At 43.9% G+C, this 144179-nt stretch overlaps 1 protein-coding gene across 4 annotated transcripts; it reads right to left on the reverse strand.

Moving 5' to 3' along the window:
- Positions 1-32552: 32552 nt before the first annotated feature.
- LOC140687380 (trafficking protein particle complex subunit 9-like) lies at positions 32553-103655 on the reverse strand. 4 transcript variants are annotated; one of them, XM_072943811.1, is made up of 5 exons: positions 103544-103655; positions 102861-103137; positions 100184-100464; positions 99587-99665; positions 34313-34597 (listed from the first exon to the last, which is right to left on the reverse strand). In XM_072943811.1, the coding sequence occupies exons 2-5, from the start codon at positions 102931-102933 to the stop codon at positions 34584-34586; spliced, it is 447 nt and encodes a 148-aa protein (XP_072799912.1). In that variant the 5' UTR covers positions 102934-103137; positions 103544-103655; the 3' UTR covers positions 34313-34583. The 4 variants fall into 4 exon arrangements, with proteins under 4 accessions (XP_072799913.1, XP_072799914.1, XP_072799912.1 ...); XM_072943810.1 differs by lacking the exon at positions 34313-34597 and adding an exon at positions 95443-95701; XM_072943812.1 differs by lacking the exons at positions 99587-99665; positions 100184-100464; positions 102861-103137; positions 103544-103655 and adding exons at positions 32553-32636; positions 38676-38947 and having other exon boundaries at positions 34026-34597.
- Positions 103656-144179: the final 40524 nt, after the last annotated feature.

Below are 144179 nucleotides of genomic sequence, written 5' to 3' on the forward strand. Positions count from 1 at the left end.
TTCTGATAACACCCTCCCACCCACAATACTCATATGCTCAAGAGTTTGGATCCACGTGATTTTGTTTCCCTTATGCTAAGTGGCTCAAAACACTGTGGGATTCTTTCTCCTTTGAGTGTATTAGCACTCAGTTTCTCGGCTTTAATCTGTTTTTGTCTCTCTCTTCAGTGTCCCTAGCAGTTGCCACTTCTTACTCCCTTCAGCAGCCTCCCTCCCAACATCTATTCTAGGGATTCAGCTGTGATGAGGGGCCCGGGGGCAGTCACAGAAGATGCAACTAAGGCAAAGAGAGGCTACATAATTTGCCCAAGAAATCACCTTGAGCCACCAACAGAGTGTGTCACGTCCCTGTGTTTAACTCTTATTCTAAGCAAGTTAACTTTTTGTAGATTATGTTTATAAACAGATGAGAAATCAAAATACATACAAGGACACACATCAACTCTAAGATGTTCATTAACTCCACTGATTTGTTTCAATTTATTTTATTTCTATTAAAAAATTGAGAACCCCTGCAGCCCATATAGCAAAATGTTACTGGGTTTTAAATCCAGAATATAGAGGGGTTATGTCATTACTCATTCTTATATGTATGTTCAGAAGACAAAATGATTTGAAAGTCTCTCTCCCCGCCCCCTACTCACTACTGGCTCTCACCAGAGCTCCCAGATCACACATTTAATACCTTTTCACTTTACCCACAGCTGAACTCATCAGTTTTCCCCCAGAACTCCCTCTGCAGCTTTCCATCCTCAGAACACAGCAGGACCATTATTTAACTCATTAATCCACCCAGAAACCTGGGCCTTACTCCATCCTACCTTCACAGACAGCATTGATCCTTTCATTTTAACCATCAAAACATGCCTTCAATCTGTTCGCTTTTACCCACTGACTGTCCTACCACTCAAGTGGAAGCCACCAACACTACGCACCTGGACTCATGAGTCTCCCAAGTGGCCCCACAGCCACTCTTCCCTAAAAATGGGATTGTGTCACTCCCGCGCTTTTTGGACTCTTCAGACCCAATTTTCTTAGAAGAAATTTCAATTTCTTCACCTGGTGAAGGTCTTTGCCATGAAACTGTCAGCTCAGGGAGGGCACGACCCGCCCTCTCCCCTTGGCCCCGCCCTCTGGCAGAGCTTCAGCTTGGGAGGACCTGCTGAGCTAAATCAGCCTGTATTATAAACCTGGTCTTGAGTTCTTAGCAAACAACTTCACTTATCCATACAAATCCAACGTAGATTAGAAAGATTTTACATGTTGAGCTAGACAATTGATTTGGGGATTTTGCACTGGCAACCTGCAAGTATATGTTCTAATGATTGTGTCTTGTTAAAACCACACACAGATTAAAGGAGTATTTGTGGAATGTCTTCGGAGTAAAAGGGAATGTACTTTTACAGATTTTATGTTTTATTACATGAACAACCAGGACAGGGTCACAAATGGAACCGCCTCACAAGTGACAGAAGACAGGTGAGACGCATATAGCAACAGGTCACAAAGATGGTAAGAGCAAAGTTGTTTATCCAACCCCCGAAAAAATTCCTCCAAGAACAGAAAACTCACAATTTTGAAAATAAAATTCTATCATCTAAAGAAAGAAAATAAATAATCCTCTTCATCAGGGTTTCTAGATCTGACTGCAGAGTTATTAGCAGGCCATACTGAATCCTAGCACAGAAAAATCAGATGGACTAGTGGTGAGTAAGTTCCAGGAAAACGGCAGTAATTCCTCCACTTGAAAGAGGACACACACTCACTTGTTGAAGGTGACTGTAAACCGCATTCTGCAGAAATTCAGAAGATTCAGACACTGCTTCTACATGGTGATGACACGGAAGGACGGCTTGGATGCATGCTTCTAACTGAGTCACCGGCATTCTTACACAGCAGGGTGAAACTGAGGCCCTCAGCCAAGAGCACAGATGTTCCTGTCATGTATCCCAGATCGTGCCTCGGGGACTCAGTGTCCTGTAGCAGTGCAGCCCCAGGCGAGGACCCGCAGCGTGGCCCACGCAAGCAGGAGGGGCACTGTGCTTGAGAAATCCCATCCCCGATGGGGGCAAAATGGGCTGGTGTGGTTGTGTGAACCTATAAATGCTCATAGAAATAAACCTGCATACATTCACGTGATAAAATTAACTGTAGCAGGCTATTTAACAAAATTTCAATTATCAGTGTTAAGTTTACCATTCCTTTCCTCTTGTCCCCTGCACTCTGAGACAGGCTTAGGCTCTCTCACACATGCAGCTCTGATGCAACAGTTGTGAATTTATTTTATTTTGCTACAAGTGTTTTCGCTCCCAGTGTCGCTGTGACTGTCGTCTCTTAACACAGTCAGATGTCTTCCTGGATCTCTCCCTGTGTTCCTTGCTCCTGCTTCTCAGATCCTGAGATAAAGAACAGGTGAAGGCATATGACTGGGAATGTCAATGTGGACTTGATCAAAGTCCTCAGTGACCCCCTAGGTGAGTGCTGCCCACCGCTTACCTTCAATTCTCTTAGGTTCTGCTCAGGGTGACATCCAGACAGGAGAGATTCCTGGGCCCAATTAAGAGCTGTGTGGCTTGGGTGCGGGGAAAGGTGCAGGAGCTGATTCCGTAGATGGTCACTTCCATTTCTCTGCTACTCTCTCTCCCGAGGCCCCGCTGCCAAGCCCCCAGGCTCCCTGATCTTCTGTCTTTCTCTTCTACTCTAATTCAAGCCCTTTTCCTCTTCCTTTATTCCCTGATTATCTCCAGCTGGAGTGATTTTCCCATCACAGATTCTGAAAAATTTTCCTGCAGCTGAAAAACAGGTCTCCAGAGGTCAATGCCCATATGGTGGTTCCTGAAGAGAGCCCCTGGTTAGGGGGAACCTCACCAACACTCACGGGGCATCAGACATGTTGCAGGGTCGACCACCCCCAACAAGAGTTTGCTGTGACCCCAAAGCACGCACAGCATCCCTGCTCACTAAAGTGTAGTTTTAGTCCTTTATTAAGAAGCAAAAATAAAAAAATTGCTCATGTTTCTTACTAAAATTATTTATGAGGTAGAAAAAGTAATTCTAATAGAAAAGAACAAATTTCACTCCATGTTAGATGTGTTCGTCTGACTTTAAACCTGTACCTTGTTTTCTAGGCTCAGACTTGCTGTTTCTGCACCTTTTGTAAAAGAATGTTGCCTTTAGCCTGAAATACCCAGGAGGGCCTATTCTCCGGGCTCTGATCTTTAAGGATATTAGCTCTTCTACACTTATGTACAGATGGCAAGTTGCAAAATACAGAATAACCTTTCTTTTTTTTGGAGGTTATACGGGGGCACCATAATTTGACCCACATGGACAGCTGCAGGAACAAAGGATTCCAAGGAGAAACAATTCGTACAGCAAGAAGTTTGCAACAACCAGCCACATCCCTGCCGCTTTTTAGTACAAAAGGAGACTGAATTCTGCCTTGGGGAAGAGAGTTCTACTGGATATCAATATGCCATTTTCTGGGTCTGCCGTCTTTTCAAATAAAGTCACTATTCCTTACTGCAACATCTCATCTCCCGATTTATTGGCCTGTCATGCAGCAAGCAGAACGAGTTTGGACTTGGTAACAAAGTGACTGCATTAGAGGTAGTATGTCTCCACTGTTTCCTCATTTCCAGAATGTCACAACCTATCAGTTTTATATGCTGTTTAACAACACGAACAAAAAACCTATTATATGGAACTGATTCCAAGAAATAAAATTATTTCTACTCCTTCAAAGATTTTTTCTTTTTATTTTGTTTTGTTATGCTTATTGAAAAGAAAATAAAAGTCAAATCATTTTATTCCACGTATTTTTTAAAGCTACATATTGTAAGTACTACAAAGATATTTAAATTGCAATAAAAATTGTTCATATATTAGTATAAAGATATATACACAATCAATGCAGATTAGGAAAGGAGTAGATATTTACTAAAAATCCACTGCACATCCAGTGTTTTACAAGCATATCCTGGAATATAAACTCTATTACCCCGGAGTCCCCCACCCCCATTCTCACTGCGGAGTCCCTTAGTAATCAACTACCAAGGCACCAGCATAGAACCATGCAATCACTATTTTAGGTATAAATGAGAGTATTATCTCATTCAATTCTAAAACAGAAACCTTAAAATAAATACTGAACTTATTTACAGATAAACAAATTTGGACACAAAAAAGTACAGTTTCTCCCCCAAGACACAAAGATAATAATTGGTAAAGGCAAGATTTGAACTAATCTGCCTGATTCTAAAAGCTAAGGTGGAAATCCCCTTTGACTTTGGAGGTACAGCAGCACAACCTACCACCCTATCTTTGTTCAGATCTAGCTTTAGACAGCCTGAGACAGCACCCCATTCCTATGGAACACGAGGGCAAACAATAACAATAAGGATTTTATATTCAGTATTTTCTTAAGTCTCAATTATATAAAGTGTCAGCAGATCAGCAGAAAACTCTTGGAAATATGAGTGGGTCCAGAGCTTTTTGCTGATAAGAAACTCATTCTATCAGGACAGAGTGACCTACCCATGAGAGGACTCATGTACATAAACTAAAGGCAGCTGAGCAATGAAAACTAGCAAGAACATGGAACTCAAGCAAGAAGGATGCCTGCCATCCCCTGCCCAGTTGCCTCTTCACCCACGTGGACAAGATGGCAGAAGATCCAGGTTCTTGTCCAAGTGACAACATAATGGATTCTCACCCATGAAATGTTATGACTCTATGCTGTCTTAAGTCCTTTCCAACTAAAATATGATGACACCAATATCTCAGCAGAATGTCTATGTCTCCACCTTCTCTCTTCTATTAGGAGACTATATCTATGGCTACAAAGCCGAAATTCAATTAAAAACACCATGCACGAAGCCTGGTGAAAGTCTGTGTAAGAGACATTGTTCTCACGCTCAGTGAGTGAAAACTCAGACAAAGTGGTCATTCTCCCTCTGCAAGTGGGAGGTAGCCTGATTGTGTGTGTGTGTGTGGTGTGTGTGTACACGTGTGTGTGTGTAAATCAAATACAACGTATTCTGGGATGTGCACAGATTTTTTTTATGTTACTATTATTTCGTGAGAATGAGCCTACCTTTAAATTAATTTGAATCTATTATTCTGAGAGAGTCTCAGGCTCTTTTGGTGGAGGATGGGAAAGGGGAAAGGAAAGGAGGAAAGAAGTAAATGAAGCAAAGCTGTAAGAGTACTGCTAGGGAAAGGCAAGACATTATTTTTGTTCCTACTTGCATCACACACAAATTAGGGACTGGCTTTCCCCCATGTCTTGTCAAGCACTGAGTTGCAGAAGAACAGGCGACAGCCCTTTTCTCACTGAGCTTGTGACTGTACGTGACATCTTATAGACACAAATTATTTAACCTGATCAAACACTCTAGCAGCAGGATGTAATTCTCCTACTTTGAGAGACAAGGAAACAGGAAGTGAAAGAGGGTATATAGCTTGACCAAAGTCAGAGGACAAGTAAACTAAAGAGGATGAATTCAAACTCAGATCTGAATGCAGAGTCTGAACTTCCCACTACTAGGGCTGGAAAATCCTTAACACACAGGGTCCCCAGCTCCTCTGCATTGTTCCTGGCACCAAGCATTTCCCATGGCGATGGTCTCCAGTTCTCAGACACAGCGCTCTGTGCAGCCAATAACCTCCATTCGACCTTGATCAGCTACCTGCCACGCCCACCAGGCTTCACCATACAGGCAGGAAAGCTGGCTTTCAAGTGCATACAAAGCCACCCCTGGTCTAACCTGGACCCTTCAGCAGCTTTTCCAGCATAAAGGCAGCCATGAAAGTGCTCACAGTTTGTACATGAGCCACACTACCTCTCTCCATCAGTCTCCCCACGTATACTACTTAGCTATGACCATTTTGAGAATCTTGGAAACAAATTTTTAAAAACAGAAAAGAAAGGATTCTGTAATGAGTACTTAATACTTACAATTTTAAATGAGAAGTTACAAAGTGAGTATTTACAAACCGAATCTGCCTTCCTAGGTGTCAGTTTTAACAGTTAAAAAATATAATAGCAAAAATTTCTCACTTAAAAAATTAACAAAAACATCAACAATAATCTGGAATAAACTCAAAAACAATGCCCATGTTGTATATGGAGGAAGTACAGGACTGTACTGAGGGGTAAAGTAAGAAGTGTGAAAGTAGAGACATCAACCTTTTGTATGGAGGAAAACAGTTTTGTAAAGATGTACGTTCTCCTAAAGATAATTCAAAATTACTAAAAAATCCCATGACAACACTTATCCTTTTTTTTAACTTGAAAAAATTATATTAGAATTCGTCAGGAAAAATGAAGTCATAATACTAGCAAAGAAAAATAGGGATCGAAAAGCAAATCAAAAAATTTGCACTGTCAGATATTAAATAAATTTTTACAATATGTAAGATATAGTGCTAGTGTAGGAAAGTAAGATTGACAGAAATAAATCATGACCTCAAAAAGAGACTCTAGTGTACATAAGTATTTTTTACAGCTGGGATTTCAAATTAAAGAGCAAAGTAGGAATTCAATAATTGTCTTGGGACAATCACAGAATCCCCTTGAAAAAACAAATTCTATTCCGGTCATAATGACCGCAAGAAAAATTACAGAAAGTGATGTAAATATTAGAAAGTACTAATAACAGCAAATACAACTCTTTGCTCATATCAATTCAGCTTCTCCTCACTATGACAAGTACCATTATCATCTCCATCTTAGAGATTAAGAAAACCTACAGAAGAAATTTATACCATTATAAGAAAGCATTTCTAAGAATAATATCAAGAATAAAACCCAAAAAGAAGACATTTACTATCTTAAGGTTATTTTGGGCCACAACAAAAATGAACCTACTGAACAAAATGAATGGCAAGAAATGACAAGGGAAAGCTCTGTGATACATGTTGATGAAGACAAGGGGCTAATGTTCATAATATACATAGAGCTGTCACAAAGCAACAAGAAGCTCCCTCACTTAAATATTTGCAAAGGACAAAAGGGATCATTCACTTTTTAAAAGTCAGATGGCTAATGAGTGAAAAATGCTCAATACCACACTGGTCATAAAGTGCAAACTAAAACAATGAAAATCATTTTACTCATCATATTGGCAAATATTTTTAAAAGATATTCTAGCTAGTGTCCATCTTTGAGACAGCAAACTGTGAGCGATCTTTTGGAGGACGACATGTCAATGGATATGTAAACCCTGGAAAACGGGTGTACACACAGGCTGAACTTCACTTTTAGGAATCGTTTCATTTACAAAAAGAATCAGTTCAAATAGATGTACTCATCAGAGCATTTACACAGCACTGTTTACATTGGTGGGAAGAAAAGCTGAAGTGGAATCATACCCAGGGATAGAGAATTGGTTACATAAGTTATTCTACATCTTTTCATTCCCCACAGGAGAAGGAATTTCTAGATTCACTTGAAAGGAGCCTGTGATTTATGTAGTTGTCACATCCAAGGATTAAATTTCCAGAAACCTTAACTAAAGGAATACTCATACAAGATCACAGGAATGTTTGTACAAGAAGGATGCCAGTCAGACACCCTTTCTGACAGTGGAAAATGGAGAAAACTTAAGTGTCCACCATCAAGACAATGATGCGGTAAATCACGGTGAGCTGTGGCCACTAAAGTTCCGGTGTTTCGGCGTGGTCCAAGGCCTTGTCCACAGTTCTCTCCCACGAAAGGTGTCCTTACACAAGAGACCAAACCTGCATATCAGGAGACCACTCTACTCTATCTGAAAGGACCGGGTGAGTCTGGAGGGAGAGGACGTCTGTGATATATACCTTAGTGAATAAACCGAGCTGCAGAAAACATATAGTATGGCCTTATTTTTCAATAAAGCATATATACACACACATATACATAGATTTCTCATATACGTTTATGTATGTGTATATATATATGACATAGGCATAAAGGTCATGAAATATATACTCCACATTGTCAGCAGTTTTTACTCTCAGGAAAAAAGGGGAAGGAAGTAGGGGACTTTCGGTACCACCACAGTTCTCTTTACAGTATTCCAGTTAAGTTTACTTGGAATTTAAAAGTTTACTTAAGTCCAAAGTAAAATGGACGAGGACTCCACAAGACAGAATGCTATAATGGTCATTAAAAATCATGCCAGCGGAGATAGAATAGTGTAAAAAAAAATTGTCATAAGCTGAATGGAAAATGGAGGTCTCCACACAGTAAACAGGCACACAGTGCTCGCTGGTTTTTATGACAGAGGTAATACACACTGATGAAAAGAACAGAAAATAGATTTTAAAGTGTTAATTATTATCTCTGAATACTGGGAACAGGATAGATACTTTTGACCCTTTTTTCAGACTTTTATATTAAATACACATTATTTTTCATCTGAAAAATGCATTTTTAGATGTCTATTAACACACATTGGAAAAAATACATGAGTACTTACAGAAAGAAATAACTAGGAGACACCGAAGCACCGTCACACAGTGCAGAATGAGTGATCCTGAATAACACCGCGCAGTTACATAAGGACCCAAAAAGTGAAAGCACCCGCTGTAACAGGGCGCGTCCCCCTTCCATTTGTCAGTTGTGTCTTCAGGGCTGAGGCAGTTCTGAGCACGGCCAGTGTCAGTGCTGGTGTCTGGATGGATGCCACTGGAGGTGAGGGCACCTGCAAGCCGAGAGGAAGAACAGAAATCATCCTCTGCTTTTTCTGTCTTGTTTCTTTTCACTTTTAAAGAGAGGCGGAAATAAGATAAACTGAATCTTCCCTTCTGAAATTTCAGTATTGAAACAGTTTTTATATTGTTCACAACTTATATTCTGCCTATAACTGTCTTTTCAACAAAGCATTATATTTATTAAATGTTAATTAACTCAGTTAATTAACTACCTGTTGAAACCTATTAAAGAACATGAAATGCACTACGTGAAAGCACCACACCTGCAGTGACTAGCACAGCTGTCTTGACGGCAGTGCAGTCAGCCCCCACCATCCCGTGGCCTTGAGCTCCTGATGCTGGGAAGAGAGCACGCTGCTTCCTCAGGCGGAGAGAAATGGTAAAAGTATTTTCTGAAATCTACAGCACTGACAAAACATAACTGCTTAATCCCAGGCTCCTTTGAGGCTGTCATTTTCCGTTTCTGGCCAACACCCGTCAATGAGCAGAACCACCCCATTCCCGAGTCATGGGACTCACGTGGGCAGCAGTTTTGGAGAAATTTCCAGGTATAGAATGTAAACCAACTATACATAAAACTCTGAAAAAGAAAAGATGCAATAATCTGATTTTGGAAGACACTCAATATATTCTCCTAAGCCTTAGTAGTTGGAAAGGCTGGGCTTCTCCTAAGCCACTTATTTATTTCACAGCCAGTAAGCATCTCCCACAAACCCTGTTTCCCTGTGTCTGCTGGGAGCCTCAGGCATATTGATGCTGTCTATCTTATAAGGCACAAGTCAGAGGCGTGTGTCTCACGCCTGCAACTCTCACACAGGCTCAACTCCGAGCCTCAATTTGTGAACTTGGCCCCATTTTCTCACCTGTTTATTTGGTATCTGTTCTTCTGTAAGCTGCCTGAAATGCTTCTTGGAACAAGTCAGAAGAATGAGTGGGTAGAGAAATGGACAGATGGACAGGTGAGAGATGGGCAGACAAACAGGGAGACTCCAAGAGAAGGGGAGCAAACAAAATTTCCTCTGCAATACCCTCTTCTAGTCAGGGAAGAAAACCACCACAAAGAAGTGTGAAGAGGCAGGTGGCTTAGGACTGTTTCCTGGATTCCATGAAATGTCACACCAAGAGATGAGAGGGTAGAAGTATAAATAATAAAAGATAAAAAGGATGCATGTTTGAAAAATATATCTTCATTATGTACTTTCTAAAGAATAGATTCAAATCAGCAAGGCCCAATAACCCAATCCTTGGGTATATACAGAAGTGCGAATCCCATCTCCAATCCACAAGGCATCCCTTCGGAGCACTGAGAGTCTACACGGTGTGGTCATAAAGGCATCACCGCAAAAGCTGTGCTATCCTGCACTTACGAGGAACGAGCAGGTGTGCTCGGGCTTCCCACCCACGTCATTTACACCCCACAGCACCTCTACGGGGTAGGGATGCCTAGCGAACCCCGTCTCTGCGGGATGGAAAACCAGTCCTGGAGAGGCTAAGCCGATCTACCATTTCTCCATCTCACAGGACTTGTCACTCCAGAGCAGGAATCGAACTCGGACCCACGTTTGTAACCACAGTACTACCGTAATTTATGTGCTTTTTGTGTGTATAATACATTTGTTTCTGGCATGAAAGGATATTTAATAAATGATCGGTTGTCTTGTCTATCTCATTAGCTCACAATCTTTATATTTTTGAATTGTACCCTTCCCCTGGAGAAATGAACGGAAAGAGCGGTGGTCAGAATGAGGTGGGGCTCCATTCTTTATCTGTTACCTCATCTCATCCAAGTCCCCAACCAGGGAGAAGGAGCAAAGGTTTTCTTCATCTTTTAATGAGAGGGCTCCAGTGATGGTGACTTACTCAATTCCAAGACCGAGTCTGGGGGAAGGGCACATGCAGCAACGAGAGCGGTATCACCTGTAGGAAGGCGAAAAGAGCTCAGGGGATGGCTCAATGGGTCAGCCTGATTTAATTTCAATCGATAATACAATAACACACTCTAAAAATACTAGCATGCAATGGATTTGCTCTTTCTTGACATCTATCAAGTTTCCACAGCCCACATGTAACATTATCATGAACTAGTGAAAGGATGAGTCCACAGACAAGAAAAATCAATGCCACAGGCACGCTGAAACCCAGGCTGGAAGAAAGGAAGGGAAAGGGCATAGTTAAGAAGAGGGGAAAGTCTGGGAAAAAGACATCATCACAAGGACTCTCAAGCATCATCCAGCAATCATATAATCATTCTTTCAAGAGAGAGTTACTTAGGTCCTATTTTGTGCGAGATTTTACATAGGGCAAAGAGAGACCGCAGCGTCCATGGTGGCAGCAAGTTGCGGGGCTATAATACAATTCTAATCCTGGTACCTTGCACACTTGTCCTCAGTATAAAGGCAAAAAATAAATAAAATAATACTATGTAAACCATACACATTGCTGAAATAAATTAAAGAAGACCTAAATACCTGGAAAGACACACCACGCAGATTCCTGGATCAGATGACAGCATTCTTGGGATGGCAGTGCTCTCCAGAGCGATGCATACATACAACGTGGTCTCGATCACAATCCCAGCGGGCTCCTCTGCAGAAACTGACTAGCTGCTGCTACAATTCATATGGGAATTCGAGGATCTCAGTAACCAAAACGTACTTGAAAGAGAAGTACAACGTGAGAGGACTTGTAATTCTCAATTTCAAACCTTACATCTGTATCTCCAAGTGAGATTAGAGGCCATTTTTAAGTTATTATTTTGTTTATCCTTATTTTCTAAATTCTGTACAACAAATATACCTGTTAGAATAAGAAAAATAAAAACTAAGTTATCTTTTAAAACATGAACACCGATTCATTCATTGGGAAAAAATTATTTTAACTCTAAAGAAGTAAACAAATATCTAGTGAAAAAGGACTACTTAAAATCAAGTGTGCATTTACAATTTTCATAAATTGAAAACTGAAAAGCACAAACACATCAAGTTTCTAGGGAGACTGGTGAAACATATTAACAATTATTTTAAAAATTCTAATTGAAAAATGAAAACTCAAGAAAGGGAAATTCGTGATTTACAGCCAACTGCAAACACATGGAGAGCAAAGGCCTAGAAATCACAGTTCCTTTAACTCTGCTACTAACGGAATAGGAGAGGAAATTCCTCACTGAGGGGACAGTGGAATCCCATGCATAAGACAGGATACACAGTACAAACTGCAGTAGTATCGGGAGTGAATAACTTAGAAGAATTCTGAAGTTATAACATTGCTGAAAAACTATAAAAAACACTGACAGGCAGATTAAAACACACAGTCATATATATTATATAGAAACATATGTAGCCTGCTCCCATGTTGCATAGAAATACAAACATATTTGTTCATTTATGGGCACTTATGACTTTATCCCTGGTAGAATATTTCAACTAAATCAAATAATCAATATAACACTCCTCTTGTCAAATCTACTTGATAAGTTACTCTGCTATGTAACCATAAAGTGTCTAAGATAGATCTAAAATTAGTGAAAAAGAGCTTTGTATGGTTTCTTGAATTCTTCTCAAATTTCCAAGCTTAATTTTAAAATAGATCTGAGCAGTATTTCTATATTATCTTTTCCCTTGTGAAATGAACAACACAGTCTGTTGTCAAAATTCTGTGCTTAAAATTATTCACGAGCACAGTATCCTCACAGAACTGCTGGACAGCAGAGCACTATCCAGACACTGTGACCAAATAAATGAAACACAAGGAAGACAGTGACCCTATTCTGGAGGGCTTATAGTCTGTGTCAACACTGGGGTTTTTACTTGATTGGTTTGATTGGTTGGCAAAATAAAATCAATCAAGTACTTTCTTCTTTGAGCATTCTGTAAGTCATGACTGTTTTTAGTGTCATGAGCAGGAAAGACTTAAGCATGACTTGATTAGGTCAACTAGCAACAATCATCACTGGAGAGTGAGTAATAAAGAAGTTAACTGATAGCAATGCTTCTGCCTACATGAGCCCTATAATAAATCTACACTGACATCCGAAAGGAAAATAAGGAGATGAGGTCCCCAATGAGAAAACAAACTAACAAGAAATCTAAAAAGGAAAGATGTTTTCATTAATGATTCCAGGCAGTAGTGGAGCATGGTGGTGAATATCACAGATTCTGGGGAAAAGCATGAGGGTCTGAACTCCCACAGCACTGGGTAGCTGTGACACTGATATTTCAGTGAAATTTTCTGCACCTCAGTCTCCTATCCATAGACTGGGGAAAACAACCGCACCCATCTCCTAGACTGTTTCTACAAATTTAGATATTTTATACATAAAAGCTTAAATAAAATACTTCAGATTTAAAATAATACCCCAAAACACATGGAACAAAGAAAACAGAGATAAATTGGAGTTCATCAAAATTTAAAACTTTGCTTCAAAGGGCACCATTCAGAAAGTGAAAAAACAACACACTAGAGAAAATTTTTTCAAATAATTTATCTCATAAGGAATTTGTATCTCCAAATGAAGAAAAAAAACCCCTACAACTCAACAATAAAAAGGCAACTCAATTAAAAAGTTAATAAATGTTCTGAAAAGGTATTTCTCAAGAAAAACATAGAAATCTCCAATAAGCACAATGAAATGATGTTCAATAGCATTAGCTGTAAGGGAAATCAAGTCAAAACCACTAGGAGAAGCCGCTTCACACTCACAACAATAGGTTATAATAAAAAAAATTGTAACAAGCACTAATGAGGACACAGAGGAAGCGGAGCGCACAGCCCTTGCTGGTGAGGACGTAACACAGCGTGGCCACTTTGGAAAACAGCCTGGCAGAGCCTCAGAGAGTTGAACATTTGGTTTCTGACTGACACAGCCATTCTGCTTTCTGGGCACACACGAAAGAGAACTGAAAACAGATATCCACATAAAAAATCCCACATGAGTGTTCACGGCGACATTACTCATCACAGCCAAAAAGCAGAAACAACCCAAATGCCTATCACCTGGTGAATGGGTAAACAGAGGGGCCCAGCCATACAGTGGAATGTTATTCAGCAATAGCAAAGCATAGAATAGTGACTCAGGCCACAACATGGACAAACATTGAAAACGTTACTCAGTGTGAAAGTAGTCGGTCACAATAGACGGTTCCACTTACATGAAGTGATTCGATGTACATTAAATGTCCAGCACAGGCAAATCCACAGAGAGAAAAGTGGCTCCTTGGGGCTGGGGGAGGATGGGGAAGATGGGAATGTCTGCTTATGCATACGGGGCATCCTGTTGGGGGGATGAAAATGTTCTAAGATTGAATGGGATGCACAATTCTGGGCATAGAGTAAAAACCGCTGTACATTTTAATGGGTGAATTGTATTAAAACTGTTAAGAACAAAAGCATCTCGGGGCAGTACCTTCCAGAGTAAATGCAAATTGCTAACTTTTATTAGAGGAAAAAGAAACTGCCCTCAGCATGAAAGCAGGAGATCAGCAAATGTGAGTTAACCGAAATTGGACAAGAGCATTTCACTTGAAACAGTTGCTGAGTGTACACGAAATATTCAGAAATAGGAGAATCACCTTGACATCACGAAGAAGCATTCTGCTTCAAATGCAGATCAAGGATTCGGCAAGCCCTGCTGCCTGAAATGAGCAGAGAAGAATCCTGATTCATAAAACTAGCACCAGAGCCAACAAGGAAATGGTGGTGAGGAAAGCAGGCGGCGAATATCTGGTAGAGTTTGCTGCAAATAATTTCTCCACCGAAAATTTAAAAATAAAATGAAAGTGATGAAATGCTGTGTTGACATCACGTGAATGGGCTTCCTTCGGTGCTCGACTGTTCTGTAACCCAGATTGAGAGACTCAGGAGAATCAGCATGGCTCCTGGAGGTCCCCAAAGGACTGCCCACCAGCACGCTGACCACCATCACATCTGCCAGGGTTGAATTGCAGGGAAGAGACCAAGTTCTGAAAGGTACCGGAAATGTTGACAAGGGAAGAAAAGGATGAGTTCAGTCCTGGGACAGAGGCCCGCTGAGCAGAGGCCAGAAGGCTGCAGGTGAACTGCTGTAGCCCTGGGGCAGGAAGGGATCACAGGGGAGCATATCTCAATTCTCTTCTGTCTCTCCCTCCGGTAGGAGAGATAAAGCCTGCATCCTTCTCACCTGGAACTGTGGGTTCTGGCTGGCAGAAGTCTTACCGACACGGAATGATTATTCAAGACTCTGTGGAAAAAGTCAAGAAATCGAGAGGGAGTAGGGAGCCATCTCCATGAGCCTCTCGAATGTTCCCATATTTATTGTGTATAATCAAAGGAAAACTTCGTTAACAGTTGTGAGATAGTAAGGAGGAAATTCGGGAAAGACAGGATGAGGCAGAGATTGTAGAATACACAATGAGTACAAAGGATTAGTGTATGTTTAGGGAAGTCATGGGGTGAGGGGTACAAGATACACTTTTAGATATGTTCATTACAAAGCACACCACCAGACCAGCCAGGTCTTTGTTTTGGGGATAATAGACTAACAACACACAAGCCCAGCGTTTATAGCTGAGGGTCTCGGTCCTTGCTTTGCAACCAGCAGAGTGCTACCTAAAACCTCAACTACACAAGCAAAGCATTGTCTCTGCTTTTTAAGGAAAGGAGACTGGAGTGAAGATGCACAGGAACTTGCTTGCAAAGCAGTATCAAAGCATATTTTTTCTTCTTAAAGTTCAGAGGCGACTGTGCTGTGTTATAATTTGTTAACCCAATCATGTGCTCCCACATGGAACCATTATGGAGGACACCCTAGGATGACTAATCCTGGATGTGGGTCTTTTCCTGCCATCTTCAGCCACTCTAGCAGGGTCTAGGCACATCCGAGAATAACGATCCTATGGAACCACCCACTCTCTTAACTCCTGATGCTTGAAACTTAATTTTAGCTCTACACAACTTTCCATAGAAAAGTTTCAGAAATAAAAGATATAATATTCCTTTTATATCTCATCATATTACTGATTTTTCTGATTGCTCTCTGCTGCTTCTACTTGGTAAAGCACCTCATTCTGCAGCTGAATTCAGTGCATTTCTAGCCAGTTTGGGCTTGCTAAATTCTATTGGTCAAATATCGATATACTTAATTGATTTCTTTGTTTATCAATTTCAGCCAGGAGGAGAGGGAGCGTCACTCTTTTCCTCAGCCCACCCTCAACACTTTTCTCATCAACTCAGGCCTCCTGAAAACAAAACAAAGTATTTTTTTCCCTTCTACTCTTTCCACAAACACAACAGGAAACATCAGTCTGGAGAAAGTATTCAACACAAATGTTAAAACAAAAATCTATAAACCTGAAGCAACTCCATCTCCGAATCATGATACACAATGACATGAGAGTAATTGTGTCAGGCACAAAGCATGAGGGAGACTGACTACCTGATTTCTATTCTTCAAAGGAAGGAAGGTTTTCGTATTTTTTATTATCATTCTTGGTCATTGTTTCTGATTATGCCAAAAATAGTATATGAAATAATTATGCACTGCAATAACAGATTTTTAATGTATCAATTTTAGAAGGCATTCAGAGGGGATAGGAAAACCCACCTCTGTAAAAAATGTAAAATTTCTTCCCCTGTTAAGAACACGTATACAAAATGCAACAGAGAATTCAAATTCTTGTGGAGAGGATCAAAACCACAGAATCAAAGCAAAGTCATTACAATGAGTCAATTTAAATTTCACTGGACAAACATGCTCAATGCATACAAAGAATTTTAAAGGCACACTGCAAACCATTCACTTAATGACCTGCAGGCTAGAGGAAGAATTTCCCTCTTTAACAGACAACAGAAATCAGTAGGGTGTCCCACCAAACCAGGAGCAGAGAACAATCAGGTTTTTAACAGTTTTGATAAATCAGCATGTTCTAAAGATCAAAATCCAGAAATTTAAACATTCATTCAAACCACAATGAAACAAGCACTTAAAGAAAAAAAAACACAAAGAATCTAAGCACAGAGGTCATTTAGATAGATCAATGAGAATTTCTTGTACCGCTGGAAGAAAGAACAGGCTATAACCTTTTACTTGAAAAATAAAACTTCTTTTAAAGATAAATGCTAAAACATTTTTCATCTTTCATGTTGCCTTAAAAAATCTGAGGTACTTGTATCTGATCAGAAAAGCAATTCTGAGTAATATTATGTTACAATTCAGTGCCAGTTTGCTCTAGAAGAAAAGAGAAAAGTTACTATTTCTCATTCTGCACAGTTTAAAGAACCTCCCTGTCTCTATCTCCTCCCATTTCCTAAGCTCAACCTCCCTAACCCTTCTGAAACAAGTATGAGAAAGTCTTATTCCCAACATGCCAAATGACAAAAGAATATCAATTTATTTATGTAAATATATGCCTACACCTTGAAATGGAGGAGAAAGTTATCAGAAGTCTATATGGAACTTCTTTCTATCTTCCTGATATCACACACACAAACGTTCACACAGACACAGACACATACCCCCTGGATTACTGAGCACTTCACAAGCTTAGTACTTACAACTTGTAGAAGATAACATTATAGTTAATTTAAAATACAAAACTTTCAGCTTTTGAAAGTCTTCATCATCTGCTAAACCATCCAAATATCAAAGAGACCCAATTAGCCTTCTCTGTAGAATGTAATTTCCCTTGATGGCAAAACAGACCCTAAGAAGTACTGGATCAAAGATTCGTGTTTATCACTACCTATGATCGTTTTTAAGCACATTAACAGATTCAGAAATGTATGTCTCATCAACATTTATTCCTATTGAAATAGCATACGTGTTCAATTGTCTATACAGTGACTAGGTCCCATGATGGTGTTTAAGAGCTATTTTGTGTATAGCAATATTTATATTCAAGTGCAGAAAAGGAGGGTGTGTTTTACTCAGTTGTAGAGCACCTGATTAGCATGCACAATGTCCTGGCTTCAGTCCCCAGTACCTCCAAAAGTATAAATAAACTAAGTGCATATTTAAAAATAAGAATAGTGCAGCCACTATGGAAAACAGTGTGGAGATTCCTCAAAAGACTAGGAATAGACTTACCATATGACCCAGGAATCCCACTCCTGGGCTTGTACCCAGAAGGAAAACTACTTCAGGATGACACCTGCACCCCAATGTTCATAGCAGCACTATTTACAATAGCCAAAACATGGAAACTACCTAAATGTCCATCAACAGGTGACTGGATAAAGAAGATGTGGTATATTTATACAATGGAATACTTCTCAGCCATAAAAACCGACAACATAATGCCATTTGCAGCAACATGGATGATCCTAGAGAATGTCATTCCAAGTGAAGTAAGCCAGAAAGAGAAATAAAAATACCATATGAGATCGCTCATATGCGGAATCTAAAAAACAAAAACAAACAAAAACAAAGCATAAATACAGGACAGAAATAGACTCATGGACCGAGAATACAGACTTGTGGTTACCGGGGGGGGGGTAGAGGGTGGGAAGGGATAGACTGGGATTTCAAAATTGTAGAATAAATAAACAAGATTACACTGTATAGCACTGGGAAATATACACAAAATGTTATGATAAATCACAGAGAAAAAAATGTGACAATGAGTGTGTATATGTCCATGAATGACTGAAAAATTGTGCTGAACACTGGAATTTGACACAACACTGTAAAAAGATTATAAATCAATAAAAAATGTAAAAAAAAAAGAATAAACACAGGGAAATATACACAAAATGTTATGATAAATCACAGAGAAAAAAATGTGACAATGAGTGTGTATATGTCCATGAATGACTGAAAAATTGTGCTGAACACTGGAATTTGACACAACACTGTAAAATGATTATAAATCAATAAAAAATGTTAAAAAATAAAAATAAAAATAAATAAACAAAGTTGCAAAACAAAAAAAATAAGAATAAAGTTATAAAAAAACGCAGACTAAAAACCACTGCAACCTAGGTGCTACAATTATACTAAAAAAAGAAGTGTTTCTATCAAATATTCACTATATGCCAATCACAGAGACAACCACAAGTCACCCCTGAAGCTTCACGTGTGATTCTCCACAACCCTACTAAGTAGACACGGATGAGAAACCCGGCTCTGCGGATGAGGAGACGGAGCTCAGAGGAGCCGGGGACGCTGACCATCCTGCTCCGTGTGACACCGCATCAGCCCAGGGCAAGCGCTGACAGTGCTGCACTGAGGGGACACCCAGCTGCATGGACCCTTGGGGTACTGGGGAGTCCCAGAAAACACTAAAAATTTTTCAGTGAAAAACCAGCTCAAATATATTACACTGTGCCGCATCCCTTAAACAGGGAACGTGAACGAGACCTTTTTGATGCGTCCATGTTCTTTCTGCCATCATCAGTTACTTGCCCTCACTGCGTGACCAGTGATGATCTGGACCCCATATGAAGTGCACTCAGATGGCAGAGCTTTTAATGCTGTTTTATGAAGTTTGTAAGACTCTGTCTATGCCTCACACTGGTGGTCATCCATCACTTCTCACCAGTGTGGACGTACCACCTGAAATCATTCCTTTCTGCTTTTTAAAATCCCTTCATCTACTCCAGACTTTTCAATAGCAAAGAAGTAGCTAAACCACAGACAGTGGACAGCTTTTCACCAAATGGACTCAAACAGCCCATCTGACTACCTGGAAGCCCTTTTCTTCTATTAAACCCACTTCCAGGTACTTCATCATTTTCTGATTGGTGGACTCGGCCTCTGACTGGCCTACTCAGAGAGCTCCCAACCTCACATCCAGGGGTGGGAGAGGACCTTGCTGTTGGGGGAAATCAGTGAGGAAGGTGGACATCCTTCAGCCACGTCTGCATGGGTAGAAGTGCCACAGCGTGCTCAGAAATTATACCGTCATCATCCCTGGGCTCCCATGGACTGGTTTCACATTAACCAAGCTCATGAGACACTGATGCAAGAAAACCAGAAACTTAAATTTTTAATGTAACAGAAGACGTGAATCTATGAGCCAGACTGAAATATCAGAGTTCAACCATGAGTACATTTTCTCCTCCACGGCCCAATAACGGGCAGGCAGTCACATGGCAAGCATGGACAGAAACGGAGCAGGAAGGGTTTCTAGATTAACTCAATGAACTAAATTTCTATTATACGAACAGATCTACTGCCCAGAAGACAATTAACGCCAATCACGGGGCACTCTCCGTGGACAGCGGCAAGACATGACTATAAGCACCCATGTAACTCTCCTTTCCCTGTCCTTTATAGGCTAACTGATGCACAGAGGTACAAAGATTCAGGGATGCTGATAACGCTAAACACAAAAAGCCCATCTCTGGGAGCCTCAAAACCAGACAGCCAGGGTTTAAATACCAGCTCTGCCACTTAATAGTTCTGTGATTTTGCCAACTTAATTACCCTCTGTGTGCCTCAATTTCCACACTGTAAAACTGGGATAACAATCAAACCTTCCTTACTCGCTTGTTGAGAAGATTGAAGGATTCATTTCTGTAAAACTCTCAGAAAAGAATGTAGCACATTTTGGGTGTTCAACAAATGTCAACTTAATATCAAAGTGATTTACAAGTCTCCCCTCTAATCATCTTATGTGTTTCCTGGCTAGCCTAAGTCCCAAAGAACATCCTTATTTCTCCTTTTATAAACAATTGGGGAGTACCCTTATGTTCCATCCAACCACCTGTTTAAACTGAGGGAGGTGATGCCTCCTAACCACTCTTTTGGGCCATGGAGAGTGCTTCTCCCTTCACACCCTTGGCCCCTGGCCCACAGCTAGCACTCATCACACTAACAGAGTGAGGTGTGAGTCCGGGGAGACAAGCGGGGCATGTGAAACCCTTCCTTTCACTCCAGTGTTGGTCACCATTGGGAAGCACCTGGGATGCTCAGCTCCATGGCAGGAAAGCCCTGTGCATGAAGGGGCAGGTCCTCTCAAGGAAAGGCTCGCTGTGGCCCAGAGCTACATGGGACAGGGTGAGTCTGTATTTCTGGGACACAGTATCATGACACACATTTTCCCACAGCCTTGAAGTTCATGAAGAACGTGGCTTCATCGGTAACAAGGAAGACATTTATCGCCTGTCTACTCTTTTGTGTCATCTCTCAGTTGGCTGCTGGAGACAACATGTGTATAAGTATTGGATCTCCTTAAGCCCCAAAATATATGAAGTAACAAATAATTCTGTGGCTTAACATTGGTTCAGGGCGACTGTGTAACTGTCCTGACTCTGCTGATGCTAAATTATGGGTATAGGAACTATGGAACCTCCTCAAATATCTTTCATCATAAAAACAGCTCTTCTTATTTTCCTGTTTCTTAGTAATTGCCAAAGACTCCCAAATGATGGCTTCACACAAAACAGCAGCTAAAGTTTAAGAACCCTCTTGACATACTCACTGTGGTAAACACTGCACATAATTTCTAATTCTCACAATTCTACAATTCATATATGAATGTCCCCATCTCACAGACGACGGAAAAACTCAAAACGAACTGTCTCAGGCTCACGTGGCTCAGTGGCAGCACGTGCAACCAAACCCAAGTCAAAAAATACACCCCTTCGTATATGTACCAAATCTCCTACCACCAATTAACACACAGCGGCGGGGTCAAAACTCAGGGAACTCAATACACTTTTCACCTTTAAGGTCGTCCAGATGCCACTTCTAGCTGTTTTATAAAATCCCGGCTCACTGGTTTCTAACACTAGAAGAAAAGCCCGATTTTCCCATTGCTTGCACAGCAAGTCTGAAATGTTCACAGTGAGATGACAGAATAAATCTAAGATATAAGCAGAATAACTTTTCCAGGTAGACACACATAAAAGACATTGGGCTCTTCTGAAGCATTAAGTAAAGTAATCAAAATAAAATAAAGTTATTTAAGCCTTCTTTTACAAACAGGAAAGTTAAGACTGTAAGAAGTTGCAACAGTGCCACCTATGGCTAAAATGACCTTCCAGGTTGCCGGGAAAGATGCAACACAAAAATTGCCTGTAGGATCAGAAAGGAGAATCAGATAACTAAAAGCTTATGTAGCACATACTGCACTTTGATTCGGGGGAAGGGAGGGATATTCAGTATTTAATTTGATACTGCTAATACTCCTGAATATAAACAGAATACATAGGCTTAAGGAAACTCATCTTATAAGAGGAAAGAATCCAGTTCAGCCACTTCATTTTACAGGAGGGGAAACTGAGACATGGAATGTGTCCTCCTGGCAATCGGCAGCAAAGACATCCTAGGCCTCATGTCTTGCACTGTAGCAAAAACCAACAGATCTGTACTACGCCTATGTTCATAAAAGTCACGTTTGTATTTTTCCAACAGTAGGTTATCTAATATCTTGCAAAATATTTCTCAAAGATCCAGGATATCATACAAGTTTGTCAACATTCAAAAATATTTATTTACATAATAAAACAGCATGAGCTTTATTCTCTCTATTAAAAAAGTAACGTGTCAAATCAATGTTTTGATATTTTAAACCTGTTAAGAATGTAGAAAAAAATCAAAATTTTCTTTAATCACAAAAGAGAAGAGCTTATTTCCTGAAAATGATCAATATGGATTTTACTAAACTTAATTGATCTAGTCAGAATCCCACGAATTTAAATATCTGAGTGGATGGTTACACGGCAACATAAATTCTGATTTGTAACAATACATATTCTGTGTAAATAATCTTCAAGGTCATCTGATTAAGGCAATTTAACTAGTCCCTGTCTCACTAGAATGATACAGATTTCATTAAAACTTCATACTACACCAAAAAAAAATGAATCCTTGTTACTTTAAACCATATTCAAATATATCATACATGTACTTATTAAATATGCATCAGAAATAAGCGACACTCTTTAGTATTCAGAGTTGATCAATCTAAAATTTCTGTCACTGTGACAGCACTTTTATTAAGCACCTCTTGTGTTCTTTGTATACAAGGCATCTAACTCTCACAGTCAGACAAATTAAACAATATTACTAAAATTTCACAAATGAGGAAATGTACTTAAGCCATGAAAACAACTTACATATTCATCAACAGGAAAGAAAAGAGTAAAGACTTTACTTACAATATTCACTGACAATCTTTTCTTCCATATTAAGACTACATAAAACCAATTCAGTCTTTGTAAGTATTTCTGTCAATAAGGGCCACTAGAGAAAAACAAGTAACATCAATAGCAGTGGTTGGACTTTCAGAGCCCACTTCTCTTTTGCACTATAATTATTTTTAATGTTATGTTTTTAGTGCTTACAGAGCACTAAAATATAAAATTAACTTTTTAAGTAATTACCTGAGAATTAAAAATTTGTGAAAATAAACAATTGTAATTTCTGCCACTCTGTCTCACCTTCTCAATGGTGTCTCTCCTTTGAAGGCATCATCAAGCTGAGATCACTAAACTCGGCCATTTATGGAGTCACAGGTGTTTGGGAAACCACTTAACGGGAGGCTGATTAGAGGAGCAATTAAGAAAGCATCCTGTGCAGCCTGGGTTCCAGCACCGAGCTAGCCACAGCCTGCTGCGTGTAATTTGGGACAAGCTGCTCCATCTCTCAATCCCTCAGCTGCAAAAAAGGAGACACTGATACCTACAATCATACACCTGCTATGAACTAAAACATGAGGAAAGCATTTTAGCCTTACGTAGGTGTCCACTCACAGCGAGTTTGGTCATTATGATGATGAGGATGCCTGTTAATAAATTAAGCTAGACCACAAAGGAGAAATCACCTTAAAGGAGAAACATTTTAAGTCAATGAGCATTTCTTTTTGGATGGATTGCAGAATATTCTATTGATTTTTTTAATAAACCAAATTTTGTCCATTAATTATAGATTTACAGGTTCATGGACAAGTCTCCAGAAAAAGAATTAGAGGCCTCTAAACTCTGTAAATTAAGAAAGTAAATTAAAAAAAAATCAGGGAGGAGGTTATACCTCATGTGGGAGAGTATGTGCTTAGCATGCATGAGGCACTCAGTTCAGTCCCCAGTAACTCCATTTAAAAACTTTGTTTTTTAAGAAATGGGGAATTAAAGCAAAAAGATGGAGGAATACAGACTTTTTTAGAGACTCATCTCAGATTTAAGATGGGGAAGATACCATCTATTTCTCAGAGGAAATTTTGAGGACTATGTAAACTGGTCTGAGATGTCTAGTTCTTTAACATTATTCATGAATTCATATTACCAAGTCATAAACTACCTGATAATCAACAGTGGTGATACTGATCATAACAGCTGCCATCAGGGATCGAGCTCCTGCTAGGACTGCTCTGTTCTGACATCTCTGCCCCTGAGGCCTCACCAGACTGACAGCACTAAACTAGGTCATTCATGAGCACCTCGTGTAAGTCCTCCATTTGTGCTTCTGACTCTCCCCTCACCAGCTCCTCTGAGGGAAGCACTGTTATCATCTTACCCACTCACAAATAAGGCGACTGAGGCACAGAGGCTAATCCCATTCCAGGTCACATTGGCATTAAAGGACGTCTGTATTTCTGCTGTTTTGCTTTTGACAAAGGAATGTGAGATATCAATTCAAGGCAGACTGTTAAATAATCAAGTCTGTCAGGTCTTCACCTCAAAGAGCAGATACTATAAATTCCTGATGTAGGATGAGGCTGCCGCCACAAACTGACTCAGCTTGAAATTAATATCCAAGATGAAGCAGCGGATACACGTAAATATTCACGATTGTCAAGTCTGCTCACGGGTCTGGGCCCTTCACTGCCTGAACGGGGGTGCAATCCCCACCCGTGTCTGGGAGAGATGCACGGTGCTTCCCGGGCTCACCCAGGCTTCACGGGCTATTTCCTCCCACAGACTGGCCTCAACGATTAAAAGCTCTCAAGGTTTTTACACCATGCAAAACAAAAAGACATTTCTGCAGATGGAGCACTTTCTTAGGCTTAAATCTTTTTTTGCCTACACTCACCCAGGGGGAAAAAAGAAACATGACTCTGCAAAGTCTCTGACCCTCACCACTCACAGGAGTAGAACAGCCACAGCAGAAGATGGCTCTTCACATTGCAGGATGAGAACAAAATAAAGATGCCCCAACAACAGGCACTCCCAGACACAGCGCTCAGCCGTCTTCTGCAAACTCACGGTTGTGTAGCACTCATCACCTTCTATTTCCAGAACACTTCATCACCCCAAAAGAATCCGCCTATCACTAGCAGTCACTCCCTAATCCCCCTCCAACCAGCCCCTTCCAACCATCACCTGCTCTCTGCCTCTGCATGTGCCTTTTCTGGGCATTTCAGATCACCGAAATCAACAATATTTGACCGTTTCTGTCTGCTTCCTTTCAATTAACAAGCTGTTATCAAGGCTTGTATATTTTGAAGTGGTATCAGCATCTCTTTCTTTTTTTTTTTTTGAAAACGTTAAAGATTATTAGAAGGTGGTAAGCACTATCAAAAAGAGTAGAGTGGAGCATAAGTGATTGGGTTTCAAAGGGAAAAGTGTGGGTTGAACAGTCAGGGTGGACTTCCAAAATCAGGTGGCCTTTTTCATTTTCCTCTTTTTTTTTTCTTTTTTATTCACTCTTACATGTGAATAATCTTCCACTACATGGAGATACTACATTCTGTTCATTCATTCAGCAGCTATTTATGGACGAGTTCCAGAAAAATGAGTGTAAGAGTTGACTAGCATGGATGGCATTTAAGCAAAGGGCAAAATGTGCTTTCAAAAAAAAGCCAACAAACAGAGGCACAAGGAAATTCAGTGCGTTTCTGAGCAAAGTGCTTGCTTGCTTCGGCAGAACTACCGTGCAGGACTGTGGCGGATATTGGCAGGAGTCACGGTGTGGGAGAAACCTGAGAAGACTCCCCACTGCAAGTAGCTCAGACAATTCTCCTCCCTCATCCTGTATTGTTAGAGCAATGTTTCTAGGTTACTCATATTTCAAGTAATAGCACTTTAACTGCACATCTGATCACCTCCATCAGACCACCTTTCCTCCAAGCAACAGAAAATCATTCAATGACCTGAGCAGCTCCAGGACATAATGGTGATGGATTAGGGAGTCCTGCAGCATTCCAGCCTGCAGGCACAAACCCCACATGTGCCCTGGTGATGTCCAGAAAATAAAATGCATGGAAATATCTCACTGTTTGTACACGACATCTGCCCTCAATTTGCCCCAAAATCATGCTCGCAAAGCACTAATCAACCCTCTCAATACAAAAATAAAAAAGCTAAGAAGGCAAATTTAGGCTCTTTCATTGAAAACCAGCAACCATCACTGCCAGTATCTGAGCTGGAATGCTCCTGACTTTGAAAACCACTGCGCAGTTACTTTTCAAGCGTGAAACTCATATATGTATTCCACGTAGATGATATTGCAGTAGGATTTTTCTTTTCAAAATTTCCAGTTGCAACATTAGCACAAGAAAGTTTATGTATAGGCTTTAAAAAAAATCAATTATCCTCCACTTTCTTAATTTTGAACTAATTATTATTTTATAAATGTGGCTATGCTGCGTATTATAAACCGTTTGGTTTCTGAAAACAAGACCTTTATGACCTCACTATTTCAGAGAAAACTTTAACGATTCTTTGAGAGGTGGGGCCTGGGGCGCCCACTATCAGCTCTTTAAATACTGACAAGGATGTGCTATTAAGTAATGCAAAGGCTCTAACTTCACATTAGCTCAGAATGCAAAGAAACTACACCAAAGACTTCCTTAAAAATTTTATATATTTCTATTCTTTTGAATATTAAAGTTCTTAAATGATAGATTTTTTTGAAAAAGACAACAGCTGTATTAAATTTCCTCTCACCAAGAAAGCAATCTTTATGAAGTAAAAAACCCCTATGGAAATCGAAATGACAGGACGTTTCTAGCTAAGTGAACATCCAGATATGAACACAAACCTAAATCCAATCAGATCTCACTCGAACGAGCTCTACAAAGTCCTGGGCAACCCTGGAAATTAGCTCTTTTGTTCCAAATGTTGGCTGAGCTAAGATCATCACACTAGGCAGGGAAGGAGAAAAGAGGAAAATCCACCTGGCGGCCTCCATCAGTTTTCTTCCAGCCACAAAATGCCTCTAGGGTGGCCCGCTAACAAGCCCCCCATAAGGAAAGCCGGCATCCACACTGCCCCTGCCATCCCCAAGTAGCCCCGATGCCCATATCCCAGCCTGTGAATTGTCTTCTAATGATCCCCCAGTTGGTGGCACCCACCCCCTCTTCCCCGCTATACAAACACAGAGAGCCACGGCAGCCTTCCCAAATCAGAAATTTGATTACATCAACCCCCACTTCAAACCCTTTAGAGGCTCCCTGTTAGAGTTCTAGCCCCACCCCAGACCCTGCTCGCCCATCCTCACCTAAGTACACAGGTCCCCAGTGACCACAGGGGCCCCTGACCTGCTCCTACTTCCCACTTGCCCCAGTCTCATTTTGACTGTTTCCAAAGGAAGCCTTCCCTCCCTCCAACCTCCACAATTTGTTCCTCTCTTCCTAGAACATTCTAGGCTAAGTAAACTTCTGACAATGCTAAGCTCTCAAGAAGCAAATACATTTTGCTTACTAATGTGGCTACACCCTCTCTCCCCTAGACTCACAGAAGTGCACGTGTAATGAATAAATGAATGACCGGTTGGGTCTCAAAGGGACAGACATACCTGCTCTCGCCCGTCCCGATCCTTCTGTCTGTAGAATATCAGAAGCAAAACCAGAAGTACCTTTCCTGAGGGTCACTTTCTGTTGACACCCTTCACTGCCTACTGTGTCAGTTCTAGTAAAACTCAACTTCTTCCAAAGCCCTACATCCCGGACTCTCTCCAGTGTCCTCCCCAGCAGGGGCTCCCTCCACCCTGGACCGCACAGGGCACTCTCCACGGGTCCCCACTCCAAAAGCCTCCAGGCCTCTGCCCGGGCTGCACCTGCGACCTGAGACACATTCTTGACTCCTTCTCTTGGCTGACTCTTACTCTGTCCTCACAACTGAATGTAGAGCCCATTTCTTCCAGGAATTCCTCTCCGATAATGTCCTTTAGGTCTTGTCTGGGCTCTATCTATAGCAGCAGTACATGGTGACCAACTGGGTGTTTGCCCGCTCCTTTGAGACCACGAACACTTGGGAACCACGTGGGAAGGAGTGAGAGATTACAAGACGGTTGAGGGAAGCAAAAAGCAGAAATCACAGTCCAAGTCCCAAATTCAAGGATACTTTCTCAGAAAAAAAGTATAAACTATTTCACACGTGTGCAATTTGGCTACTATTTTTGTGGCTTGTGGACAGCAAGAACTTGGTGTTCTAGTCCAAAACCCAGGTTACATGCAAAGAAATGTATATATTCATATCCAAAGGAAACAAGAGCTGCTCAACAACAGTTTGCAGTTAGAACTGAAAGGAACTTTGATAAAGGCAATCTCTCTCTCTCTCTCTTCTTTCTTTTCTGGCATCATATAAATTTAGAAGTATTTGCGTGACTAACAGATGGCCCGTGATTCTGCACTGGAGTGTTTGGGGCTGAGGAAGCCCAGATTAGATTCACTCTGGAAATGCAATCACACCAACACACTGATAGGTGCTGTGGTGGTGAAGCTGATGTTCCAAAGCAGGCAACCTTATTCTGTAAGAGAACTCTAAATAGAAAGCAAGAAATGCAATGTCCTATACTGAATTTCATTTGCTATATGGGCCATTAACTGATAGTATATCTTGACTAATGAAACCCAAAAATAAATTGTCAACGTCGGTTTTCTTCATCTGACCGTTTTATGCTAACATCGGATATTAAAACCTCACTCCATACGGAAAGCTCAGGCTTACGCTGCAGCACAGTTACACCCCGTGGAAGAAAGCCGACCAAGGGAGAATTGGAGAGATTCCCTTTAGAAGCTGCGAAGTGTGGTTTTACACCTGTATATCATTTGCAACCACATCATCGACAATGGAGTTAGACGTTACCTCTGTGGGGCGAAAAGCACTGCATGCTTCAGAACCATCAAAGAACGCTGAGCTTTGTGAAACAGTCCTGAGGCACTTAAATCATACTTTTTCTGAAAGGCTCCAAATCTGACCCACTTCACCATTCCAGGTATAACAGGGAAGTACTGGAAACAGTAGAGAGAACATGCCCTTGAAATCTGACAAGGCTCTGCTTGAATCCTGCTACAGCATTTATCAACCGCTAAACAAACCAATTCCTTAACCCCTCTGAGAAGGCTTCCCAATCTTCAAAAGGGGGCTGCCATCGCCCACCTGGGAGTCATGGATGTGAATGCAATACGCAAGTAGGGCGGCCGACTGCTACCTGACACGGGGCCTGGCTAGTTTCCCTCCGCTGCCCTTCTGCCCCTTTAAACTTGCACTGATCCCCCTGGTAAGGATCAAGCCCCCGGAACAGACTGCCCGTATCTTCTGTGTATCCCTGGATACATGACTTACACTTAGGAGGCCAGAAAAACAACTGCCTCCTACCAAGTCACTAACAATATTCTTAAAAGTCTGGGTATTTTTACCTCTATTTTTCAGGGAGAATATTCCAGAACTTTCCAAGCACCATTCTCCAGATTGGCTCCCCTCCCAGTGCCCATCCTTCTTACCTCAGATCCTCTGTCTGACTGCCTTCTGTTCATGGGAAAGCAAGTCCGGTAGGGTGGGGACTCCCTAGGCCTCCCTCCCTCCCTCACAGGTGACTGTGAATACCTTCTCCCCACTCCAACTCCAGCTTCTGAGGATTCTAACCTTCCGTATCCTGCAGCCTCTGTACCTTCCCAAGACACACACGTGGCCAAGACCCTCCCTTTGGATTTCTTTCTGGCTGGCCCTGCTGACACCCAGGCCCCTTAAGGATAAATGGGATTGCTCTGAAAATGACAAACGCCGCTGGCTGACACACCAAAGCTGCATGGTCTGGGCTTTCCTCCAACCGAGGCACAGCCCTCCCCTCCCTCAGCCTCAGTCTGCAGCTCTCGAGATGATCTAATTCACATGCAAGGCTGTGAACACCAGCTAAGAATGACGACTCCCAACTTGTATCTCTAGTCCAGCTCCTTCACCTGAGCCCCAGTCTCATAGAGCCGAGTGCCTCTTTGAAGTCCTAACTTGGATGAAAAATGGCATCTTAAAAATGCCTCATGTCCACCATTTACTCTGGAATTCGATTCCTGGCAGGGACCTCCCAGACTCCCCATTTTAGTAACAGCCCCAGCACCCACCTAGTTGTCTCAGGTCACATTCAATTTCCACTGTTCCCTCCCCCCGGCCCTGCCCTGGAATCAGTCCTGTTATTTTCGCCAATAAGCCGATCTCAAGTGTGGTTTTGCAGGGACCATGGCCGGAACCCCACAAGCTCACAGCATGGTTCACTAACAGTCCGCCGTAGGGTGCTCCCTGGAGGGGGAGGCATCTCCTGCCGCTGGTCACCTCAGAAGGCACTGGATTCTCACACAGGAGGCCCAGGAGAAGGGACTCAAGATTTTCCCGTGGTCTGAGCTTTGAAGGGCCCGAGGTCTGGGGGAGCTCCTAATTAGCAGACACACTTGCCAGTGAGCAGATGAGGATGGGGGAACCCAGGGAAGGCTGTTCTCACTCCAACTCCTGGGCTCTCGGGAGCCACGGGAAAGACCTGTGTCCAGGGTACAGCCCGGCCATCACAGATCCCAGCCTGCATTTTCCAACCCGGACAGCCTAGACTCCATCTACTTGTGACACTTACTTCTGTTCTGTTCCCCACCCAGAATGTGATGGACTCATTCAGATATTCTTGCCTGTCTCAAGCGAGACAAATTCAGTGAAAAATGAAGTGTCCACATTTGGACCAGAGCATGAAAGGAGAAACAAGGCCTCATGGTCAGCATGATGGTGGTGGCCAAACCCTTCCACCGGGTGAGATGAACCATGGTGAGGGTGAGAATCCAGGGTCCTAGGTCGGCCAAATCATCTTCCTTCACGGTTGTCTGGGGTGTTGGAGACTGACTACCACAAACTAATGACACGGCCGTCAGTGGTGAACGTCAGCTGCAACAGAAACGGATTCAACTCTTTACTGCCAACATGGGTTAAAGTAAATCCCTGGGTAGGGAGGTCTGCACGGCTGCTGAGGCAAACCACAGACCCTGCTCTGAATGCCCACTGGCTGAAGCAGAGAGGAAGCTATGGCCCTTTTAGCTGTCCCTGTGTCCAACAGATCCAGGTGAGCCAGCTACTTAGGAGAAGGCCATGTTGTCCTGATACTCAGAAAAACCAGCCTCGTAAAGGGAACAAAATAGTGGCATGGATTTTAGACCCAATTCGGCCCCTTTATGAAGGCAAAGTAAAGTAAATGGCACGGGGAAGTTGAATGCAAAAAAAAAAAATTAAAGAACCAAATGGTGACTGCTTCCTCCAACAGCGTCCCCTGCAGATGCTCACCCCCGAGCCGGCCACTTCCTCATCAGTGACCACCGGCCAGGAAGCGCCGTCACGCACGTCACACAGCGACAGCCAGGAACCGCGTGCCGAGCACATTTGTATAAAAGCAGGAATCGTGCAAGTTGCCGCAGATTTTGACTTTCCAAGTTTAAATACTCCATGAAAAGAATCCCTCAGCAGCCGCCTAAATCAATTCGCATCTCACTTCTTCAAAACAATCAAACAAATTTAATAAGGGCGCATTTGTCACCAAATAAAAGGAGGACCAAACAGGTCCCTCAAAGCAAGGATTTTAACAGGTATCTAACACCAGTGGGTAATGTGCTAACAAAGCAAATATTCCAAAACATTAGAAAATACAAAATGACTAGGATAATACATGGATCAAGACAGCTGTTAAGATTTTGCTTTTTAAAGCGATGGAGACAGTATGGAGGGCAATCTGGCTATTTCCAATGCAGGGTGTGCACAGCCCACATTTTCAGATGCAACAACATGCTCACTGGGCAGTACAATTGAAAAAGGAATAAAGAAAAAGGAAAAGAGGAACAAGAGAAAATTAGAAACACACAAGAACAAAAATGATTTTGACAGCATGTACAAGAATTTACGTGAGTGTGTGAGGCCAGGGACGAGGGGATGGTGAGACCCACCCTCACCTCCTGCTCCAGGGAAAGCAGGGGCCTGAGGGGAGCGGCGCTGCCGGGGGACCCCAACGTGGTCAGCGCCCCTAACCAAAATTCAACCTACAAGCTTCTAGGCAGCTTTTGAGCTACAAATTGTGGTCGCATTTCAGTCTGGACCGTTTTACTCACTTCCACCAAGAGTAGCAGGAGAGAATTAGGCTCTGCTCCTGTACCAAAGAATTGTTTAAAAAATTAATGACTGTGGAATACTAAAAGCAACAATGGGGTAAAAGTGACTGGAGGAGAATGTGCTTGACCCGAGCTCACTGGCCGCGTTATCTCACTGACGTTCAGAAGCTGGCTGAGCCCTTATGGTACCAGAACAGACAGACCCAAAAGGAGGGAGGTTTAATGCGCTGCTGTATTTCGATACTGGGAGCCATGCCTGGTACACGAGGTTCTGGGTAAACAATGGTGACAGTGTCAACCACTGTGGGCTAATTACACATCCGGCTACTCCGCCAAGTCCCAAGGGCAGACTTCAAAAGTCAAAAACAATCTGGCATTCTCTCTGGTGGGGCTGCAGACTCAGAGACAAGCATTTGTTGAGCAAAAATGTCACCAGTGCCTCCTATGACAAAAGAGGAGGCACTGGCATGGGGGCTGGGCAGGGCTCCAGGCTTCCACTGCTCACTCACCGGTCTGTCCAGGGGGAGAAGTGGTCCCTGCTTATGTTGCACCGATGCACCTACCTTGACTAATGCCTGGGGCCTCAGCAGGGGTTGACAGGAGAGGTGAACGGAGCCAGACTTGGTGTAGCACGGTGCTGGCAGCTATGCCCTCAGCATTGCCCAGGCTCCTAAACATGCCAGCTCATCTTAAGAAGCAGATGGGGAGTGCGGGCATGTAGATCACAGGGCCCTGAGAGGACAAGCACAGATCATGGCCACGACATGCCTCTCCCCTTCCTTAAGTCATAGAGGTATATCTGGGAGGAACAGAAAATTCATCCAGAGCCCGCTACATTGTCTCTCGCAGGTGGGACTCGTGTCCCCTGTGCTTCTCACACACAGGTCTGGTCTAGACATTCTTTTTATCAATTCTCTAGCATCTTCTCCTCCAACTTACCAACAACCAGAGAGTAGGATCTGATCTTAGCTAAGTTCAAGAATCACAGAGCACTTCCTTCACAGCGGGCCCAGAAACATGTGCCAGGTTCTCCGACCGTCACCTGTGGGACCACCATGAGCCCTCTCCAGACTCAAGGACAGAGGCCGTAGGCCGGGGGAACACAGCTTCCCTCACTCTCCCCAGCAAAGGTTTCCACGTCTCGGAAAAGGTATCTCACTCTCTTCTGCCTGAGGGACAGCACGACAGATACACCGGGAAACAGAGCTGAAGTTGGGGGGGTAGGCAACCCAAAAGAGCTCGTCTGTATTTCCGAGGCAATGTGGGGCCGTTGACTTAATCACAGGGACAAACTGAGAATGAACATTTCCCTGCTCTGTCCCATACACCGTGATACGCCTTTCCCTGCATAAGGAGTTCATTCGGAAGTCCCCGGCGGTGTTTCTGATGTCATAACTTGGCATGGAGGCTGTCGGGCAAGAAGAGAGGGCCTGAGCAGAATAGGTGCTGGGCCTGGGAGGCAGGAGACACCGGCTCCAGCCCCAGCTCAACCAGCTCCTCGTTCCGCCTCTCAGGGTTCAGCATCTCATCTATAAGCAAAGGGATGAGACTGTCCCAGGATATGCTGCCCAACAGAAATGAAATGAGAGCCATGTAAAGAAAGTTTCCCATTTGCCACGTTTAAAATGGTAAACAAAGAAACAAACAAACAAAAAACAAATACTAGAAACTGATTTTAAGAACAGATCTTACTTAATCTACTGTATGTAAAATACTATCATTTTGACATGTAATCAATATAGGAAGTAAAGAGATAGTTTATATACTTTTACTAGACAAGCCTCAGTGTCTGATGTGCATTTGACCTACAGCACATCTCAGCTCAGTCCAGCCTCCTCCCCAGTGCTCCTAGCATCAGTGGCTTTGGCTACTTTATTGGACAGCATCCCTAGGGGTCCCACCATGGTCATGGCTGTAAAGCGGGAGTAAGTGTCCACACTAACCCTAAAAGGATCTCTCTGAAACAAAGGCGGATTCACTTTGAAATGTCTGTAAACCGGCGGGCTGCATCTCCATCCCCCCTTGGCTACAAGACAGACTTCTTCCTTGCTGATCCCTTTCTGGATGTAGGGAAGCAATCCGGCACACAGCCAGGGTGGGCTGGCCTCCAGGTAAACTTACCTGCTGTCTGTGTCCAGTCCCATGAAGTCCTCCTTCTCAAACAGGATGCAGAGGAGGGGGATCTTGTCCCCAGAATTCTTGGGGCCACCATCCAGCCACTTGGACTTGAGCAAGATGAAGAGTGACTCAGTGAAGTCCTTGATCTTCTTCTCCACCACCCTGCAGTCCTCTAAATTTGAAGGCAACATCGGTGCGTGGCTGCTCGACTTCCTCCACATGCAGTACAAAGACAAAGAGCTGAGAGTCATTATCGAGGTGCCATACAGCTCCTCTGCACGTGGAGCTTCTCCAAGGCCTTGGCAGAGAGACAGTCGGTAATGGTGACAAGGCCCACGACCTTGCGGTGTTTCTGGAAGACGCTCCACCCATTCTCGGGCACATAGCGGTGCCTGTAGTGAATACAGAGTGTCCACTGGGAGCCACATGGGCTGATATGGCTCACCGAGGTGAGTAGCTGATAGATGCAAAAGAAATTCTCCTCTGAGATGATCTCCATGGTTTGGACTACAACGGGAAGAGTCTGGTGGTCCTCAGCACACTGCACGTAGTCAGGGATGCTCATGTTGCAGGCCCTGCCGAGACAGGAGAGGAGATCGAGGTACATACTCTGCTGTGTGCTATGGGCCCTTCTGGGTTGCGGTGACCTGGTGTGTACCAGACAGAAGGCAAGGGAAGCCAAAGCAAATCCGGGGGTACAGTTTGTCCTCAGAGTCTGCACATGGCTACTGTAGCTCGGATCACATTACCCAGTTTTTGGTCTAGGCTTCCTGCCCCTGCAGAGAAGGGTCATTCCTTATTTTATGTTTCCAAGCACCTAGCAAGGCTCTGATATAAAGTCACTACTCAAAAATGCTGAATAAAGAAATGAACAAAGGATATGCTTTCCCCAATCCCCTTCAGCAGAATATAAAGAAAAGGACCACAGTAGGATCAAAAGATCTGTAATTCTATTCAATTTATTTGAACCCCTTAGCTTCATAGTAATGGATAAGAAAACTTGCCTTGGGGTAGAGGGTACTGTTCATTGGTGGAGCACATGCTTAGCATGTACGAGGTCCTGGGTTCAAACCCCAGTACCTCATTTTAAAAAATCAAACAAATAAATACACCTAATTTCCCTCCTGAAAAAGTATTTTTAATTCAAAAGTCAAAAAACACCTTGCAATTGACACAACATTGTAAACTTGACTATACATCAATTATAAAAAATCCTTGCTTTTCAAGAATATATCTGGATTACGGATGTTTGCAAATGTAAAATGCCTAGGGTACCACATGCATAAAAAGTGGTGACTGTACAAATGTACTATCCCCCCTTTATGAGCTATTCTTCCTTTGGGGGAGTTATAACCTCTCAGACCTAATTTTCTCAGTTTAAAAAATATAAACATTACCTGATTCTCAGTACTGCTGAAGAATCAGATAACCCTAAGAAAGCATCTGACCCACAGAATTCACTCAATAAATGTTTCTTGAATGAATGAATAAACAAGCAAAGTGAATGCTGCTCCCTGCCAAAGACCATCATAATGATACTTCCTGATAATCCGAAGCCCACGTTCACCAGACTCTGCACTAACAATGTGTGTGACCTGGGCAGGCCTGTGTGCTTCTCTAAGCCCCAATTTAATCGTGAATAGAAATGAGGGCAATAACACAAACCTCAAATTGTTAGTGAGTCAGTAATGAATTGTACCCCAATATTGCAAGATGGAACCATTAAGGAAAACTGAGCAAAGGGTCCATAGGCCCTCTCCATATAATCTCTTACTACCACATGGGAATCTACATTACATCTCAAAATAAAAAGTCTAATTTTTTAAAGAGGTTTTCGAGGTTAGGTGAGCTCACTGTCTCAAATAAGGAACACACAGTAGAAATAGGACAATGCCCAGATCATGAAATGCACTCAGTTAACATTCCCACTGAACCCACTGGTACCTCCAACTTCAGTGCAAGATAATGGGTCCTCGTGGCAACAGGCCACAGCACCTGAAGCTAACAAAGCTAATGGTGTCCACTTCCAAGAGCCCATGTGACCACCCTTGTTCTAATTTTCTATTTGTAATTTTTTTTCTTTTCATTAAATAGAAACACCCAATTCCATAGAATTCTTACCAGATATCATGATGGCAGCCCTTCAAAACCTGACCACAGAGATCATGATGGCAGCCCTTCTTGGTGAAACAATAAAATGAATAGCCATTTTCACAATACCTCTGAGTAAATCTACTAGGGAACTTCATCCTGGACAGAGGAAGAGGACTGGGGAGGAGGGGGCATTCAGGGGCACAGATAACCATGGGCCACCTGTCCCACGATGGACTTTAGACTCACCCTCACCCTTCAGGAACTACTAAATACACACAGACAGAGTGCTATGGACAAGATTTTTTTTTTTAAACAAATCCCTGAATCCCTAGCAGGTCTTGTTTCTACCCATACACAAATGGCTTATGTGCATAATGTTTCACAAAAGCCTTAAAATATTATCACCCCAACTTGACACATCAAGAAACTGAGGTAGAGAAGTTTATCACATTCTACAAGATTAGAGAGAGGCCACGTCAGACACCGTATTTAAATCCAAGCCCCTGCTCCAGTGCTCACACTAGAAAGTGTGACATACTGCCCCTTTCCTGCCCTCTCCCTGCAATCAATCTCTGAATAGTCTTTTCTGTGTCACCTGGAATCACAATCACATTCATTTTCCACAAAGAGCTATGTCACTCCTTGGAGGACTTTTCAAAATCTAAAGGGTTGGGCTGAGAGGAGAGATTTGCATTTTCTGTTTCTCAAAGGAAACATGGCTTTAAAAGAAACTGGAAAGTAGTTATCTAGTCTAAGCCCTCATTGTGCAGAGAAAGAACTGCAGGCTCAGAAGAGATGAGGAAAGGGCCTTATTAACAAATATTGCCTCAGCGCAGCACCAAGCCAGACCTGGCACTTCTAGGGGAGGATCTGGAAGGCCCAGGAGAATGAGTGTTAGAAAACAGAAAGAGAAGAAGCATACAAGGCACCGTCTCTTCACCACCATAACATGAATTTCCACCAAATTACCCAGAATGGGTGCAGCCAATATTAAGTTTGTCAAAAGAGGTTATAGAAATCTCAACCATAGTGGAAATTCCAACATTTACTGTGCTTTTTTCCCAGTTCAAGCATCAATTCAGTGGGCACTCTGTACCAGGGACTACACGAGGCCTGGGGTTCTCCCAAATACAGATCTCTATTACCACGTGTGCAAACCACATTAAGGCCACCAGAAGAAAAGCGCCCACAGATAAGATGGAATTACTGAAACTGAAAGCAGCCAAAGAGCATATATTACTAGGAAAAAAGGTGCTCCTAGTAATGGACTCATGGACATAGAAAGCAAACTGTGTTTAGCAGGCAGGAAAGGGGGGATTAACAGATACAAATTAGTAAATATAAAATAAATGACAAGGACCTGCTATATAACACAGGGAACTATATTCAATTTCTTGTAGTGATTTATACTAAAAACAATCTAAAACATATATATATATACATATGCATATGTTTATAACTGAATCTCTGCTGTACACTTGAAACTAACATTGTAAATTGACTACACCTAAATAAAAAATAATTTTAAAAAATAAGTAAAAATAAATGCAACGCCATTAAGAAAAAATAAAAGAACTCTCTAATCCCCTTAACTGTAGGTGGTCGAGAAACTTAGCTGCAAACACCAAGTCCACTGGATCACTCCAGCACTGGCTGTCACTCTTTCTGACCATCAGAGAGTCACTTGCTTCACTGAGGTTACTTTTCTCTTCTGTGAAAGGCTACAGTTGCAACTAACAATGTATAGAATCTCATCATTCACAAGCCCAAAAAGTAGTGAGGACTTCCCATGGGCCAGGCTCCGGTCAGATGAAAAGATAGGGTCCCAGATATATTCATGGGTAGAAGAAGTTTATGCCATAAAGGTATAAATTCTTCCTGTTTTGATAGACAGATTCATTTCAATTCTTGTTAGAATTCCTACCAGATTTTTCTTGGAATATAACAAGTTAATTTATAGTCAGGAATAGCCAAGAAATTTCTTTAGAACCACCACTTGGGAGGGGTGGATAGGTCATTCATTTCCACTGCTCTTTCTGAAGTGATGAAAACGTTCTGGAATAATAATGGATGCACCACTGTGAATATGCTAAAAGCTGCTGAATTGTACCATTTAAATGGATGGAATTCATGGTGTGTGAACTATATCATAATAAAACTGTCCTATGAAAATTATTTCTTGACCATTATTTTTCAGTTTATACACTAGTCTGTCCCACAATTTAAGAAAAACAAAAAACCTAAACAAGCCAAACTATGCCAGGAGCACTTTAGGACTGCAATATCCCTGGGTCTCCAAGACCTCTGGTGGTGCTGTTCCTGTAAACACACACTAGCTGGGCTGGGCTAGTTAGGGACTGTAACTATCTTTTTAAAATCGATGGTCACTCCTTTCACCCTGGGAGAGGGAAGGAAGGAGGATGTCACAGCCTCATGCCTTCAGCTCGTTTTTAACAGAACCAAGCCCTGCTTTCACCACTGCAATCCCTCTCACTATAAAAACACGTGACATCAACAAGCACCGCCATCATAACACCTGAAAGTGTTAAAAGTACTTACTTGCGGCAGAAACATGGAGGGGGTAGACAGAACCTCGCTTAGCAGTGACGCTCCCTTTTCCCGACTCCACCAGGAGAAGCTGGGCGTTAGAGCCAGAGGCTTTCAGCCCAGGTAGCAGCGCCCACGCCACAGAGCTGGTCCTCAGGGAGCGGGAAAGGGAGAGCAGGGCAGCCCCGGGGTCGCGGGGCAGGGAAAGCGGGGAGGGGGACGCGGGCTGCAGCCTCGCTCGGAGGACAGCCCCAGCCCCACTCCCAGGCGCCCGCCCCCGTCCGGGTCCGCAGACCCCGCCCACCCGGGACACAGCCCGCCCAGGGGCGGGGACGGGCCGGCGGAAGAGGAGAGGAAGCCCGGGAGGAGAGGACTAGCGGGAGGGAGAGGGGAAGGGGACGCCAGCCGCGGACTGAGGGGATCCCGGCTGGGTGAGAGGTGGCAGGTGCACACCAGGCCCTGGACACTGTGGCCGGGGCGCCGGGGCAGGTGGCGCTGGCAGAGGGGTCTGGCCTGAGCAATTCATCTGAACACGGGCTGACTAACGCCCTTGGGGTCTGTGACAGGCGGACCGCCCTACCGCAGCCGCCTGACCCCTTTCCCGGGAGCCCCCCACCTTGCACTTCCACAGTCAGAGGCCCCGGCCCCAGGCAGGAACCAAAGGCCTACCGGGCGACGTAGTTGAGAAGCCTTTGGGCCCGATCCCCGGCTCGGATATGGAGCTCCCAACCAGCGGACCACTTGGCACTGACTGCGCATGCGCAAGAGGGCCAGCGATCCTCTCTGGGTTCTGTGAGAGAAGGTGGGACAGCGAGGGAGGGAGAAGATGGGAGCGGGTGGAGAGGACGGGAAAATTGGAGGGATACAGATGGACAGGATGAGCAGAGAGAAGGAAGGGATCTGGAGAAGGTAGGGACTTAGCGGAGTTGGAGAAAAAAAGCTTTACCTCTGGGGCACCCCTAGGCGGCAGACCTGCCTCTGTACCCTTCTGTAACCCTTCAAGCCCCGCAGCTCAATTTTACCACCGTGATCCAACCCTCCATCCGATTCTTCTGCAGAAACCCTAGGGAGATCACACCCGTTGCCCCCACGCGGAGCTGGGTTTTCTGTTGCTCTGAGAACCAAGCACCCGCAGGTGTTGTCGCTCAGAACTACCTTGGGAAGAGCACATATTCCCCTTTTACACGCTGGGAAACAGACAGGCAGGATCTCTGCCTTAGCTCCACTGTCCCAGGTGTTGGGCTGGCGGGGAGCGGGATGGTACAAGATCAGAGCCCCAGACAGAGCAGACTGCCTGAGTGTTGGTGCATAGTCCCCATCCCTCCTGGGTAAACCATACCCAACCCTAGTGGAAACATCAAGGGCTCACAGTAGTTCCCTGGGTGTGGGACAGCTGTCCTCATGTGAAGGAAAAGTCCAGCTGGGCTAACAAGCTAAGTCACAAATCTAAGTGTGATAAGTGTCGGTTTACTGATCTAAATTCTGCTGGGCTATCTCATATATCTGAAGTTTAGTGTCAGTTTATTGGGCTAACAACCTAACTCGTAATTCCAAGCTCAACAAGTGTCAGTAATGTGATCTATTACAAATTGATAAGCTCCAGTGTACTTATTCCTTGCTTTTTGTTCTTTGAGCCTTATTGGCTAATCCCCCCTTACTTGTAATTAAGCCTTTAAAACCTCATGTGCACGTCTTGGAGGTACTCAAAACTTCAGAGCCGAAGCCCCTCTGATCCCACCGGCATAATAATTCTGAGTACTCCAACACTCCGATTGGTGCTTTTTTCTTGGCTGGCCTGTTTCCATAACACTCATCTCCAGTGCCCAGCTTTCTAGGCAGATAGGAGTGTTACCAAGTCGAAATTAATTCTCCTCAGTGCAGGACAGGCCAGTGCAGGACAGGCCAATAAGTTGGGAGACCAGATGTTGGGGCATGGAATAGCAAGTTTCTGTAGACCTAGATGGCAAACTAATGTCCTGGAAAACCATCTCCCCAAGTCACAATTCAGGCTCCTTTCCTATGTGCTTGGTTAGTGCAAACTTCTTAGTGTAGGAATTCCTTCTTGTTAGAATCCTTTGTTCTTGCAGCTATCTGCGTGGGTCAGATCCCTGTAAACCTCCAACAAAAGAAACGTTATTTTCTATTCTGCAATTTGCTATCTTTTAATGAATGAAAAAGTGTTAAATATCCTTAAAGGTCAGAGCCTTTAGAATAGGGTCTCCTGTTTATTTCAGGCTCTAGGCAACATTGTTTTACAAGCAAGATGAAGCCTAGGTGACAGAGCATAGGGTTAAATTCAAAGGAACAGATCTAATATGGAGTCAGATTTGTTCTGTTATATTACCCGGCCAGAAGCCACTTGAGGATTTAAATCCCTTTAAGTTAAAAATAACTAAAATTTTAAAGGAATTTACATACATAGGTGGGAATGTGCAAAGCATATCTGGAAAAGCACCCAAAGGATAGTAAACAGAGGCATCTCCAGAGAGGGCTGAAAGGACAGAGGATGAGGGAAAACTTCTTTCACTTGTGTATTTTTGTGCTCTGTTTGAGTTTTTTTTAAACCATTTCCTTGTATTACTTTTTCAGATAAAAGAAATGTGTAATGGAGCAAAGGAGTAATTAGCTTAGCAAATACAGCAGCCATGGAATCACTACTCATCACTTTTGATTTAAGCCAGAAACCATTTTTTGTCTCTCTCCGATGTGCTCTGTCCCTGTTTTAAGACTTCTATTAATATTATTATTATTATTATTATTATTATTATTATTACTATTACTATTACTACAAGTACTACTACTATTACTATTACTATTATTACTATTATTTTATGAAATAATAACACGGTTTACCTCACCCCTGCCCATGGTTGGTGGAAAACCAACCGAGTTTATCTTGAGTTGTTTTCCAAGGAGTAGAGATGAGTTTATAAACAGAACACATCTTCAGGGTAAAACAGGCAGAGTGCTTTTCCAGCAGGCCAGAGAGCTATGAAGTGTTTTCAACAGAGGCGCCCAGAAGCTGAAAGAGAAAGCCTCCAGGACACTACAAAAAGCTGCCCAAACTGCCGTCTCCATGGTACTACTGAAATAGGAAAGAGCAAATCTGACTCCATATTTGATCTGTTTCTTTGAATTTAACAAAGCCAAGTTAATATGCTCCGGTCTTTTCATGGGTTATGATGTCACAGAGGAAACGGACAGGTCAACAAGGAACCACTCTGCCGTGATCACGGAGCCGGGGAAAGGGATGGGCTGCAAGATGTATGAAGCAGCCTCAACTGTGCCCGTGCTTCTAGGCAGGTATCCAAAATCGCCTCGACAAGGTGTCAAACATTTGTGCCCATGACCTCATCAACAGACATGTATTAAAGACAAATGGAAACATATAAAAGGCCAATACCCTTGCTGGGTACACCGTCCAAAGAACAAAGTCTCAATTTGACAACTGGCCATCTCGGTTCCATGGGATTCATTCTTGGAGAACCTTAAAAACCACTCTTCTGTCCTCAAGACAGAATATTTGTCCTATCTTTGGCTCAGGGATGGAGCACGTTCAAGTGAACTTTAATGTCTGCACAGATTTGACTGTTTTTTTCCAGGTTCACTTGTCCATTCAAAAGAGGCCTGAGCTAAGTCCATCCTCCGTAAGATCTAGTCCCTCCAGTGACAGCTCATTGAGCCTGCAATTAAAAGCCAAGTGAACAAGACTGTCCTCAGCTAAAAAGTTCACCCATCTTTCACTGTTTTCTTAATCTCCTCTCCTGGCTAATTGCAACAGACTAACACCTCCCTCCACCAAGATACCCAACTATGTCATTTTTCTCCCCAAAGAGAAAATAAGGTCCATAAAAGAGGAGACAACTCCATAGTCACCTCTGAATTCTTAGCATATAGTAATGTCAATAAATACAACTCAGATTATTGCTAGTTTCCTTTAAAACCTTTCTGGTTATTTGAATGAGACCTTGGAAGAGAGGTGTTTGCTGTCCAGTATCTTGATCCACAAGACTCTGGAGGCCTTTTTTGGAATAGCTATTCACTGATTCATTCAAAACACAACTTATCAATCAAGGAGTAGCTGTGCTTTTCTGCCAGGAGTTTGTGGTCACTCTCATGCCAGAACAGCTTTAAACTATATCCTTACTTTGGATTTGTTATTTTTCCCCTCTTCCAACACAATTGACTTTTCTTACTCTCTTGTCTTGAGGAATTTTTTTTTCCTATTTCACCCTTTAGTAAAGCAAGATTCTCAGGATGGGCTTGGCCCATTATATGTTCACCCATCCAACTCCTAGTGTGAGAGGTCTGGGGCTCACCTCCTTCCCTCCTGTCAAGGCAACTGAAAATCAGTTCAGGAGCCAACCAGCACACCACGGATTCTAACGCTCACGTATCTCTCAGAAACCCTGTTTTCTCATTTGTCTTGGCTTCTGAGAATTTTCCCTCACTTTCTTGACAATTAGTTGTGCAGCTTGAAAGATGAGGAAGGAAGGTTTTATTTCTCAATCAGCATTTTAAGGAACTTGTGTAATGAAGGTTTTCAGGAGTTTCTAGAACCCTCCATTGCCGAGACAGAAAACACACCAGACATTTTCTAAATTTAGTACTCATGTGCATTTTTTCTTTGCTTTTTTTTTCTTAACTGCTAACAGACATTTTTTAATTAAAAAAAAATAAGGCCCCAAAAAGAATAGAACACTGAAGGGGCAAACAAAATTAAAGGGCAAAGACAGAAAAATGATAACTACTCTACAAAGATAATATAATACATACACTATGTATCAGATCAGCAATTCTCAGTAACAGCTAATTGAAACATGACCATGAGGTAAAATTTCTCTCCTGTCAGGACATGGCCAACAGAAAATACAATTAAACCAACAAACTAATATCCTAAGTCTGGCAAGGTACAGAAGTCTACAAGCTTAATGTGTCTTATTCTAGAAAAGAGGGAGTCTCACCAGCTCTTTTCTGTGGAGCCTGAGCCCACGGGAGGACGGTGAAGTGAGCTCTGTAAGTACCCAATTAGCAAAGTGAGTGATGAATAAATAGACGTGAGCTTTGATGACAGAGATAATACTACTATTCGTTTGTCCTTTAAAGTATGACTTCACGTTCAGTGATCAATACTTCGGCGTCCTTAGGAGTTGAGATTTTGGGAAAATGCACAACCTGGGCCCAGATCTCCTCTTTAAGCTCGTGACACTGCAGTTAATTGTCTCAAAGGCAGCTCCAACTCCACATGCAAAGAGCTGACTTCACGGTGTTCCTCCCATAGCCGTCCTTACCAGGGCCCCTGGTCGGGGGGTAAGGTCTCCCTGCGTCTCCCAACTCAGGTCCATTACTCACAGATGTGAATGGACCCCTCCTTCAGGGACCAGATATCCTCAGACACCGAGTCCCACTACCCTCAACTGACCTACCAGATACTCACTGGCACTCACTCAGCACTGACTCTCTGCTGGAGACCACGTTGCACACTGCACAGTGTATCTCACTGGATCTCCACAATAGTCCTGGGAATTGGGTACATCACTGCTTCAATTGATTAGATAAATTATTTCACTTCCTTGCGTGCGTCATTCAAACTGACACGGCTACTAAGCCACAAGCCTGGGCCTGAAAACCACTTGAAAATTGGACACTGCTACACCTCGCAGCCACCCTACTCTGACTCATCACATCATCTCCTGCCAAGCCTTCTAAATGTTTCCAAACATTCTAGAAGACAAATATGAACTATGAGAGCACCCCACTCTCCTACTTAAAATCTGTCAATGATGGTCCACTCCCCTTAGGAGAAAGCCCAACCAGGCCTGAGCACAGCCTAACACCCCAGCAACCGCGTTCCCTGCAGGGCCGCGCCGCCTCACCCACCACGCAGCTCTACACGTGCCGTGTCTAGGACAGGGATGCTGACTCCGCACAACCCAGGGCTTGTCTCACTCGAACAATGATCATCTTCTTCAGTGTTCATCTTCATTGCTGACTCTCACAAAAATGTTTTCTCATGATGAATCAATATCTTTTTCCTTACAACTGCCCATCATTAATAATGAGCTCCCCCCAAAAGAGAGAAGACCTAATTCTCAGTCTCCTTATCTGTAAAGTGAGAATAACAAGGAAATATGTGAGGTTTCAAGAGAAATAATATTCATGTGAGGCTGAGGGACAATTCCATCATACAGTAAGCATTCAATATGTGCTTACTTAATATTAGTAAGAATATATTGCATTCTAGCAACCTTCAATCAATGTTTTATGACTTTGTCCAACAGACTACTGACAAACTGTTGGACGAACCACTTTGAGCAGATCAGCACAAGCCTACTGGGAGAGGTAAGCGCTGACTCCAGTTACAGCTGCAGCCACCCAGCACTACGGGGCGGGGGCAGTTTGCTCAAACTCTTACATGTTGCTTGAGCATTTAGTTCTCATTATAGAATAAAGACAGTTGTTCTTTAGTCGAAGCTCCTGAAACATAAATCTTCAAAGATTGATGCAAATTAGGTTTCAAGTACAACACTCTCACTAGAATTTATTTGAAAATTATAGTCTTAGCTACTCCGCACATCAAAAGGGCATAATCTTAATGTATCTGACTAAATACACTGAAAGGGTTGTTTAAAAGTAATTAAGAAGAACCCATTCTGAATAAGCTCTCAGTATCATCTGCACAAAGACCCACCCAAGGGTCTCATTTCTTACTTCCACATAGGTGTTTTCAAGTAGCTTACCTTGGGTCTTGGTTTCTTATAACACGGGGCGGGGAATAGTTGTGGATAGATTTATGTAGCAAATATATACCAAGGGTATTTGTTGTGAAGGAATTCTACAAATAAGAAGATTGATACATAGTCCCACCCATAAGAAATTCAGCCTTTCCATTTACAACAGCATTAAGAATAAAGTGAGAGATACATTTAACAAAAATTTACAAGATTTGTACATTGAACTTTTTGAAGTATCACCAGAATAAATTTTAAAAGATCTACATATATGGAAGACATCCCGTTTTCGTGGAATGATTGACAATATTATTAAAAATGTTAAGAATCCTCAAAGTGAACTATATATTCAGTGGAATCCCTATCAAAATTCCAGCTGACTTCTATGCAAAATTGAAAAACTGATCCCCAAATTCACATGGACGTGCAAGGGGCCCAGGACAGCAAAAACAACCTTGAAAAAGAAGAGTAAAGTTGGAGGACTCACTTTAAAGTGTACTAAAATGCTATAGTACTAAGTCAGTATGATACTGGCATAAGTTTGGATAAATAAATCTAAAAGACACAATAAAAACCCAAGGGGAAAAACTTACATTTACAGACAGTTTTCCACTAGGGGGCCAAAAACACTCCATTGAAAGAATAGTCTATTCAACTAATGGTTCAGGGACAGCTGGGTATCTACAGGCAAAAGAATCAATCTGGAATCTGAACACCCATATTTTATATAACAAATAAAATTAATTCAAAATAGATCACAGACAGAAATGTAAAAATTAAACCTATAAACTTTCTAAAAGAAGACACAGTATAAATCTTTGTGGGCCTAGGATAGGCTTTGGTTTCCTAGATACAAAACCAAGAGCACAAGTGATAGAAGAAAAAGGCAGATAAACTGGACTTCATCGAAATTAAAATCTTTTTCTTACAAAGGACATCATCAAGAAAGTGAAATGACAGGGGAAAAGGGTATCTCAAGTCAGAGAGTGCGTGCTTTGCAAAAAAATAAAATAAATCATTACATCTAACTACCTCCCCTGTAAAGAAATTGTTTTAATGTTTAAAAAAAATATAGTTAAAGGACAATGTGCAGAATAGAAGAAAAATTTTGCAAAGCATGTATCTAATAAGAGAGTAGTATCCAGGATATATAACGAATGCTTACAACTGAACAATACAAGAAAATACACCCAATTTTTAAATTTACCACGAATTTAAATAGATATACAAATGGCCAATAATCATATGAAAAGATGCTCAGCATCACTAGGGAAGTCAAAAACAAAATGAGATCTCAATTTACACCCACTAGGATGGTTATAACCAAAACATGGACAATAACAAATGTCGTTCAGGGGGCAGAGAAACCTCATATGTGGCCAGGGGAAAGGAACAATGTTGCAGCTTCTTTGGAGAAGTCTGGTATTTCCTCAGAAGCTTAGAGTTATATGGCTCAGCAATTCCACTCCTACATATAGAGTCATCTCTCAATATCCTTGGGGGGTTGGTTTCAGGAACCCCACACCCTGGATACCATAATCCAAGGATGTTCAAGTCCCTTTACAATCAACCATCTTGATTCATGTAGTGGAAACTACAGATATGGCGGGGCAAATGTACAGCCAAAAGAATGAAAACATATTCTCATAAAAAATTTCACATCAATATTCATAGCAGTATCATTCAGAGTAGCCAAAAGTTACTAACAATATCCATCCATCAATGAACGGATAAACAAAATTACCAAGAATAGGCCCACAAACTTTTGGTCATTGAAACTTTGACAAAGGAGGTGAGAACATACAATTGAGTAAAGACAGCATCTTCAGCAAATGGTGTAGGGAAAACTTAACAGCTGCATGTAAATCATTGAAGTTAGACTACTCCTTCACAGAATATACAAAAATGAATACAAAATGTGTTAAAGACTTAAACATGTAGACAAGACACTATAAACCTCTTAGAAGCAACCATAGGCAAAACATCTGACATACATCTCAGCAATGTTTTCCTAGAGCAGTCTACTCAAGCAATAGAAAAACAACCAAAAAGATACAAGAGGGATCTAATTAAACTTACAAGCTTTTGCACATCTATGGAAACAGTAAGCAAAACAAAAAGACAACCAACCTATGGAATGGGAGAAAATATTTGCAATAAATGAAACTGCTAGGGGCTTAATTCCCAGAATATGTAAACAGCTTTTACACTTAATAAGAAAGAAAAACAAACAATTCAATTCAAAAATTGGCAGAAGTCCTAAAGAAACATTTCTCCAATGAAGACGTACAAATGGCCAGTAGCCACATGAAAAAATATTCAATATCATTATCAGAGAAATGCAAATCAAAACTGCAAACAAGTATCACCTCTCACCAGTCAGAATAGCCATCATTCAGAAGTTCACTGACAATAAATACTGGAGAGTCTGCGGAGAATTGGGAACACACCTACACTGTGGTGGGGATACAGTTTGGTGGAGCCATTGTGGAAAAGTGTATAGATGTTCCTCTAAAGACAAAAAACTGACCTCACATATGAACCATCAATTCCACTCCTGGGCATATATCCAGAAGGAACCCTAATTGAAAAAGACACCTACACCCCAATGTACACAGCAGCACTATTTACAATATCAAGACATGAAAGCAACCGAAATGTCCACTGAGAGATGACTGGATAAAGAGGTTGTAGCATATTTGTCCAATAGACTACTATTCAGCCATAAAATAATAATAAAATAATGGCATTGGCAGCAACATCAATGGACCTGGAGAATGTCATTCTAAGTGAATTAAGCCAGAAAGAGAAAGGAAAATACCATATGAGATTGCTCAAATGTGGAATCTAAAAAAAAAAAAGAAAGAAACAAAAAAATAAACTTATCTACAGAACAGAAACAGACACAGAGACATAGAAACCAAACTATGGTTACCAGTGGGGAGAGGGTGTGGGAAGGAATAAATTGGGAGTTCAAGATTTGCAGATACTGAGTATGTAAAGAATAAACAGCAAGTTTATACTGTATAGCACAGGAGAATATATTTAATATCTTGTAGTAACTTATGTTTAAAAAGAGGATGAAAATGAATACAGGTAGGTTCCTATTTAGCTGAAGTGTTGTGCTGTACACAAGAAAGTAACATAAAATTATAAACTAACAAGACTTCAATGAAAATATTTTTAAATAGACCAAAAACGAAAAAAAAAAAGGAAAAGGATATTATCAAACAAAAAGAATAAAGTACTGATTCAGGCTACAATTATGGATGAACCTTGAAACTTTATGCTAAAATAAGCCAGACACAAAAAGCCAAATAGTGCCCTTTAAAGTGAACTGTATCTAAGCGTTTATTTTACTACTCCTGTAAATTTTCCAGAGGTTTGAAATCTATCAATATCAAAATAAAATGTATTATGCATTAAACACTTAAAACGCTTCCTCACAGGAGGTCTTTAATTATTAAATGCAGAAACGCATATAAAGCTCTTGGAAAAACAATTTGCACGTCCACACACAGTGACTGCTGTCACTGCCACTCAGAGGGTGGTGCCAGCGCTGATGAGAGCTGCCTCCACTCGCTCCCCTGCAGAAAGGAGTGAAGGCCTGAGCTCTGACAGGCAGGGTGAGCGTGAACCTGAGTCATACTCAGCCACGTTCCAGACTCTGTGTTACCCAACTTTCTTACACAAACTGCAACATGTAATGTAAACACGCTAGAGGGATGTATCTTACAACACAGGGAATACAGACAATGTTTTACAGTAACTATAAATGGAGCATCTATTGTACACCTGAAACTAATATCATATTTTAAATCAGCTATATTTTTATGAAAAATTAAAAAATATTTTTAAAATGCTATCACTTTAATATTCAATTCGGTTTTTAAGTTACTACTAAACAACTCAGAATGTATAAAAGCATTTAATTGTGCTGTTTGTTTACATATTTATTTACATTCAGCCTCTTGCTAAAAGAGAATTTAAACAATTCTGTTAAACACAGCTTAACAACCATAACAACAAAAAGGCAAAACTGAGAGTGAAGAGAAAATGAAGATTCAATACTTAAATGAAACCAGGGGGAAGTAAACTCATAAAAATGGATTCCATGAAGACAGGGCAAGTGTTAAGACTGACTAGAAATTCAGCTGTAGGATTCCTGGCAGCGAAACCAAAAAGAAAAGATGATGGGGCGGGTGGTAGTGTGTGTGCTTAGCGTGCACGGGGTCCTGGGTTGAAGCCCCAGGGCTTCCACTAACAGATAAATACATCTAATTAACTGCCCCCCTAAAAGATCACCAAAGAAAAGAAAAAGAGAAATTTCTTTCCCAAAGAACCCTGATATTAAATTTGGATTAAATATTTAAAAAAAGAAAAAAAGATAAATTCAAAAGATAAGTGACACTGAAGGAAAACCACAGCTGGGCTAACAAGCTAAGTCACAAATCAAAGTGTGATAAGTGTCGGTTTACTGATCTAAGTTTTGCTGGGCTACCTGGTAAATCTGAAGTTTAGTGTCAGTTTACTGGGCTAATAAGCTAACCCGAAAATCCAAGGTCAACATTTGTCAGTAACGGGATCTGTTCCAAATTGATAAGCTTCAGTGTACTGATTCCTTGCTTTTTGTTGTTTGAGCCTTATTGGCTAATAGCCCCATACTTGTAATTAACCCTATAAAACCTCATGTGCACGTCTTGGAGGTGCTCAGAGCTTTGGAAAAGAAACCCCTCTGAGCCCACCAGCTTAATAAATCTCAGTACTCCAACCCTCTGTGTGATTCTTATTTCTTGGCTGGCCTTTTGTTTCCATAACAACACAAGCGATAATGCCCGTGAGATAAATCTGGGGAGGCTGCTGGTAAGTCCCCATGTCTCACATGGGAAAATCTGAAACACCCTTCTCACCACTCAGAGTCATCATAAGCCCACCCCACACCTCCTGCCATTAAATGCAGGAGCACGGTTAGGGCCCGGCCTTTGCTGTCTTTGTGTCATCACAGTGATACAGGATGGAAGGGGGAAGAGCACAGCCATTCAAGGAAGGCCGCAGCAATTGACATCAAAATGGTGAAGGATTCAACCCCCAATAGGCCTTGAGGCTCAGGATGAAGAGATTTAACTTCTAGCAGATCTTGAGATTCAGTAAACATCCATTGTAATAGTAACGTGGTGAATAACATGCCCCAGGCAACATGGCAGTCCCAATGCTAGCCACAAAAGGTCAAAGGGTGGGAAATGGCCAACTCCCTGGGAATCCTAGCCCCTTGCCCTAAGGCTGGTCCTTCTACTTATTAGCATATGAAACCACCAAGCCCAAGAAAACAAGCGACACAGCGCCACCTCGCGGTCACCACTCTCTGACCCTCTTTGGAGAAGACCGACCTTCTGTCTGTGGGGTGTGTACCTACTTCTAATCTGTGCATCAAACCCCCACACCTCGTGACGTTTCTCTTGCATTTCAATGTATCTGTCTGAATATATATACCTTTACTCAACACTGGCTTGCTCTTGAATTCTTTACTGCATGAAGTCAAAGAACAAAATCTGGTGGGGCACATCCCAGGGGCTCAACAAAAGCCTGGGACACAGCCCTTCTCATGCCCAACGTTTTTTATTCTTGTATCAACAGGACTGGGCTGTGAAGTGAGGTCTGAGGCCCCAGCTAAGGGACAGAACCAGCTTCCAGGGTTCCAATTTGCGGGCAGCCTCTCCCCCAGCTTGGGCCTTGGGGTCTGCCGGGTTCTCTGTGTTTCTCTGTTGTGCTGACTCCCCAGCCAGACAGCGTACTCCTAGGCCTGTCCCCACAAAACCCTTCTCTCCAAAATACAAGCACGTCATGTCACAATCCTCTTGTTCAGCCAGGAAATGTTCAGCCCACTTTTTTCCTCCCCAATAAATTACCCAACTGTCCTCCCTCCCATCACATCACTTCTTTCTTTGTGAGAACTCTGCACTCGCCACACCCCATCCTGAACACAGGTGTCTTGCTGGCTGTGACCGAGATGTTTCTTTCTCACACAGCTAGCGTCCTTTCACTTTCCCCTTGTTACCTTAAAAAAGCCTTTCCTGAGTCACCCACCCCTCTGATTATGAACTCACAATGTGCTGAAATTGCAGTCACTATGTGCATACATCCCAGTTTTGGCTAGGTTTCCATCACAAGATCTTCATTAAGGAGCTGCATCAAGAAGTTTAAACAGGCTATTCTTACATCAGAGTGGAGGAGCCTGCAAAAAATTTAAACGGCTTTGAAGAGAGTGTTAACCAGGGACAGAGATGTCGCGGGTCCTAGTCAAAAGTGTCATGAGGAAAAATGTTCTCCCAAGGCTCAGAGTGGCTTCTGAACACAGAATCCACAGGGAGGAGGTGACAGACAGTGATTAGGTTGGGTGATACAGGTTACGCTCCCCCAGCTGGGGAAGAATAGGTTTTTTTCTTGTTTTCCAAACAATTTCTTACTACCTTTTTCTCTTATTGCCACATACCATTTCCTACGAATTAAGCATATCAATGTCAGTCATTTGGGCCACTTGGGAGAAGCTACACAATGCCATTCACAGGGATGGGGCATGCATGACAGCCACACCAGTCTAGGTTGAAAGACCAGTGGGGGTATTTCCAAGGTAATCACGGGCATGCAGCAAACTCCCCAGCTTCAATGACCTCATCTCAAAGCTGGGGTCAATAAAACTACCAAGCAAATTGCGTGAAGATTATGGCCGATGTTTACTAGGTAAGTGCCCGTGAAAGCTGCCGCTTAATGGGGAATGAGTACGATCAATGAGGCCCTGTCTACCTGCCCACACGCACCCTGCCTTCCTGCCTTGCTGCAACAGCAGAGCTTGTTTAGCTGAGATGAACGCCCCCAGAGCAGCCCGAAGGGAAAGCTCCCAGCTCTGCACGGCGAGACGTGTTCCTTTCTTTCTCAGAGCTGATCAGAGTTTGCTGTCGTATGTTTTTATGTTTATCCCTTTTGTAACTGCCTCTCCTCCCGAGTTTTTGCTCAAGCAGCACAGGGCCAGGTGTGTCTTGGGTCCTGCCGGATATTCTGGGCAGGGAAACAGCCAACTCCATATCTGGCTCTGGTGCTGAACGGAAAGAGCTGAAGGCCCAGGGGCCCATGCTGAACCGAGGCCCCTGCACCCAAAATTATGGTCTGACTTTGGGCAAATTACACAGTCTTCTTTACCCTGAGATTCCTCATCTGTCCATGAAAATAACTGCCCATGTCACACAGAGTTACAAGTATTAAAGGAAATCACCAAATTCACAACCTAGCCAAGGGGCTACAAGTGCATCCTCAACAGACAAATGCTGCCTTTATGGCTCTGACACACGCTAAGCGGGGCGGCCCCATACAGTGAACACTGCTAAGTGCCAGTGTGTTAAATGCTTCATGTGTGCTATAATACTCTTAGGTCTTACAACAATCCCAGGAAGAAATGAATATTATCATGCCCATTTCACAGATTCACCAACAGGTTAAGAGAGTATGCATTCTATTCCAAGGCCCTATGGTGAAGAAATGGCAATTTAAACCAGAATCTGGGCCCAGGCCTTGGCTCCATCTCTCTCCCATCCACCTGACCACTTGCCTATGAATTCCACCTGTCCAATATAAAAGTTTGCAGCCTGCCATCTCTTAAAAGCAATGTGTGCCACCGTTTGTCAATGTTGTTTAATTACCATAAACTGTTCTCAGAAACCACTACAGTAAAGAAAGTTGGACTTAAGGAATTCTGCATTGCGTTCTCCTGCAATGTGCAGGATCCCTTTCCTACACCTCCAAATCCAAGTGTATGCTTCCTCCATGTTTATGTTTGCACACGGCTTATTAAAGCAGAAGGTATCTGCAGTAATTCCATCTCGGTTGCTTTCCAAGTTTGCAGATTATCCATATTCGGTCTGTGAACGAAAATAGTACAATGTGAATGAGAATACTGCAACCATGTCAGTAAACAAAGAATACTGATACCAAGTCATTAAAGGCTGCCGCCACCCCCCGGCGAGGACAGGCCTGCAGCCCAGCCACTGCAGCAACTCACAATGGTGCCCTCTGAGCAGACTCAGAATAAGAAAGGATGGGCTACTGGCCCGAGATAGCTAGGTGCTTGTCTAAAAAATGAATTCAGTGAGTCCTAATATTTGCTTCCTCCCATTCATACAAAATCACTAAATTCTTGAACTTGAGATACCTGGCTTTCTTTAGATAACAAGTAATCTTTTATTGTTCCAACAACCTGGTCTTTGTTGTAAAGCTCCTATATATCCTAGCTCTTCCTCAACCTCTTGGGAGCAGTCCCTCAGAGAGTTCTGAGAGACGGTCATCCTGGCTCGAGTCCTCCCGCCAAATAAAACATAACTCTTAACTTTTAGGCTGCACGTTTATTTCAGTCAACAGTTTTGGACACCATGAAGCACCACAGCAGATTTCTCTCCACCTGAACTCTCCGAGTAACCGGAGCCTTGGTACCAGCAGTGGCCCTTTGTGCTCATCCGCCTCCTCGGGGGGTCAAGATGAATTTGGCTGAGTCTCTCCTGGTTCTCGGATCTCACATATTGGTTGATGATCCTAAGTTTTATCTGGCGGTGTATCCAGGTACGTGGCCCTCCAGTTGAAAGAAACTGAGGTGAATTACCCACCCAGTGGAGACATCCTGTGTGGGGCCTGTTTGAAAGATAACAGGAAATACCCACCTTGAGGATATGTCCAAAGTGGGGCTGGTGGAAACATATGAGGAAAATACTCACCCAGTGGATACATCCCGAGTGGGTCCAAGTTGAAAGACACTGGGTTCAGGACTGAGTGGTTAGGTAAGAGGCTGGTCTAATGTTTTCCTCAATTTGGTTACCTCCATTGAATTTTTCAGGATAAAAGTAAAACTCTTATGAGGAAACTTTCAACTCCAAATTTTGGACCATCCTCCTGGCTGGTAACAGCATTCTTGGGTGACAGGGTATCTTCCAGGAGTGGTAGACACAAAGACTTCATGCCACAAGAGTTGTCCCTGTGGGAAATCTTACTAGCAAATTTATTCTGAGAACCCGAGCTTACAATGGGGAATAGAACTTTCAAAAAAAAAAATAAAGAAGAGAAAAGAAAAGAAAAAGAAATGACAGATTGCCAGTCTCCAAGTATTACCCCAGCCAGATTTATGTACATACAAAACTTACAACATTAATCGGGAATAAGAAAAAAAAAAAAAACTCACTCTGGAAATAACCAGGCCTGATAAAAACATTTTTTGGCATTCTGAACTTATAAAAACAAAATCCCCTTTAGGGGGAACTTGGATTTCTCTTCCTGTGTCCTTGAAATGTAAACGTTTTATCTTTCTCTGGGTGTTTTAAGTGTGTGCATGTAAGTATATATATGTTTAGTTTAGTTTTTAAAGGAAACCTTGGACTCTGCCATACAAAAGGTTCAAGTATTGTGTACATACGGTGGCCACGCAAATAAATTGGGATTCTAAGCAATTCTTTGATTGTACCAATTTTCAGATATTTTGCCATCTTAAACTTTGTTGCATCAGCCTGGACCACGAAGGCTTTAAGCTTTTGGAGAGTAAACCTTTGAATTTTATTTAGGCAACACCCCGACTCTCATGTGGAAGGGCCTCTTCATCTTATTGGTTTAAAATCACTATATATATATTTATATATATATAAATATATATATATATAACTATTTATATATATATAAACTATTTATATATATTTATATATATAAACTATTTATATATATATAAAAATTGATGGCCATATGATGGAATTTTTAATTTGGAAAAACTTTTTAATTGGTGAAAGTTTAAAGAGATCTCATTATAAACGGCTGTTTTATTGGTACCTATTAAAATAAAGTTTAAATGCAGAAAAATATATCTAATGGTTAACCTAAGAACTCAGATATAAAAATATAACTGGTTTGAAAAGCTACATTTTTGTTTTTCCTTTCTGATAAGTGTTTCTAGAGATGCTAATAAAAACTTAGTATAATTAATGTTAATTAGGTTGAATAACTGGAAAAAGGATTGTAAAAATGTCAAAAAAACAGATAAGTGGCTTATCCCAAACGGATAAATATTTTTATATGGTTATTTTAAATGAGACAAATAAAATGGACATTTTTGGATTTACATACAGGGTTTTGATACTACACTACGTAAAGTTAAAAAAAAAGGGCCAAAGAGTTCACCTACTCCCCCCCAACATTAAAGTTCCAACAAGTCCGTTTTATTTACCACAGTTTAAAATATATTTATATGTAGACTGAAATACTTGATCAAGGATTGGGACAACAGACCAATTAATGAAATTAAAAATCGAGAAGGGCCTAAGCTCTTTGGCTGAAACTTGGGCATCCTAGAGACTTCTATAAAATTATATACAATGTATACCCACAAAAAAAAGATTTCTGTCACTCCTTCTAGAAATAAGAATTATTGATTAAACTTAATAAATATAAAAATTAAAGGTATAAGATTTAATAAAATTGAGATAAAAGTTTGTGAAATTGGTATATTTAGATGGTCTTTATATAAACCTTTTGCTTATGTTGTGGGATAGATATGTTTCAGTGGAAAAACGCTTCCCCTTCTTGGTATTATAAGGCTGGGCACATGTCTGTCCCTCTGAAAATATTAATTGAACAAATTAAAGGAAACCAATATAGTTACTTGAGACGTCCAATATAACGTAAATCTAAAAAGTAATTTGAGTAGCTAAAAAAAAAAAATATAGGTTTACCCTGGGTTTAACTTATAACACAAGGAAAGGAGATCTTACTAAATGCCTCATGCAAGTTTTGGAAGACATATTTAAGTAAGCCTTAAAGTTTTAAAACATGGAATTCTTTGTTTACAGCTCTTCTCACTGATACAAAAATGCCATTTAAGGAGATAAAATATGGCCTGGGTGAGAGAGCAGTTCTCTGGGGACCTGGAAGACAGTGTCTTTGTCTTGCACATCAGAAATATAAATACAACAAACAGTGACCTAGGACTGAGTCTAATTAGCTCAACAAAATAAACCTTAAGGCCAAGAAATTTTTGGCATATTAGAACTCAGAACTCTGAAGGGTCCTTCAGACTTTGTGAAGAAATTTTAACTGTCTGTTACATAAATAGTAAGCCTTAGTGATTTGAGCAAGCAAATTCAGCTTACTCCAACTATTATTATACCTATCTTATAAGTAAGTTTTAAAGTGAAGCTATGAGATCTCTAGCTTTTTTCTGATTATAAGCCTGTGTACACATTATAGAAGTGAGATATTTCTACTGCTAAAGAAAAAAAATTCAAAGTCATAGAGCTCTGCTTAATTGACGTAAAAATATAAGAGCTTAAACATTAAGTATTTTTAAAATAACAACTGAACAAATTGACTTTCAGCATCATGTGAAATGGAAAATATTCAATATTAAGATAATATTTGATATTGTTTAGTTTAAGTATGTTCTAATTAATATAGACATCTTTAAAGTCATCAATATTATGTATAATACCTTTACTGTACCTAGGTTTAATGAAAGTCAAATAAGATCCTGTTATATCTGTTGCAGATTTGTCAAAAAAAAATAAAAGTAATGTGCTGTGGTAAAATTTTAAGTAAATTAAATGCAAATGAGATGAGAGCTTTGGGTAAATATTTAAAATATATTTTTAAAATGTATGTTTAAGATAATCTCTAAGTGTTTGGTATCTTTAAATTCTAGTGTGCTAAATTAAGTTAAATGACAAGATTTTATTAAATAGCTATGCCATTTTCAGATAAAATAACATTGAAATATGAATTACTTAACATTTAACTTCCTCTTACAGTGAAACTAAAGGTATATAGAAATATTAATAAATGGTTGGTGCCACACTGAAATAGTCTCTATTAGTAAGGGAATGATCTCAGTATCCTAGGAAAGTAATATAAATGCGTAAAGGAAGATATAAGAATGGAATTATATTTTGTTAATGAAAAATAGTGACTTTCTCCTGAACCTGGTTACTTCTGAATAGAAGAAAAATAAGGGACACACTAATATAAGTATAGAAAGCTGTGGAAGGCTTGTGGAAAAGAAACCCTGAGGGAAGAGTTTTGTACATGGTCAGAATTGGCTAAGTTTAGAAACAAATTGGGCAACGTAAATGAATCTTAGAAGTAAGCTGGTACAAGATTAGAATTGTTTTTCTCTCTGTTAAGAGGAAAAAATTTTCTTAAAATGTTAATCCTCCTTCAGTAACAGATTGTAAAACTTCTTATACCACTTAGCTGATCTGTTCTGCCTTTACCTTTGACGTATTTTCTTGTTAATGAATTAGTACTACTTTACAGTGATCTATATGTTTATCTGATCAAGTGTTCTGAAATCTTTCAAAAAGCTCCCCAAATATAAAATTCTAATTAATTAAATAAAAATTAATTTAATTAATTAAAATTCTTTTAATCTCCAGTTAAGTTTGGGATGCTACAGAAGGCCCCTGAAACATCCCAAAGAGAGATTTTTAACTATAAAGTTTCATTTGGCATTTTAAATAACATGGAATTGTCAAATGAATCATAAAACTTCTAAGGTTATATTGAATGAGACAATATTATTAATATAGATATTGTAGAAATTATATGGACTCCCTAAAATTCTGGTATATCTGAAATGTTACCAATGATAATTATGGGTATAGTGAACAGATTTCTTTATTGATTATAGTGTAACGGTGTTTAACCATGCTTTTAAATCTTTTGTCATTTTTAGACAGTTAATTGTTTTCTTCTGATGGTTTTGCAAAATGCTTTCTCTTCAAGGAGATTTACTGATTTCTAATAAATTTCACACTATAGCACTGAACTAAACTGGGTAAGACATTTTAAAGTTCTAATGAAAACTCTCATTAAAAGAATTAATTACATGGGACTGATTAACCTGCTGAATATGGTTATAATTTTTGATATTGTTTGAAATACTACTGGCTTTTAACCTGTTTCCCAGACGTAAAGAATCTCTTCTCCTTAAGCTAGTTATGGTTCACAGAAATTTGATAAATTATACCTATGTAATCACACTTGGAACACTTATCTTTTCTCTCTATCTGATCCCTCAAGAGACTAAAAACACTTAGGTCCCCAGTGGCTCTATCAAACAAATTAGGGAGATCATCTCCTAACAGATATAGGAGTATAAAGATATTTTAAGGATTTTAAAGAGAAAAGAATTTACCTAAATCTGTAAGGCAGAAACCCATGAAAAGCCTTGACGTGGCTTTCTTGGCCTTAGCAAACCTTAACATTCTACCCTGAGACTCCGTATTAAAACTTCCAACACAGCCAATTTAAAAAAGCCTATATGATCAAATAATCAGACTTAACTTGTAAAAAATTAATCTTGATTTGGCTATATTTGAGAAAACTGAGGGTAACTTAAGAGAGAAAATAAATTATATTTTAGTGGATATTAAATTCTAGTTTTGTTAATTGAGGTCCATATTTACTAAGACACTTCCCAGATCATTCCTTGCTGTTATGTCACATTACTGTACGGTTTAATTGAATTATGAAAAGGATACTCTAGGTTTGTTTCTGAAGCTCAGAAATCTATCCTTGGGTAAAGTTCCAATGCCTCATGACCTGCAGCCAGGGGATTATACATACTGCAACAGGCATGACTTAAAGAACTGTCTCCAACCTGAATGGAAGGACCCTTTTTCAGGTACTCTTTACCAGACCATACACAACAAAGCTGAAGGAAACGGAGTCTCGGATTCATTTCCTATCTGAAACATCCCCTGCAGTGCACTGGCCTATCGAGTGCTGCTCACCTTAAAACAATGCCCAAATGGATAAAAAGCTACCAGACCAGGATGAGAAGAAGACGACATCTGAGCTAGACAGCTGACCCAAGACACCGGACCAGGAGTGTATACCAATTACTTTGATAATTTCTCCAACCTTTGATTATGAACTACTCCACTTGTTAAGTTTATGATAAATTACCTATGTCTAGTACTTCTGTGTTACCTTGGTGGGTTTCCCTACTCCAAGGCTCTAACTAGATAGCCCTCAGAAACGTTATTCTAAAAAGAATTTAAAGTTCTGTTTAGGCCACTGTTGATCTTACAAGGTGGGAGATTTCAACTGGCCAATTAATACCTGCTCTGACCCTGACCATAAATATGAACTTTCTCATAGGATCAAACTCAGAAACACAAGCAAAATTTTAACCCAAAAATACAACTTCTCGACTATTAAATTCTTACTGGTGACTTTATTAACGTTACTAGCTGTATTACTTATATCCTGTCTATTTTATAAAATTGTTGTCTGTTACATTTCCCAATGTGTAACTAGGCCCACAAGATTGATGATGGCTAAACATCTTGAAGAAACAGATAAAATTTGTAACCCTGAATAAAATAAATATAATAGTGTGATTCTAGGTATGGGAATGAGCAAAGATGGGAAAACACTTTCTGTATCATAATAGACTAGTAAGACAGGTGATCCAGAGAACTTTTAGTATCAACAGGGCCTGATAAAAAAAACTTACACCTTGAATGGCAACTTAGAAGATTCTTCACCTGAACTAGGAATGAGCCATCCTAGCACCGTGGGACAAAATTGGTCATGAAATGTCTCTCAAAATATTGGTCGAATTTAGGACCAAGTGAGAGCACTGTGAATGAAAATACTACAATGTGAATGAAAATACTGCAACCATGACAGTAAACAAAGAATGCTGAATCCGAGTCATCAGCGGCTGCTGCCAACCCCCAGCGAGTACATGCCTACAGCCCGGCCTCTCAGCCACTCACAGTGGTGCCCTCTGAGCAGACTCAGAGTAAGAAAGGACAGGATACTGGCCCTAGATAGCCAGGTGCTTGCCAAAGGAATGAATTCAATGACCCAAATGTTTGCTTCTCACCATACATAGAAAAGCAGTAAATACTTGAACTTGAGATATCTGGTTTTCTTTAGATAACAAGCAATATTTTATTGTTCCAATTACCTGGTCTTTGTTGTAAGCTTCTATATATCCTAGCTCCTCCCCTACCTCTTGGGAGCAGTCCCTCAGAGTGATCTGAGAGGCTGTCATCCCGGCTCGAGTCCTCCAGCCAAATAAAACAAAGCCCTTAACATATAGGCTGAACGTTTATTTCAGTGACGTTCCAGAATAGACACAACTCATCAATTCTGTAATGGAACACACTGAATCAGGAACCAAAGCGTGTTTTAGTCCGGAAAATCTCCGGGTTCCTATTTCTTCCTGTCATTATACAATCCCTCTAGAACTCATTAATTTGCTGTCTGCTCCTCTGGCAACAAAACTCATAGAAGACTCAACTCAGCAGAGCGCCCTGCTGGGGAGAACACCCCGCAGAAGCACTGCAGGCTGCCTGCCCTCCTGCACGCTCTGCTGACCCTTGGTGTCCTCCGTGGAGACCAGGCCAACAGAGCTGTTCCTAACAGCTACAAATTTGCACACGTTAAATAAATCATTTTATTTTATATGATATTTTACGTATATACACATCTCTGAAAACAGCTTTGCAGAAGCTCAAATCTTCAACATCAATCCCCAAAGGCAAATCCGGTCCCCAAGGGGAAACAAGACTTAAGACGACGCTAAGGCCTCCAAAGTCCTCTCAAGGACCGTCAACAAAACTGCCTGCAGGTCTGCAGCTGCAGGCTGTTACATGTCTGCTTTTAAAGCAACCCCTTCCTGCCCTCGGTTATTACAGTGTCCCTCTATGCCCTCCCGTCTCAGGGTAAAAGCAGCCGTTGCAGAACCTTGCAGGGAAGCACTGACAGGAGTGGACAAAGAGGATCAGAGCTAAGCTAATACTTCTGATGACACGACCTTGTCACTGTGTCACTTTACAGATGAAGATATATATAGAGAGATGTGGGGTGATATTGCTTAAAGTCACACAGCTAATAAGTGGCAAAGTCTATAACTCTCCTCTTCCATTCGGCGTGACGCCCCAGCTGGGACGCCCACATGGTTGTCTCATGCCTGCCTGAACAATCCTCTCCTGTCACTCATAACCCACACAGGGTCTGACCCTAGCCTGCCTTTTCAGCGTCTATTCCCTCCAGTCTCTCAGGAACAAGGCCGTTTGGGCCACTGTATGACTTCCGGCTCCCGGAAACATCAGTGCTCATGCTGGTCTTGCCTGTGCATCCGGCCCGCTGCTCAGAGGCTCTTCCTCCCCTGCAGGAGTACGTTTCCAGTCTCCGCAGGGACACCTCCTCAGGGGAGCCCTCTTCTCGCTCTCAGCACGGCAGGGCCACATCCCGAGCTGCCCCATTAGGACAGTGTGCGCCCAGGTCTGTTAATCAGACCAGCAGCATCAGAGCCAGGGATTATGCCCGGGCTACCCTGCAAAACTACTGCCCGCCACACAGCCCCCAGCCAGCAGGTCACCTGGAAGTCACAGCAAGTGCCCCACCCAATCCAGAAGCCTCTTCATTTGCCAGCATCGCTGATGACTGGTTTCCAAACTTTGGTCAGTTTTGCACAAAACAGCACCTTCAACTGTGAAGCAGAGGGTTTCGCTTCTGCTCCCCATCCTTACTGGTAATGTCAAGGAAAACAAAGAGGCCTTTTCTCAACACTTTTATAATGACACCCTCCCACCCACAATACTCATATGCTCAAGAGCTTTGGATCCACGTGATTTTCTTTCCCTTATGATAAGCAGCTCAAAACACTGCGGGATTCCTTCTATTTAGAGGGTATTTGTACTCAGTTTATCGGCTTTAATCTGTTTTTGTCTCTCTTCAATATCCCTAGCAGTTGCCACCTCTTACTCCCTTCAGCAGCCTCCCTCCCAACATCTACTCTAGGAAATCAGCTGTGATGAGGGGCCCTGGGGCAGTCACAGACGATGCAACTAAGGCAAAGAGAGGGTCCATAATTTGCCCGAGAAGATCAGCTTCAACCCCCAACAATGTGTGTCACGTCCCTGTGTTTAACTCTTATGCTAAGCAAGATAACTTTTTGTAGATTATGGTTATAAACAGATGAGGTATAAAAATACATACAAGGACACACATCTACTCTAAGATGCTCACTAACTCCACTATTTTGTTTCTACTTATTTCTATTAAAAAATATTAAGAACCTCTGCAGTCAGTATAGCAAAATGTTACTGGGCTTTAAATCCAGAATATAGAGGTGTTAAATGTGTCATTACTCATACTTATTTGTATGTTCACAATACAAAATTATTTGAAAGTCCCTCTCACCTCCCCCTACTCACTACTGGCTCTCACCTGAGCTCCCAGACCACCCATCTAACAACCTTTCACTTTACCCACAGCTGAACTCATCAGTTTTCCGCAGAACTCCCTCTGCAGCTTTCCCTCCTCAGAGCACAGAAGGACCATCATTTACCTCATTAATCCACCCAGAAACCTGGGCCTTACTCCATCCTGCATTCACAGACAGCCTTCATCCTTTCCTTTTTACCATCTAAACATGCCTTCAATATGTTCGCTTTTAAACACTGACCGTCCCACCGCTCAAGTGGAAGCCACCAACACTGCCCACCTGGACTCACGAGTCTCCTAAGTGGCCCCACAGCCGCTCTCCCCTACTTGAGACAAATGGGACTGTGCCACTCCGGCGCATTTGGACTCTTTTAAGACCCACTCTTCTTAGAAGAAACTCCAAGTTCTTCACCAGGTGAAAGTCTTTGCCATGAAATTGTCACCTCAGGGAGGGCAGGACCCGCCCTCTCCCCTCGGCCCCGCCCTCTGGCAGAGCATCAGCTTGGGAGGACCTGCTGAGCTACACCAGCCTGTATTCTAAACCTGGTCTGAGTTCTTAGCAAACTGCTTCACTTATCCATACAATTCCAAGGTAAATTAGAAAGATTTTAGATGTTGAGCTAGACTATTGATTTTGGGATTTTGCACTAGCAACCTGCAAGGACATGTTCTAAAGATTCTGTCTTCTTAAAACCACACCCAGGTTAAAGGAGTATTTGTGGAATGTCTTCGGAGGAAAACGGACTTTACTTTTACAGGCTTTATGTTTTATAACATGAACAACCCGGACAGGGTCACAAATGGAACCGCCTCACAAGTGACGGAAGACAGGTGAGAGGCACAAAGCAACAGGTTGCAAAGATGGTAAGAGCAAACATGATTCTCCAACCCCCCCAAAAATTTTTGAAACAACCAAAAATTCTGAATTTTAAAAGTAAAAGAGTATCATATAGAGAAATGAAATAAATAATGCTCTTCATCAGGGTTTCAAGATCTCACTCCAGAATTTTTAGCAGGCCATACTGAATCCTAGCACAGAAAAATCAAATGGACTTGTAGTGAGAAAGTTCCAGGAAAACTGCAGTAATTCCTCCACTTGTGTAAGGACATACACTCACCTGCTGAAGGTGAATGTAAACCGCATTCTGGATAAATTCGAAAGCTTCCAGGCTCCGCTTCTGGATGCCAAGGACATGGACAGCTTGGAAGCATGCTTCTAACTCAGTCACCAGCATTTTTACACTGCAGGGGAAATGGAGGCACCCAGTCAAGGGCAGAGATGTTCCTGTCGTGTCTCACAGGCCGTGCCTCGGGGATTCAGTGCCCTGCAGCAGCCCTGGCCCCAGGCAAGGACCAGCAGCGTTTTCCACCCAAGCAGGAGGGGCACTGTGCTTGAGAAAGCCCATCTCCGATGGGGGCAAGAGGGGCTGGTGGGGTTCAGTGAACCTATAAATGCCCACAGAAATATGCCTGCATTCATTCAAGTGATGCAAACAACTGTAGCAGGCTATTTAACAAAATTTCAATTGTCAGTGGAAATTTTGCCATTCCTTTCCGCTTGTCCCCTGCACTCTGAGACAGGCTTAGGCTCTCTTACACCTGCAGCTCTGTGCAATAGTTGTGAAGTCATTTTACTTTACAGATACCACGGTTCTGCCCAGGGTGATATCCAGCCCAGAGCGGTGGCCCAGGCCAATTTAAAGCTATGTGGCTTGCGTGCGGGGACAATTACAGGAGCTGGTTCTGGAGCCAGGCCCCTCCCCACCTGTGCTCCCCTCTCTCCCGAGGCCCCGCTGCCAAGCACTCAGGCTCCGTGATCTTATGTCATACTCTTCTACTCTACTCCAAACCCTTTTCCTTTTCTTTTTTTTCCCTAATTATTCCCAGCTGGAGTGATTTTTCAATCTCAATATCTGAAAAAAATTCCTGCAGCCGAAAAAGAGGTCTCCAGAGGTCAATGACCATATGCTGGTTCCTGAAGAGAGCCCCTGGCTACGGGGACCCTCACCAACACTCACGGGGCATCAGAGATGTTGCAGGGTCGGCCACCCCCTACAAGAGTTTGCTGTCACCCCAATGCCTGCACAGCATCCCTGCTCACAAAATATAGTTGGTACACTTATCGGTTATTAAGAAGCAAAAATACAAAATTGCTCATATTTCTTACTAATATTATCTATGAAGCTGGAAACGGAATTGTAATAAAATGTAACAGTTTTTACCCTATGTTAGATCTGTTCCTTTGGGTTTAAACCTGTGCCCTGTTTCCTAGGCTCAGACTTGGTAGCTCTGCACCATTTGAAAAAGAAAGTTGCCTTTAGCCTGAAATCTGCAGGAAAGCCTATTCTCCTGGCCCTGATCTTTAAAAATGTTAGCTCATCTGCACTTCTGTAGAGATGGCAAGTTGCATAATAGAGAATAGCCTTTGTTTTTTTGGAGGTTTTACAGGGGTACCATGATTTGATCCACATGGACAGCTGCAAGAACAGCGGATTCAAAGGACAAACAATTCATAAAACAAGAAGTATGCAACAACCAACCACAACCCCGCCCCTTTTTAGTATAAAAGGAGACTGAATTCTTACTTGGGGAAGATAGTTCTCCAGGACATCAGTCTGCCATCTTCTGGGTCTGCCACCATTGCAAGTGAAGTCACTATTCCTTGCTCCAACACCTCATCTCCCGGTTTATTGGCCTGTCATGCGGCGAGCAGAACGAGTTTGGACTCGGTAACAAAATGACTGCATTGGAGGTAGTATGTTTCCAATGTTTCCTCGTTTCCAATATGTAACATGCACATCATTTATGATCTAGTGCAAATAATTCATCAAAGACAACCACAAAAAGAAACTATACTCACCTAGCTATCAACACTGAAGTCACAACCTGTCAATTTTATATGATGTTGAACAACACAATGGAAAAACCTAACATAGGGAGTTGATTCCACAGAAATAAAATTATTTCTACTCCTTCAATACTTTTTCTTTTCTTTTCTATTTTATTTTGTTTTGCTTATTGAAAGGAAAATAAAAGTCAAGTCATTTTATTTCACGTATTTTTGTTATAGCTACATTCTTTAAATACTACAAAGAGATTTAAACTGCAAAAAAAATTGTTCATATATTAGTATAAAGATATATACACAATCAATGGGGATTAGGAAAGGAATGGACATTTACTAAAAATCCACTGCAATCCTGTCTTTTACAAGCATATCCTGGAATATAAGCTGTATGATCCAGGGGCCCCACCCCCATTCTCACTGTTGAGTCCCTTAGCAATCAACTACTAAGGCACCAGCATAGAACCATGTGATCAGTATTTTAGGAATAAATTAGGGAATTAGCACATTCAATTCTAAAACAAAAACCCTAAAATAAATACTGAACTTATTTACAGATAAAAAAATTGGAACCAAAAAAGTAGTTATTTCCCCAAGGTCACAAAGCTAATAACTGGTAAAGACAAGATTTGAACTCATCTGCCTGATTCTAAAAACTAAGGTGGAACTCCCATTCGACTGGGGAGGGTCCAGCAGCAGAGCCTATCACCCTATCTTTGTTCAGATCTAGCCTTAGACAGCCTGAGACAGCACCCCATTCCTATGGAACACGAGGGCAAATGATAACAATAAGGATTTTATATCAAGTAGTTTGTTAGGTCTCATTTTTATAAAGTGTCAGCAGGTCAGCAGAAAAACTCTGGAAAATATGAGTGGGTCCAGAGCTTTCTGCTGATTAGTAACTCAGTCTCTCAGGACATAGTGACCTTCCCATGAGAGGCCTCATGGACATAAACTAAAGGCAGCTGAGCAATGAAAACTAACAAGAACCTGGAACTCAAGCAAGAAGGTTCCCTGCCATCCCCCACCCAGTTGCCTCTTCACCCACATGGACACGATGGCAGGAGACCCAGATTCTTGTCCAAGTTACATCATCATGGATTCTCATCCATAATAATGTATGACTCTATGCCGCCTTATGTCCATTAAAACTCAAATATGATAACACCAATATCTCAGCAGAATATCTATGTCTCCACTTCCTGTCTTCTAATAGGAGAATATTTTTATGGACAAAAAGCAGAAATCCAATTTAAAAAACCATGCACAAAGCCAGGTGAAATTCTGCTTAAGAGACTGCTCTCACGCTGAGTAAATGAAAACTCAGAAAAAGTGGCCCTTCTCCCTCAGCAAATGGGAGGTAGCCTGATGTGTGTGTGTGTGTGTGTGTGCACGTGTGTGTGTGTGTGTAAATCAAATACAATGAATTCTGGGATGTGTACAGTTTTTTTTAACTCACTGTCATTTCATGGGAATGAGCCAACATTTAAATAATTTGAATCTAGTTTTCTGAGAGAGTCTCAGGCTCTTGGTGGAGGAGGTGAAAAGGGAGAGTGAAGGAGGAAAGAGGTACATGAAGCAAAGAAGTAAGAATACTGCCAGGGAAAGGCAAGACGTTAGTTTTGTTCTTCCTTGCACCACATACAAATTAGGGACTCGCTTTCTGCTGATGACTTATGGAGCACTGAGTTGCAGGAGAAGAGGGGACAGCTCATTGCTCACTGAGCTTGTGACTGTACGTGGCATCTTATAGACACAAATCATTTACCCTGATCAAACACTCTAGCAGCAGGCTGTAATTCTTCTGTTTTGAGAGACAACAAAGCAGGAGTTCAAACAGGATGCATAACTTGACAAAAGTCAGAGGTCCAGTAAACTAAAGAGGATTAATTCAAACTCAGATCTGAATGCAGAGTCTGATCTTCCCACTCCCAGGACTGGAAAATCCTTAACACAGGCTCCCCAGCTCCCCTGCATTGTTCCTGGCACCAAGCATTTGCCATGGCAATGGTCACCATTTCTCACAGACACAGCGCTCTGTGCAGCAAATGACCTTGATCAGACCTTGATCATCTACCTGCCACGCCCACCAGGCTTCACCATACAGGCAGGAAAGCTGGCTTTCTAGTGCATACAAAGCCATTCCTTGTCTAACCTGGGTTCTTCTGTGGTTTCTCCAGCCTAAAGGCAGCCATGAAACTGCTCACAGTTTGTACATGAGCCACACTACCTCTCTCCATCTGTCTCCCCACCTATACTACTTAGCTATGAACATTTTGAGAATCTTCGACACAAATTTTTAAAAACAAAAAAGAAAGGATTCTGGAACAACTACTTAATACTTACAATTTTAAATGACAAATTACAAAGTGAGTATTTACAAACCGAATCTTCCTTTCTAAATTTCAGTTTTAAGCGTTTAAAAATATAATAGCAAAAAATTTTCACTTACAAAATTGACAAAAACATAAACAATAATCTGGAATAAGTTAAAAAATAATGCCCATGTTCTAAATGGAGAAACTTCAGGGCTGTGCTGAGGGGTAAAGTAAGAGGTGAGAATGTAGAGACATCAACAAATTGCATGGAGGAAAGCAGTTTTGTAACGATGTAAGTTCTCATCAGAATAATTCAAAACTTACTGAAAACTCCCATGACAACTCCAATCTGATTTTTTTTTAACTTGAACAAAATATTTTGGAATTCTTCAGGAATAATAAAATCATAATACTAGACAAGAAAATTTGGGATGGAAGAAAAGAATGAAAAAAATTCAGACTGCCAATTATTAAATAAATTTTTACAATATGTAAGTTATGGTGCTGGAGTAAGAAAGGCAGATTGACAGAAGGGAACCATGAGCTCAAAAAGAGACTCTAGTGTACATAAGTATTTTGTAAAGGTGGGATTTCAAATCAAAGAGAAATGTATGACTTCAATAATTGTCCTGAGACAATCAGACAATCACCTAGAAAGAATAAATACTATTCCTCTCATAAGGACCACAAGATAATTTACAGACAGTGATGTAAATATAAAAAAGTACTAATAACAGCAAATACAACACTTTGCTCTTATTAACTCAACTTACCCTTACATTAACAAGTACTATTATCATCTCCATCTTAGAGATTAAAAAAAACCTACAGAGGAGATTTATTCCAGTATAAGAAATTATTTTTAAGAATACTTTCAAAGATAAAACACATAAGGAATACATTTATTATCATAAGAATATTTTGAGACACTACCAAAATAAAAATCCTCCTAAACAAAATGAAAGGCAAGAAATGACAAGAAAAAGCTCTGTGATACATGTTGTTGAAGACAAGAAGTTAATGTTCATAACATACAAAGAGCTGTCACAAAGCAACAAGAAGCTCCCCCACTTAAATGTGTGCAAAGAATAAAAGGAATCATTCATTTTAAAAAAGTCAAATGGCTAATGAGTGAAAAATGCTCAATACCTCACTGGTCAGCAAATGCAAACTAAAACAATGAAAAAGCACTTTTGCTCATCATATTGGCAAATATTTTTAAAAGATATTCTATCTAGTATCCATCTGTGGGAGAAGAAACCATGAGCGACATTTTCAGAGGACGACATGTCAATGGATATGTAAACTCTGAAAAATGTACGTACACACTGACTCAACACCACTTCTAGGAATCGTTTCCTTTAGGAAAAAACAAATTTAGTCCAAAAAGATGTACCCATCAGGGCATTTACACAGCACTGTTTACAATGGTGGGAAGAAAAACTGAAGTGAAATCATATCCAGCAATAGAGAATTGGTTACATAAGTAATTGTGCATCTTTTCATTCCCCTATGGAAGGAATTTCTAGAGTTACTTGAATGGAGTCTGTGATGAATGTAAATGTCACATCCAGGGACTAAATTTCCAGAAGCCTTAACTAAAGGAATACTCATAAAAGATCACAGGAATGTCTGTACAAGAAGGATGCCAGTCAAATATCCTTTCTGACAGTGGAAAATGGAGAAAACTTAACTGTCCACCATCAAGACAATGATGCGGTAAATCACGACGAGCTGCGAGCAATGAGGGAGCCGGCGTTTTGCCGTGGTCCAGGACCTTGTCCACAGCATTCTCTCACCAAAGGTGTGCGTGGGAAAGAGACCACACCCGCAAATCAGGAGACCCCTCCACTCTATCTGAAAGGACCGTGTGAGTCTGGAGTGGGAGGACGTCTATGATATACACCTGAGTGATTGAAGCGAGCTGCAGAAAAACATATAGTATGGTCTCATTTTTAAATAAAGCATATATACACACACGTATACATGGAATTCTCATATGTGTGTATATATGTATGTCATAGGCATAAAGGTCATGAAACATATATATCAAATTTTCAACAGTTTTTACTCTTCGGAAATAAGGGGAAGGGAGGTAGGGCCTTCCTGTACCACCACAGTTCTCTTTTCAGTATTTCAGTTAAGTATACTTGGAATTTAAAAGTTTATTTAAGTCCGAAGTAAAATGGACAATGCCTCCACAAGACAGAATGCTATACTGGTCATCAAAAATCATGCCAGAGGAGATAGAATATTGTAGAAAAACATATAAAAAGCCAAATGGAAAATGGAGGTGTCCACACAGTAAACAGTCACAGAGTGCTCTCTGGTTTTTTATGACAGAGGTGATCCACACTGATGAAAATATACGTTAACGTGTTAATTATTATCTTTGAATAGCGGGACAAGGATAGCCTCTTTTGCCCCCTTTTTCAGAGTTATTATTTTAAATGCACATTCTTTTTCATCTGAAAAAAGCATTTTTAGGTGTGTAGTACTACGCATTGGAGAATAATACAAGAATACTTAGAGAAACAAGTAACTAGGAGACAAAGCAGCAGCATCACACAATGTAGGAAGGGCGATCCTGATTAACACCACGCAGTTACATAAGGACCCACAAAGTGAGAGCACCTGCTGTAACAGGGCGTGGCCCCCTTCTATTTGTCAGCAGTGTCTTCAGGGCTGAGGCAGTTCTGAGCACGGCCAGTGTCAGTGCTGGTGTCTGGATTGATGCTACTGGGGGTGAGGGCACCTGCAAGCCGAGAGGAAGAACAGAAATCATCCTCTGCCTTTTCTGTCTTGTTTCTTTGTTACTTTAAAAGAGAGGCATATATAAGATAAACCGTGTATCTCCCCAAATGAAATTTCAGTAATGAACCCGTTTTTAAAGACTTCACAGCTTATATTCTGCCTATAACTGTCTTTTCAACAAAGATCATATTTATTAAATGTTAATTAACTCAGTTAATTAACTCCCTGTTGAAACATTCTAGTAAAGAACATGAAATGCAGTATGTAAAAGAACCACACCTGCAGTGACTAGCTCAGCTGTCTTGACGGCAGTGCAGTCAGCCCCCACCATCCCGTGGCCCTGAGCTCCTGATGCTGGTAAGAGATTACGCTGCCGCCTCAGATGGAGAGAAACTGTGAAAGCATTTCTTGAACCCTACAGCACTGACAAAACATAACTGACAAATCCCAGGCCCCTTTGAGGCTCTCATTTTCTGTTTCTGGCCAACCCCCGTCAATGAGCAGAACCACCCAATTCCCGAGCCATGGGACTCACGTGGGAAGCAGTTTTGGAGAAATTTCCAGGTATAGAATGTAACCAACTATACACAGAACTCTGAAAAAAGAAAAGATGCCATACTCTGATTTTGGAAGACACTCAAAATATTCTACTAAGCCTTAGTAGCTGGAAAGGCTGGGCTTCTCCTAAGTCACTTATTTATTTCACAGACAGTAAGCATCTCCCTGAAATCCTGCTTCCCTGTGTCTGCTGGGAGCTTGAAGCACACTGCTGCTGACGATCTTATAAGTCACATGGCAGAGGCATGTGTCTCACGCCTGCAACCCTCACACAGGCTCGCCTCCTAGCCTCACTGTCTGAACTGGGCCCCATTTTCTCACCTGTTTATTTGGTATCTGTTCTTCTGTAAGCTACCTGAAATGCGTTTTGGAACATGTCAGAAGAAACAGTGGGTTGAGAAATGGACAGATTGAGAGGTGAGAGATGGGCAGACAGAGAGAGAGACTCCAAGAAAAGGGGAACAAATAAAATTTCCTATGCAAAACCCTCTTCTAATCAGGGAAGGAAACCACCACGGAAAAGTGTGAAGAGGCAGGTAGCTTAGGACTGTTTCCTGGATTCCATGAAAAGTAACACCAAGAGATGAGAGGGTAGAACTTTAAATAGTAAAAGAAAAAAAGCACGCATGCTTGAAAAATATATCTACAATATGTACTTTCTAAAGAATAGACTGAAATCAGCAGGGCCCAATAACACTATACTTGGGTATTTACAGAAGTGAGAATCCCATCTCCAAACCGCAAGGCATCCCTTCAGAGCACTGACAGTCTACATGGGGCGGTCATAAAGCCGTCACCGCAAAAGCTATGCTACCCTGCACTTACGAGGAACGAGCAGCTGTGCTCAGGCTGCCCACGCGCGTCATTTACACCCCACAGCACCTCTACGGGGGGGGGACGCCTAGCGAGCCCCGTCTCTGCAGGACAGAAAACCAGTTCTGGAGAGGCTAAGCCGACTTACAAGTTCTCCATCTCACAGGACTGGTCTCTCCAGAGCAGGACATGAACTCGGACCCACGATTGTAACCATGGTACTACAGTGCTTTGTGTGCTGTTTGTGTGTATAATACATTTGTTTCTATCATGAAAGGTTATTTAATAAATGATCGGTTGTCTTGTCTATCTCATTAGCTCACAATCAATCTTTATACTGTTGAATTGTACTCTTTTCCCCTGGAGAAAGGAACGGAAACAGCGGGGGTCAGAAAGAGGTGGGGCTCCATTCTTTATCTGGGATCTCATCTCATCTCATCGAAGTCCCCAAACAGGGAAAAGGAGCAAATGTTCTCTTTATCTTTTAAAGAGAGGGCTCCAGTGATGGTGACTTATTCAATTACAAAATCAAGGCTGGGGAAAGGGCACATGCAGCAACTAGAGCAGTATCAGCTGTAGGAAGGTCAAAAGTGCTCACGGGAGGGCTCAGGGGGCAGCCTCATTTAATTTCAATCAATAAAACAATAACAAACTCTAAAAATACTGGCCTACAATGGATTAGCTCTTTCTTGACATCTAGCAAGTTTCCACAGCCCACATGTAACATTATCGGGAACCAGTGAAAGGAAGAGTCCACAGACAAGGAAAATCAATGCCACAGGCAGGCTGAAACCCAGGCTAGAGTTTAGGAAGAGAAAGGGCATAGTTAAGAACTGGGGAAAGGCTGGGGGAAAAAACCATCACAATGACTCTCAAGCATCATCCAACAATCATATAATCATTCATTCAAGAGAGAGTTACTGAGGTCGTATTCTGTGCAAGATTGTACAGCGGGTGAAGCAAGAGCGCAGCGTCCATGGTGGCAGCAAGTTGCGGGGCTCAAATACACTTCTGATCCCGGTGCCTTGCACACTTGTCCTCAATATAAAGGCAAAGATAATTAAAGTAAAATAATACTCTGTAAACTCAAAGCATTGTTGAAAAAAAAAAGTTAAAGAAGACCTAAATACCAGGACAGACACTCCACACACATTCCCCTATCAAAAGAAAATGCTCTTGGAATGGCAGTGCTCCCCAGAGCAATCCGTATATTCAACGTGGTCTCGATCACAATCCCAGCGGGCTCCTCTGCAGAAACTGACTATCTGCTGCTACAATTCATATGGGAATTTGAGGATCTCAGTAACCAATACGTACTTGAAAAAGAAAAATTTGAGAGGACTTATAATTCTCAATTTCAAACCTTACAACTGTATCTCCAGGTGAGATTAGAGGCCATTGTGAAGTTATTACTGTGTTAATCCTTATTTACTAAATTCTCTACAATGAATATAACTGTTACAATAAGAAAAATAAAAAGTAAGTTATCCTTTAAAACATGCACACTGATTCATTCATTGGGAAAAAAATTATTCTATCAATTAAGAGATAAATATCTATTGAAAAAGGACAACTTAAAAACAAGAGTGCATTTGCATTTTTCATAAATTGAAAACTGAAAAGCACAAAGACGTCAAGTTTCTAGGGAGACCAATGCAACATATTAATAGTTATTTGCAGAAATTCTAATTTAACAATGAAAACCCTGGAAAGGGAAAATCGTGACTGACAGCCAACGGCAAACACATGGAGAGCAAAGGCCTTGAAATCACAGTTCCTTTAACTCTGCTCCTAACACTATAGGAGAGGAAATTCCTCACTGAGGGGACAGTGGAATCCCATGCATAAGACAGTATACACAGTACAAACTGCACTAGAATCGGGGGTGATTTTCTTAGAAGAATTCTAAAGTTACAAAATTGCTGAAAAACTATTAAAACACTGACAGAAAGATTAAAACACACAGTCATATATATTATATAGAAACATATGTAGTCTGCTCCCATGTTGCATAGAAATACAAACATATTTGTTCATTTATGGGCACTTATGACTTTATCCCTGGTAGAATATTTCAACTAAAACAAATAATCAATATAACACTCCTTTTGTCAAATCTACTTGATAAGTTACTCTGCTATGTAACCATAATGTGTCTAAGATAGATCTAAAATTAGTGAAAAAGAGCTTTGTATGGCTTCTTGAACTATTCTCAAAATTCAAAGCTTAATTTTAAAACAGATCTGAACAGTAATTCTATATTACCTTTTCCGTCATGAAATGAACAACACAGTCTGTTGTCAAAATTCTGTCCTTACAATGATTCACGAGCACCGTATCCTCACAAAACTGCTGGACAGCAAGGCACTGTCCAGACACTGTGACCCAACAAATGAAACACAATGAAGACAGTGACCCTATTTTGGAGGGCTTATAGTCTGTGTCAACACCAGGGTTTTATTTGATTGGTTTGATTGGTTGGCAAAATAAAATCAATCAAGTACTTTCTTCTTTGAACATTCTATAAGTCATGACTCTGCTGTTAGTGTCATGAGCAGGAAAGACTTAAGCATGACTTGATTAGATCAACTAGCAACAATCATCACTGGAGAGTAATAAAGAAGTTAACTGATAGCAATGCTTCTCCCTACATGAGACCTAAAATAAATCGATACTGATATCCGAAAAGAAAATGAGAATTTGAGGTCCCCAATAAGAAAAAAATCTAACAAGAAATCAAAAAAGTAAAGATTTTTTCATTAACGTTTCCTGGAAAGATTGGAGCATGGTGGTGTTGAGCTCAGATGCTAGGGAAAAACATGAGGGTCTGAATTCCCACAGCACTGGGTAGCTTTGACACTAATATGTCAGTCAAATTCTCTGCATCTCAGTCTCCGATGCATAGACTGGGGACAACAACAGTACCCATCTCCTAGAACGGTCTAAGAATTAAGTTATTTTAAATATACAAGTTTAAATAAAATACATCAGATATTTAATATGACCCCAAAAGCACAAGGAAAAATGAAAACAGAGATAAATTGGAGTTCATTAAAATTTAAAACTTTGCTTCAAAAGACACCATCCAGAAAGTGAAAAAACAACACTCAGGAGAAAATTTTTCAAATCATTTATCTGATAAGGAATTTGTGTATCAAAAAAAAAATTCCACAGCTCAACAATAAAAAGACAACTCAATTAAAAAATGAATAAAGGATCTGAAAATATATTTTTCAAGGAAAATATACAAATGGCCAATAAGCACAATGAAACGATGTTCAATAACATTAGCTCTAAAGGAAATCAAGTCAAAACAACTAGGAGAAACCGCTTCACACTCACTACAATAGGTTATAATCAAAAAAAGATTAATAAGCATTAATGAGGACACAGAGGAAGCGGAGCTCGCAGCCCTTGCTCGTGAGAACGTAACACAGCGTGGCCACTTTGGAAAACATCCTGGCATGTCCTCAGAGAATTGAACATTTGGTTTCTGAATGATCCAGCAATTCTGCTTCCTGGGCACAGAAGTAAGAGAATTGAAAACAAATGTTCACATAAAAACTCCTACAGAAATTTTCACCATTACTTTTCTCCATTCCTTTTCAGAGCCAAAAAACAGAAACAACCCAAATGTCTATCACGTGATGAATGGGTAAACAGAGGGGCCCAGCCATACAGTGGAATATTATTCAGCAATAGCGAAGCATAGAGTACTGACCCAGGCCACAATGTGGACAAATATTGAAAACGTTACTCAGTGTGAAAGAAGTCAGTCAAAATAGACGGTTCCACTTACATGAAGTGACTCGATTTGCATGAAATGTTCAGCACACGCAAATCCACAGAGACAGAAGAGTGGCTCCCTGGGGCTTGGGGAGGATGGGGAAGTTGATAATGTCTGCTTATGCGTACAGCGTTTCCTGTTGGGGGGATGAAAATGTTCTAAGATTGACTGGGATGCACATTTCTGGGCATAGAGTAAAATCCGCTGTACATTTTAATGGGTGATTTGTATTAAAACTGTTAAGAACAAAAGCACCTCGGGCTAGTACCTTCCATAGTAAATGCAAATTGCTAACATTTATTACAGGAAGAAGAAACTGCCCTCAGCATGAAAGCAGGAGATCAGCAAATATTAGTTAACCAAAATTGGACAAGAGCATTTCACTTGAAACTGTTGCTGAGTGTACATGAAATATTCAGACATGACAAGGAAAATCAGTTTGACATCACGAAGAAGCATTCTGCTTCAAATGCAATTCAAGGATTCGGCAAGCCCAGCTGCTACATATGACCAGAGAAGAAACCTGGTTCTTAAAACAAGCACCAGAGCCAACAAGGAAATGGTGGTGAGGAAAGCAGGCGGCCTAAAATCTGGAACAGTGAGCTACAAATAATTTCTCCACTGAAAATTCAAAAATAAAATGAAAGTGATGTAATGCTGTGTTGAACTCACGTGAATGGCCTTCCTGAAGTGCTTGACAGTTCTGTAACCCCGAATGACTCAGGAGAATCAGCATGGCTCCTGGGATTCCCCAAGTAACTGCCCACAAGCACGCTGACCACCATCACATCTGCCAGGGTTGAATTGCAGAGAAGAGACCAACCTCTGAAAGGCACAGGGAATGTTGACAAGGGAATAAAAGGCTGCAGTCAATCCAGGGACAGAGACCCTGTGAGCAGAGGCCAAAAGGCTGCAGGTGAACTGGAGTGGCCCTGGGGCAGGAAGGGACCACAGGGGAGCATATCTCAATTATCTACTCTCTCTCCCTCGGGTAGGAGGGATAAAGCCTGCATCCTTCTCACCTGGAACTGTGGGTTCTGGCTGGCGGAAGTTTTACCGACAAGGAATAAATTACTCAAGACTGCGGAAAAAGGAAAGAAAGCGAGAGGGATTAGGGAGCCAACTCCACGAGTCTCTCAAATGCTCCCATATTTATTGTGTATAATCAAAGGAAAAAGTCATTAACAGTTGTGAGATAGTAGGCAGGAACTTGGGGAAAGAAGGGATGAGACAGAGATTGTAGACTCCACCATGAGTACTAAGGCTTAGTTTACCTTTAGGGAAGTCATGGGGTGAGGGGAACAAGATACATTTTTTAGACATGTTCATTACAAAGCAGACCACCAGACCAGCCTGGTCCCTGTTTTGGGGATAATAGACTATCTAACACCACGCAGGCCTGGCGTTTATAGCTGAGGGCCTGGGTCATTGCTGTGCAATAAGCAGAGTGCTAACTATAACCTCAAATATGCAAGCAAGGCATTGTCTCTCCTTTTTATGGCAAGGAGACAGGAGTGAGGATGCACAGGTGCTTGCTTTAAAGCAGTTACTAAGCACATTTTTCCTTCTTAAAGTTGACAGTCGGCTGGGATGTGTTACAATTTGTTAACCCAATCATGGGCTCCCACATGGAACCATTATGGAGGACATCTTAGGATGACAAATCCTGGCTCTGGGTCTTTTCCTGCCAGCTTCGGCCACTCCAACAGGGTCTAGACACATCGCTGAATAACGATCCCACAGAACCACCTAAACTCTTAACTCCTGGTGCTTGAAACTTAATTTTAGCTCTACACAACTTAACGTAGAAAAGTTTCAGAAATAAAAGATATTGTATTCTTTTTATATCTCAACATAAGACTGATTTTTCTGATTGCTCTAAGCTGCTTCTACATGGTAAAGCACCTAATTCTGCAGGTGAATTCAGTACTTTCCTTTGGGCATAACTAGACAGTCTGGGCTGTCTGACTTCTATTAGTCAAATACCAATACACTTAATTGATTTCTTTGTTCATCAATTTCAGCCTGGAGGTGAGGGTCTGTCACTATTTTCCTCAGCCCACCCTCTACTCTTTTCTCATCAGCATCTCAGGCCTCCTGAAAACAAAACAAAGCATTTGTTTCCCTTCATCTACACTTTCCACAAAGGCAACAGGAATCATCATGCCTAGAGAATGAATTCAACACAAATTTTACAACAAAAATCTATAAACCTGAAGCAACTCCATCTCCGACTCATGATACACAATGACATGAGAGTAAGTGTGTCAGGTACAAAGCGTGCGTGAGCCTGAACACCTCATTTCTATTCTTCAAAGGAAGGAAGGTTTTCATATTTTTTCTTATCATTCTTTGTCATTGTTTCTGATTAAGCCAAAAAAATTTTTATGAAATAATTAAGCACTGCAATAACAGATTTTCGCTGTATCAATTACAGAAGGAATTCAGAGGGGATAGGAAAACCCACCTCTGTAAAATATGCAAAATTCCTTCCCCTGTTAAGAACACGAATACAAAATTCAACAGAGAATTCAAATTCTTGTGAAGAGGACAAAAGCCACAGAATCAAAGCAAAGTCATTATTATGACTCAATCCAAAATTCACTGGACAAACATGCTCAATGCATTCAAATAATTTTTAAGGCACACTGCAAACCATTCACTTAATTATCTACAGGCTAGAGGAAGAATTTCCCTCTATAACAGACAACATAAATCAATAGGTTGCCCCACCAAACAAGGAACAAACATCAGGTTTTTAGCAGTTCTGATAAATCAGCAAGTTTTAAAGATCAAAATCCAGAAATTTTAAACATTCATTCACACCAGAATGAATCAAGCACTTAAAAAAAAATAACCCAAATAAACTAAACACATTGATCACGTACCTGGATCAATGAGAAATTCTTGTACAGCTGGAAAAAAAGAACAGGCTATAGCCTTTTACTTGAAAAATAAAGCTACTTTTAAAGATAACTGCTAAAACACATTTCATCATTCATGTTGCCTTGAAAAATCTGAGGCACTTGTCTCTGATCAGAAAAGCAATTCTGAGTATTAGTATTTTACAATTCAGTGCCAGTTTGCTTTAGAAGAAAAAAGAAAAGCTACTGTTTCTCATCTTGCACAAAGTTTAAAGAACCTCCCTGCCTCTATCTCCTCTCATTTTCTAAGCTCATGCTCCCCAACCCTTCTGAAACAATTATGAGAACCTCTTATTCCCACCAATATGCCAAATCACAAAAGAGTATCAATTTATTTGTGTAAACATATACCTACACCTTGAACTGGAGGAGAAAGGTTTCAGAAGGCTATATGGAACTTATTTCTACATTCCTGAAATCACACACATACACGTTCCCAGAGACACAGACATATACAAACTGAATTACTGGGCACTTCACAAGCTAAGGATTTACAACGTCTAGAAGATAACTTTGCAGTTAGTTTAAAATACAAAACGGTCAGCTTTTGAAAGCCTTGAACATTGCAAAATCATCCAAATATCAATGAGATCCAATTAGCCTTCTCTGTAGAATGTAATTCCCCATGATGGCAAAGCAGACCCTAAGAAGTAGTGGATCCAAGACTCGTGTTTTTCACTAGCTATGATTGTTTTAAAACACGTTAACAGACTTAGAAAGGTATGTCCCTACGACATTTATTCGTATTGAGATGGCATATGTATTCAATTGTCTATGCAGAAAATAGGACCCATGATGGTGTTTAAGAAATGTTTTGTGTATTGAAATATTTATTTTTAAATGCAGACAAGGAGGGTGGGAATTACTCCATTGTAGAGCACCTGTTGTGCACGCACATGTTCCTGGCTTCAATCCCCAGTACCTTCATGAAAATAAATAAATACAAGTGCTTATTTAAAAATAAGAATAAATTTATATAAAAAATAAATGCAGACTAAAAACCACTGCAATCTAGGAGCCACAATTATAATAAAAAAACAAGTGTTTCTATCAAATATTGACTATACACCAATCACAGAGACAACCACAAATCACACCTGACAACCATCACGTGTGATTCTCAGGAATCCTACTAAGTAGACACGGATGAGAAACCCGGCTCTGCCGATGAGGAGACGAAGCTCGGAGGAGCCGGGGACACTGACCGTCCTGCTCCCCGTGACACCGCGTCAGCCCAGGGAAAGCGCTGACAGAGCTGCACTGAGGGGACACCCAGCTGCATGGAACCATGGGGGATTGGGGAGTCCTAGAAAATACTCAAAAGTGTTCAATGAAAAACCAGCTCAAATATATTACTCTGTGCCCCATCCTCTAAACACGGAACATGTCTGGGACCTTTTTGATGCCTCCGTGTCCTTTCTGCCATCATCAGTTACGTGCCCTCTCAGCGCGACCAGTCATGAACTGGACCCCATACGAAGTGCACTCAGATGGAAGAGCTTTAAAAGCTGTTTTATGGAGTTTGTAAGACTCTGTCTATTCCTCACACGGGCAGTCATCCAGCACTACTCACCGGTGCGGATGTACCACCTGAAATCACACCTTTCTGCTTTTTAAAATCCCTTCATGTAATACAGACTTTTAAACAGCAAAGAAGCAGCTCAACCACAGACAGTGGACATCTTTTCACCAAACGGACTCAAACAGCCCATCGGACTACCTGGAATCCCTTTTCTTCTATTAAACCCACTTCCAGGTACTTCATCTGATTGGTGGACTCGGCCTCTGAATGGCCTACTCAGAGAGATCCCATCCTCACATCCGGGGGTGGGAGAGGACCCTGCTGCTGGGAGAAATCAGTGAGGAAGATGGACATCCTCCAGCCATTTCTGCACGGGTAGAAATGCCACATGCTCAGAAATTATACCGTCAGCACCCCTGGGCTCCCATGGACTGGTTTCACATTAAGCAAACTTATGACACACTGATGCAAGAAAACCAGAAATTTAATTTATTAATGTAACAGGAGATGTGAAACTACAAACCAGATTGAAATATCGGAGTTCAACCATGAGTACAGATTCTCCTCCACGGCCCAATCTCGGGCAGGCAGTCACATGGCAAGCATGGACAGAAGCAGAGCAGGAAGGGTTTCTAGATTAACTCAATGGACTAAATTTCTGTTATAAGAACAGATCTACTGCCTGGAAAACAATTAACACCAATCACGGGGCACACTCCATGGACAGTGGCTGAGACACGACTGTGAGCACCTGTATAACTCCACTTTCCCTGTCCTTTCTGGTCTAACTGATGCAGAGGTACAGAGATCCAGGGATGTAGATACCTCTAAACACCCAAAGCCCATCCCTGGGAGCCTGGAAACCAGATAGCCAGGATTTAAATCCCAGCTCTGCCACTTACTAGCTCTGTTACCTTGGCCAAATTACTTACCCTCTGTGTGCCTCAATTTCCACACTGTAAACCTGGGATAACAATCAAATCTTTCTTACTCACTTGTTGTGAAAATTGGAGGATTCATTTCTGTAAAACTCTCAGAAAAGAATGTAGCACATTTTTGGTGCCCAACAAATTTCAATTTAATAAGAAAGTGATTTACAAGTCTCCCATCTAATCATCTTCTGTGTTTCATGACTATTCTGAGTCCCAAAGGAAATCCTTATTTCCCCTCTTATAAACTCTTGAGGAGCACCCTTCTGTTTCAAGCCACCACCTGTTTAAACTGAGGGGGGATTCCCTCCTCCCCACTCCTCTGGTCCATGGGAGACTGCTTCTCCCTTCACACCCCTGACCACTGGCCCACGGCTAGCCCTCCTCACACTAACAGATTGAGGTGTGAGTCCGGGGAGACAAGCAGGGCATATGAAAGCTTTCCTTCCCCTCCAGTGTTGGCCACCCTTAGGAAGCAGCCGTGATGCTCAGTTCCATGGCAAGACAGTCCTGTGCATTATGGGTCAGATCCTCTCAAGGGAATGCTCGCTGTGGCCCAGAGTTACCTGGGACTGCGTGAGTCTCTAATTCTGGGACATAGTGTCATGACACTCACTCTCCCACAGCCCTGAATTTCATGGAGAACATGGCTTCATCAGTAATAAAGGAGACATTTATCGCCTGCCTGTTCTTCTTTGTCATCTCTCAGTTGGCTGCTGGACACAACATGTGTATAAGTATTGGGTCCCCTTAAGCCCCAACATATATGAAGTAACAAAAAATTCTGTGGCTTAACATTGGTTCAGGGCGACTGTGTAACTGTCCTGACTCTGCTGATGCTAAATTATGTGTATAGGAACTATGGAACCTCCTCAAATATCTTTCATCATAAAACCAGCTTTTCTTATTTTCCTGTTTCTCAGTAATTGCCAAAGACTATCAAATGATGGCTTCACACCAAACAGCAGTTAAGATTATGAGCCCTCTTGTCATACACACTGTGCTAAACACTTTACATAATTTCTAATTCTCACAATTCTACAAAGCAGAAATGAGTGTCCCCATCTCACAGACGAGGGAAAAACTCAGAACGAACTGACTCAGGATCACGTAGCTCAGTGGCAGAGCATGCACGCAAACCCAAGTCAAAACACCACACCCCTTTGTATATGTACCAAATCTCCTACCACCCATTGACACACAGCGGTGGGGATAATACTTAGGGAACTCAGTACACTTTTCAGCTTTAAGGTGCTCCAGAGGCCGCTTCTAGCTCTTTTATAAAATCCCGGCTCACTGGTTTCTAACACTGCAAGAAAAGTCCGATGTTGCAACTGTTTGCACAGGAAGTCTGAAATGTTCACAGCGAGATGATAGAATAAAACTAAGACATAAGCAGAATAATATTTCCAGGTAGTCAGACATAATGGACATTGTGCTACCCTGAAGCACTAAGCAAAGGAATCAAAAAAAAAAAAAAGTTGTTTAAGACTTCCTTTACAAACAGGAAAGTTAAGACTGTAAGAAGGTGCAACAGCGCCACCTATGGCTTAAAAGGCCTTCCTGGTTGCCTGGAAAGGTGCAACACAAAAATTGCCTGTGGATCAGAAACAAGAATCAGATAACTAAAAGCTTATGTAGCACATACTGCTCTCCTAGTCCTCATGTCTTGCACTGTAGCAAAAACCAACAGACCTGTACTAGGCCTATATTCATAAAAGTCATGTCTGTATTTTTCCAACAGTAGGTAATCTAAGTATCTTGCAAAATACTTCTCAAAGAGCCAGGAAATCATAGAAGTGTATTGAAATACAAAAACATTTATTTACATATTAAAACAGCATGAGCTTTTTTCTATTAAAAAAGCTGACATGTCAAATCAATGTTTTGATATTTTAAAACCTATTAAGAGTGCAGAAAAATAAATCAAAATTTTCTTTAATCACAAAAGAGAGAAGCTTATTCCCTGAAAATGATCAATGTGGATTTTTCTAAACTTAATGCTTCTGGTCAGATTCCTACGAATTTAAATGTCTGAGTGTATAGTTACACGGCAACATGAACACTGAGTTGTAACAATACACATTCTATTTAAATAATCTTCAAGGTCGTCTGCTTAAGTCAATTTAACTAGTCCCTGTCTCAATAGAATGATACAGATTTCATTAAAACTTCATACTGTACGCACACACACACACAAAACCCTGAATCCTTGTTACTTTAAGCCATATTCATATATATCCATATTGAATATGCATCAGAAACAAGCCACCCTCTTTAGTATTCACAGTTGATCCTTCTAAACTATCTGTCATTGTGACAGCACATTTTTACTAAGCAGCTCTTGGATGCTTTGTATACAAGGCGTCTACCTCTCACAGTCGGACATGGTAAACGGCATCACTCAAATTTCACAAATGAGGAAATATACTTAAGCCATGGAAACAATGTACATATTTATCATCAGGAAAGAAAAGAGTAAAGATTTTACTTTCAATATGCACTGACAAACTTTTCCTCCATACTAAGACTACATACATAAAACAAATTCAGTCATTGTAAATTATTCTGTCAATAAGCACCACTAGAGAAAAACAAGCAACATCATTAGCAATGATTGGACTTTCAAAGCCCACTCCTATTTTGCACTATAATCATTTTTAATGTTTTGTTTTTAGTGCTTACATAGCACTAATATAAAGAAAACATAAACTATTTAAGTCATTACCTGAGAATGCAACATTTGTGAAAATGTACAATTTTAATTTATGCCACTCTGTCTCACATTCTCACTGGTGTCTCTCCTTTGAAGGCCTCATCAGGCTGAGATAGACAAAATCGGTCATTTATGGACTCACAGGTGTTCTAGAAACCACTCAATGGGAGGCTGATCAGAGGAGAAATTGAGAATGCATCCTGTGCAGCCTGGGTTCCAGCACCAAGCTAGGCACCGCCAGCTGCGTTTGATTTGGGACAAGCTGCCCACCTCTCAATCCCTCAGCTGCAAAAAGGAGACATTGATACCTACCGTCAAACACCTGCTTTGAAGTAAAACATGGGAAAAACAGTTTAGCCTTTGGTAGGTGTCCACTCACAGCAAGCTTGGTCATTATGATGATGAGGATTACTTTTAATAAGTTAAGCTAGACCAAAAATTAGAAATCACCATAAAGGAGAAACATTTTAACTCAATAAACATTTCCTTTTGAATGGATTGAAAAAAGTTCTAATGATTTTTTTAATAAACCAAATTTTGTCCATTAATTTTAGATTTACTGGTTTATGGACAAGTCTCCAAAAAAAGAATTAGAGGCCTCTAACCTCTGAATACTAAGAAAGTAAAGTTTAAAAAAATTATGGGGGAGAGTATACCTCAGTTGAGAGAGTATGTGCTCAGCACGCATGAGGCCCTCAGTTCAGTCCCCAGTAACTCCATTTAAAAACTTTTATTTAAAAAAAAGGAGAATTAAAGGAAAAAGATGGAGGACTACAGAATTTTTTTAGAGAATCCACTCAGATTTAAGATGGGGAAAAAATATCCATTTCTCACAGGAAATCTTGAGAACTATGTAAACCGGATCTGAGTTGTCTAGTCTTTAACATTATTCATGAATTCATATTACCAAGTCTTAAAACTACCTGATAACCCACAGTGGTGATAGTGATCATAAAACCTGCCAATGCGGATCGAACTCCGGCTAGGACTGCTCTGTTCTGACATCTCTGCCCCTGAGGCCTCACCAGGCTGAGAGCACTAAATTTTGTCATTCATGAGCATCTCGTGTAAGTCTTCCATTTGTGCTTCTCAGTCTCCTCTCACCAGCCCCTCTGAGGGAAGCACTGTTATCATCTTCCCCACACGCAGATAAGGTCACTGAGGTACAGAAACTAAACCTGCTCCAGGTCACATCGGCATTAAAGGACGTCTGTATTTCTGCTGTTTTGCGATTGACAAAGGAATCTGAGATATCAATACAAGATAGACTGTTAAATAATCAAGTCTGTCAGCTCTTCACCTCAAAGAGCAGATACTATAAATTCCTGATGTAGGATGAGGCTGCCGCCACAAAATGACTCAGCTAGAAATTAATATCCAAGATGAAGCAGCGGATACACATAAATATTCATGACTGTCAACTCGTCTCACGGGTCTTGGCTCTTCACTGCCTGAATGGGGGTGAAATCCCCACCCGTGTCTGGGAGGGTAGCGCGGCTCTTCCAAGTCTCACCCAGGCTTCAAGGGCTGTTTCCCCCTACAGACTGTCCTAAATGATTAAAAAGCTCACAAGATTTTTACACCAGCCAAAACTGAAAGACATTTCTGCATATGGAGCACTTTCTCAGGCTTAAACCATTTTTGCCTACACTCAGCAAGGGGGAAAAAAGAAACATGACTCTGCAAAGTCTCTTAGCCTTACCACTCACAGGAGTTGAATGGTCTCAGCACAAGATGACCCTTCACATTACAGGATGAGAACAAAATAAAGCCGCCCCAACAACAAGCACTCCCAGAGACAGCGCTCAGCAGTCTTCTGCACACTCACGGTTGTGCAGCCCTCACCACCATCTATTTCCAGAACACTTCATCACCCCAATAGAACACCCCTGTCACTAGCAGTCACTCCACAACCCCCCTCCACCTAGCCCCTTGCAACCATCATCTGCTCTCTGCCACTGCATGAGCCAATTCTGGGCATTTCAGATCACTGAAATCAACAATATGTGGCCGTTTGTGTCTGGTTCCTTTCAGTTAACGTGCTGTTATCAAGGCTTTCCCATGTTGAAGTGGTATCAGCATGTCTCTTTTTTTTTGAAAATGTTAAACTTTATTAGAAGGTGGTAAATACTATCAAAAATAGTAGAGTGGGGTATAAGGGGTGGGGTTTCAAAGGGAAAAGGCCGGGTTGAGCAGTCAGGGTGGACTACCCAGAGCAGATGGCTTTTTTCATATTCCCCTTTATTTATTTTTTCTTTTTTATTCACTCTTATGTCTGAATAATATTCCACTAAATGGAGATACTACATTTTGTTCTTTCATTCAGCAGCTATATATGGACGAGGTCCAGAAGAATGAGTGTAAGTGGTGGCTAGCAGGGATGGCATTTAAGCAAAGGGCAAGATGTGCTTTCAAAAAAAAAAGTGAACAATCAGAGGCACAAGGAAATTCAGCGCGTTTCTGAGAAAGTGCATGGTTGCTTCAGTAGGACTGCCATGCAGGGCTGTGGGGGATAGTGACAGGAGACACAGTGAGGGAGTCACCTGAGAATATTCCCCACTGCAAGCAGCTCAGCCAATTCTCCTCCCTCATCCTGTATTTTGGAGACATTTTTGCTAGCTTTTCTCTTATTTCAAGTAACAGGACTTTAGTTACACATCTGATCATCTGGATCAGACCACATTAGCTCCAAGCCACAGAAAATCATTCACTGACTGGAGCAGCTCCAAGACATAACATTGATGGACCAGGGAGTCCTGCAGCATCCCATCCTGCAGGCACAAACCACACATGTTCCCTGGTGATGTCCGGAAAGTAAAATGCATGGAAATATCTCACTGCTGCTGCACGACATCTGACCACAAATTGCCCCCAAATCATGCTGGCACAGCACTACTCAACCCTCGCACTACCCAGAAAAAAAAAAAAGAGAGAGAGAAAAGAAAAGAAAAGAAAAGAAAAGAAAAGAAAAGAAAAGAAAATATAAGAAAAGAAAAGAATAAAGCTAAGAAAGCAAATTTAGGCTCTTCCATTGAAAACCAGCAACCATCACTGCCAGTATCTGAGCTGGAATGATCCTGACTTCAAAAACCACTGTGCAGTTACTATTCAAACGTGACAGACATATATGTATTTCACGTAGATGATAGTACAATAGGATTTTTCTTTTCGAAATTTCCAGTTGCAACAATAGCACAAGAAAGTTTATGTTTCATTTTTTAAAAAAATCAATTATTTTCCACTTTGTTAATTTTGAATCTATTATTATTTTATAAAGGGAGCTATGCTGCAGATTATAAACCAAATATCTGGCTTCTGCAAACAAGACCTATATGACTTCACTATTTCAGAGCAAGCTTTAATGATGCTTTCAAATTGGGGGCGCTCACTAACAGCTCTTTAAATACTGTCAAAGATGTGCTATTATGTAATGCAAAGGGTCTACCTACACATCAACTCAGAAACCAAAGAAACTACACGAAAGCCTTAGTTTATTATTTTAAAATATTCCTATTATTTTGAATATTAAATTTCTTAAAAGATAAGATATTTTTTGAGAAAGACATCAGTTGTATTAAATTTCCTCTCACCAAGAAAGCAATCTTTATGAAGAATTACTACCCCTATGAAAATCCAAAAGACGGGACGTTTCTAGCTAAGTTAACTTACAGATCTCAACACAAGCCTAAATCCTATCTGCTCTCACTTGAACGAGCCCAGCAAAGTCCTGGGCTACTCTGGAACTTAGCTCTTCTGTTACATATGTTGGCAGAGCTAAGATCATCACACAAGGCAGGGAAGGAGAGAAGAGGTAAGTCCACCTGGCGGCCTCCATCTGTTTACTTCCAGCCACAAGGTGTCGCTAGAGCGACCCCGCTAACAAGCCCTCCACATAAGGAAACCCGGCATCCACTCTGCCCCTGCGGTCCCCAAGCAGCCCCGACGCCCCTCTCCCACTGGTGGCCTCCGAGCCCGTGAATGGTCTTCTAATGACCCTCCCAGTTGGTGACACCCTCCCCCTCTTCCCCGCTACACACACACACACACACACACACACACAGCCAAGGCAGCCTTCCCAAAGCACAAATTTGATTATATCTCCCCCACTTCAAACTCATCAGAGGCTCCCTGGTAGAGTTCTAGCCCCACCCCCGACCCTGCTTGCCCATCCTCACCTCAGTACCAGGTCCCCAGTGACCTCAGGGGCCCCGTGACCTGCTGCTACTTCCCACTAGACTCCAGGCTCATTTTAACTGTTTGTCAAGGAAGTCTTCCTTCCCTCCAACCTCCGCACTTTGGATTAGGTGCCCTGCTGTGTTAATAAAACATTTTAATCTAAGTCAACTTCTGACACTGCTAAGCTCTCAAGAAGCAAGTACATTTTGCTTACTACTGTGGGTCCACCCCCTCTCCCCTAGACAGTCAGAATTGCGTGTGTTGTGAATAAAAGAATGAAGGGGTGGGACTCAAAAGGACAGGCAGAGCTGCTCTCCTAAGGGTCACTTCCTGCTGACACCCTTCACTGCCTCTTCTGTGTCAGTTCTAGTAAAAACCAAGCTCCTCCAAAGCCCTCCACCCCTAGGCCCTCTCCAGTGTCCTTCAAAGCAGGGTCACCCACCACCCTGGACCACACAGGGCAGTCTCCCCGTGTCCCCCCCACAAGCCTCCAGGCCTCTACCCGGGCTGCTCCTGCCACCTGAGTCACCCCCTTGATTCCTTCCCCTGGCTGACTCTTACTCTGTCCTCAGAACTGAATGTAGAGCCAATTTCTTCCAGGAAGTCCTCCCTGATGATGTCCTTTAGATCTTGGCTGGGCTCCGTCTACAGCAGCACTGCTTGGCGACCAAATGGTATTTGTCCACCTGCTCCTATGAGACCATGACCTCTTGGAGGCCACGTGGGAAAAAGGAGTGAGGTGACAAGAGGGGTGGGAAAAGCAAACAGGAAAATCACAGCTCAAGTCCCAAATTCAAGGATTCTGTCTCAGATAAAAAGAATAAACTGTTTCATAAGTGTGTCATTTGGCTATGATTTTTGTGGCTCATGGAAAACAAGAGCTTGGTGTTCAAGCCTGAAATCCAAGTTACATGTAAAGAAATGTATATATTCATATCCAAAGGAAACCAGAGCTGCTCAACAACACTTTGCAGTTAAAATCCAAAGGAACTTTGATAAAGGCAATCTCCCTCTCTCTCTTTATTTTTATTTATTTATTTTTTTTTGGTATCATATAGTTTTAGAAGTATTTGTATAACTAAGTGATGGCTGCAGCCTATGATTCTGCACTGGAGTGTTTGGGGCTAAGGAAGCCCAGATTACATGCACTGTGTAAATGCAATCACACCAACACAATGACAGGCGCCCTAGTGGCTGAGCTGAAGTTCCAAAGCAGAGAACCTTATGTTGGAAGACAGCTCTCAGTAGAAAGTAAGAAATGCAATGTTCTGTACTCAATTTCATTAGCTTTATGAGCCATTAACAGATAGTATGTCTTGTCTAATGAAACCCCAAAATATATTGTCATCTTCGATTTTCTCCATCTGACTGTTTTATGCTAAATTTGGATATCAAACCCTCACTCCATACGGAAAGCTCAGGCCTTAGCTGCAGCACAGTTACATCCCGTGGAAGAAAGCCAATCAAGGGAGAACAGGAGAGTTTCCCTTCAGAAGCTGCTAAGTGTGGTTTTGCACCTGTACGTCATTTACAACCACGCCATCGTCAAAGGAGTAAGACCTTACATCTGTGGGGCAAAAAGCACTGCGGTGGTTCTGAACCATGAAAGAACACTGAGCTTTGTGCAACAGTCCTGAGGCACTTAAAGCGTACTTTCTCTGAAAGGCTCCGAAACTGACTCACTTCACCATTTCAGGTACAACCGGAATTAGTAGAGAGAACATGCCCTTGAAGTCTGACAAGGCCCTGCTGGAATCCTGCTACAGCATTTACTAGTCGCTAAATGAACCAATTCCTTAAACCTCTGAGAAGTCTTCCCAATCTTCAAAACGGGGCTGCCACCGCCCACTTGGGAGGCATGGATGTGAATGCAACACGCAAGTAGGGCGGCCGACTGGTACGTGACACGGGGCCTGGCTAGTTTCCCTCCGCTGCCCTTCTCCCCCTTTAAACTTGCACTGTTCCCCCTGGTAAGGGTGAAGCCCCCGGAACAGACTGCCCGATTCTTCTGTGTATCCCCGGATACATACCTTACCCTTAGGAGGTCAGAAAAACAACTGCCTCCTCCCCAGTCACTATCAATATTCTTAAGAGTCTGGGTTTTTTTAACTCTATGTTTCAGGGAGACTATTCAAGAATTGTTCAACCACCTTTCTCCAGGTTGGCTCCTCTCCCAACGCCCATCCCTTCTTACCTCAAATCTTCTGTCTGATTGCCTTTTGTTCGTGGGAAAGAGAGTCTGCTAGGGTGCGGACTCCCTAGGCCTCCCTCCCTTCATCACAGGAGAGTGTGACTACATTCTCCCAACTCCCCACTCCGACTCCAGCTTCTGAGGAGTTTCCCCTTCTGGACCCTGCAGCCTCTGGATCGTCCCAAGACGCGCACACGTGGCCAAAACCCTCTCTTCAGATTTCTTCCTGGGTGGCCCTGCCCACCCCCCAGAACCTTAAGGATAAATGCCATTGCTCTGAAAATCACAAACGCCGCTGACTGACACACCAAAGCTGCATGGTCCGGGCTTTCCTCCAAACCAGGCACAGCCCTGCCCCCCCTCAGCCACAGTCTGCACCTCTTGAGATGAGCTGATCCACTTGCACGGCTGTGAACACCAGCTAAGAATGACGAATCCCAATGTGTATCTCTAGTCTGGCTCCTTCACCTGAGCCCCAGGCTCAGAGACACGAGTGCCTCTTGGAAGTCCTAACTTGGATGACAAATGGCATCTTAAAAATGCCATATGTCAAAAAAAAAGGCCTTATGTCCACCATTTACTCTAGACTTCGATTCCTGGCAGATACCTCCCAGGCTCCCCATTTTAGTAACAGCCCCAGCACCCACCTAGGTGTTTGAGGTCACATTCAATTTCCACTGTTCCCTCCACCTGGCCCTGCCCTGGAATCAGTCTTGTTATTTCTGTCGCTAAGCCAGTCTCAAGTCTGGTTCTGCAGGGAGCACGATGGAAACCCACAAGCTCACAGCAATGTGCACTGAGTCACAGTCCTCCGAAGGGAGTTCCCTGGAGGGGGAGGCATCTCCTGCTGCCAGTCACCTCAGAAGGCACTGGATTCTCACAAAGAAGGACCAGAAGAAGGGACTCAAGGATCTCCCGTGGTCTGAGGTTTGAAGGGCCCGAGTTCTGGGGGAGCTCCTAGTTAGCTGACACTCCTGTCAGTGAGCAGATGAGGATGGTAGGAACCCAGGCAAGTCTGTTCTCACTCCGACCCCTTTTCTCTCGGGAGCCACGGGAAAGGCCAGTTTCCAGGGCACAGACCGGCCATCACAGATCCCAGCCTGCATTTGCCAACCCAGACAGCCTAGACTCCTACTTGCGACTCTTACTTCTGTTCTGTTCCCCCCCAGAATGTGATGGACTCTTTCAGAAAGTCTGGACTGTCTCAAGCGAGACCAAGTCAGTGAAGGATGAAGTGTCCACATTTGGACCAGAGCATGAAAGGAGAAACAAGGCCTCATGTCCAGCATGACGGTGGTGGCCAAGCCCTTTCCCTGGGTGAGATGAACCAGGGTCGGGGTGAGAATGCAAGGTCCCTTCACGGCTGACAGGGGTGTTGGAGACTCACTACCGCAAAATAACGACACGGCCGTCAGTGGTGGACATCAGCTGCAACAGACACAGAGTCAGCTATTTACTGCCAAAAAGGGGTAAAAGTAAAGGCCGGTGCAGGGAGGCCTGCACGGCTGCTGAGGCAAACCACAGACCCGGCTCTGAATGCCCACTGGCTGAAGCAGAGAGGAAGCTACGGTCCCCTTTAGCGGTCCCTGTGTCCACCAGATCCAAGTGAACCAGTTACTTAGGACAAGGCAATGTTTTCCTGATACTTAGAAAAACCAGCCTCATAAAGGGAACAAAAGAGTGGCATGGTTTTAGGCCCGCTCCTGCCCCTCTATGAATGCAAAGTAAAGTAAATGGCACTGGGAAGGTGAATGCAAAAAAAAAAAAACCAAAAAACAAAAAACCGGTGACTGCTTCCTCCAACAGCGTCCCCTGCAGCTGCTCACCCCCGAGCCGGCCACTTCCTCACCAGTGACCGCCGGCCAGGAAGCGCCGTCACGCACGTCACACAGTGACAGCCAGGAACCGTGTGCCGAGCACGTTTGTGTAAAAGCCAGAATCAATCAAGGTGCTGCAGATTTTGACTTTCCAAGTTTAAATACTCCATGAAAAAAATCCCTCAGCAGCCGCCTAAATCAATTCGCATCTCACTTCTTCAAAATAAATAAACAAAATTAGTAAGAGAGCATTTGTTACCAAATATAAGGACGAACTAACAGGTTCCTCAAAGCAAGGACTTTAACAGATATCAAACTCCAGTGGGTGATGTGCTAACATAGCAAAAATTCCAAAAAAGTAGAAAATAAGAAGATGACTAAGATAATATACGAATCATGGCAACTGTTAAGTTTTTGCTTTTTAAAGCGATGGAGACGGCACAGAGGGCGATCTGGCTATTCCAATGCAGGGTGTGCACAGCCCACATTTTCAGACCCAACAACATGCTCATGGGGTGGTATAAGGGAAAAAGGAAAATAGAAAAAGGAAAAGAGGAACAGCCAAAATTAGAAACACACGAGAACAAAAATGACTTTGACAGCATTTACAAGATATTACGTCAGTGTGATGAGGACAGGGATGCGGGGAAGTTGAGACCCACCCTCACCTCCTGATCCAGGAAAGGCAGGGGCCTGAGGGGAGCGATGCTGCCGGGGGACCCCAACGTGGTCAGCGCCCCAAACCAAAACTTCACCTAGATGCATGTAGACAGCTTTTGAGCTACAAAATGTGTTCGCATTTCAAGCTGGACAACTTTACTCACTCCCACCAAGAGGAACAGGGGAGAATTAGGTTCTGCTCATGAACCAAAGCATTCTTTAAAAAATTAATGACTGTGTAATAGTAAAAGCAACAATGGAGTAAAAGTCACTGGAGGAGAACGTGCTTGACCCGAGCTCACTGGCCGCGTTATCTCACTGACTTTCAGATGCTGGCTGAGCCCTTATGGTACCAGAACAGACAGACCCACCAGGAGGGAGGTTTAATGCGCTGCTGTATTTTGATGCCGGCAGCCATGCCTGGTACACGAGGTTCTGGGTAAACAATGGTGACAGTGTCAAACACTATGGGCTAAGCACACATCCAGCTACTCCGCCAAATCCCAAGGGCAGACTTCAAAAGGCAAAAACAAGCTGGCATTCTCTGTTGGCTCTGCAGAATCAGAGCCAAGCAGTTGCTGAGCAAAAATGTCACCAGTGCCTCCTATGACAAAATAGGAGGCACTGGCGTGGGGCTGGGGCAGGGCTCCAGGCTTCCACTGATCACCCACCAGTCTGTCCAGGGGGTGAAGGAGGTCCCTGCTTACATTGCACCGATGCACCTACCTTGAATGACGCCTTAGGACTCAACAGGAGGTGACAGGTGAGGTGAACGGAGCCAGCCTTGGTGTAGCACGGTTCTGGCAGCTATGCCCTCAGCAGTGCCCAGTTTCCTAAACCTGACACCTCATCTCCAAGGAGCAGAAGTGTAGTGTGGGCATGTAGATCACAGGGCCCTGTGAGGACAAGTACAGATCATGGCCACGACATGCCTCTCCCCTTCCTTAAGCCATAGAGGAATGTCCGGGGAGGAAGTGAAAATTATTCCAGAGCCCGCCAGGCACCACACGCAGGTGGCACACGGATCCCCTGTGTCTGTCATTCACAGGACTGGTGTGGATTTTCTTTTTATCAATTCTCTGGCATCTTCTCCTCCATCTTACCAACAATAAGAAAGTAGAATCTGACCTTAGAATCACAGAGAATCACAGAGCCCCTCCTGCACAGCGGGCCCGGCAGCACGTGCCATGTCCTCCGACCGTCACCTGTGGGACCACCATGAGCGCTCTCCAGACTCAAGGCCCGAGGCCGTACGCCGGGGGGACACAGCTCACCTCACTCTCCCCAGTAAAGGGGGACCACCTCTCGGCAAAGACGTCTCACCCTCTTCTGCCCGAGGGACAGCTTGAAAGATACACAGGGAAACATAGTAGAGGGTGAGGGGTTAGGCAGCCCAGAAGAGATCATCTGCACTTCCAAGGCAGAGTGGGGTCTTTGACCTAATCACAGGGACAAAGTGAGGACGAATTTTTCCCTGCTGTGTCCCATACACCGTGACACGCCTTTCCCTGCATAAGGAGCTAATTCGGAAGCCCCTGGCAGTGTTCCTGATGTCCTAACTTGGCATGGTGGCTGTCAGGCAGGGGAGAGGGCCTGAGCCGTGCTGGTGCTGGGCCTGGGAGGCAGGAGACATCGGCTCCACCCTGGGCTCAACCAGCACCTCGTTCTGCGTCTCGGGATTCAGAGTCTCATTTATAAGCAAAGGGATGAAACTGTCCCAGGACAGGCTGTCCAACAGGAATGAAATGAGAGTCATGTAAATAACGTTTCCCAGTTGCCACGTTTAAAATGTAAAAAAAAAAAAAAACCAAGTAACTGATTTTAAGAACAGACCTTACTTATTCTACTGTATGTAAAATACTATCATTTTGACGTGTAATCAATATAGAAAGTAACAAGATAGTTTATATTCTTTTTACTAGACAAGTTTCAGCGTCTGATGTGCATTTGACCTACAGCACATCTCAGCTCAGACCAGCCTCCTCCCCAGCACTACTAACATCAGTAGCTGTGGCTACTCTATTGGACAGCAACTCCAGGGGTCCCCCCAAGTGTCCTGGCTGAAAAGGGGGAGTAAGTGTCCACACTAACCCTAAAAGGATCTCTCTGAAACAAAGGCGGATTTAGTTTTAAACGTCTGAAAACCGGCGGGCTACACCTCCTTCCCACCTTGGCTACAAGAAAGCCCTCCTCCTTGATGATCCCATTCTGGATGTAGGGAAGCAATCTTTCACACAGCCAGGGTGGCCCGGCCTTCAGGTTGACTTGCCTGCTGTCTGTGTCCAGTCCCACGAAGTCCTCCTTCTCAAATAGGATGTAGAGGAGGGGGGTCTTCTCCCCAGAATTTTCGGGGTCCCCATCCAGCCACTTGGACTTGGGCAAGATGAAGAGTGACTCAGTGAAGTCCTTGATCCTCTTCTCCACCACCCTGCAGTCCTCGTAGATTGAAGGCCACGTCGGTGTGCAGCTGCTCGGCCACCTCCCCATACAGCACAAAGACAAAGAGCTGAGAGTCGTAGAGCGTGGTGCCATACAGCTCCTCTGTGTTTGGAGCTTCTAGAAGGTCTTGGCCAAGACGCAGTCAGTAATGGTGACAAGACCCACGACATTGCGGTCGGTCTGGAAGTCACTCCATCCATTCTCAGGTGCATAGAGATACCTATAGTAGATACAGAGTGCCCACTGGGAGCCGCACGGTCTGATCTGGCTCACCAAGGAGATTCCATTATAGATGCAAAAGAAATTCTCTAAGATGATCCCCACGGGTTGGACCACAATCGGGAGAGTCTGGTGGTCCTCAGCACACTGCACGTAGTCAGGGGCGCTCATGTTGCAGGCCCTGCCGAGAAGGGAGGGTAAATCGATGTACATACTGTGCTGTGGGCTGCGGGCCTCACTGGGATGCGGCGACCTGGTGTGCACCAGCCAGAAGGCAAGGGAAGTCCAAGCAAATCGGGGATAAGTTTGTCCTCAGCGTCTGCACATGGCTACTGAAGCTCAGATCACATTACCCAGCTTTTTGTCTAGGCTTCCATCCCCTGCAGAAAAGGATCATTTCTTGTTTTATGTTTCCAAGCACCTAGGCAGGCCCTGATGCAAAGTCAGTGCTCAAAACTGCTGAATAAATGAATGAATAAAGGAACTGCTTCCCCACCCCTCAGCAGGATATAATGCAAAGAACCATAGTAGGATCAAAATATCTGGATTTCAACGCCAATTTATTTGAACTCCTAAGGTGCAGAATAATGGGTAAGAAAACTTGCTTTGGGGAGGAGGGTACAGTTCAGTGGTAGAGCACGTGCTTAGCATGTTCAAGGACCTAGGCTCAATCCTCAGTACCTCATTTTAGAAAAATGAAACAAATAAATAAACTTAATTAACCCCCTCAAAAAATATTTTCTCCATTCAAAATTCAAAAAAAAACCACCTTGCAATTGACACAACATTGTAAACTTGACTATACTTCAATTAAAAAAAAACTACTTGCCTTACAAGAATATATCTGGATTATGGAAGTTTGCAAATGTAAAATGCCTAGGGTACCACCTGCATAAGAAGAAGGAACTGTACAAATGTACTATCCCTCATTTATGAGCTATTTTTCCTTTGGGGAGATTATAACCTCTCAGAGATATTTTTCTCATATTAAAAAAAAAAAAAAGAAAACATTACCTGATTCTCCATACTGCTGAAGAATCAGATAACCCTATGAAAGCATCTGACCCACAGAGTTTATTCAATAAATGTTTGTTGAATGAATGAATAAACAAGCAAAGTGAATGCTGCTCCCTGCCACAGACCATCATAATGGTACTGCTTGGAAATGCCAAGCCCACGTTCCACCCAAATCTTCACTAACCACGTGGGTGACCTGGGCAGACCTGTGTGCCTCTCTCAACACCAGTTTATTCATAAATAGAAATGAGGGCAATAACACAAACCTAAAAGGGTTAGTGAGTCACGAATGAATAGTACCCCAACATTGCAAGATGGAACTATTAAAGAAAATTGGGCAAAGAGTCCATAGGTCCCCTCCATATTATCTCTTACAACTACATGGGAATCTACATTACATCTAAAAATAAAAAGTCTATTATTTTAAAGAGGCTATTGAGTTTAAATGAGCTCACCGTCTCAAATAAGGAACACACAGTACAAATAAGACAATGCGCAGCCCATGAGATGCACTCAGTAAATATTCCCACTGAACCCACTGGTCCCTCCAAATTCAGAGCATGAGGATGTGTCCTCGTGGCCAGAGGCCACTGCACCTGAAGCTAACAAAGCTAATGGTCCCCACTTTCAAAAGCCCCTGCCACCAACTTAGGTCTAATTTTGTATTTGTAATTTTTTTTCTTTTTATAAAATAGAAATCCCCAATTGCATAGCCTTCAGGTCACCAAAACCTGACCACAGAGATCATGATGGCAACCCTCCTTGGTGAAACAATAAAATGAAAAGCCATTTCCACAAGACCTCTGTGTAAATCTACTAGGGAACTTCATCCTGGACTGAGAGGAAGAGGACTGGGGAGGAGGGGGCAATCTGAGGCACACAGGCCCATGGGCCACCTGTCCCACGATGGACATTACACTCAACCCTCACCCTCCAGGAACTTCAAAATACACACAGACAGAGTGATGTGGACAATATATATGTATTTTTAAAGAAATTCCGACTCTCTAGCAGGTCTTGTATCTACCGAGACACAAATGGCTTATGTGTATAACGTTTCACAAAAGCCTTAAATCATTACCACCCCAACTTGACACATTAAGAAACTAGGGATAGAGGTTTATCACATTGTGCAAGATTAGAGAGATGCCACATCAGACACTGTATTTAAACCCAAGCCTTTGCTCCAGTGCTCACACAAGAAAGTGTGACATACTGCCCCTTTCCTGCCCTCTCCCTGCAATCAATCTCTGAAGAGTCTTTTCTGTGCCACGTGGAATCACAATCACATCAATTTACCACAAAGAGCTATGTGACTCCTTGGAGGACGTGTCAAAATCTAAAGGGTTGTGATGGGAGGAGAGATTTGAATTTTCTGTTTCTCAAAGGAAACATGGCTTTAAAAGAAACTGAAAAGCACTTATCTAGTCTAAGCCCTCATTGTGCAGAGAAGGAAATGGAGGCTCAGAAGAGATGAGGAAAGGGACTTATTAACAAATATTGCCTCAGTGCAGCACCAAGCCAGCCCTGGGCCCTTCTGGGGGAGTACCTGGAAGGCCCAGGAAAATGACTGTTAGAAAAAGGAAAGAGAAGAAGCATACAAGGCCCTGTCTCTATACCACCATACCATGAAGTTCCACCAAATTATCCAGTATTGGGTGCAGCCAAAATTTATGTGGGCTAAAGAGGTTATAGAAACCTGGAAGTCTCAACCATAGTGGAAATTCCAACTTTTACTGTTTTTTTCCAAGTTCAAGCATCAGTTCAGTGGGCGCTCCATACGAGGGACTACACGAGGCCTGGAGTTCTCCCAAATACAGATCTCTATTATCACGTGTGCAAACCACACACAGGCCCACCAGAAGAAAAATGCCCACACATAAGATGGAACTACTGAAACAGAAAAGAGCCAACCAGCATATATTGCTAGCAAAAACGGTGCTGCTAGAAATAGACTCATGGACATAGAAAGCAAACTGTTGTTAGCAGGCAGGAAAGGGAGGATTAACAGATACACATTAATAAATATAAAATAAATGACAAGGACCTACTATATAGCACAGGGTACTATTTTCAATTTCTTGTAATGAGTTGTACTAAAAACAATCTGAAAAACATTTATATACATATGCATAAGCTTATAACTTAATCTCTGCTGTACATCTGAAGCTAACATGGTAAATTGACTACACTTCAATAAAAAATAATTTTATATAATAAGTAAAAATAAAAGCAACGCCATAAAAAAAAAAGTAAAAGAACACGGTAATCCCCTTAGCTGTAGGTGGTGGAGAACTCTGCAAGCACCAAGTCCACTCGAACACTCCAGCACTGGCGGTCACTCATTCTAACCATCAGAGAATCACTTGGCTTCTACGAGGTTACTTTTCTCTTCAGTGAAAGGCTACAGTTGCATCTAATGATGTATTGAATCTCATCATTCACAAACCCAAGAATTAATGAGGATTTCCCATAGGCCTGGCTCTGGACAGATGAAAAGATAGGGTCCCAGATATATTCATGTGTAGAAGAAGTTTATGCCATAAAGACATTAATTCTTCCTGCTTTGATAGACAGATTCATTGCAATTCTGATTAGAATTCCTCCCAGATATTTCATGGAATGTAACAAGTTAATTTATGGTCAGGAACAGCCAAGAAACTTCTTTAGAACCACCACTGGGAAGGGGTGGATAGGTCATGCATTTCAACTGGTCTTTCTGATGTGATGAAAATGTTCTGGAATAATAATGGTTGCACAAATGTGAATATGCTAAAAGCTGGTGAATTGTAACATTCAAGTGGGTGGACTTCATGGTGTGTGAACAATATCACAATAAAGCTGTTATATGAAAAAATCCTTCTTGCCAATTATTTTTCCCTCTATACTACTAGTCTGTCCCACAATTTAAGTAAAACAAACAAACAAAAAAAAACAAAACAAACCAGATTTTGCCAGGAGCTCTTTAGGAGTGCAATGTCCCTGGGTCTCCAACGCCTCGGGTTGTGCTGTTCCTGTTAACACACAATAGCTGGGCTGGACTAGTTAGGGATTATAAGTATCTTTTTAAGATCGTCTCACGTTTCACCCTGGGAGTGAATGATGGAGGATGAGACAGCCTCATGCCTTCAGCTCATTTTTAACTGAACAAAGCCCTGCTTTCACCACTGTAATCCCTCTCAGTATAAAAACATGTGACATCAACAAGCACCGCCATCATAACACCTGAAAGTGTTCAAGGTACTTACCTGGGGCAGAAATTCTGATCAAGGAGACAGAAGCTCCCTCAGCACTGCCGCTCCCTTTTCCCGACTCCACCAGGAGAAGCTGGGAGTTACAACCGCGGGCTCTCAGCCTGGGGAGCAGCGCCCACGCCGCTAATCTGGACCTCAGGGATCGGGAAAGAGAGGAAGGCAGCCCCGGGGTCGCGGGGCAGGGAGAGCGGGGTGGGGGACGCGGGCTGCAGCCCCGCTCGGAGGCCAGCCCCAGCCCAAGCCGCCCGCCCCGTCCGGGTGTGCAGACCCCGCCCGCCCGGGACACAGCCCGCCCAGTGGTGGGGACGGGTCGGCGGCCTAGGAGAGGAAGCCCGGGAGGGGAGGACTCGCGGGCGGGAGAGGGGAAGCGGACGCCAGCCGCGGACTGAGGGGAGCCCGGCTGGGCCAAGAGGCGGCAGGGGCACAACTGACCCTGGACAGCTGTGGCCGGGGCGCCGGGGCAGGTGGCGCGGGCAGAGGGGTCTGGCCCGAGCAATCCAGCTGAACACACGCTGACTGGCGCCCTGGGGGGCTGTGACACGCCGACCGCCCTCCCGCAGCCGCCTCACCCCTTTCCCGATATCCCCTCACCTTGCACTTCCACAGCCAGAGGCCCCGGCCCCAGGCAGTAGCCAAAGGCCTACAGGGCGACAGAGCTGAGAAGCCATTGGGGCCGATCCCCGGCTCGGAGCTGGAGCTTCCAACCCGCGGTCCAGCTGGCAGCAACTGCGCATGCGCAGGAGGGCCAGCGATCCGCTCTGGGTCCTGAGAGAGAAGGGGAACCGAGGGAGGGAGAATAGGGGAGGAGGAGGGGAGGCGGGGAAAAGTGGAGGGAGACACATGGACAGGAGGAGCAGAGGGAAGGCAGTTATCTGGAATTGGGAGGGGAGTAACAGAGATGGGGAGAAAGCGTTTTACCTCTTGTGGCACCCCGAAGGAGGCAGCAGTCCTGCCTATTACACCCTTCTCTTACCCGTCATTGCCCACAGCTCATATTTTACGTCCCTTGCCCAGCCCTCCAGCTAAGGTCTCTGCAGAAACCCTACGGGTATCACACCCGTTGCCCCCACAAGGAGCTAGGTTTACTGTTGCTCAGGGAACCAAGCACCCACAGGTGTTGTTTCTCAGAACTACCTTGGGAAGAGTACATATTCCCCTTTTACATGCTGGGAAACAGGCAGGCACGATCTCTGCCTTAGCTCCACTGTCCCAAATGTTGGGCTGGCAGGGAGCGGGAGGTAAAATGTCAGAGCCCCAGAAGGAGCAGACTGCCTGAGTGTTGGTGTAGAGTCCCCATCCCTCCTGGGTAAACCACACCCCAACCTCGGGGAATCATCAAGGGCTCACTGTAGGCCCCTGTGTGTGGGAGAGCTGCCCTCAGTCCCAGTGTCCAACTTGCTAGCTAGGTAGAAGTGTTATTGAGTCCAAGTTCATTCTCCTCAGTGCAGGACAGGCCAGTAAGTTGGGAGGCCAAGTGTTGGGGCATGGAATAGCAAGTTTCTTTAGACCTAGATGGCAAACTAATATCCTGGAAAACCATCTCCCCAAGTCAGAATTCAGGCTGCTTTCCTATGTGCTTGGTTTTTGCAAACTTCTTGGTGTAGGAATTCCTTCTTGTTAGAATCCTTTGTTCTTGCAGCTATCTCCCTGGGTCAGATCCCTGTAAACCTCCAACAAAACAAACGTTATTTTCTATTCTGCAGCGTGTTATCTTTATATGATTGGAAAAGTGTTAAATACCCTTAAAGGTCAGAGCCTTCAGAATAGGCTCTCCTGTATATTTTAGGCTCTAGGCAACATTGTTTTACAAGCAAGAAGAAGCCTAGGAGACAGAGCACAGGGTTAAAGTCAAAGGAACAGATCTAATATGGAGTCAGATTTCTTCTTTTCTATTACTGTGGCAGAAGCCACTTGAGGATTTAAATCCCTTTAAGTTAAAAATAAGTAAAACTTTTAAGGAATTTACATACATTGGTGGGAACTTGCATAGCATATCTGGAAAAGCACACAAAGGATTGTAAACATTGGCATCTCCAGGGAGGCGTGTAAGAACAGAGGATGAGGGAAAACTACTTTCACTTGAGTATTTTTTGCTCTGTTTGAATTTTTTTAACCATATGCATATATTTCTTTTTCAGTTAAAAGAAATGTGTAATGGAGCAAAGGAGTAACTAGTTCAGCAAATACAGCAGCCATAGACTCACTGAGTCATCATTTTCGATTTAAGCCAGGAAGCATTGACTGTCTCTCTCCTATGTGCCCAGTGCTGTTTTAAAACTATTTTATATTTTTTTTTATAAAATAATAACATGCTATCCCTCACCCCTGCTCAGGGCTGGTGGGAAACCAACTGAGTTTTTATTGAGTTGTTTTCCAAGGAGTAGAGATGAGTTATAAACAGAACACAACTTCAGGGCAAAACAGGCGGACTAGTTTTCCAGCAGGCCAGATAGCGATGACCGGTTTTCAATAGAGGCGCACAGAGGCTGAGAGAGAAAGCCTCCAGGACCCTACAGAAAGCTGCCCACAGTGCCTTCCCCATGGCACTACTGAAATAGGAAAGAACAAATCTGACTCCATATTAGATCTGTTCCTTTGACTTTAAACCTGTGCCTTGTTTCCTAGGCTTAGTCTTGTTGTTTCTGCACCTTTTGTGAAACAATGTTGCCTAGATCCTGAAATATACAGGAGACCCTACTCTCAAGGCTCTGACTTTGAAGGATATTAACACTTTTCCATTCGTATAAAGATAACAAGATACAGAATAGAAAATAACATTTGCTTGTTGGAGGTTTACACGGATCTGACCCAGGTGAAGAGCTGCAAGAACAAAGGATTCTAACAACAAAGAATTCATACACCAAGTTTGCAACAACCAAGCATTCCCGCTTCCCCTTTTTAATATAAGAAGAGCCTGAATTCTGACTTGGGATGATGGTTCTCCAGGACATTGGTCTACCATCTTCTCTGCTGGCTTTACAAATTAAAGCCGCTATTTCTTGCCCCAAATCCTTGTCTCCTGATGTGTTGGCCTATAATGCACGAGTAGAACAAGCGTGGACTCGGAAACACAAACATACATTGAAAGTACGCATTTGGTATATTAAATGACCTGCTTCCACTCGTATTCCTGAGGTTTTCTTACCTTGACCACTCCTACTATATTTATGAAAAACCTGTCATGTGGACACATTTCCTTCTCTAGCCACTACCCTTCCATGTAAAAACTGGTGCCAAGAAGGCAATGGAAGTTGCTAGAAGGTATTACCTGGCCAAAAAAGAGCAGAAGTGGGTTCTGGCTGATGTTCAGGAGCAGGCCGGGGCACCTGACAAGATGTCATAAGTACGGATAGACAGCTGGGCACCAAAGGAGAAGCTTCTAAACTTCCATGAGGGACTTGTTGGATAGGAAGGAACAGTCTCAGACTATAGCTCTGATCCCACCACGAGCTTCCTGGGCAAGGCTGGGCAAGTCATTTAAATTCTCTAGACCCGTGCTGTCCAACACGGGAGCCACCAGCCACATGCAGGATTATGATGTTATTCTGTAGCCAGACAGAATTATAAATAAACACTTTATTGCAAAGGGTCAGCAGGTATAATATTTAAAAACATTATTGGTTATCTTGCCCTAACAAGTTATTTTTGTATGTCTAGCTTTCTGTGGGTTGTAATGCCTGCGACTAATGTTTCCCTTACAGTGAGGTATTTTGAAATTATAAGTTACTGGACACAGTACACTCATATCACAGTTGAAAAAAACTGATCTAAATAAGCAAGGTGATCTGACTTAGTAGTTATGAGCAGGGGCTCTGGGGCCAGCCTGCATAAGTATTAATTCTCACTCTCCCTCCAGGGAGTTCTGTGTGAATCTTGGACAAATTATTGTTGTTGTTGTTGTCGTTGTCGTTGTCGTTGTCGTTGTTATTATTTGTGCCTCTTTTTCCTTACCTTTTAAATAGCGAGGAAAATGTAGACTCTATCCCCTACAGTGTTGGCAGGATTAAATGAGTAAACGTCTGTGCTGCCCACTTCCCTGGGTTTCAGCATTCTCCAGGCAATCAGTGCAAAATGCAGTGGCATTCTCCACTGTCTTCGTCAGTCTGGGATTCTGTAACAAATTACCGTGTGTCGGGTGGCTTAAACAACCAGCATATTCCTTACGGTTTGGAGGCTGAGGCTTTCAAGGTCAATGTATCTGGGAGAGGATTGCCAGCTCGAAGATGGCTGTCTTCCCACTATCTTCATGGCCCAGAGAGGAGAGAGAAGCAAGCACTTTGGGGCCCTGTGTAAGAACACTAATACCATTCATGAGGGCTCTACTCTCATGACCTCATTTTATCCTACTAATCACCTCCCAAAGGCCCCGCGTCCCTATATCATCACCCTGGGAGATGAGGTTTTGACATATGGATTTTGAGGGGATGCATTCAGTCCACACATCAGCTAACTCTCCCAAACATGCAGTCATCAAACCTGTAGCTAATTTCAAAATAATGTTTATATCTCTCTGCCCATTTCCATTCCTACATCTACTAACACTGAAGCCCTGCTACATTTTATTTCTTATTTTCCTTGTAGAGGTTTAATTGATTCCTCTAACTCCAAGGCTTCGCTCGCTCCAGTCTGCTTGACAGCCCTGCCAGGTAGGTCTTCCTTAAAACACCTTCCCACTTCACCTGGTTGTTTTTTAGGTGTAAATGTCAGAATTCTCTCCACACCCCATCCTAGACCTTTAATCCCTTACACTACCGCTCACTATGTTATTTTCCTATTACCACTGTAACAAATTCCCATAAGCTTAATAGCTTAAACCAGCACAGACTTATCAGCTTTGGCTGTGGATGTCAGAGATCCAACACAGTTCTCATTGGGATAAATTCAAGGTACCAGCAGGGTTCCTTCCTTCTAGAGGGTCTAGAAGAGAATGTTTCCTTTTTTTTTTTTCCAGTTTACAAAGGTCACCCACCTTCCTTAGCTTGTGCCCCTCAACTTCCTCCATTTTCATGGTCAGCAGCCTTTCTGAACATTGCTCCATTGCTACACCTCCCTCTGATTTTAAACTCAGCTGGGAAATATCCTCCATTTTAAGGACCCCTGTGATTACATTCAGCCCACCTGGACAATCCAGACTACTCACACTATTGTCTCATCTCAGGATCCCCTTGTCCCATCCCACTCAGGCAGTATGTATGTGGCTGTGACATTCACCTTGTGTAACATTTCCTCATGAGCAATTTATGGTTCAAGGCACTTATAAGTGACTTTTTGTTTTTCTTCCTTATCCTTTCTACATTCAGTTTGTCTGGTGAGATTATATGAATCCTTTTTATTTGTGCCCCTGCACTAATCTATAATAATGTATCATGGGTTTAAAAGGCTAACTAATAGACAATTTAGGAGACAGAAACCCTCTAAGATTTTTCATCCTAAAATATCTGTCATCCCTTTTGCCATGTACAGTAACATGTCACAGGTGGCTACCCTGTGGCCGGGGAGGGACATGATTCTACCATCACACTCCCCTCATTCTCACCAATGTGCTGATCAACTAACCAAGGATCTATGCTCTCCAATTCACTCACTTCCTCCTCCTTTCCATTGACTATCCTGTTCCCACCGCTTCCTTCATTCACCACATCAGGATTTCATGACCACATTCTCCCCTAAATGAAATGGGTATCTTGCATCTAATGTCTGACAGCTGTTCTTATTGTATATGCACACACTGACCTACACATAATCCCGTCCATCTCTTTATTTTCCTAGAATCTTCCAGAAGAATCAGTTCCATGATGATGATGATGATACTGACAATGATGACAGGGGCCTCTCAAGGATTCTGATAAAGAGGGAATCGATAAAGGGAGGGAATCATTGCAAAATTGCCCCAGAAACAGGCTTAAAGGTAAATAACTCTTATAGTGTTTAATGAAATTGACTAATATTTAACCATTTTTAAGACTTTATATCACTGAATTTAAAATTTTAACAGGAATTTTCATTCACCACTAACCAAGATTCAACTCTGGGACCAAAATCTAAGGATTTCCGTCTTCTAAAAAATTGTCCACTAGCCTTTTAAACACGTGATCCTTTTAAAAAGTTTAGTGCTGGGCTGAAAATAAGCAGGATTCATATAATCTCACGAGACACAGTGAATGTGGAAAGACTAAGAAATAAAAACAAAAAGCCATTCATAACGTCTTGAACTTTACGTTGCTCACAGGAGAAAATGTTTGCCAATGTGTGTGTCACATCAACATGACGACTGAGTGGGATGGGGAAGCTGATCTTCCTCATCAGTCATTTATGCTGATTTGTTAGATGCCAAAACAGTTTCCTCATTGAAATTGCTTCTAACAAGTATGGAAGAATTTAGGTTCTACCAAAAGCAGGCTAAACATTTTCCCCTGCTTTCAGGTCTCTGGACTGAATGTCCCCACAAGAAGGACATGATTATGTTTCATAGGGAAGTCTTCCTGAGAAGCAACAGGCTTTTCTAGGGCAGAACTGCAGGGCCCCCCATGGAGGGCTGGAGGAGGTCTAGAGTGGACACTGGAAAAATAGCAGGAGTGAATTCAGATACTGCTGCTCAGGTCGCCAAAGACAGCATTGCTATCTCTAAGGATATGACATTCTCCCAAATTTTCCATGAGTGAAGGAGCCTGTGAACACTAAGCAGGTTGTTAAGACACAGCAGCACATAATTTGCGTGACAACAAAATTAGAGTATGATTTGATATTTGGAAAATAACTAGCCCATTGTTCTTTGAAACTGCAGCAGTAGCAATAGAAATAAAAAAGACTGAGCCGTCTTGGAGACAACAATCAATAAACAATTCTAAATCTGCAGAATTCCTTGACAATAGTCAAGCAATGAGCTAGATGTGTGCTGCAGATACCTCTTACTGCAGGGCTCACTCCTGCAAAGCATAGAACTAGTTTCTCAGCACACAGAGGGAACCAAGTCAAGATTCCTAATCTTTTGAGATTTACTAAATGGCTGGAAAGATCAGACAAGTACATACAGGCAAATATGATTAAATGTAATCAAATAATATCAAATGTGATTTGAGCACAGACGAAAGAGAAATTCCTTTCACCTGGGATCTAGAGAGACTTCTTCAGAAAATGTGGCTTTGGAGACGGCCAAAGACATGGGTGGAATTTTGGCAGAACAGGATGTAAGGAATTTAAAAACTTATTCTATAATTCATATAAAAATTCAAAGGATCCCAAAAATCCAAAACAACTTTGAACAAGAAAAACAAAGTTGGAAGACTTGCACTATCTGATTTTCAAACATTTTTTATAAAGCTACAGTAATCAGAAATTATGGTGTTGGTGTAAAACAGGAAAATAGAATAATGGAACACAATAGAATGTTCAGAACTAAACCAAGACTTATACAGACAATTGATTCTCAAAAAGGATGCTGTGGAGAAAGGATCTTTTCAGCATGTAGTGCTGGAACAATTAGATGGTGATACGCAAAAAAAAAAAAAAAGAACTTTGATCCACACCTCACAAAATATACAAAATTTACCTCAAAATGGATCATAGATCTTAATAGGAAATCTAAAACTATAAAACAGCTAGGAGAACAAGCATAGGCTTAAGCTTTAAGGCCTTGGGTTTGGCAAATTTTTCTTTGCTATGACACCAAAAGTATCATCTATTTTAAAAAGAAACTGATAGAGTGAACTTTATGAACATGAAGACTCTTCAATGCTCTTCTAAACACTGCTAAGCAAATGAAAAGACAAGCCATAGACAGAAGCTATTTGCAGATCATATATCTGATAATGGTCTCTCTTTGTATCTGATCCAGAATAAAGAGGTCTCAAAATTCAATAATAATTCAAACACCTGAATGAATGAGGCCAGAAAACACACTTCAGTAAAGATATCCAGATGGATAATAAGCATATGAAAAGATGCTGATTAAAGGTGTCATTAGTCATTAGAGAAATACTTTTAAAAACCACAGTGAGATACTAGTTCACATACATACTAGAATGAATACGGTTAGAAAGACTGACCTTACAAGGTGCTGGCAAGGAAGTAGAGCAACCAGAACTGATACACACCACGAGGAATTTACAATAGTACAACCATTTTGGAAAAGTCTTTAACAGATTCTTTTAAAAAGGTAAACACCTATGTACCATATAATCCAGACGTTCCTCATCTGGTGCTTTAGAAAGGAAAAGCATATGTCCATACAAAGACTTGTAACCAAATATTCACTGCTATTTTATTTATAATAGCACAAGTTGTAAATAACCCATGCATCCATCAAGAAGTAAATGCAGAAAGAAATGATGGTCTATACAAACACTGCTCACAATAAACTCTTCAGTAAAAACTCAGCACTAAACAATACTCTACTATAAGACAAATAAGCTATTAATACAGCAACACAGATGATTCTCAAAATAATTACACTGAATGAAAGAAGTCAGACAACATAGAGTAGATACTGCATGAATCCATTCATATAAGGATCTTGAAAATGCAAACCAATATGTTGTGATAGAAAGCAGATCAATGGTTCCCAGGGGAAGAGACGGGGAGGGAGGGAGGGACAACAAAAGTCAGGAGAGAAGCTTTGTGGGTGATGGGTATGTTCACTGTCTTGAGTGTGGTCATGTTTCCTTGGGGATATACTTACGTCAAAACGTATTAAGCTCTACACTTTAAACGTGTGAAAATTATTTTGCCAAGTATACCTCAAAGCTGTTTTAAGAAAAAAGGCACTTTAGTCCTGATCCACCTCAGCGCCTGATTGGAGTGACATGATCAGTCCCTCACACTGTCTGCCTAACGGGAAGGTAGAAAAGCTCTCAGGGAAGATAAAATGGATTTTTCATTTGCAATGTCTGCCATGTAATAAAGAATTTCTAGACATGCAACATGTCCAGACTATATGACAGATAACATGAGAATAAGGAGCATTAGACAAAGGATGCAAACCCCAGGTGATGTAGGCATCAGAGTTACCAATAAAGACTATAAAATACTTTTAATATATTCAAGAAAATAAGGAAATAAAAAAATAAGGGAGAATAGATAACAGGGTAGAGACTTTCACCAGAGAAATATACTGGAATGTATTTTTAAGAAAAATCAAACTGATACTCTAGAACTGAAGCTTTCAGCTCTGGAAACAGGTAAACAGAGCTAATTAGGATCCCTTTTAAGTAAAACTTTCAGTAATTCTGGGTAAAATATAACAACAAAGTAACACAGAGCTAACTATGGAGAGAGAAGTTCCCTGATGACAATACAAAGAGGACACTTAAAGCCCAGAGTGGTCATCTTGTGAGCTGATGCCACCGCACCCTGGAGGGAAGGGGTTTTCATCTGCACATAAATAAGGATACAATGTCCATGTAGGAAAAAGGGTCCATATCAGATGTAGAAGACTCTTCCTCTATATCTATATAGTCAGAGACAGAGATGTAAAGTGGCAGCAGAGGTCACAGTGACACAGGGCCCTGGGCCAAGGAGTGTGAGCACCTCTGCAAGCTGGGAAAGGTAGGATGACGAATCCCTCCCAAGAGCCTCAGTGTGGAACTTAGCCTTGGCCACTCGTTGGTTTTAGCCCACTGACATTGACTTTGCACTACTGCACCCTAGAACAGTGAGAAGATGAATGTGTATTGCTTTAAGCCACTGAGTCTGTGGTCCTTTGTTACAACAGCAATAGGAAAGGAACTCAGGAACCAATATGAACTTGAACCACAGGCTGCCTGCTGTGCTGGCAGGAAGTCCTTTGTCTCTGATCCTGGGGGAGTGTCCTGTCCTCTGGCAGCATCCACAAACTACCTCATGCTAACTTGGCAGTTTGCAGAGGGTTAAATCTTATCCCTGCACAGTTCTTGATATTTAGTTAATAAAAATGATGGTGTCATCATGGGTATTTTTCCATCTTTTAAATACCCTTCAGTCTTCTAATAAAGCTACTTCTAATTAAGAGACCGTGTAAATAGTTTTCAATCTTCATAATAAATAACTGTGGTTTTATCTGGTTACTTAAATTATGAATAATAATGTTCACATTTGTAAAAGTTATTAAAATCAACATTGTTTAATGAAAATATCATTTCTTTTCGCATGAACATGTATTAACTACAAGAAATGTTCCATGCTTTCTTCTACGATTTACTGTTAGAGCCTTAAAGAATAATATTTTCCTCAAAAGATATTACGGCAAAGGGATTTCTTTTGGTGGAACTGTTCCGGCATCAAATCTGGTGCATGTCTCAGGCCACTGGCAACATAGAGATGATAGAAATTAGGAGGCATTATAAACACAGAATCATTTTTAAAGGAATTAAAAAAACTGGATGTGTGTAAACAAAGAATCAGAGAATATTCTGGTGAAATAAATGTGTTTTTCAGCTTAAGCAAGACATGGGGTGAATAAATCTGAAATGAAAAAACCACCCAGAGATTAGCAGCGAGTCATGCATGCAGTGTGAATGATCAAAACCAAGTTGTTTCCAAACCAGTGTGCAGGCTTGATGCCTTCATGAATCAAATCTGTGTGGCACCAGGCCACCTCGAATACATGTTGATGAGGTATTTATAAGCCATTCACCATCCCAAATCAAAGCCCACGCACGAGCCACAAGACCATCACCTACACATTTGGAAAACACACAACATGGTGAATAGCACTTTTCTTGTTCAGTAGCCGGTGGCAGCGAACTGTGAGCAGACAGAGATACAGGGACACAGAGGCACCTCCCCTCACTCAGCTGATAAACTTCCGTGCATCCCTGGGGACAGGATTGTCATAAAATGCACCATGGATTGATCCTCCTCCTAGGAAAGGAACCGTAGTGCTGTCATTAGGTTTGAGCAGGGGTGGGTGGAGGATCTCAGAAGAGTTGTTTCAGCACACCAATAGAATTCTTGGCCACCGTGACCACGAAAGACAAGTCCCCTGCCATCCCGGTAGGCACTTGGGCTCCTGACAAAAGCTGGGCTCAGTAAAGGTTTGAGTAGAAGGCACAGACCTGAGGGATGCCCCAGCAATAGGCAGGAGGTAGGGCCTGGTTTATACTGCTCTGGGTGTATCCCAGAGTCATCCGAATACGAAATCAGAAATTTGCAAAACAGCAGAGCTGGGGTGGATCATCTACTCCAGACTCCTCACCTTACAGTTAAAAGGGTGGCAACCCTGACAGGCAAAGCATCGTGCTAAAGGCAGAGGGTGGAAGTGTCAGTGCCAGATGAAACGCAGCGTGCAACCCCCGTTCAAGGCCGCTGACTCTGACGACGGGGCCAAGGTTTCCAATGAGGAGAATAAGACAGTGTAAATACTTTGTTCCCCCTAAAACCCCAAATGTTTTTTAAAGGCACAAAAACTCACCTTAACTAGATCTCTTCTGAGGGGGCTCTCTTCTGCTTCTTCGTCTTTCTGTCTCCATTTCCCTCTCTCAGACACAAACACATTCAGTTTTGTGAAAGGGGACTTCCTGCCATACAAAGACAGACTTCACATATTCAGAAAGATACCTGAGAAAGCACGTTTCTCAATTCAAGTCTTTGTGTGAGTTCTGGGCAACTGGCTTATTTTCTAGAACAATCGGTAGTTACAAAATCAGGAAATCATCTTCCACAAAGGCAGAGTTCTGGTCCGTGTTGATAAAGTTGGGGATGTCACATTTCATGAGTCTGTTCGGCTCCTCCTCTGGCCACCTGCTGCATCTGATGGCTTCCTGGAGCCGAATAACACTGTAAAGGGCTATGGTAGGGATACCAGCTTTGGCCTTGTCCAAGTGGTCCACTTCATTGATGTAGCAGTGAAAGAGGGACCTAGATTCGTCATTGCACTGCCAGAGAACACCTTGGGCAGCAGCGGTCTTCCAAAGTCTGACACAAAGCTGTTGAGTCTAAATCTCTTCTCGGGAGACTCTGCATTGCTACAAAGAAAACCAAAATAAAATATCGTTCACACTGTAGCTCGGTGACCTGAAGAATCATAGTTTTTGCCATCTACTGAGAGCAAATCCCTGCACAGAGCATGTTGACATGCACTGGAATTGAAAGACATCACTTCTGAACACATACAATTAAACCCAAGGCAAAAGTCTAAAGTGAGGGCCCATGGACCATCCTAAAAAGACATCGTTCCCTGAGAATCCTCAATATTGGTGCCTCGCACACCAGTGTTTCTCCGTGGGACACTCAGATGTCTTCATCAGGATTCGTTAAAGTGCTTCTTAAAATGCAGAATTCTGGGGTGCACACCCTCAGAGTCTCCAGAGGTAGCGACTGGTAGTCTGTATTTTCATAGCCACCAGGATCACTAAACATGCTCAGGTTTAGCACCGCAGTCTACATCGGGTCACCTGAGCATCGACAATTCTGTCTCACGGGATGGGGGGTGCCATGTGTGTCAGGGTGCTGTCCTACACATGTGTCTCCCCTGATTCTCAGAACTGACAGTGCTGCCCCAATGGGCACGAAATACCACCATTTCACAATGCATACGCAGGGCGCCCGACTGACAGAAACAATCAGTGATAGGAGAGGGGACAAAACTCAGCTTCCTGTTACCTTGTTTCACTTACTGTGGGGCGAGTGATCAATTCAAGGGTAATAAATCAGTGAATGAGTGAATAACATGACTCGCGTTAGTCCCACGAGTGCCTGGAAGAGCAAGCCTGGGCACATTGAGAACCATAACAGCCCATCTACTTAAATGTCATCCTCCACAGATCTATGTAAAGGTTACTTCCACCCAGGCAGTGACTCCAGAAGGGCAAGAATCATGTATGAACACACTCTCAAATCCAGAACAGAACCTGACAAAAATTAGGCTCTGGAGTCTGTGTTTAGCAAGTGCGGAATCTCAGTGATTCCAGCTCTTACACCTTGCCTTCCCATCCCACCACACACGATATGGCCCTTATGTCCAGTTCTCCTGGGGCTGGGGCCACGGAACCCATTTATAGGACTGGAAGAATCTGATCATTTAAACCATCCGCCAGATTATCATCAAGAGTCACCTGCATTTCAGGGATGAGTAATCCCAGAAGCTTTGCAGTTCAGGCAGCTGAGGGATTTTTATATCAGCTCTGTCTTCTACTGTGACTGCCTGGGTGACACCAGACAAGGAATTCTGAAAAGCCTGAACTTTTCCTTTCAGGAATAATCTAATTAACAAATCTCGTTGACCACTCAACAAATGTGATGTGAAGATCAATGATTTACACAGGAGTACAACATTCACTAGGTCGTGGATTTAGAATCAGAGGAAAATCATTTTAGAAAGATTGACAGAATGTAGCTTTAATGCGAATTTAAGTATTCTTACCTTTCAGTAAATCATCTTCCCCTACTTATCACTTCACCCAAGTTTAAAAGATGTCTGAGAACAGGGATGAGTGTGCCAGCAATCTGAGACCCAATAACCTAAAATGTCACCTAGGAAAAAGAGGGGAGTAACACATTTTTAAAAAGCATGGTGAGGATGGCAGGGCCATCCCCAACCCCAGACTAAGAAGCTCTGAGTAATAGCTTTCCTGCCTGCCTGGGGCATCAGCTGATGTGAAAATCCACCCAGAAACCTCACTGTCCAGCAGCTCTTCCGTAACACAGGCTACACTTTCTCAGAATTAAGAATTGCGTCCAGTAACCACTTGGCTGAAGAATAAAGACAAAGGAGAACAAGAGAGTTCTGCCCCTCCCAAGGGGGAGCCCAGACCTCGGGCTGCATGCACTGCGCCCACCTCCCTGTAGAAGAATACACTGGAGAAGGGCGTTCTGCGAAACTGGGGCAGCAAAGGTTGAGGTGGGAACAAATTGACCAGCTGGCCAGGGACAGCCCCCTCCGTCGCTGCCTTGGCGGCTGCCTCAGCCCTCTCAGCCCATCCTGCCCACCTCCGGTGGCTAAGCTGTCAGGGAAATTGCTTTGCGACCTGGAGCAACAGAGGCTGCCCTCAGGCCAAGCTGCGGAAAAGATGGGAGCTAAACCCCCAGCTCCCGAGCGGCAGGCTCCATACCCCCGCCAACACCCCGACGCCCCCGCACCCTACCGCAACCCCGGGGAAATATGACCCGAAGAAGTGTGACCTGGGAATGAGGGGCAGCAGAGGCCGCCCCCACGTCAGGCCTGCAGAGAGATTGGAGCTTATCCTCCAGCTCTCCAGGGGCAGCCCCTGTCCTCTCCACCTCCTGATCTCACCGCGCCCACCTCCCAGGAGCAATCAGACCAGGTGTGGGGTGTCAGGCGAATCTTGCGCCAGAGAGGACGTCTCCAGGCCAGGTCAGGGGAGAGGAGAAGAATTGGCCCCATTAGGCGGGGCAGCCGGCCTTCGCAACTGCCTCTGCCCCTCGACCGCATTGGGCCCGTCTCCCAGGAGCAAGCTGACCTGGAGACGGGCATCCGGCTTCTTGGGCAGCAGAGGACGCCCCCAGGATTGGTCGCGGGGAAGAGGAGAGCAAATTGACAGGCTCCGCGCTGCAGGTCTTCTACCCCCGCCATCGCCACCCCCGCACCTTAAAGGCACCGCCCAGGGCGCTCCTCCCCCAGCAGGCTGAGTAGGACAGGTGCGTCTGGTGACCTGGGGCAGGAGAGGCCACTCCCACACCAGGCCATCGGGGAGACGGGAGCCAATCCACCAGCTCCCCAAGGCAGCCCCTACCCCCGCAGCAGCCACCACTCTTGCCCATGACCTCACAGTGGCCTTCTCTAGGGAGCAGGCTGACCTGGAGATGGACGTCCGACGAACTTGGGACAACAGGGACCGCCCCCAGGGCAAACCATGGGGGGAAGTGGGAGCAAATGGACAAGTTCCATGGGAAAACCTGCCGCTGCTGCCACCACCCCCAAAGTACCAAGTCCAACTCCTGGGGTCAGGCCGACTAGGATACACGCGTCTCATAACACAGGGCAACAGCGACCCCCCCCAGGACAAGACGCGGGGAAGATGGGAGCAAATGGGCCGCTCCCCCGCTGCAGGCCCCTGACCACCGCCACCCCTGCACACTGACTAACCTGCCTCCCGCCCCCAGCAGGCAAAGTGGGACAGGGGTGTCCCGGGACCTGGTGCAGCAGAGGCCGCCTTCAGGCCACGCGGTGCAGACATGGAGCTAATCCACAAACTCCTCCGGGGCAGCCTCCCTATGCCTGCAGCCACCACCTTACCAGCCCCCTGACCGCACCGCACCCATCTCCCAGGAGCAAGCTCACCTGGAGTCAGACCTCAGGCAAATCTCCGGCGGCAGACATCGCCCCCAAGGCAGGCCGCGGGGGAGAGAAGAAATGGAGCAACTCCCTGGAACACATCCCCTGCCCCTGCAGCCTCCACCGCCGCCTCCCAGGAGCAAGCTCATCTGGAGACCCGCGTCCCGCCTCTAGGGCAGCAGAAGCCGCCCCTGGCTCCGCCTCCGGGGAGAGCGGAGCGAATTGACCGGCTCCCCCGCGGCAGCCTCCCTCCCCCCGTGGGTCCCGCACCTTAACGGCCCCGCCCCCACTCCGCACTCAGCAAGCTGAGTGGGACAGGAGTGTCCGGCGACCTGGGGAAGCAGAGGCCGCTCCCAGGCCCAGCAGCCGGGACAAGGCAGCTATTCCACCCGTTCGCCAGGGGTAGACCCGCTCCGCCCCTCTGCCGCTGCCACCGCCCTCTGACCTAACCGCCCCACCTACCAGGAGCAAGCTTACCTGGAGTGCAACATCTGGCGAATCTCCGGCGGCCAAGCCCCACCCCAGGCCAGGCTGCAGGGAAGAGAAGAAATCGATCGGCTTGCCCGGGCAGCCTCCCAACCGCCACCGCCGCCGCCGCCGCCCAAAAGCATTGCAATAGCCTACCGGGGTCAGGCTGACTGCAAGGATGTGCACTTGCCTTCTTATCCTGGCCAGGTCCCTGAGCACCTCCCTGCATCCCTACACTCCCTGCACCTCTGCACCCCTGCTACTCTCTGCAATTCTGCATCCCTCCACCCCCACATCCCCTGAAATGCCTGCGCCCTCCACAGCCCCTGCACCCCTGTCACCAGTTACACTTTTGCACTGCTTACACTCCTGCACCCCTGCATGTCCCACACACCACCTCTTGGGCCTTTGGCAGAGTCTCTGCTGTTAGACCAATGCACAGGGACTCACTCTTTGCCAGTATATGATGCATCAGTGGACGTCAGGGGTTGCCTGCAGGAAGGTACATGTTCCCGGTCACTAGCCTGGGCCACTAGGGTGATCTCTGTGAGGTCACCCAGGACGGGTTCAGAGATGCTGTTCTCTGGGAAGAGAGGAGTTGAAACTGGTCTTGAGGGCAGAGCTGTGCTCACCAGGCCGTCCACGCTTCATGTTTTACACAGGGCTTCGGAGAAGTGAAATGGATCCGGCCAAATAATACCGGCCTGCTGTGAGCCCACCTCAGTCCTGGGCTCTGAGTCAGACCGACTGGCTCCCTCAATCAGGGCCCAGTTTGGGCACCTGAATGGTCCCTTTGAGGCATCCCATCAGTTCTCAGGATGAAGTCTGGCTGCTTCCACCCCATGGCCCTCCCTCCTACTGTGCTGGCCTCAGGAAGGTTCCTTATATGGGGAAGAAGGCAGCCCACACCCTACCCCACCCCTCACCTTTCTCTAACCCAGGCTGGTGCTCTCTCTGCCCCTCAGAGTCTGGGAAGCCATCCCTCTTCAGTTATGTCCCTTCTGAGATGGACTTGCTTCCACTCAATTCTAGGTGAGGATGCACCATGGAATGCACTGGGTAAGAGAACCAAAATAAATAATTTCTTCTGTGAGGTTGTCTGTTTATATACTGGGGCTGGGCTGTGTGTAGTTTGTTACAGCTATTGGTGTGAGAGGCTAAAACAGCCTGTGTGTCCTTGTTTTCATCTCCCTGCTGTTTTGGGTTTTCCCTAGACACTCCTGAGACATTTACTTCTGTTAGTATTATTCCTGTTATTACACACGGGCCCTACTGACATGGAGGTAAGGTGTTGGGGGAGCGGGACAGAGCAGGGCATCTGCAGTCCTGTGATTAGTTCTCATTGAGCCTGTGCCCTGAGCTGTGACCTCCACAAGTGTGTCTCTTTCCCCCCACCCCAATTTGGGTGACACAGAAGGGATTTCCCTTCTCCCAGGTTGGTTAGGCTCTGGTAAAATAATTTCTCATTAAAAAAACAAACAAAAAACAACTTCCCCCAATGAAACAGAATGTTCTGGGTGTATTTCAATACAGTTATTTTCTCCTCTCCAGGCAGGAAGCATGAGGAGTTATCCTCTGACCTTCATTCTGAGAACAGGACACGGTCCTGGATGTAAAATACATGAAAAAGAGCATGGGGCCCCTCTGACTGGCCCCCTGGACTTGTCACACTCTGATTTCCCCACACTGAGCCTCCTGCTGGCCTCAGGGACCTGTTAAATCTGCCTGCCCCCAGGGTTCTTACAAAAGCAGGTTCTGCCTTGGGAGCTGTGACTCTCCAAGCCTGCCCACTGTTCCCTTTGCAACCTCTCTGAGTTGGGAGCAGCTTTCCCCCTCAGTCTTCTGGGATCTAAGAAGAGCAGTGGGTTTTCAGCTCCCTCAGATCTGGTGTTATTTTCAGGACAGGAGGAAGAACTTCTGAGCTCCACACGAGCTGGACCAGAGGCTGGAATTCTCCCTTCCTCTGCCACCATGCAATCAGTGGCTGTGGTTCTAGCCGAGTTTCTGAAGATGTGGACTTAAACACACATATCCCAGCCCACACAGGAGCACACAGTCCCATAAATCCCCCTAGTTTCCACTGGTAACTATGGAGCCGATGGGGACACGGGTTTCGGGACCACAGAGGCCTGACTGCACGACTTGCTCCGTGGCCTATTTAGGTGGTTGCTCTGGGCCTTGTCTGAAGTGGCTTGCTTACCACACCTGGTACGTGGGAAACACAAAATAAGTACAAGAACCTTCACTTTTTCTCCCTCCAGGGCCTTCAAACGTAGAAAGTAATAAGTGAACTCAGACAGCCTAGTCACCACAATGAGGTCCGTCCAGCCTGGCTCTCCTGAGTGATGGGCACTGACTTGCACCTTAACTCGGAACAGTAGGGGAACTGCCTTCCTCTAACTGGGCCTCTCCCCACACCAGGCACGCCCTCAGCTCAGACGGGGCCAGCTCCCCCACTGAGGTGTGTGCTGGTGGCTTCAGTGTGACCTGGCCCTGCCGGGACATGAACCTGCAGTGAGTGAGGTGGAGGGTCGGGTGGAGGGGGGTCCCTTCTGGGGTGGCAGGGGGCCCGGTAGCACCCCTCCCAGCCTGGTGCCTGGGGCTCCCTAACACCTCCTACAGCTCCTGGGTTGGCTCCGGTCCTGGCCACTCCAGACACCCTCCCAGTATCTTTTCATTATGTCCCTTTTCTGCTTTTATCAGCGAGAAGTGGCTTCTGTTGCTTGTTCAGTGAAACAGTACATCGGGAAACCAGACTACTTCTAACATCAGTAAAATACCAACCTCGGTCAGCTCGCCGGGCAGACCGTGCAGCACAAAGGCCTGAACAGGGCTGTGCGAACGGCTTACGTGAAGGGTCCTCAGCATCTGTCTTCAGAGATACAGAAGCTGATGGTTCAGGTAAAACCTCAGGGTGGGATTGAGGAATCCAAAGCTGGTTGGTTTCAAAGGCTAATTGGTCAGACCAGACCCCTGAGATGTGGTCAGAAGCCTGGCTCAACGTCATGCAGACTCAGCGCCCTAAGTGCAGGGTGGGGCCAGTGCTGTTCCCTTTGCAGGCTCTCGTTGGGGATTCACTGTAGCCTCTTAAATACAGCAGAAATTCCAGCCCCATTAGCCCCCACCCTGAGTGTTCCATGACACAAATCCCGGGAGTGTTTAATTTTCATCTTTGTTTAGGAGGATGAAGGTGGTTCAAGAGAAGACATAAATTCACACTTAGTGACACAAGGTCACAGCCAGTACTTCCTCCACGGAGAGCTATGTGCTCCCACAGTGGCGGCTGGGGGCTGGGCAGAGACCCTCTGCTGGTCCCAGAGGGACTCGCTCCTCTGGCCACAACTCATGGGTTGGACAACAGATCCAGAGGGTGACAGAGCATCTTTCCTGGGAATTTGGAACTGACACATAGAAATCAAGTTCACTCATCTGGGGATTGGCGGAGGGGAGGGGTGGTGGTTGGAAATCAAATGAAACCAGAGCATGAGAGAAAGTTAGAAGTGAAAGAGCGAGAGACAGAGAGATTGAGCTTGTGAGAGCAAATAGTCAGAAATAAGGCAAACAATCAGGGGACAGAGGAATTCCAGCTCCTGACCGTCTAGTCTGTCCCAGCCCATCAACGACCACGCGAGATGTTTAATAACATTCCAATTTTGCAGATTAGGAAACAGGCTGAAAGAGGTGGGGGCTGGGTTTGGGTGCACAGTTAATTGAATTGCCACTGGACCCGACACTTCCCATTGCCTGAAGGCACCCTAATCCTCACTGGGACCCCTGTGGTCCCCTGACAGCCCAGCACCCTGATCAAAGGGCCCCTGCAGGATTGGGAACCCCTCTTGAGTGTGGAGAGTTCCCTGCCCCGAGATTCCATGCATCAGCAGGCTCCCGTTCACCCCAGGTTAACATCAGCCCAGCTGTGCAGTCTCCCGAACCGCTTCCCTCCCTGCCAGGCACCCCCATCCTTACCACCGAGTGTACTGCAGGAATTCAGGCACAGGGATGCCCAAATCAACACGAGCCCACCGGCTATAGAAACAGCAGACTCCCAGCCCCACCTGGGTTGCGAGGGGACAGAAGGTGTCCTCAACTTTCATGTGTCTAAGACAATCTTCTTCAGCTGGAGGTTCTAGAGAAAAATAAAAGGTCCAAAACATAGTTCGGTGAGGAATTCCTCCAAGGACCTGACTCCAGTGTCTACAACCATGTGTACCTACCCCCGGACTTGGGGTGAAGGTGGATTATTGATCAGCACAACCCCTGGTGGCCCAGCTCCTTGGCTTGGCTGCCCAGAGGGGGCTGGGGGAATGGGTAAGGCCAGGGCACTCAGGAAAAGCACAGAGGACCTGACCTCTCCCTTCTGCACTCGTAAACCCTTCCCCAAATCTCAAGGCATTGGACAGAGATCTGCCACAATAATGAGATGCTCCCATCTCTTCACTCACTCCTGTCGGTTCACTTACATGCTGAGCATCCACTGGGTCCCAGGACATGACACATAGGATGGCTGATGGGACAGGCTTGGTCCTTCCCCCTGGAACCTGTTCAATCTGATCAAAGAATGATCACTCATAAAGAGTTTCTCAAAATTATACAGAGACCAAGGACCAACTGCAGAGTGAACCAAATTTAAAAATATATATGAAGATCCCCCAGTCTCCCCGCCTAAGGTTAACAGCATAAAGCAAAAAATTCTTGCCTTTAATCACCAGGGAAGTTGTCACCCCCTCTCAGGTGGAAAGGAGAGTTATTCTTTGAGCACGTCACAGAAGTGCTCCATCGGATTGGACCAGGGCATCTACATTCATTCAGCAAATGTGTATAAGCTCCTACTACATACGGGAATCTCCTAACTAGACCGTTCCCAAGGCTCTCGGGCTTTATCAGTCAACAAAATAGACATGACTCCCCATCACTGGGGGCTCAGAATTTTAGCAGAGGAAACAGGCAGCATGTTGGGGTAGCAAGAGTTTGGAAAAATTTTTAAAAAAGAGTGATATGAGCAAACTCGGGTGATGGCGGTGGGGTGGGAGGCAGGCAGGAGAGAATAAGGCAATCCTGGCAGATCTCACGGAGTAATGAACTTGAAGCAGAATAGATCCGGAGGAAGAAGGAAGAGCCGGAGCCAGAGGCCCCCAGAGTGAGGGGGAGAGTGTGGGCAGAGAGGCAGAGCACGCCGGGTCCTGAGGCCTTTGTGACGACTTTGGCTCCTAATGACATGGTGACCCGTTTAGTGAGTTTTGAGGGGAGGGGTGATGTAGTCCAACTTATGCTTTTGTGTTTGTGTTTTTTTGGGGGAAGTAATTTATTTATTTTAATGAATGTGCTGGTGATTGAACCCAGGATCTCAAGCATGCTAAGCATGCGCCCTACCACTGAGCAACACCCACCACCCCCAATGTATGTTTTTACAGGCTCCCTCTGACTCTGTGTGGATGAGAGATTGTAGGAAAGCAAAGATGGGAACAGGAGGCTATTGGTATCCAGGAAAGGCTGAAGGTGGCTCTTAGGAGGGCGGGGAGCAGAGAGCAGGTATTTAATTAAGACAGAATATCCAGAATTTTCTAACAAGCTGGATTTGCTGTCTGTGAGTGTAAAAGAAAGAGAGAGAAAGGACATGGTTCCAACATCTGGGCCTGGACAATGGGAGGGATGTCCTCTCCATCCACAGGGGATGGGAAAAGGTGGGGCTGAGCAGGTGGAAAGGGGCTGGTATCAGCTCAGTTCTTCAATGTCATGGTTAAGGGGTGTATTACATATTGCCACAGAAGTGTCTAATAGGTAGAGGAATCTGTTTTCTTTTTCTTTTTAACATTTAAAAAATATAATTAAACATATTAATTGTATTATGTGAATGATTTGGGAATTTTGTTTCATGCCAAGTTATATGTTATATATAGCCAAATGGAACATATATCAAAAAGGGGAGAAATGAGGGCTTTCACATAAACTGACTGTCCGTAACGTAGGTAAAATTTCAATAAAACCAGTCTTCAGGGCAAAAGCCTCATCTCGGTGTTACATAAAAATAAATGAAAAACGACTATGTTGATGTACCATTATTTCATGTTACATAATAGCCCCAAACTAACAGTGTTTAACTATGAGGCTTGTAGAAATACTATTCGCTTTATTCACATAAATACAGAAATGCAGAAATGTTCTAAGGTAGAATTAGCATCTTAGTGGAAATAATACATATTTGAGCATTTTACATGATATATATGTACTGATTCAAAATTTGGAAAAGTAATTACATAGTAGAACATATGTATGAATGTGAAAGCAAGATGAATGAAAGGAAAAGAATGTGATGTGAGTCTCAGGGATAAAGGCTCAGATGGAAAGGGGAAATCAGGGAATTTTGGAGAAATCGAGAAATTGATGGCATGCCAATTTCCAAGGCTGGGTTGCTTCCACCAAAGGAGTAGCAGAGAGAGAGAGGAGAGGCCCAGGAACCCACCCTGGGGAACACCCACAGTATATGTTTGGAAAAAACAGGAGACATTGGCAAAGGACCAGCCAGCAGGCCAAAAGCAGAAACAGACAGAGAGATGGGCTGGAGGTTGAGTGAAGCAGGAACACGGGGTAGGAGGGATGGAAGAGCTGGGTCAAATGCTGCCGAGGGGCCAAGCATGATGAGGAGTCAAAATTGACCACTATATTTAGCAACATGGGGTCACTGATGGCCTTGACAGGGCAGTTTCCATAGAGCGAGGGATCAGGCGAAAAGCCAGAATGGGTGTAAAAGGGGATGGCTCAAGAGAAGATGCAGACAGTGAGTTTAAACAACTCCTTAAAGATTTGCTGCAAAGACACAGGGTGGCAATTGGTGGGGGTGAATTAGGGTCAAGGAGTGCTGTTTGTTTAAGAGGATGGACGTTTATATACTGATGGTGCCAACTAGCAGGAGAACAAAATAGATGAGGCAGTGAAAGAGAGGATGGTTTTGGGAGTGACAACCCAGAGAAGATGGGAGGGATGGGGCCTCGGGGACTTTTGGAGGAACTGGCTTTCGATGCCACTTTTAATAAGCGCTGGGGCACCAAGAGTGAGGTCACAGACATCAGAAGGCGAGCGGATGTGCTGGGAGTTGCTTGTGAAATTTCTCTTCTGTTGGCTTGTTTGCTTGTTCAAAGTAGAAAACTAACCTTACCAGCTGAGGAACAAGGAGGAAGAAAGAGTTACTGGAGCCATGAGCAGAAGATAAGAAAGAGCCTTCCAGGGAGAATGGGACAGTAAAAAGGGCAGGGGGAGGCGGGGGAGTGCGCTCCCAGAAAGTTACATTTTCTCTTTGACGTCCCCAAATGTGTGATGTGTTATTACCCTTCCTGCTGTCTACAAAATAAAAATTAATTATGGTTCAGAGGAAATGCTATTTCATTCTAAGAGGCTGCCTGTTTCTCAGGAATGGTCATCTTAAACTGCAAATATTACAAACAATGTTGAAAAGATGAACCTGTGTACCTAAAATCCCCTATTTTCTATTAATCTGTTTACTACTTAGTTCCCCTATCAATAACACATAACAAATACTGCCATGATGGAGGTACATCGATGCTTAAAAGGAAATGAGATCTGTATCCTTTTGCTAAATTCCATGGCTTCCTTAATATGCAGTTCCACTTGGAATTTAGGAATGTCTGGTATAAGAAGTGAGAAACAGTTTGAGAAAATCCCGGCTCAGAATTATACATCACAACCACATCTCACAAGTATATACAGCCATAAAAAAGTTTAAAAGCAAAACTCCGTAACTACTCTTAAAGACCTTTGCAAACCTGGGCCTGCCAAGATGTTTCCAAACTGGAAAGGAACTCCAATCTCTTGCCTGGTACCGGACCAGAGGCTGGCCAGCCTTTTCTGTAAAAGCGAGAGAGTAAATATTTTCAGTTTTGCAGATCATTTTGTTGTAACCATGCAGGTAGGCAATAAGAAAGCTAAGAGCACTGGGAGACAGGAAACAAACGGGCATGCCCACACTCTCCCTTCCACTCAGGGCAGCTTCTCTGTGGTGGGGAGCTTTGCCACAATCACTTGCTTCTTTTTTCCATTGGTTTCTTTGTTTCCACCTTACTGCTCGAGCTCAGAACTTCAGGTGGGCCTGGTCCTTCAGCATCCATGCAGAGAAGGCTGAGCGGGGTTGGGAACCCCACCTGATGGAGAAGAGAGATTACTGGGAGGGACATTGTGGAGGCCACCATGACACGAGACAATCACACCTTCTGGGGTGAAAGGGAATGAAGACAAGGGAAGGACACAGTAGTGGGACCCCTAGGTCGCCTGCCAGGCTTGTTCTCTCTCCACGGCAACCATGGGGGCCTGGGGGGTGTTGGGCTTCAGCTACGGTGATTAGGATGAAGGGACTCAATATAAAGGACCCTCCAACTCCTCACTAGGTTCCAAACGCAGCCCCTCTAAGTCCACCCTCTGAGTTTCTGGAACTCTGCTGGAAGAATACATGAGCAGGCCAGAACCAGAGCCCAAGCCAAACATGACAGGGGTCTCGTGGGGCTGTAACCCCATGCTCAGTGGTCAGGGACTCCTTGCAAATCTGCAGAAATCCCTGTTCCACCTCATTCCTGGGAGAAACCCCAGATCTCCTCCTGCTCTGTCTGTTCTTCTCTTGAGGCTATTGTCCTGGAGGGATGCTGAGTCCTTGAACCTGGTCCTCCAAACGTACATAAGCAGCCTGTTCAATAAAACAAATTATGCACTTTTTCACATTTGCCAGTTTTTTGATTCCAGAAAGGCTGTGGGACTCATTCTCACAGTCTCCTGTGCCCCCACCACATGGTGGCCCTCTGCTCATGTAAACACGATTTCCCACAACTGCACCCTGCCTCCCAGTTTGTCAGAGGGGAGTGTCCCACAAAGACACAGGTGTTTGTGAGGATCCTGTCCCCCAGCAGAAAGCCTGCTCCTGGAGCCACGGACAGGGATCTGGCCTCCTAAGCCGCTCAGCTCTAATTCAAAGCCTAAAGTGGGGGCCCCGAACATTGCTGAATGACTTTCTGAATCACCTGGACTGGAGGGGACTGATTTTCTTTCCAGGAATGGAGGTAGCACAGCCTCCATTTTCAGGGCTGACCTTGACGATGGATCTAGTTCCCCCAACTGCACCGCAGGAATGAGTGGCCCTTCCATCCCACAGGTTGGAAACCCAACCCAAAGGAGTACTGAAGCAGTGCATTGCTGCCAGGTCCAGCATCCCTGCAGAGTGGCCTCTGCCCTTGAATGACCCCCTTCCCAGGGCCTTTCTTGCCCGGACACCACCACACCCCAGGCTGTGCCAGAGCTCTGGGGCTCTGCGTGTCCAGGTCACACAGGTGGGACCTGAGCCAGGTGTCCCCTGGGCCTCAAGGGAGAGAGGTCTGCTTCTGCATCAGGGGAAGGTGACCCCACAAGGCTGGCAGGACACTCTCAATATGGACCTCCAGGAGCCCTGGGAGCAGTTTCCCTGCAGGTGTTAAGAGCCATCATCAGGAGGGCAGGCCCCTCTTTGTGCAGACCATCCAGCAGTGCTGGGCCCATGTGCTGACCTCAGAAATCTACATGCCCCCAGGATACCCCAGGCAACCTCACAACTTCGTCACTTGGTGACCTGGGTACCACGAGCTCCTTGGCCATCCCATGAGGGTGGTCCTTGCAGGCATGGTCTCCAGGTTCTCCCGTTGAGAAATCCCCCTGGGTTTCTGTGGTCACAGAGCACACACCAGAAGATTCTAGTCCTGCAGTGACCCCCACAGCAGTCAGCTCCCCTGTGCATGTCCAGGGACAAATGACAGCAATTTATTGCCAGGAACCGTGATGAACAAGGGGGTGGGATTCCATACTAAGTTCAGGATCCTGGTAACTCACTCTGCACCCCAAAAAGCTTCCATGAGAAATGTGTGTATTGGGATGTCTGTGCCCCTAGAAGAGCTGTTCCTGAGGGTTCCTGGGACCCTCCAGCCCCTCTCAAGGTTCTCAGATCCTGGGTCTAAATTTCTATCTGCCTCTTTTGGTGTACGGCCACCTGTGTCTCGTGGTCATGGGTCACTTTATTGCATGACTTGGCATGTTCTTAGTGCTCGTCCTCCACCCCTGCACTAGACTCCCAAGATGTTCCCACTGACCCTTGGCTCCCTGGGTGGCTCAGGGGGCCCTAAGTCTGCACCCTTCACTCTCCTCCTCTACCCCCACCTCTGGGGCCACCCCTAGGTGGACTTGGAGGTGTTTGTAAATGAGTCTTACACAAGGATATGTCTGGACAAAGCAGGACCCCACCCCCGGAAAACTCACCTGCTCCCTTCTCAGAAGAGGACCCCACAGCCCCACATTGCCTCCCAGGGGTCTACTCAGGACACAGTCCCCCAGTTCTGGGCAAGGTGTCTCCCTGGAATCCTTGCTTCCAGGAAGAGTCTTTCTGTCCTTCTTCAGAGTTTAGAGGTTTTCCCATGTCCCTGACCACCAAGATGCCCAGCACAGTCCCTTCAGTGACCTGGAGAGACAAGGAACTTATGTGGCCACAGGTCTCACAAGACACACCTGCTGGGACCCCAGGCTAAAGGGCTGTCCTTCTGCCTTCTCAGGTGTGGCTCCCGTGGTACCTTTTTGCAGGGGGCCCAAATGGGGAGTGTGGCCCAAAGTAGTTCATGGGGCTCTCTGGGCAGGGAAGACTTGGGCCAGGTGGCCTTGCCTGGTTTCCCTGCTGGGCCACTCTGAAAACCCCCGCTCCTCTCGCTGTGGCTGGAGGCCCCTCAAACCTCAGGGCGGGGCCCTTTCTCTCAGCCTCCACTGACTCCAAAGCCACGCTGGTGCTGGCGAGGGGAAAGACCTTTCTTGCCTTCTTTTGGCCAAGTTTCCACAGGTGGATGCTGCGGGGAGCTGGAGAGAGAGGTAGCACTTGCTCAGATGTGAGTGGTTAAGCAATTTGACACCCTGTCAACTAGCCTTAAACATTGGAATGAGGTCTTTCCCGGTAAAGCTGGAAGTTACTTTCAGTAACTTGTCTAAAGATTTCTTTTTTTTTTCCACTTAAAGACTCATAAAACCTCTCCCAGGTCATTCTTGGTATGGACCATTATCCAGGGATCAATCAGGAAATGCAGGAGGACAGGGGTGGGGGTGGGGGAGAGGGGAGGTTAGATCAGAGCCCATGGAGAGGAGATGCCCCTCCCAGGAGCCTCACACTGGGCAGTGGCTTCTGGCATCCAGCTCCCCTGTTCTCAGGCCCATTCCATCTGCGGGGTTTTCCAAAAACATAATGGTGGAAGGGCCATGGAGGACACCTAGAACTTCCAGAATAGACAGGGGGAGCAGAGTTACCATGCTGGCCCTGGGTTTGGAGACAGACCTGCAGTGGAGACCACAGGCTTCTGAGAAGCCAGTTTCGAAATAAAGGCAGTATGCGCTGGAATACCCGGTTCGAGAGAGTGCTTCATCATAGACATGTAATTTACATAGTTCTCACCACTAAATTCTGTGTTCCCAACACGCTACATGAATGACGGCTTCAACACACATTCATTTCTGAGATGTGAAAAAGTGTAGAGCCGCTCTTTCATCCTACATAATGGGCATGGCTACACTTAAGAACACTTACCAAGATTTCTCAGCAAGAGCCAATTTCGAAATAAAGGCAGTTTGTGCAGGAAAAGCCTGTTGGAGTGAGGGCTTCCCCATACACAAGTAAGTTATAGAGTTCCCCTCACCATGAAACGCTGTTCCCAACATGCTACATGCATGAAGGCTTCGACACACATTCAGTTCTAAGATGTAAGCATGTGGAGAGCCACTCTTTCATTCAGCACAAAAGGCATGGTTACACCCAGGAAGATTTACCCAGATTTCTCAGCTGCTTCCTTCAGCCAGATTCAAAATAAAGGCAGTTTGTGCTGGGAAAGCCTGTTGGAGCGTGTTCAGAGCTGTTTCGGGCTCTGTCCCAGCTGGAGGGTGCAAAGCCCAACCTCCAGAAAGAGGGACCAGGACCCCACCCGCCAGGTGGTGTTGCCTTTGTAGGGGAACAGTGATCTTTGGGTAAGATATTTTGCGGCTCTCTCTAAAAACCGCTTTGACTTAAGTTTGCATCCTAGTCACCAGTTCCAGGACAACAGAAAAGGCATACCCTACATCCCTTTGCACTCAACTCTTCCCAAAAGAGCAAATATTTGTCCATGAAAATACCAGCTGCTCTTCTAAGGCCCACTAAATACCCAGCAGTGTGGGCGGTGCACTCTTGATCAGGGACAGGAGGAGAGGGAACAGCGGCCCTCCGGCAGGCTTGGCCTGGTGTGGCAGCTGCGCTGTGGGTGCGTGGTGGGGAGGGAATGCAGGGAATCCTGTTTGAGGGGCCTCTGTGCACGCCTGCATTATAGTCTGAGGTTTCATACAAAGGCTCCAGGCATCCTAACTGGTCAGATACAGCCCCCACCCTTGGGCTGGAACCACCAGGAGAAAAGTACCTGTAACAGGGACGGTGCCTGGTGTGGGGAGAGGTCATGGGACACTCCGGGGGCAGGGGCGGTGGTGCTGGGGAAGGCAGGGGATGCAGTGAAGGGTGGAGGGAGCAGGGTCCTTTGCTTGGGGGTGCGAGTTCTTTGGGAGACCACAGGGCATGGCACACATCATCCCCACCCTATACCCCAAATTCCTAGCCCCGCCAACACAGGGGCTGCTCTGCACCCTCTCAACGTGGCTCTCCTGTAAGACCGCACCCAACCAGGCATCTGGCACCCTGCCCTACCTCCCCTCTTGAGACAGATCCCGTCTTCTTGGAAACTGCCTAGCAGCGCGTATTCAAGGCCGGCATCCGGCCTGGCGGATCTGCACTTCAGGTGCCCTACCTGGCCAGCCGTGCCTGCCTGGGCTCAGTCCTCTATCTTGCCCACCGGTAGCCTGGGTCCACTTCCGGTGCAAGCGGAGGCCGCGGAGCCCAGGCTGAGCCCCACACACAGACAGGTGAGGGTGCCCCCGCCCCGCTGCCCCGCTGCCCCGCTGCCCCGCTGCCCCGCTGCCCCGCTGCCCCGCTGCCCCGCCCACTGGTGGCAGCACCGCCCCAGCCTCCGGCCGGCGCCACCTGCAGGTGAGGATCTCCGCGCGGCCCCGCCCGCCCCGGCCCCGCCCAGCTGCCCCATAAGCCTCCCCCCACCCTCGTCCTGGCCGCGCCCTGGCTCCCATTGGCTCCGAAAGTTCTGCCCTCACACGTCTAGCCTCGGGAGGACGCAGACGCAAGCGCTAGGGGAGGGCCCCGCGGCGTTGCCATGGATAAAGACGCCGCGCTCCTCGCAGGCTGGAGTGCGCTTCTGGGGCAGGCAGCGGGCTCCGGAAGTGTGCAGCTGCCCGGGACCATGGCGGTGTTTGCTGCTGGGGATGGCGGCTTGCTTGGCCGGGCCACTAGTTCTGGCCGCGTCAGTCGGCGGCCGACATCCTTTCTGGGGCGGCGTCTCACAGACGGTAAACGTACGGCCGCGCCGTTGGCGGGGCCAGTGGACATGGACCGGGGTGGGATCCGGGTTGGTGTGGCGGCCGGGGAGGGCTGTGGTGCCGGGGAGCGGGATGGGGCGTGGGGACAGGGCTGGGGCACAGCCTCCAGCTTTCCTCCCCCTCGGGCTCTGGGGCTTGGACCGCGAGTCCGGGTAGCCCTGAGTGGCCGCGGCCTCCCAGAACCCCTGGGAAGGGCAGGTGGAGGACCCGTCTTTTATGAAGCGGGGCCTCACCCGCGTTTTGAAGAGTCCCAGAATCAGATGTTGGAATAGGGTGGTTTATCAGCCTTGTATATCAGCAGGGAAATTTCAGTTCCATCCAGATGTTGGCTCCTTCGATAAAACTCAGGAATAAGACAAGGGTCAGTGTCAATTAGCAGTTATCTAGGGCTTGACTCAAAATAGACTGTGCGGGGTGTAGAGATGGTAGATGGGCCCTCCCTTTCAAGGTTGGTAGTCTTCTGGGATTAGAGGCCTCAGTTGAGGATTACATCCTCATCTGCAGTAATGGAGGTTGTGGGAAACATTAACACAGAGAAGGGAGGGGTGTTGCTGCGGTAACTCATTAAAGAAGCCAGGACACTTGCCTGGCTCTTGTGTAGGAGAGTCTCGCCTAGGGTAGGGCAGCAGTTATCAAAGTGAGTCCAAGGCCCCTGAGATGCAAGACTATTTTCGTAGGAACGCCGGGAAGTCACCTGCCTTTTGCACACTCTTGCACTCCCGAGTTTCCTGTGGGGTTTTCCAGGGAAAACCTGGTCTGTGATATCACAAAACAGGTAATGTAGAGGCAGATAGAATTAAGCTCTCACCAGTCCAAAAGAGATTTTCAGAAATTAAAATCACTGCTATTCCTCTAATTAATGATTTTTGTTTAGAAAAATATACTTATTTTTTGCTTAAGAGTATTAATGGTATCATGTAGTAGGTTGTTATTATTTTTAAGTGAACTCATAAGCATTTTTTAAAGTTCTTATTTAACTTCTAACACAGGAACTATTGATAGATTTAACCCACATAAACAGCAACCTTTTGAAGTCCTCAGTATTTAAGAGTGTACAGGGGTCTTTAGGCCAAGAAGTTTGAGATCCCCTGGAGAACGGGTGCTCAGGTACTAGTCAGGTGCTTAGCGTTGATAGACAGATGCCAAGATGTCTTCTGCATGTGCTCCCGGACTCGAAATAATTGGCCACACAGAGATCGGTGGGCAGTGCCTCCACTATACAAACCAGAAGCTGCTGAACGTGTCTTGAGTCTAGGCCATGTGCTGTGCAGAGATTCCCATTGTATCTGTTCTATCTAAGCCGGGATTCCTGTGCAGAGACCTGGCTCTGAAGACCCGCTCTCCTTTGCTCCCTGCCAAGTACCTTCTGTGTTATGTCAACCCTCCAGAGGGCTTCAGCCTCCGTAGGGGCGTCTGTATCCACATCGCCTTCCTCCTGAAGACCCTGCTGAAAATGGAAGAGTCGGTGCTGGTGATACCCCCTTGGGGCCGCCTCTACCATTGGCAGAGCCTGGACATCCACCAGGGCCGGATTCCCTGGTCTGACTTTTTTGATCTCTCAAGTCTCAACAGAAACATCCCTGACAATGAGTATGAACAGTTCATTGCAGGTGAGATGGTGATCGTTTAACTGGGGCCAGACGGTTTTTGTTCTGGTTCCGATGTGAACATCTGGCCGTCTTGCTTCGGGTTTGTCAGTCTGCTTAGGGGCCGTGCTCATGTTTCCTGCACTGCAGGTGAATTTGGTCTTTCCACAGTTTTTCTCAGGAAATATATCTGAAGTGTATGAGCTCTGTGTTCCCTCCCCTCTGAAAACCCTGGCCTTCTGGTGAGATGGAGCGGTGACAAGGAGGCCACTGCCACAGAGGCCTTGTCCCAGCAGGACTCGCTCCCTGGGCAGTAAGGGCCATTCTTACCTGAAGGAAAACACGATGTATGTGTACCATGGGCCACGTGCTGGAGAAGGTATGTAACCTCTCATTCAGTATAATTTGGTCCTGCTCAAGCTTCCCATTTTACTTTTTGTAGGAGGTAAGAGTTGAAGATTTTCTTTGAATACAGCTATTTAGAGCTTATCTTTTTTTTTAAATTGAAATGTGGTTGATTTACAATGTTTAGTTAGTTTCAGATATACAGCTGTTTTGTTAGTTTCAGGTATACAGCATAGTGATTCAGTTGTACATATACATAGTCTATTCTTTTTCAGGTTCTTTTCCATTATAGGTTGCAAGATACTGAACATTTTCCCCTGTGTTCTACAGTGAATCCTTGCTGTTTGTCTGTTTTACATATAGTAGTTTGTAATTGTTAATCCCAAACTCCTAAGTTTGTTTTCTAAGCCTGTGAGTCTGTTTTTGTTTTGTAAATAAGTTTATTTGTATCTTTTTTAAAAATTCCACATATAAGTGGTATCATATGTTACTTGTCTTTCTCTGTCTGAGTTATTTCACTTTAGTGTGATAATCTCCAAGTCCATCCATGTTGCTGTAAATGGCATTATTTCCTTCTTTGTTACAACTGAGTAATATTCTTTTATATCTAAATACTACATCTTTATCCAGTCATTTGTCAGTGGGCGTTTAGGTTGCTTCTATGTCTTGGTCATTGAAAACAATGCTGCTGTGAACATTGGGGTGCAGGTATATATTGAAATTAAGGTTCCCTCTGGATATCAGCCCAGGAGTGGGATTGCTGGATCAAATGATGTCTTTTTTTAGTCTTTTGAGGTATCTCCATACTGTTTTCCACATTGGCTTCACCAAACTACATTCCCAGCAATAATGTAGGAGGGTTCCCTTTTCTCCAAGCCTCTCCAGCATTTATGGTGAGTGGATGTTTGAATGGTGGCCATTCTGAGTAGTGTGAGATGATAACTTATTGTAGTTTTGATTTGCATTTCTCTGAAAATTAGCGATATTGTGCCTTTTTTTCATATGCCTATTGGCCATTTGTATATCTTCATTGGAGAATTGCTTGTTTAGTTGTTCTGCCCATTTTTGGATTGGGTTGTTTATTTTTTTTTTCTTATTAAGTTGTATGAACTATTTTTATAGTCTACAAGTTAAGCCATGTTCAGTCTCATCTTTTGCAAATATTTTCTCACATTCCATAGGTTGTCTTTTCGTTTTGCTTATGGTTTCTATTGCTTTGAAATAGCTGATAGGTGTAACTAGGTCCCATTTGTTTATGTTGGCTTTTATTTTCTGTTGCTTGGGTGGATTGCCCTAGGAAAACACTGCTGAGATATATGTCAAATAATGTTTTGCCTATGTTTTCTTCTGAGAGTTTTTTAGCGTCTTGTCTAATGTTTAAGTCTTTAAGCCATTTAGAGTTTGTTTCTTTTTTGGTTTTTTTTTTCAACTCTATTATATGCTTTCGATTTGTGGTTACCCTATTTTTCAAGTATATCAACCCATTATCATATCTATTTCCTTTAGACTGATAATCACGTAGGCTCCAACACATCCTAAGAATAATGAGAAAAAGGAAAAAGAAAGAGAAAAAAATCTATCTTTTCTTGCTATTGTCTCCCTTTCCCACCTTTTTGTATTTTGATGTACTTTTTCTTTTTTACATCTTCATGTTTATTGTCTTGTAACTCGTTATTTCATTTCCAATGATGGTTTTCCCATTTCTATAGCATCCTGCTTCCTTTCTGTTTAGAGTAGAACCTTTTAATGTCTCTGTTTGGTTCCATAATGCTGAATTATCTCCCTAACCCCCTCCCCCCTGAGCCTCTGAATACTCAGTACAGGGAAGCCAAACCATCCTAGCCTTCATCGGTCTTGGGATGCAATCTTCAGAGTGGGAAAGAAGAATCATTGAAAAATAATATTCTGTTTGTTGCTTTCTACCCTTGCCCAGAGAGTGAGAATCACCTCTGAAGGTGGAGGAAGAAAGATGGGGGCATGGGGCACAAAGTCTTTTCTCCTTTTGCTACTGAAAAAATGATTTCTTTTGTAATTAGTGATGATGCCCTTTAAATTGGTAAGATCGAGATTCCACAGCTTCAGCGCCTGTGAATAACCAGCTGGGAGAAAGCTCTCCAGGTCCCCTGCAGTGGGAAAGGCAGCCCCTCTGAGCACCTGTTGTTCTGTATTCTTCCGGCCTCCAGACAGGTTCACTAGGCACTGTGCAGGACGATGCAGTTCCCCAAGGTGGAGGACTGGGAGACCCCTGCTTGGTGGCGAGCCACAGGAGCCCACACTTGAAGGACAAAATGAAGAGTAGTGGGGCGGGCATAGGAACAGAGGATGGTTGAGACCCAGGATAGTTTCCTGGAGGCCAGCAGGTGAGACTGGCGGGGCAGATGGGGCCCTGGTGCATGGGCAGTCCTTGAGGGATCTGAAGCAAAGATATGAACCAAGATACTGGATTCGTGTGGGGGTAAATCGCCCCCTGGAGGCCACGTGGCAGTGCAGTGAGCCCAGGAGGAGCGGGCATTTCCCCAAAGTTGGGTTGACAGATCACAGCCAACTCACTGGGAACCGAGAGGTACAGAGATATTGTTAACTTTTTGTCCCTCTTCCTGGAAAAAAATTGCTTCCTGTTGAATAGCCTGTGTAGTTAGTGAGAATTAAAGACATGAAGTAACATTTCCTCAAAAGTCATCCATTGTGCAGTTGTTAATAAGGGTCAAATGCAAACTTGAATAGATTAAATCAAACAGTCATCATCGTATTTTAAAATCTTTTAAAATAAAAAATCTTGCTGTCTTTGTTCTTCATTTCAGGGTTCACTTGGTGATAATAGTAACAAAAGCAACAGCAAACCTTTAAAGAATTCTGTCCTGCTGTTCAAGGAACTCTGTGTTCATGACAAACCAATGAGGTGGCACTTTACAGGAAGGACAGTCATTAATCACACAGCTAATAAATGGCAGGGGTGGGACTTGAACCCAAGCTGTCTGACCCCAGAGCCCCCTCTCAGGCCCTTCAGTGCAGCTCATCACTTGGTATGCCCAACAGAGGCCAGCATTAAAGAGCAGCGTGACCTTGGCTGCTTGGCCTCTGTTTCTTCATCTGTAGAATGGGGGTGTGGGCAGTGAACTCTGTGAGCTCAGTGGTCACTTCCTCCAGCTCTGCTATTCTACTGCTTTGAGTTAATTTAAGAAGTATCCGAGCCCCTGAATGGCCCAACCATAGGCTGGCGCTTTGCTAGGCCGTGGGTTACGGAGAAAAATAAGATCAGCCTGCTTCTCCAAGGAGCCTGTGTCCCTCCACGGCAAACGGCTGTGAGGCCCAGGCTCCCTCGCTGGCAGTCGGGGACTGGGCAGGAATGTCTGATAGAAGATGGAGGCAGAGCCCTTCCGGGAACAGTGGTGGCCACAGAGCTATCAGGAGCGGGAGCATCTGTCCAGGCTGCTGAGAGGGGGGCCCTCATGAGGCCAGTAGCCCCCCCAAACTAAGCCCTCAGGACAAAGATCCAGCCATTCCTGCAGTGTCACAACAGAGCCAGTCCATCCTCATCACTGTGCCCCTGTGCTCCTTTGTCCTGGGGCCTCTCTTCCCCCTACACCCAGAAGACTCATCTCTCTCTCTTCTCTGAGTGTCCCCTCACTTCACCCATGGTCCCTGCTTCCTAGGCCACCATCTCTGGAGTTGACGATTTGCCCCCTCACACTCTCCGTTTGATCAGGAGCCTGGGTTGACCTCCTTGTGCTCACTTTCCCCCATGAGGTGATTTCTCCTCCTCTCTTGGGAACACCTGGAAAACCCAGTCCATTCCTAGCAGTGCCTGCCACCCTGGCCTCCCTGCTCATCTGCCTCAGTCAGGAGCAGCTGGACCACCAACTCTGTATTGCCTCACCGCCTACCATCAAGACGTCAATGTTGATTCTCCCTCCACCACCCAGTATGGTCATTGTAGGGTCTTCTTCTCCGTCAGCCTGAGCCAGACACCTCCCATTCACCCTACCCCCGGGCTCATACCCGGGCGTGTCTCCACCCCAGGTCCAGCCTCTCTCCTTTATGTGCCCAACTCTAGCCATCCAGCTGCTTCTCCACCAGCCTCGTTGGCCCTCCTTCACCCTCACTGGGGCATCATGCACTGACTCCTCTGCTTTCCTACCTGTCCACGTTCCTCTTACTTCCACTTCCCCACCTTCCAGCTCTGCATCCACAGTAAGCACTCTCTTTATGACCAACAAAACTCCCTTGACCCTTGATCTTTTCATTTCCTCACCAGGACGACTTCCATCTCGGTTCACCCAGCTCGATTTGTTCTGAGCCTGCAGGCAGCAGGCTCTCCCAGCACAGATTTCTAAGACTACAAATCAATGCCCAGCATGTTGCCACTGCCAGGCAATCCTCCAGGATTTCTCTAGTGAGCACATTTCCCCACTTGCCACACAGTGGTGTCAACATTCTATGCTCTCTGCACACCTCTAAGCTTCCCTCTGTCTCTTCCCTGACTCCCAGCAGACGGCCTTGCCTCCTGCTTCAGAGAGAATGACATGTTACTTGAAGGGAACTCGCTCACCTGCAGCAAATCTGCTCACCTCACCTTTTATCTGTCCCTCTCCCACCTGGACTCTAGCTGTAGTTGTTCTTAATTTAGTGAGTTTAGTTGACATATATATACACAATTAAAAGCTTAGCACACTATAGGCTACCTTCTTGGGCTTACTTTTTCAATTTAACATAGGGTGTATGATGCATCCACTTCGTTGCATGTACCTGCAGTTCATTTGTTTTAACTGATCTTAAATGTTGTGTGTGTGAAAGTAACACAAGACAAGTGTAAGCCAGGATTCAGGATGCTGGTTACTTCCTGTGAGAAGAGGCCTAGGGCAGGATAGGACACAGTATGTCACTGTCAATAGTCCTGTTCTGGTGCTGGGTGATAGGTTCACAACTGTTTCTTATAATATTAATTTTAATACATAAATACTTCTGACAGGCACCTAAGGTGAGAATGTGTCATGAGCCAAGATATACAATGGATAATATTACATCATTATTGTTATGTAATCTTGTTATAAAATATAATATTCATAATCCTACATTGTTATGTGTTATATATTATATAGATGCATGAATTATATATTATGTATATAAATAACTACATATGTATTATATACTATCTGATAATAAATAAACAGAACATAACATGCTAGTATATCTACTATTATGTATTATTTAATAAATAATATACTATATCCTGTTATATGACATGGCACCTAATCTTTAATCAAATAAAAATATGTCACTATATGTAATGGTAATTAATAAAATTAAATGAAAGTGCCCGCAGCTTTTAATGCCAACACCGCTCCAGCTGTCACTGTCTATCTTCTTCCCTTTCATGGTCGAGGTCCTCACGGTGCTATCTGTTCCCCTTTTCATCTCGTTATCCTGAACCTTCCTCCCCCTCCCATCCCATGCTGCCTTCTTCCCCGTGGTCCCTCTAGTCACCAGCGGCCTCTGGGGCACTGATTTCAGGGCAGTGTCTCAGGCCCAAGCTCACCCGCCTGTCCTCCGCCTCTGCCACTGCTGGTGGGGACGGGGCGGGGGGCAGAGTGCACCTGTTGTCCTGGAAGAGAACACAGCACAGACTCCGTGACCAGCAGGAGGTGTGGCCGGGACCTGCAGGACTGGGGGGAGAGCCAGACTGTCTGCATCCAGACCGGGGGCACTTGGAGTGTGAAGAAGCCCAGTCCTCACTGCCCCTGAAGTGAGGAAAACACCCTCAGGTGAGTTAAAGTGCTTATGACCTAGGTCTGTTGGCTGCAAAGGACAAAGGGGTCCCTAAGGGGAGGCTAGTTGATGTTCCAGGCCCCACCAAGGCCCTAAGGGCTGGCGGGGAAGCAGGCTGGACGCTCCACTGGACCCAGTGTCCCCTCGGGGGTGGGGCCTTCCGGAACAAGCAGAAAGCCCTCAGTCTCTGGGGGAACGCGGCAGTGTGGGAGCATCCCTGCAGTGAGTCAAGTGACGTCAGGGCCTGTGGGATCCGTTTTTATGGCCACATTGAGCCACAGCAGAAGCCACAGCAGGAGTGGATTCCTGTCTCTCCAGCTGACATCCTCGTGTCTGAGTGCCAGGCTTCAGACCCGATCCCCTGGGGCGCTAGGACAGTTATACACAGAGGCGGCTCGGGGAGGCCTCAAGAGGGCTGTATTGGCCTTGCTGTCGACATGATTACACAAAGATCAAACAATCCATCGATGGGAAGAAAATAAGAACCATGGTCACATCTGGACCGCAAGCTTAGATGTGGTATATGGGTGATATTTATCGACAATCTGGCGAGGATCTGGTCAAAGCTAGAGGCCAAGGCAGCAAACCGGTAGTGACACTAAGGAACATCGTGTTGCAGAGGCTGGACTGGGGGTCTGAAGGCTCCTCCCAGGAGGAGCCTCAGTGTTTGGGAGGTGGCTAACGTGCCTGCTTCATGTCACTAGCAAGTGATGCCACCTGCGGAAAATCAGCTATAATCCTGAGCCGGGTCAGCCCTGGGTGATGTGATAAAGGCTCCTACAAGAGGAGGCGCCAGACGGATAGTGAACCAACCAACAGGCTGATGAGTTTCTGGCCTGTGTTTATCATGCTTTCGCAGCCAAGAATGAGGAGAGAGTTGAATGGTTCACCATGAAGATTTTAACAACTTAAGAGAGTTCTGTGTCTCACTGCATTTCAGTGTCACCCGGAGGAATTCAAGAGGTGTTTAGACCCAGAGGGGACTAACAGCCTCTTGGTTCCTCATCAACCTGACAAACCCACCAGCCCTCTATGGCCAGACCTTGGCAAGTGCCTTCCCTTGTTCTAACAAATCCCTTTCCACTCACGCCTGTGGTATGCTATTATTTTTGTTTAATTAATGGGAATGAAGTTACCTTACAGCCTCTTCAGACCTTTCCTTAGGCCTTCTGCTCTTAGACCCTGGCAAGGGGGCCCGCTGCCCTGGGTCCTGCACTGCAGAGGGTCCCTCTGGCCCTGACACTTCCTCTGGCCACGCCCTCCATGGGGTGGAGTCAGCAGGGCCAAGGGGGCAGGGTCATTGGCTCCATCCCATGTTCTAGAAGCCCAGGACCCCAGATGCCCTGTCTCAGCAGCCCCTGACCCATTCCTAGTGCCTGCACCGGCTCTCCAGGAAGCTCAGATTCCCAGGACTCACAGAGAGGCCAAAGGGCAGCTGTATGTATGGAGGGTATGAGCAGATCCCGAATGTGAGTTTTGAGTGTCCCCCTGTGAACATCCAAGGCCACTTGTGGCAAGGGATGGACCCAGCATTGGGAAGAAAAGGATCAGGCTAGTGGTCAGAGACTGGGAATCAGCTCTCCCCACACGCTCACTTTCTTTGCCGGACTCCCCTGTGTCTTGGAATTCTAAATTTGAACCTGGTCTTCCCCCTTATAATGAACGTATATTTGTAAAGGCAGGACTTTAGAACCTACTGCACTTAACATGTTTACATGTACAGGATGTGAGCTCCCAGGTATGCTCTGGCCTGCACTTCCAAAGGTCCAGAGCAGTTATGTTGGCTCTACTGAGACTGTAATTGGTAAAGACCATCTCCAGAGAGGAGAGCTCCTGCTTCACGCTCCAAAGTCAGGATCTTCTGAGTGGATAAAACAGTGGACACTGTGACCCTCAATTGTAAATTGATTTAGAATAACGCCAAAGTGTGTAAGACGTGTGTGTGTGCACGCGCGCACCTGGGGACGTGTGTTGTACATGATTGTGTGTTTGTGTGTGCTCACGTGCACCTGGGGATGTATGTGGTTCTGTATGTTATGTGTGTGTGTGCGCCTGAGGACGTGTGTGGTTGTGCGTATGTTATGGGTGTGTGGGTGGTACATGACTCCATGTGTGTGTGCCCGTGGTGATATATGTGGACTAGAGCCAGTGTGTCTGCACGTGTGTTTGTGTGTACGTGCATGCATTACTTTTAATAGTAGAAGCTGTCATTTAGAAATATGATGTAGTAAAAATTGTATGATGTCCTTTGCTGTATAAATCAAAATTAAAATTATCTTCAATCACCAGAAATTTAGTCCCCCTCAGATTCTGTTTTTTTTCCATATTGATTATGTCCTCATTTTACTGATGAGGAAACTGTAGCTTAGAGATGTTGACTGATTCAACCAAGGGCATGGAGCTCGCGCGCCCAGGGCCAGGACCCAGTCCAAGCCATGCTGCTCCAGAGGCCTGGAGCCCTGCTCATGATCATGCGTGGCCTCTTGGCGGGGGAACAGATTCTGATGGGCTGTGGCCAGCGTGCAGGCTGCCCGTGCCGGGGACTCGGGAAGCCGGGTGGAGAGTACCAGACAGCAGACAAGAGTGAAGGGCTGCTCAGAAGTCAGATAGTTTCCTAGGTCTTGTATGAGGAAGGAGGCTCACTGCTCATCCTTGATCCCTTTGCTGGTGGCCAAAAGGGACCAAGGCCCACGAGAGCACTTCTGGGAGCTGCCTGCCAACACCTGGAAAAGGACTGCTCAGGACTGGCTCTGCAGTAGGAGCAGAGGAAGGAAATGTCGCCTCCTGGTGGACATCCTTTGTGATGGCAGTAGGAGGCCTAGGAGCCTTGGTATCGAGGTGGCAAGGCAAGGTCCTAGTGGATGATCGTTTCCACGTGTCTTAAAAATCATTGCTTCATATATTTTATCCATTTTGTGGTTTATTTTAGGGTGGTAAATATGGTCAGTGTTACTCCATATTACCTAGATTAATTAATTTTTTTATTGTTAATTTTCTCTTCAGTGATTTGGAAGCTATATTGCCTCTTAAAGAAAATTCTCTCTAAATCTTTATAAATCATCTCTAAGTTCATAAATTTATATGCAATTGGACCAGTATTCCTATAAGAGTCTCAAAAATGAAATAATCTATTAGATCCTGTTCCTCAATAATGATAAATTTAGCATATTTTACCTCTCTGTTGTTCTAAATTATGTGTGTGTGTGTTTGTGTGCTCCAGTTACTACTTTTTAGACAGTTGCTTTAAGTTTGTTACATTAACAAAGAAAATATAGGTATATACATCTTGGATTTCATTGCTCACTACCACTATTTAATCCAATGTCTTTCCCACTTTTGAGTTATTTACTTATTGGGATTTCCCAATCAACTGGACACATGATTGACTAATTGTTTTTGAGCGGTGGACTTGGAACACTTACATATCTATATGCAGATTTATGTTCTCCTCGTCAACAATTCTCAGAGTGTTGTTGATGGCCCAAGCCTTGTTTTAAATTAAGGCATTGTTTTTCATCACCAAAAAAAAAATTATTAATTTAAGGTGTTGTCTTTTTATGGCTGGCTAGTCTTTTATGGTGAATGGATATTAATACAGATTTCCTTAACCTTCCTCCTTCTTTTTGCCATAACTCGAATTCATTGAGAAGCATGTTTTTACCATTTCTCAGATGGGCTTCAACTTTGACTTCTGCTTTAAACCATCACCCCACTCTTTTTCTCCATGCTTATTCCTGAAAAAGTGAGCTCTCTATTGGTTTATAGGTGGTTCCCGTCAAAGATGTGTGACTCCCTGTCCAAAGTTCCAAAGGAAGAGAAAAGGAAAGATTCCTGTTTCTGGTGGTTACATTTTGTCAGGTTAGAGATCTAGTTATCCATGTGGCTGCAGTGGAATCTGCAATATCTTGGCTCAGAGTTTCGTTTTTCTGTCTTACTAGGGGAACCGCATTAGCTGGGGTCACGTCGCTGTGGCCGTTGTCAGGATCCTGGGACTGAGGCAGCCCCTTTGCCTCCTTGTTATTTTGATCTTGCAAACTGGGTCCCAGTTATGTGAACCCTGCACCTGGTGGCCAGGATCGCCCCACACGTGACGTGTACCCAGTTCCTTGGCGTCCCTCACTGCTATCAGCTAGTTCCAGTAAGAGTACGTGATGGCTTCCACTACTGTCCTTCCTCCATCCTCTCCAGGCAGGCCCTCCTTTCCCACTAGTTGGCCCTAAACCTTCTCTCCTGCTCTACATACGCTGACGGAATTCCTCAGGGTTTCCAGCAGGTAGATGGGTCTCTTCTATGTTTGGACCCCTTCAGTGCTTGCAGTGAAAATATAGGATGTGGGAAGGAGGAGCTTGGGGATTCTCCATATCTAGGGCCTCCCTATCCAGCAGATTCAACTAACGGTGGATTGAAAATATTGTTGAAAAAACAGAAAGTTTCAAAAAGCAACACTTGAATTTGACATACACTGGCAACTACTTACATAGCATTCATGTTGTATTAGATACCATGAGTAATCTAGAGATAACTTAAAGTACACAGGAGGACACAGTGAAAGAGAAAGTGACAACAAATATATGTGTATACTCATGTATAACTGAAAACTTGTGCTGTATGCTGGAATTTGATACAACTTTGCAAAATGACTATAACTCAATAAAAAAAGTTTGTATATATATATAAAAGTAGATGGGGGGATGTACATGAGTCCCATGCAAGTCCTATGTCATTTTATACAAGAGGCGTCAGCATCCATGGATGTTGACTTCAGGGTGAGTCCTGGAACCAGTGCCCCATGGTTACCAAGGGATTACTGGAAGTCCAGGCTCCTTATCCCAGCCTGCCATGTCCCCACATGGTCTGACTCCTACCTGTACCACACTTCCCTTGTCACTCTCCTCCAGCCCTGGCAGACTGCCCTCTGATTCTTGAACAGGCCACACTCACTGCACTTCATGTCTGGCCCTTAGAAATACCCATTACTTTCTGAGCATGGCTCTGCTTTCACAAGATGGGCTGCATTGTCACTAGAGAAGTCAGTGTGGAGGTTCCTTTAAAAACTGAAAATGGACTTAACTCATGATCCAGCCTTCCCATTCCCGGGCATATGTCAGAAGAAAACTCTAATTCAAAAAGTCACATGCACCTCAATGCTCACAGCAGCAGTATTTATAATAGCCAGGACATGGCAACAACCCAAATGTCCATTGACAGGTGACTGGATAAAGAAGTAGTAGTATATTTATACAATGGAATACTACTCAGCCATGAAAAAACAAATAATGTCATTTGCAGCAACATGGATGGACGTAGAGATAGTCATTCTAAGTGAAGTAAACCAGAAAAAGAGAAAAATGCCATATGATATCACTTATATGTGGAATCAAAAAAAGAAACATATGAACTTAAATACAGAAGATAAACAGACCCACAGACATAGAGAAACAAACTTACGGTTCACAGGGAGAGAAGGGGATGGGAAGGGATAAATATGGGGATTCGAAAAGTGCCCCTCTTGGGGAGTGATGGAAATGTTAGCTATCTTGATCGTGGTTATGGTTTTCTGGGTGTAGACATTTATCAAATTCACCAAGTAGTACATGTGAAATATGTGTATTTTATTGTACAGGTATCATACCACAATAAACGTGTCCTTAAAAAAAAAAAACAGGAAAACACTGGCAGCATTTTGTCCTACGTTTTTATGTGTCTTAAGTGAGTGGGTCTTCAAGATTCTGGTCTGCCATATTTTCTGAACCAGAAGTGCCCTCCTTCCCTTTTCTTTGGTAAACTGTCAGTGGGTGGCATTTATTCCCGTGGCTTCAACTGCTCTCTGTCCAATGATTAACTGTCAAATCTTTTCCAGCATGGACATCTCAGTTCAGTCCCAGAAATATATTTCTAATTGACAAGTAGACATTCACATTTGGTTAGCACATAAAAATCTCAAGCTCTGTTTGTCTGGATTTACTCTCGCCCAGAACTAGTTTTACTTTTTCAAACAATGGCATCACTGTCCCATCTCTTTTCTGTGCCAAACATCTGGGAGTTTTCCTTTACTTTTCCACTCCCTCACCCCCATCAGTACTACAATTCTATTCCTTAATGTCCCCCAACTAAGTCCCTGCTCCTCGCTCCCCACTGCATTAATTCCCACCCCTATCTAGTCTCCCCAGTGCTGTACTTTAGAGTGAACAATCCACTTTGCTCACTTTTAATGACTAATCTGTGTCACTCTCCTCCTTAAAACCGCAAAGAATTCCACGCTGCGTGTGTGAGGAAGTCCACGCTCTCTGATTTAACGTCACACCTTCTCATCACCTAGTTGCTGCTTTTTTTCAGCCTCAGCTTCCGTTAGTTCCTCACAGCCTCTAGCCTCACTGACCTTCCTTCCCTAAGTGCAAAGTGCTCTTAGACATGACCAGGGGTCTGCACAAGACACGCAAGCTGCTGAGAATCCCGTCCCCACCACGCACTCTCCTGGTCTAGAGATTTGATGGAATCCGTCAGATGTCAGTGCAGAAAGCATTTCCTCTCTGACACCTTCCCTACCTTCTAGAACACAGCCCCAGGCAGTGCAAGAGCCCCTCTGAACATATAGTATATATGATGCAAAGTGACTCTTACCACATTGTTTTGAAAATCTATTTAAATTTGTATCTTCCACGACACACTGTGATCTCCTTGAGGGATGGGGGGCTGTGTGGTATTTGTCTAGACAGCTAATGTCTGGCATAGACCCCGGGCCATCGGAAACAGTCTGCTGACTCATCAAGAAGACTTGTCGTCTTTGCGATGTACGAAAGACTACATGCTCTCTGATCTTACACCATCCGGCAAGGGTCAAAATAATTTCACATAGAACTACAGAGGCAAAATATGTGTATTCTTTTCCTCTTTGTGAGCCCTAGATCATAGGCATCCTGGAACGGAGGTGTCACTCAAAGCTGTCTGTCCCCTAGGCTGTTACGCCCAGCTTCAACATATTTTTTGAAGTTGTAGGGATACGTGTACATCACCCCATCTTAGAGCAAATGGTGCTTCAGCCTGACCAAGTTTAATGTCCATATAAAAATCAGAAATCTTCCAAACTGAAGCCTGAAGAAACATTTCCCTTTTCTCCTTCCAGTCTGTCTGCCATCTGCACCCCACATCCCCACTGCTCATCTGCATCAGGCCACGTTCTATCTAGAAACATTTCCGGTGGGACACTTGGACAAGAACTAATTACAGCAGTAATGAAACTGGTCCCATGAACGTAGGCTCTGCACAACAAGGATGTTTGACGGGAGGCCTCAGCAGTGGCCTGCAGGGTCTGTTCACGTTTTCTGCCTGGCTTCCCTGCAGATGTTGTGCAGAAAATGAAGCCTGCAGTTAAAGTCATAGAAGGCCCAAGAAATCCAGAAAAATGGAGTGAGATTCATCTCCTTGGGAATATTTTTGAAAACCATCCACTAATAAGAAGAAATTTAAGAGGTTCGTTTCAGAGCAGATGATGTCCAACTGCAGGTGGGTCAGTTTTGTCATTGTTGCTCGCTAGTTGGCTTTCTGCTGCTTCTAACATGCCGCTTTTAAGAGAAGTGGCCTGAGTCGGCCCTCAGAGCAGAAAGGTGAGCTGGGCCTGGAGACAGCCAAGCTCCTCTGCTGTGTAGTGACCCGCTGAGAAGGAAGGGTTGGCCCAGGGCTTCCTCTGACTCTCTCCCTCAGTTATAAACTCTATGAAGGGAAAATGGAACAAAAATCTTAATTCAATATG

The sequence above is a fragment of the Vicugna pacos genome, chromosome 19 (assembly GCF_048564905.1).
Source record: "Vicugna pacos chromosome 19, VicPac4, whole genome shotgun sequence".
Classification (NCBI taxonomy): domain Eukaryota; kingdom Metazoa; phylum Chordata; class Mammalia; order Artiodactyla; family Camelidae; genus Vicugna; species Vicugna pacos.

Bases quoted from the DNA above. Each gene is read 5' to 3' on its own strand.
- LOC140687380 (XM_072943810.1), bottom strand. From the start codon at position 102,933: ATGACATCTTGTCAGGTGCCCCGGCCTGCTCCTGAACATCAGCCAGAA. The intron at 100,465-102,860 runs GTAATACCTTCT...TCCCAATTCCAG, and splicing joins TTCTGCTCTTTTTTGGCCAG to ATAACTGCCTTCCCTCTGCT. The intron at 99,666-100,183 runs GTGAGGGGATAT...TGTAACTCCCAG, and splicing joins TCTGGCTGTGGAAGTGCAAG to CTTCTCCTGGTGGAGTCGGG.